Raw genomic sequence first — 144,179 nt, forward strand, 5'->3', positions numbered from 1 at the left:
CCGTCCTCCCCTGCCTCTCCCATCCCTCACCTCCCTGTCCTCCACTACCTCCCCTATCCCTCACCTCCCTGTCCTCCCTTGCCTCTCCCATCCCTGACCTCGCTGTCCTCCGCTGCCTCTCCCATCCCTCACCTCCCTGATCTCCCCTGCCTCTCACCTCCCTGTCCTCTCCTGCCTCTCCCAACACTCACCTCCATGTCCTCCACTACCTCCCCTATCCCTCACCTCCCTGTCCTCCCCTGCCTCTCCCATCCCTCACCTCCCTGTCCTCCCCTGCCTCTCCCATCCCTCACCTCCCTGTCCTCCACTGCCTCCCCTATCCCCCACCTCCCTGTCCTCCCCTGCCTCCCCATCACTCACCTGCCTGTCCTCCCCTCCCTCCCCTATCCCTCACCTCCCTCATCCTCCCCTGCATCACCCATCCCTCACCCTCCATCCCTCACCTCCCTGTCCTCCACTGCCTCCCCTATCCCTCACCTCCCTGTCCTCCCCTGCCTCCCCCATCACTCACATGCCTGTCCTGCCCTGCCCTGCCTCCCCTATCCCTCACCTTCCTCATCCTCCCCGGCATCCCCTATCCCTCACTTCCATGTCCTCCCCTGCCTCCCCCATCCCTCACCTCTCTGTCCTCTCCTGCCTCCCCCATCCCTCACCTCCCTGTCCTCCCCTGCCTCCCCATCCCTCATCTTCCTGTCCTCCCCTGCCTCCCTCATCCCCCACCTTCCTAGTCCTCCTTGCCTCCCCTATCCCTCACCTCCCTGTCCTCCCTTGCCTCCCCATCCCTGACCTCCCTGTCCTCCCTAGCCTCCCCCATCCCTTACCTCCCTGTCCTCCCCTGCCTCCCCCATCCCCCACCTCCCTGTCCTCCCCCTACCATCCACTTACACTCTTGTAAACTTCTTTCCCCTCAACCTGTAAAATATGCATAGCAGCACATCTTCAGTCATTGATGTGTGGCTTTTTTCTCTCACAGTGATCCTTTTATACAGGTTACTAACCAACCAACCCTTTGACACCCATGAAAAGCCTCAACCTTGTCTCCCATCTCTCCTCCACATTTGTTAGCCCTGGTTAAAGGGCAGGTTGGCATTTATTAAGATGACTCATGTACTGGAGGCAGCTCTGCAGAGTGGTCACTAGCTGGCTCAGCCACAAAGTTATAAAATCTGATTTTAAACCTAACCATACTGCTAACCCTAATGCCTAACCCTAAACTTAAATTATATTTTTACGATATAGAACATTTTGACTTTGCAGCTGGCCCATCTAGAGCAAGATTCATGACAGTAAACGTCAACCTAGGCTTAAAGGACGATGAATGCTGTAACACCAGACTGTGCATTTGCTTTTATGGCCCAGTATGCAGAGTACATGCATGTTCACACTACGCTCTCAGTGTGTCTGTGTTTGTCCCTGTCAAGCTCATGTTACTTTAGGGGTCGACTCAGTGCAGACAGTTGCTTGCAATGCTACATCATACCAATCCATAACACTACCAGATCTAAAAGCCATTTTATATTGTCAGACACAGCACTACTGTTTCTCCATGCATACAGTATATGCTGTAGTACAGGTATTCCCAAACTGGGGTACAATGCCGTCGGGGGTACGCCAAATAAAAATGTGATTCACATTTTAAATAAAATAACATCTTTTTTTTTCTTTTTTTCTTCACATTTTCAAACAGTATATATCTATTTTCCAACGGGGCAATACATTTGGGTGAGGTTTTTTTCTCGCCTGATTAGCCTCATTTCACTGCCAAAAATCAAATTAAACCATCTAGTGTTCAGCGAAATAACAATACAATGTCAAATATAGGTAGCCTAGTCAAATAATTAACATCCAATCACATTAACCGTTAATCTCTTGCGGGAAACCTTCACATTTGCACAGAAATTTAGGAACGAAACATGACAATTTGAAAAATAAGCCACGGGAGTTCTTTGAGCGAGAATAAAGACGACTTTAGAGTAGTAAGACATGTAAAAGCAACAGATACCATTAATAAGAAGGGGCTAGAAACGTCTTATACGGTGAACTACCGAGTGGCTAGGACAGGCAAGCCTCATACAATTGTGGAGGACTTAATTCTTCCTGATGCCACGGATATGACTGGTACAATGGTGGGGGAAAAGGCCAAAAAAACTATACAGACAATATCTTCATCAAACAACGCTGTTTCACAACGCAAGAAAAAGTATGTGAACCCTTTGGAATTACTAGGATTTCTGCATAAATTGGTCATCAAATTTGATCTGATCTTCATCTAACAATAGACAAACATAGTCTGCTTAGACTAATAACACACAAAGACGTTTTGAAACAATTACTGCTTCGCATACAAGCCATTGAATTATATGTGTTACAGCTGGATGAGTCAACAGACGTGGCGGACCTGATACAGCTCCTGGTATATGTCCGTTACGTTTATGGGGGGTCAATTAAGGAAGACATCCTCTTCTGCAAACCCCTGGACACCAGGACAACATGAAAGGATATTATTAAAGTACTGGACAGCTTTGTGACATCAAATGGACTTTGTTGGTCAAGATGTGTTGGTATCTGTACTGATGGCGCAAAAGCCATGACAGTGAGACATAATGAGGTGGTAACGCGTATGCAAGCAGCTGCTCCTGACGCCACTTGGGTACACTGCAGCATCCACCGAGAGGCTCTTGCCGCCAAGGGAATGCCTGACAGCTTGAAAGACGTTTTGGACACTACAGTGAAAATGGTTAACTTTTTTAAAGCAAGGCCCCTGAACTCTCGTGTATTTTCTGCATTATGCAATGATATGGGCAGCGACCATGTAACACTTTTACAACATACAGAGGTGTGCTGGTTCTCAAGGGGCAAAGTATTTACACTTTTTTTAATTGAGAGATGAGCTTAAAGTTTTCTTTACTGACCATAATTTTAACTTGTCTGACCGCTTGCATGATGATAAGTTTCTCACTGTCACGTTCGTCATATAAATAATTGAACCAAGGCACAGCGTGAGTAGAGTTCCACATTTTCATAATAGTGACATTTCTCAAAACAACAACGATATAACGATGTGAAATACGTAGCACATAAGCACACATACAAAACAAAACAATATCCCACAACGCAGGTGGGAAAAGGAATACACTAAGTATGATCCCCAATTAGAGGCAACGATTATCAGCTGCCTCCAATTGGGAACCATACACATACACCAACATAGAAATATACTATCTAGAAACTCCCCTAGTCACGCTCTGACCTATTACACCATAGAGAACCCCGAGGGCTCTCTATGGTCAGGGCGTGACACTCACACAACTGGCATATCTGGGTGATGTTTTTCTCACCTGAATGATCTGAATCTAGGATTACAGGGACTCTCTGCAACTATATTCAATGTGCTGGACAAACTTGAGGCTATGATTAAGAAGTTGGAGATTTTTTCTGTCTGCATTAACAAGGACAACACACAGGTCTTTCCATCATTGTATGATTGTTTGTGTGCAAATGAACTCAAGCTTACGGACAATGTCAAATGTGATATAGCGAAGCACCTGAGTGAGCTGGGTGCGCAATTACGCAGGTACTTTCCCGAAACGGACAACACAAACAACTGGATTCATTATCCCTTTCATGCCCTGCCTCCAGTCCACTCACCGATATCCGAACAAGAGAGCCTAATCGGAATTGCAACAAGCGGTTCTGTGAAAATTGAATTTATTCAGAAGCCACTACCAGATTTCTGGATAGGGCTGCGCTCAGTGTTTCTTGCCTTGGCAAATTGCGCTGTTAAAACACTGATGCCCTTTGCAACCACGTACCTATGTAACAGTGGATTCTCAGCCCTCAATAGCATGAAAACTTCAGTGTGCCTTGTGAGGATCAGGCGACGAGTGGCTAATCTGCCCTTGCCTTCCGTGCTGCTAGCTAATGTTCAATCGCTGGAAAATAATTGGACGAGCTGAAAGCACGTATATCCTACCAACAGGACATTAAAAACTGTAATATCTTGTGTTTTACCGAGTCGTGGCTGAACAATGACATTAAGAACATACAGCTGGCGGGGTATACACTCCATCATTAGGACAGAACAGCAGCCTCTGGTAAGACACTGGGCAGGGGCCTAGGCATATATGTGAACAACAACTGGTGCACGATATCTAAGGAAGTCTCGAGGTTTTGCTCGCCTGAGGTAGAGTATCTCATGATAAACTGTAGACCACACTATCTACTTAGATTAACCCAGCTGCTAGCAACTCCCGACAGGTGCTCGACGGGGCACGGGGCTCCCGAGAAGGTGGAGTGGCCGATGAGACGGCACTGCTTGCAGCTGGGATAATGAGGGGCTGTGGGGTTACCACTGTGGAAGGCTGCCTCCCAGACAAACAGCAGAATTGTTCCAGCAAACCGTCCAATGCCCGGTCATGGCGTTCAGCCAATGTTTGGACCCATAAGGCCACGAAGCAGTTCCTCATGCCTCCCGATGGTGGCTCCTTGGGAGGAGATGGTGTCTGCTGGGTCATTCATGGCCAGTTCATACTATCAGGATAAGATAAGACCCAGAATGTGCAACCAGAGAAAAACATTTCTAGACCACCTTTACTCCACACACAGAGATTCGTACAAAGCTGTCCCTCACCCTCCATTTGGCAAATCTGACCATAATTCTATCCTCCTGATTCCTGCTTACAAGCAAAAATTAAAACAGGAAGCACCGTGACTTGGTCTATAAAAAAGTGGTCAGATGAAGCAGATGCTAAACTACAGGACTGCTTTGCTAGCACAGACTGGAATATGTTCCGGGATTCTTCCGATGGCATTGAGGAGTACACCACATCAGTCACTGGCTTTATCAATAAGTGCATTGAGGACATTCAACAGTCAACTTAGTGTATGTAAACTTCTGACGCACTGGAAGTGTAATAGAGTGAATTATAAGTGAAATAATCTGTAAAACTCGTTTTTCAATCACTCCACAAATTTCTTGTTAGCAAACTATAGTTTTGGCAAGTCGGTTAGGACTAGTTTTCCAAAAATTGTTTACAGACAGATTATTTCACTGTATCACAATTCCAGTGGGTCAGAAGTTTACATACACTAAGTTGACTGTGCCTTTAAACAGCTTGGAAAATTCCAGAAATTGATGTCATGGCTTTAGAAGCTTCTGATAGGCTAATTGACATAATTTGCGTCAATTAGATGTGTACCTGTGATTGTATTTCAATGCCTACCTTCAAACTCAGTGCCTCGATGCTTGACATCATGGGTTAATCAAAAGAAATCAGCTAAGACCTCAGAATAATATTGTAGACCTCCACAAGTCTGGCTCATCCTTGGGAGCAATTTCCAAATGCCTGAAGCTACCACATTCATCTGTACAAACAATAGCACGCAAGTATAAGCACCATGGGACCACGCAGGTGTCATACCGCTCAGGAAGGAGACGTGTTCTGTCTCCTAGAGATGAACGTACTTTGGTGCGAGAAATGCTAATCAATCCCAGAGCAACAGCAAAGGACCTTGTGAAGATCCTGAAGGAAACATGTACAAAATATCTATATCCACAGTAAAACGAGTCCTATATCGACATAACCTGAAAGGCCGCTCAGCAAGGAAGAAGCCACTGCTCCAAAACCGCCATAAAAAAGCCAGACTATGGTTTGCAACTGCACATGGGGACAAAGATCGTACTTTTTGGAGAAATGTCCTCTGGTCTGATGAAACAAAAATAGAACTGTTTGGCCATAATGACCATCGTTATGTTTGGAGGAAAAAGGGGGAGGCTTGCAATCCGAGGAACACCATCCCAACCGTGAAGCACGAGGGTAGCAGCATCATGTTGTGTGGGTGCTTTGCAGCAGGAGGGACTAGTGCACTTCACAAAATAGATGTCATCATGAGGGAGGAAAATGATGTGGATATACTGATGCAACATCTCAAGACATCAGTCAGGAAGTTAAAGCTTGATCGCAAATGGGTCTTCTAAATGGACAATGACCCCAAACATACTTCCAAAGTTGTGGCAAAATGGCTTAAGGACAACAAAGTCAAGGTATTGGAGTGGCCATCACAAAGCCCTGACCTCAATCCCATAGACAATTTGTGGGCAGAACTGAAAAAGCGTGTGTGAGCAAGGAGGCCTACAAACCTGACTCAGTTACACCAGCTCTGTCAGGAGGAATGGGTCAAAATTCAGCCAACTTATTGTGGGAAGCTTGTGGAAGGCTACCTGAAGCATTTGACCCAAGTTAAACAATTTAAAGGCAATGGTACAAATACTAATTGAGTGTACATTATGTAAACTTCTGACCCACTGGGAATGTGATGAAAGAAATCAAAGCTGAAATAAATAATTCTCTCTACTATTACTCTGACATTTCACATTCTTCAAATAAAGTGGTGATCCTAACTGACCTAAGACAGGGAATTTCTACTGGGATAAAATGTCAGGAATTGTAAAAAACTGAGTTTAAATGTATTTGGCTAAGGTGTATGTAAACTTCCGACTTCAACTGTACATATTTATTACCTCAATTACCTCGACACCGGTGCCCTCACACATTGACATTGACTCTGTACCGGTACCCCCTTTATAAAGCCCGCTATTGTTATTTACTGCTGCTCTTTAATTATTTGTTATTCTTATCGCTTACTATTTTTTAGGTATTTTCTTAAAACTGCGTTGTTGTTTAAGGGCTTGTAAGTAAGTATTTCACTGTAAGGTCTGTTGTATTTCGGCGCTTGTGACAAAAAACATTTGATTTGATTTGATTTGATTGTTGTCCTCCAACAAGCATGACAAAGCCAGAACAAGCCTAAAGATTGAGATGAACGTTTGAACCAGGTTTGGAAACACTGGACTAATTTTGACTCATGAAGCATTATTGACACTCTACGACAATCATATAAGGCACATTATAGCATATGGTACTGAATTGGCAGTCACGTTATTGTTATGGCTTCAGACAGGTAGGACTAGGAATGGGCATGAGGCTGCTCAATGACTCGAGCTAAAGTGCTCATTTCACTCCCATGTTTACGTTGTGTTCATAGCATGTCACTCACATGCGAACACACACACACATGCAGTGTGTGAGGTGTGGGACACACACACACACACACAGGGTCTCTGCCCCCCATTTGTGGGAGATGAGTCTCGATGGGCAATATACGCTAGACAGATGTCAGCAGCTTATTACTGATGACAGCCAGCAACCCCCAGGGCTACAGAAAGGCTATGAATAAAATTATTACACTAATGCACTGACCTTACAACTGTAAGTGACGCTGAACAGTTCAAACACTGCACTGAAGCAGGCAATGGATTTTAAAAAAGAAATACAAAAAATACTGGAAAACTTGCCTCAGTCTTAAAAATTCATCCCTCCCCCAATTCAGAATCACCCACCCAGCCACTAGCTACCACCACGGACGTAGTGGTGTCTCAAATTACTCCCTATCCCCTACATACAGTGCATTCGGAAAGTATTCAGACCCCTTGACTTTTTCCACATTTTGTTACATTGCAGCCTTATTCTAAAATGAATTTAAAAAAAATTCTCCTCATCAATCCACACACAATAACCCATAATGACAAAGCGAAGACATTTTTTGCCAATTTGTTTGCCAATTTATTAAAAATAAAAAAAACTGAAATAAATTATTTAAATAACTATTCAGACCATTTGCTATGAGACTTGAAATTGAGCTCAGGTGCATCCTATTTCCATTGATGATCCTTGAGATGTTTCTACAAATTGATTAGAATCCACCTGTGGTAAATTTTATGATTTGCAAAGGCACACACCTGTCTATATAAGGTCCCACAGTTGACAGTGTATGTCAGAGCAAAAACCAAGCCACGTTGTCAAAGGAATTGTCCGTAGAGCTCCGAGACAGGATTGTGTCGAGGCACAGATCTGGGGAAGTCTACCAAAAAATGTCTGCAGCATTGATGGTCCCCAAGAACACAGTGGTCTCCATCATTCTTAATTGGAATAAGTTTGGAACCACCAAGACACTTAGAACTGACCACCCGGCCAAACTTAGCAATCGGGGGAGGTGACCAAGAACCCGATGGTCAGTCTGACAGAGCTCCAGAGTTCCTCTGTGGAGATGGGAGAACCTTCCAGAAGGACAACCATCTCTGCAGCACTCCACCAGTCAGGCCAGATGGAAGCCACTCCTCAGTAAAAGGCACATGACAACCCGCTTGGAGTTTGCGAAAAGGCGCCTAAAGACTCTCAGACCATGAGAAACAAGATTCTCTGGTCTGATGAAACCAAGATTGAACTCTTTGGCCTGAATGCCAAGCATCACGTCTGGAGGTAACCTGGTACCATCCCTACAGTGAAGCATGGTGGTAGCAGCATCATGCTGTGGGGATTTTTTCAGCGGCAGGGACTGGGAGACTAGTCAGGATCGAAGGAAAGATGAAGGGAGCAAGGTACAGAGAGACTTGATGAAGACAAGCTCAGGACCTTAGACTGGGGTGAAGGTTCGCCTTCCTACAGGACAACGAGCCTTAGCACACAGCCAAGACAATGCAGGAGTGGCTCTGGGACAAGTCTCTGAATGGACTTGAGTGGCCCAGCCAGAGTCCGGACTTGAACCCGATCTAACATCTCTGGAAAGACCTGAAAATAGCTTTGCATCTACGCTCCCCATTCAACCTGACAGAGCTTGAGAGGATCTGCAGAGAAGAATGTGAGAATCTCCCCAAATACAGTTTTGCCAAGTTTGTATTATCATACCTAAGAAGACTCGAGGCCGTAATCGCTGCCAAAGGTGCTTCAACAAAGTACAGAATAAAGGGTCTGAATATTTATGTAATAAATGTGATATTTCAGTATTTCATTTTTAATACATTTGCAAACATTTCTAAAAACCTGTTTTTGCTTTGTCATTATGGGATATTGTGTGTAGATTATAATTTTATAAATTTTAGAATAAGGCTGTTACGTAACAAAATGTAGGAAAAGTCAAGGGGTCTGAATACTTTCCGAATGCACCGTAATGGTGCACTACTGGGGTCATGGGGCTCTCGTCAAAGTGCACTATACAGTGAGGGAAAAAAGTATTTTATCCCCTGCTGATTTTGTACGTTTGCCCACTGACAGAAATTATCAGTCTATAATTTTAATGGTAGGTTTATTTGAACAGTGAGAGACAGAATAACAACAAAAAAATCCTGAAAAACGTATGTAAAAAATATTATAAAATGATTTGCATTTTAATTAGGGAAATAAGTATTTGACCCCTCTGCAAAACATGACTTAGTACTTGGTGGCAAAACCCTTGTTGGCAATCACAGAGGTCAGACGTTTCTTGTAGTTGGCCACCAGGTTTGCACACATCTCAGGAGGGATTTTGTCCCACTCCTCTTTGCAGATCAGATCAAGTCATTAAGGTTTCGAGGCTGACGTTTGGCAACTTGAACCTTCAGCTCCCTCCACAGATTTTCTATGGGATTAAGGTCTGGAGACTGGCTAGGCCACTCCAGGACCTTAATGTGCTTCTTCTTGAGCCACTCCTTTGTTGCCTTGGCCGTGTGTTTTGGGTCATTGTCATGCTGGAATACCTATCCACGACCCATTTTCAATGCCCTGGCTGAGGGAAGGAGGTTCTCACCCAAGATTTGACGGTACATGGCCCCGTCCATCGTCCCTTTGATGCGGTGAAGTTGTCCTGTCCCCTTAGCAGAAAAACACCCCCAAAGCATAATGTTTCCACCTCCATGTTTGACGGTGGGGATGGTGTTCTTGGGGTCATAGGCAGCATTCCTCCTCCTCCAAACACGGTGAGTTGAGTTGATGCCAAAGATCTCCATTTTGGTCTCATCTGACCACAACACTTTCACCCAGTTGTCCTCTGACTCATTCAGATGTTCATTTGCAAACTTCAGACGGGCATGTATATGTGCTTTCTTGAGCAGGGGGACCTTGCGGGCGCTGCAGGATTTCAGTCCTTCACGGCGTAGTGTGTTACCAATTGTTTTCTTGGTGACTATGGTCCCAGCTGCCTTGAGATCATTGACAAGATCCTCCCGTGTAGTTCTGGGCTCATTCCTCACTGTTCTCATGATCATTGCAACTCCACGAGGTGAGATCTTGCATGGAGCCCCAGGCCGAGGGAGATTGACAGTTCTTTTGTGTTTCTTCCATTTGCGAATAATCGCACCAACTGTTGTCACCTTCTCACCAAGCTGCTTGGCGATGGTCTTGTAACCCATTCCAGCCTTGTGTAGGTCTACAATCTTTTCCCTGACATCCTCGGAGAGCTCTTTGGTCTTGGGCATGGTGGAGAGTTTGGAATCTGATTGATTGATTGCTTTTGTGGACAGGTGTCTTTTATACAGGTAACAAACTGAGATTAGGAGCACTCCCTTTAAGGGTGTGCTCCTAATCTCAGCTCGTTACCTGTATAAAAGACACCTGGGAGCCAGAAATCTTTCTGATTGAGAGGGGGTCAAATACTTATTTCCCTCATTAAAATGCAAATCAATTTATACCATTTTTGAAATGCGTTTTTCTGTATTTTTTTGTTGTTATTCTGTCTCTCACTGTTCAAATAAACCTACCATTAAAATTATAGACTGATAATTTCTTTGTCAGTCGGCAAACGTACAAAATCAGCAGGGGATCAAATACTTTTTCCCCCTCACTGTATAGGTTATATGGTGCCATTTGGGACCTAAGCCATGTCTGTCTCCATCTTCATCCTGCCTCAGAGAAAACCCCCAGAACAGGCCTGATGTCCATGCCAGGGTCGGTAGAAGGAGGGCTTGGGAGTTTACAGCACTAAACCACCTCAAACAGACCCAGACCCAACCTTCGCCCCAGGTACAGGGGAAGGGGCAGCGGGAGGCAGGCCCTTTAAGCTGCCAGGCAGGGCTGCTCTCATCAGGCTTGATTGGACTCAGTGTGGGTCCTGGATGGGCTAGAGGAAGTGGGAAGGCAGGGTGATGATTTCCAGACTTGAGGAGAGGAAAGTGGCTGTTCACTGTTCAGTGAAGAGGTCTGCAGTAGAAGAGAACTGGAGGGTTTTTTATTGCAGTTCATCTCACTCTGACATCACCCAAACATGGAAGGAAAGATGGTCTATTTCCCCCAGGGATTCGATACAGAATATTATCATGGAACACGCACTCGCATACACACATAGACATACATAGACACCCACATGGACACACATAGACACACAAACACACACAGACACACACAGACCGACACACAGGAGAGAATTAGAGAGCTTGAGAAGATAAATTCATTGAGAAAGAAGGTACGGCCTAAACACTCCCAGAGACTTCGGGAACCTTACTTCCAAATGTTCTTTTGTCTATCTTCTTCCACATTTGATGATACTCTAATGCCTGGTGACAGAGTAATAACTATTGGACAAAAAGCACTGTTGGAGCTGAAATGAACTGATGAAATTGAAATAGAGGGAGAGAGATGTTTTTTGCCTCTGACTGTCTTTCACACACATGCTCATAACAGCTGGACTGAACCCCCATTGACGAAGCATGAGATATTGCCTCATCTGTATGTGAATGTTTTAACCATTAGGCTAGATACCCTCTGTTTCTCCCTCACATACACATACAGACTCATGCAGGGGTCTAATGCTAATAATCACACATTATATTAGATGATACTCGCTCATGTGCCAGACTAGGCTACAATCAACTGTTCTCAGGGAGGGTTTCTCATCAGATTGAAGATTGAAGCCATCCATCTGTGGAAGATGTGGCATCCAACAGGGAGAGACAGTAGATTGTCTATCCCTGGTGATTGTGTGTGTGTGTGTGTGTGTGTGTGTGTGTGTGTGTGTGTGTGTGTGTGTGTGTGTGTGTGTGTGTGTGTGTGTGTGTGTGTGTGTGTGTGTGTGTGTGTGTGTGTGTGTGTGTGTGTGTGTGTGCTCGTGCGTGTCTGTGCGCGGCTAGATCCTTGTGCATTCTACATTATTGATGGACGTCAGTCAGTGTGTCTCTGACCACGTTTAAGTGTCTCCACGGGGGGTCTCACAGGAATCACAACACATACACATACTTATCCACACTCTTCACCCACGCTGACTCTCATCAAACACACACACACACACACCACAGGCAAGTGGTGGCTCAACGACTCCTACTGTTTATCTTCTTCCCAGTGTGTACTACGTGTTTATTGTCTGGGTTTGTTCTGTCTTCTATCTCAGTAACCTGTGATGGCTCAAAGCCTTGTTCTGTCTTCTATCTCAGTAACCTGTGATGGCTCAAAGCTTTATGGAGCTTACAGCTCCTGTGTTCGACATTGACCAAGTACCTTCATCTATTCAGCTATTCAGCCCACCATCACCACTGAGACGTACACTTACGGTTCACTGGAGGAAACATGGAAAAGTATTATATAGACACGCACATGCATGCACATGCTGTACACACTTACTTATACACACACAAACACACACTAACACAGACACACATGAAAAGAAACACTCATGTTCTGATCACACTAGCAGCTGAAGACAGGACTGGCAGGTGTATCAACAGCTAAGTTTGACATACTGTCTTGTTACTGTAAGTGTCCACTTCGACCTATCTTTTCTTCAAACCCTTTTTTCTCCTAAAGCCTTCTCTTTGTTCAGCAGTGCCCACCTGCCACAAACATATATTTATGTTTCCTCTAATGTCCCCCTCTAAAGGATGATGGGACGGCTTCACTTTGCCACCATGAGAAAGGCAGCTGCAAGATGGGGCTTGCCACTTCCTGAGTCTGAGTGTAACAGAGACACATCCTTTCATATCAGCAGGCTGCACCAGTGGGTACAGTAACAGTATAGTACACTACATCTTTCAGTACACGTGTCAGACAAACTGACTGACAGACAGACAGACAGACAGACAGACAGACAGACGGGGAAGGAGAATAACTGGAAGAGGGACAAGACCAAGCGTTAGCTGGGGTGAGGCCAGCGGAGGCAAAGTGTAATTGAATTATCTTGTAGATGCCAAACTGGATACGGTGTTGTTCATTAACCCTGCATGGCTTAATCAGTCATTACCTTGTGTAAAATACCTTGTGTAGCATTACCCCTCCTCCCCTCAGGTGTGCCAGCTAATCTCCTCCAATGCCTGCGGTGATAAGATGATAAAATAGACTTCCTCTCCTCCTGCTCCCTCCGTGTCCTCTTTTCCTATTAGTCTACCTGTTTCTCTGACAGCTGTGGACCAGCCTGTCCCAGCATGTTTGACATCTGTCAGCCTGAAAAGGGGCCACTGGAAGGGTGGAGGAGTAGAGGGGGCTCAGTGTGCCAATGAGGCCTCCAGATATAAAGGAGGTTTTAGTAAATGGTGAGGACACTGTCTGTATGGGTGCCTGCATGGCTGGTGGGTAGATTAGCAGTGAGCAGGTATCATTCAGCCTGTTTGTTCCTAGAGAGCAAGAAGCTAGTTCTTCCAGGAAGAGGCTGAACCTAGCATCATACTGTATCTGTCTCATTGGATATGACTCTCCCTTTCTTTCTCTTCACCCATTCACTCATTAACAGCCTCTCTATTACTTTTTTTCTCTCTCATTCACTCTCCCGCAATTGAAATGGAAATGCATTCATTTATAATCATAACGTGTATAACATATCTAAAAAACGATTTAAAATATAATGGTAGACACCACCAATCCACTCTTTCTTTACCAAAGGAGGCGCAAATGATGACAAGCAAGCAGTTGAGGTGGGCTTGCCTTGCATGTGTGTGAGGAAAACCATCCCCCTTCCAGCCCCCATTTCCCTTCGTATGGATAGTGGCTCCATGTTGAGCTCTAAAAGGATAGCGGGGCCAGTGGGCTAAATTATTGATGGCCCCCCTGCAGCCCCATGGCCGTGTTCCATCCATTGTGACAAGACTGTTTGGATATTGTGCAATTGCTTTGCAGCTTGAAGTTAATAAGATCAAACACAGAGCATATAGTAACCCGCTCTGGAGACGAGATGGGGTGGTGTGGAGGGGATGAGAGATTGAGGGAGGGGGACAGGGAGGGGGGAAGGGGGAAGGGGGGAGCGAGGGGATTGGGAAAGGGGGAGGAGGTGTTTGAGAGAGAAGTGAGAAAAAAGGACAAAAAAAGACAGCGGCGAGAGGTAGATAGACAATGGGGGCTTGGCATGTCTAGCTGAGCGCTCAAGATCCAAACCTCCAAACAACAACAGCAGCAGCAGTAGCAGCCTATCAGCAGAACCCTGGAGGGATACAGCCCAGAGGGCAGTGGTGACAACAGCAAGCTAGTATCAGCCATCAGCCGCCAGGGGAACACAGCAATTACACACACTGCCTTTCTGCTGCTCCAGCGCCATCGTTAATTACACCAGTCAAACCGTTTCCTCTACAAAGATGATGACCTGGCAGCCTGCCCTGCCCTGGTGACGTCTGACAGTCTCAGGCCAAGTCTGAAATATCCACTTTATAGTACACTACTTTTGGTATTCTATTGCTTTTATAGTCCACTACTTTTGGTATTCTATTGCCTATATAGTCCACTACTTTTGGTATTCTATCCCCTATATAGTCCACTACTTTTGTCCAAGAGTCCGCATGGGACTCTATAGGGAATATAGGGAATAAGTCCCTGTCCAAAGTTCTCGCTCTCTCTGTCACCTGTGAACAACAGGTTAATCAGGTTAGTAACCATTCGTTTAATCATACTGACGGCTGTGATTCAGCTGGAGGATACTGGTTGCGTGCCAACAAACACACAGAGCTCTATTGCTGCTCCACTCCAACACCCCCACATCCTGTTTCTCTTTCTCACCTCTCTCTCTCTCACGTCTTTCACTGCTCCCCTTGTCAGCCTGAGCAATTATCCAGATCCAGACTTGTTAGTGTTTATGATGGTGTTGATGAGAGGTCTAGCTCTGCTTGTGACATGTCACTACTTGGGGACTGGGGGAGAAGGGGAGGGGATTAGGGGAGGAGAAGAGGAGGAGAGGAGGAGAAGAGAGGAAGAGGGGAGGAAAGGACGAGAAGAGGAGAGGAGGAGAGGAGGGGAAGAGGGGAGGAGAGGAGGAGGAGAGGAGGAGAGGAGGAGAGAAGGAGGAGAGGGGAGGAGGAGAGGAGGATGAGAAGGAGGAGGGGAGGAGGAGATGAGGAGGGTAAGGGGTTGGGAAAGAAGTGCTGCTGCTTTGCTCCTAGATTGGTTTACATTGTGTCACCTACTGATGCTTTATATGCTACTCATCTGAATACATTTTCCAGTGAGACTAAGTGCTTCAGTGGAACAGTGCAGAGGAAAGTACAGTTTTGTTCCACCATGGTGGGTAATTTGGGTTTAGCTTTCCATGTGGAACAATAGCCTGAAGCGATGCAACTCTCCTGAGCAAAGAGGAGCTGTGATTGTTGCCACCTGCTCTTCGGTGTTGGTCTGTGTCCCAAATGGCACCTTATTCCTTATGGGCGCTGGTCAAAAGAAGTGCACTAAATATGGAATATGGTGCCACTTGGGATGCAGAATTGGCCTCCTTACCACAGCATCCATGTTCCACCTGACCCAAACAAGAACACCATCGTTGTCTACCTGTAAGGTCTTGGGCAAGGTTGACTCATCCACACATCCCTAGGCTAGACCTGTACAGTACGTATTCTAGGTGCCCACATGAAAAAATAGTATAGTATACTATAGTATACTTAAGTGTAGTATTCACTGTAGTGTTTTTGCGGAATAAAGTCAGAAAAACGCTACGATGAATACTGGTAGGTAGGACTGGGATCTGAACAGATAGTTTAGAGCTTCTGCTCATTTCTATATCCTGTAGGGTACACAATATATGTATGGTCTATACTTGGCACGTAGTTTCTCACTTATGGGTGTCACAAATTGGGATATGGGGGTAGGGTAATGGGCAGTGTCTATGCAAATTAAATACTGTAATAGCTAAAAAAAGTGTAGTGTTTTTGCGGAGTGTAGTGTTTCTGCAGACATTACTGTATTATTTAAAGTGTTGGGGAAGTAGTGTTTTCAGTAGTGAATTTCTTTTTTTTGCTTTGTACCAGTGTAGCTAACTACTGGAACTACACACTACTTTATTTTGCTTTGTACCAGTGTAGCTAACTACTGGATCTACACACTACCTTTTTTTGCTAAAATAAAATATTGGTGAAGTAAGCAATGTTCTTTCTTTTTTGGCATCAGACCTACCTAATTTTCACTTGAAACATTGTTTTTGTGTTTAATGGGCTAAATTAATTAACACATTCTGTTAACATATGACCCCAAAGTGATCTGTCTTGCAATTTGTAGTCCATGACATTTCAGATTTACATATAACACTTTTTCATGAAGTAGTTTGGATGTATGTAGTGAACTACTTTTTTAATGTAACTTTAGATAAGTAAACTATATTTTTCTTAAGGGTAGTTTTAGTGTAGCTTAACTTCCTTCAGTGTGAAGTAATTTGTAGCTTCCTCAGATTATTTAGTATGTTTTTGCAGACAATACTGTAGTATTTACCATAGTATTCCACAGTATATTACACCATTGTATAGTAAGTTATACACATGTTAGAGGGATACTACAGTGTGTAGTACAGTATAGTACAGTATACTACAGTTTACTGCATAATTCTATAGTAAGTACAGTAGTATTCTATAGTAAGCTGCAGTATTTTTTTATGTGGGATTTCACGGGAAAGTATGATGGGGCGTAAAGAACTCTCCTGGTTTGGAACATAGTTCCAGCATGTCAGCATCCCTGTCAGAACACAGCCAGGTAAACACAGCACCTCTGAAAGGGTAAATAGGGCTCTGTTAAAACATGGAGGTGTTCCATATACACGCATCCACGTGTGCACACGCACACACACGCGTAAATAAACAGTCAGGGAGGTAGAGGTGCATCTCATTAGTCCACACTAGGAACTAGGACACAATGTGTCTCTTTCACAAGGGGTGGGGGTGTGGAAGAGGGGGGCACTTCTGACATCAGGAATAAGACCCACCGCTGTACCCAAACCTCCCACGCTGGTCTGTGTCAACCCACAACCACAAAACAGAATAACATACACACACAAATTCACACCCACACAAAAACACACATTCTCATGTACACACACCCCACACGCTCATGCACGTACACATACACACACACACCTCCCAACCATTGTGGATGACACAGCATGCCCTTGGTCTGCTTCAGACCTCCTCTGACTACCAGTAATGAGACATTTCCCAGAAAGCCTCCATTTTAGAGAAAAGGTACACCACAGGAAAAGTACCACTGATCCAATTGTGCAATGTCTGAGTGCTCTAGGAACAACTATTTACTGTCTGAGTGCACTACTAACAAGTATTTACTAGCATAGTTACTCTAATTGCTAGACAGCTAGGCGAGCACTTTTTGCATTTCATGTGGAGAGAAATACAGATCATTACTTTCTTGTGTGTTCTTTTGATGTGCAAAGATTCCATATTCTAAATGTTTTACATTTTACATTTCATACTCTGACATTGACAATTCCATATTATTTTCATGTTTTCACATTGAAATTCAAAAGATGAACTTAGAAAGTGGTAAAATATATAATTTTTTATTTATTTCTTCATACAAAGAAATAGTATGAATGTTCAGTATTTAATTATCTAGAAACATCTGTTCCATTTTGCTCTTTCACTGTGTAAAATTAATTCATTTGATGTACATGATACCACAAAATACTTGATTTACATGTTCTTTTTCATTTTTATACATACACAATCTGCTAAACGTCTAAGTATTAACCATATTATATGCGGATGGGAATAAGACAAACATCAGTAAGATTTGTAGAGCTCTAAAAGGGTTGAATAAAACTCAACCAGAATGGATGCAGCAGCATGGACCATGACCATGAGTGCACATTTTTAAGATAGAATGTGTCCCAAATGGAACCCTATTCCCTATAAAAGTGCACTACTTTTGACCAGATCCCTAAAGGCCCTGGTCAAAAGTACTGCAGTAAATAGGGAATAGAGTGCCATTTGGGACATAACCCTTTTCTCTTAGTAACATGACCAAGATCAGAATTCCAATGCATTGGGGGAGACCGGAGGCAAATGTAACAGGGGGTAACTGCCCCAGCCTCCCCTAATCCAGCCATTACAGGGAGAAAGATCAACATTATTCACATGGTTTTCCTGCTCTATATGAAGACCATTTTAAATGCTTTCAACAACCATTGCACTATAAGGAGAGAAGGAGAGATTGAGGTGTTGTCCATATAGGCATGATATTTGAAAATAAGAGTCAATTCCTTGGTGGAAAAAATACACTATATGTGAATAAGGGACAGTACAATGTTAGGACAAGCCCTACCATCCACCTACCATAGTATGCTACCATCCACTAGTTTGAGGTAACAACCATGGGCCCTGGTCACAAGTAATACACTATGGGGAGTAGGGTACCATTTGAGAAGCAGAATCAGCCCTCTTATCCTCTAAAGAGCATAGTATGACTTTGAAGTAGACAGTACATGCGAGGGTATGGGCCAGCATGTACATCGCTGAATGATAACGCCAGACTGTCTCTTGCATATCAAGAATTCAGACAGAAAGACAAACAATAACAAAGAAGCATTGAGAAAAACAAAGAACAAAAAAAAGAAAAGCTCAAAAGAAAAGATAGTGACTCAAGCTAGAGTGTAGCCTAGGTAACTTCATATCTGAGCTCCATACTCTGAAAAAGTATTTTTTTTGGCAACAAGTAGGAGCGAATTGAGATCCAATATGAAACTATGAAAGAAACAATGTTAGGATGATGGGTTGAATAAGGCAAACTATATAGACCATAGACATACCATAATGAAGTCTTATCATGACAACAGTGACGTTCTGTATTTTCTTCCGAGGCCATTCCCGCAGAGAGTACTTCAGAAACTCTCCGCCTCCCTTAGATCTGTGTATGTGCCCCAAATGGCACCCTACTCCCTACATAGTCCACTACTTTAGACCAAGGCCCAAAAGTATTGTCATTTGACATCTGGTAAAAAGCAGTGCACTATATAGGGAATAGGGTGCCATTTGGGACGCACTTCAAGATCTGATCTGAGGCCTGACAATCCTGTTTGAGGATGATGTGTTCCAGTGAAGGAGAGCGCTCAGTGGTTTTTCTATCATCTCTATCGTTATGCTCTGTATCAGACAGATGTATAGGCCACTGCTAGCTCCTACCTCAACTCAGGCCAAGAGCTTGCACTGTTTCCCAAATGGCACACTATTTCCTGTATATTGCACCCTATTTCCTGTATATTGCACCCTATTTTCTGTATATTGCATTACTTTTGAGCAAGGGTCACTGCGCTCTGGTCAAAAGCAGTGCACTATATAGGGAATGAGTGTGCCAATTGGGATGCATTCAAGGACTATACTACAGTCCTCCCCTGACCCAGAGTGTCCTCCCCTCTCTGTCTCTTCGACAAATCAAACGTCTCTCAGAGCTAATTTAATTGGGACTTTGTATGACCTTTGGCTCTGAGCCAACAGTGTCTTGTAATGAGAGCAAGAGTATAGCGGAGCGGAGACCTGAATCGATGGGCCTCAGTAACGTTATTCCATTAGCATCATGTCAACATGGAGCCCTATCAAAGTGATGCTGTCAGAAATAGGATTTAGGCCTTTGGTGGATTCATTAGAACAGGCTGTAGGAGCCCTACAAGAAGGAGGCCAGACGTGCCCCTTAAACCATGTCTGACACAATGAGGAGCAATTAGGCCAATTGATCCACCTGTTATTGAATGAAAGGGACATCAGATCAGCTGGTTAGGCCAATGACAGGGCAGGAGATCAGCTGGTTTGACCAATGGGACGGTAGAATAATGGGATGTGGATGGGGGTAACTCACAATATGAAGCACAACATTTTGAATGGATGGAACAGAGACTCATAGGAGTAACTAGACAAGGAGCAATGTGTGGGGGGGTTGATTATGGCTATTGAACGTGAACGTGATTATGAATGTTTAAATCAGAATGCCCATGAATGGGTTTTTCATCACTGTTCTGTGAACACTATACCTGTGAAACGGTGCTTTATCAATATCCTTATATTCATATTTTAGTTACCAATTATTACTTATCTGCATTTTAGCTCTGCTGAGTAGACATGAGGGACCATTTTAACTCTGCTGAGTTGACATGAGGGACCATTTTAACTCTGCTGAGTTGACATGAGGGACCATTTTAACTCTGCTGAGTTGACATGAGGGACCATTTTAACTCTGCTGAGTTGACATGAGGGACCATTTTAACTCTGCTGAGTTGACATGAGGGACCATTTTAACTCTGCTGAGTTGACATGAGGGACCATTCTAACTCTGCTGAGTTGACATGAGGGACCATTTTAACTCTGCTGAGTTGACATGAGGGACCATTAAGGGAAGAATAAAGAAACAAAATAAAATGTGGAATGTAAAAAAAAAAAAAAGGAAATAAATGTGGGCCAGATGCTATGTATGTACAATATGGTTAGGCAGCTTAGTGAATTAATTGCTTAGAAATAAAAATAAATTATTATAAAATAGATTTCTGTACATTTTACATATATATAGCAATATCTCCCATGTCTTTTTTTTGCCATTCATTGAATTACAGAGAGAGAAAAAAACAATGTGTCTTCCAAAATTCACATCCATCAATCCCAACCAAAGTTATGTCCTGTCATCTGGTAGAACTTCATGTTGAAAGGTCTGTAGAAGTCCCGTAGCCTCTGCACCACCTCTGGGTGGATGTTGGGGTGGGTCCGCCCTTTGGTTTTGCCCAGGCAGTGGGGCTTGCTGCTGCCCTCAGCCTTCTTGAGGCAGGGGAAGCCCTTGGTCTGGTTGAAGTAGAAGTGTTTGTCAGTGATGATCCTCTTGAGCCCCAGGAAGTCCTGCACCCGGCCCAGCTCTCCGGCCGGGTCGCTGATCAGACGCTCCCCGCTCACAAACAGGATCTGACCCATGGGGAAGTACTGCAGCCAGTTGTCCAGGTGCTTGGCATAGATGCCGATCTGGATGGCGCTCCAGGACGTGTCGATGAGCCCCGTAGTCCTGTTTTTGAAGGTCAGGCTCTCGAAGGTGGGAATGTCGGGATTCTTAGACAGCGTCTGTGTGTAGTCAGAGATGGCCCTGGTGACGGGGTCCCGCACCACCACAATAAGCTTGGTGTCCCGGGACATGGCGGAGATCCGGGCAGGGGCCTCTCTGGTCACAAAGTAGCTGGGGGTCTTCTCCATGGTGATCTGGCCCTCCAGGGTCTTGGGCATCAGCTCCCTGAGGAGAAGAAAAGAGGACAGTGTCAGAAGAAAATCTATCACTCATGACTCTTAGAACTAGGAACTATTACATTTTTAAAGCAGCCAGAAATACACTTTGCTTGGGGGGGGGCTAGGAGAGAGAGGGAGAAAGAGAGAAAGAGGGGAGGGAGAGAGGGGGATAGGAGAGAGAAAGAAAAAGAGAGAGGGGGAGGGAGAGGGAGAGAGGGGGTAGGAGAGAGAGAGAAAGAGAGAGGGGAGGGAGAGAGGGGGGGTGGTTAGGAGGAGAATCTTGCATAATGTAATCTATCTTGCATAATGTAATCAACCAGATGGAGAGCATTGTGTTCTACAATCAATGAGTCAGTCAGTCAGTTAGTGTAGGCCGCTTGGCCTTATTACAGGGCTCCCAACCTATTACTATAGGCAGCCTTCCAGCATAAACACCACTCACTAAAAACACACACACAGGCTAGAGGCCCTCACATCGCTTGTAGTCATGCAGCTATATTCCTGAGTAAATATCCATCTACAAGAACATTTTGTGTAGTGTAGAATTTACAATCAAATTCTATGAAGAACCATTTTTTCTATTAAACCTGGGCTATTTCATCATCTGATCAACAACACACAGAGAAGCACTGTCTCATCCCTCCTGTCTGTCTGTCTAGCTCTGCCAACCACCCTAATGGTCCAGTGAGGCTGGGCTTAAATCTTAATCCACCCTGCCTCTTTACACCATTAACCGCTTAGGCAGCAAAGCACAGCCTAATTTGCCTTTCACTGATTTAGCTAGAGCTCTCTGTGGCGTGCCCATGGCGGAGTGCTTCAACAATAAGCCCTCGAGCTGTCTGAAAGGAGACTCAACATGTTTCACTTTACCCAATGTTTCTAACAGGACCAGGGCCAGCCTGTACGGCTGTGGTAGAGGGAGTGAGACGTATAAGTTACATACAGAACCTATGATCAAGAGGCATTTGAATGAAAAGTGAACATGCTCTCTGCTGCCAAGATGGTTTCGGGTTTCAGAAATGGTGGACAATCATAGAGAGTGGATTATGGCGAGGCAATAAGAGGGGCTTTGACGGACACCGGGACACGGATCCCCTTTCCCTCCCTGGCAGAGAGCCCCTGGAGCCTCTGGCAGGAAACCCTGTACGTCTCTGATGTCTTCATGTGATTCTGGTTGTGATACTCGCTAGCTGGAGGTGAGGGGTACTATTATAAACCGGAGATTACAGGAACTTGCACTCGTATGTGCTTAGGCACGCTCCTTAACACACACATGCACACACAGCCTTGATACATACAACCCTGCAGGACACATACATATAAATACACACTAGAATACTGATACTATCTTGCTTGAACCCCAGTGCAAACAAGGCAGACAGTTAGTGAGAAAACAAGGAGGAAGATAGTGAGAGAGAGAGAGAGAGAGAGAGAGAGAGAGAGAGAGAGAGAGAGAGAGAGAGAGAGAGAGAGAGAGTAGATAACCCATGCAGGCAGGAGGCTATCAGGGTGCAGACAGAGATAAGGGTTCCCGTTAGCCTATTGTCCCCTATGTACCAGGCTGTGTTGTTGTGCAGGGCCAGAGTTACACAGCCATTGTAAAATACCCTGTCCCTGCACTGTGTAATCCCACCGTGAGTGTTTACACACCATGTCTGCTGTAAGAGGCACTGGGGCTGCCATATAGACCTAGGCTTACCATTCTTTGTCCAACAGTTCCTTCAGTTCTATGTCCTCCTCAGTTCTGCTCTAGAATCTAGTTCATGTAAAACTACTGCACCTCATGGTTAATTCATTGACATGTACTACTGGCTGGCTCTCCTTTAATGCACTAGTGGTCACGTTTTATAGTGGAAATTGTGAGTAAAAAATCGCTTTCTGGGAGAGGGAAGGAGAGAGAGAAATACAGACAGAGAGAGAGTGAAATAGAAAGAGAAACAGAAAGAGAGAGTGAGAGAGAGAGAGAGAGAGAGAGAGAGAGTGAGAGTGAGAGAGAGTGAAAATGAGAGAGAGAGAGACAGAGAGAGAGACAGAGAGAGAGAGAGAGAGAGAGAGAGAGAGAGAGAGAGAGAGAGAGAGAGAGAGAGAGAGAGAGAGAGAGAAAATGAGAGAGAGAGAGACAGAGAGAGAGACAGAGAGAGAGAGAGAGAGAGAGAGAGAGAGAGAGAGAGAGAGAGACAGAGAGACAGAGAGACAGAGAGACAGAGAGACAGAGATGAAATGAAATGAAGGAGAGAAAGCCCAGGGTGATGTGATGTAACTAATGAAATGGTTCATGGACATTTCTTGACAGATATGTATGCGTAGTATCAACAGTCTTTCAAGAGCCAGCCAGTGATCTAATTAGGATCATATCAGCTTGATTGCTGACACAGAAGAGGAGAAGGGAGCAGAGGAAAGAGAACCAAGGCTTCTTCCAAAAGCTCATTAACTGCCTATTGAAATCAAAACAGAGGGATGCACTGAATCTCTCTGCAAGAGCATGACAGATCTCTCCTTAAGCAAAACCATTATTAGATAGAGAAGAAAGGAGTGTAAGCCAAACAGACTGATTATACACACACACACACACAAGCACACACGCATACACACGGAGGCACGCATGCATGAAGAAAGCAGTGCAAGCAAACACATGCACACACACACACGCACAAACATTTGCACACAAACACACGCACGCATGCTAACACACGCAGGCATGCATGTGCGCGTACGTGACTGTGTGTATGCGCGTGTGCTTGTGTGTGTTTGCTTGCGTGTGTGTGTGCTTGTGTGTGTGCAATCTTGTGTGTGTGTGTGTGTGTGTGTGTGTGTGCCTGTGTGTGTGTTTGGATTGCACTCCTTTCTTTGCTCACACACATACTACTGTTTCTTCAAGAGCGTTGATCCCACTTAAAGTGTTTATACAGGCTTCTCGAATGTCTTCAAGGAATATAAACCAAACATGTCAGCCTTAAAATACAAAGCATTAGTCACTAATTCTCTCTAGAAATAATGGTGATACTGCAGGCAACCTTTTTGTATTATGTAGTGCTAACATGCTGCATAAAGTGCCTAGAAGCAAACCAACACAGAACCAGCACACAGCTCTCGTTCTAATCCGATTTCTAAGTGACAATGGGGCCTGGCGATAGGGAGGGATAGGGAGGGAGATCGAGGTAGAATGTGCATGCTGATAGATTATGGTGATCCTAGCTCAGGGAATCCCTCTTGTGAATCAAGTGTAGGGGGTTGGGATGGAGGGAGGGAGAGGGTAAAAGGAGGGTAGAGCTGGACAGAGAGAGAGGGAGCGGGAAGACGAGACCCTCTAAACAGACCTGCCAAATCCACCACAAGAGAAGAAGAGATGGCCTTCAATAAAAACCTCCCCCTCTGACTTTACCCACTTCTCTCTGAGAAGAGTGCCAAAGAAGCAGAAAAGGGAGGGAGTAGAATAAAAGAGAAGAGGAGGAGGGGGCTCAGTTCAGTGGGAAGAGTAGGTCCTGGGAGGAACAATGCCTATTATGCTCTGTTTTGATTTATGAGGTAGTGCTTTTAAAGGTTCTGTCAGCAAACAGGCAATTCTGTGACAACGAGACCCTCTTTTTCCCTGCTTTCCTTTCAAATCGAGAGCATTGTCCTTTGGCGGCGGGGTGAACGAGGCAGTGGCCGGGCCATCGGGGGTAAGGACTGGGGTAAGGGTGGAGGGGTGAGATGGGGGGCTGGGTGCCTATTGAGGACTGATTGGAAGCACTTCTCGATCACTCTCAGCTTTGAGTGAGAGGAGCTTTTGGAGAGCTCTAGAGTGGAACGTGTGCCTAGAGATTGTCCCCTGGAACACTCAGCTGCCCCCCCTAAAGACTCCAGAGGTTCCACGAGCTCTAGGGTCCTTCCACTGCCTCCGCTTCTCTCTACTCAATGACACATGGGACAAATGTCTTCACTCTAAGAAACCAACATCCATCTACGCTGTTGGTTCCTTACAATACATGACGACTTAAAGATGCACTCCAGGATCTTAAGCACAACACATTCGTAACATACAGTACGAATTTGCTTCGTAACATACCATACAAATAAAAAGAAACATATCATACGAAATGAATGACGTAGTACACAATTTGATGACTACTGGCTTTCAAAACTACTGGCTGAAATTATGCAAAAGTTTGAGAGTGCATTATGATATTCCAAAAATATTAGATATCTTAAAATTGCATGACAGACATTTGCCATTAGGGTGAACTGCCCTTGCTCTTCACATCGGAACACACAACAAAACGTCAGGTTTATATGGGTTTTCTCTTCTAGAACAGAGGATGTTCAAAAGCAGGACTTTACTAAGCATTTCAGCTGCTGGTTCAACTCCTTTCTCTCTTTCTTTCTCTCTCCCCCTCTCTTTTTCTCCCCTCTCTCTATCTCTCCCCTCTCTCTATCTCTCCCCTTTCTCTCTCTCTCTGTCCTCCGTCGAAGGGTTTTCTTTCCAAGTTGAAAGGGACGCCAAAAACAGCGATAAGACACAAAGCAGAAGCCCTCTTTGCATGCCAACTTCAAACGGGGGACTGGAGTGGCCCTGTGGCCTGTGTTTAACGGCCCACATCCCATCATAGATACAGTAAATACACTCGCACGCACGCACGCACGCACGCACGCACACACACACACACACACACACACACACACACACACACACACACACACACACACACACACACACACACACACACACACACACACACACAGAGAGATAAACGCAGACAAGACAGAGGTTATTTCTGTCTCTCTATCTTCTGTCATGTTTGATTGGACGATAAGAGGCTGCCTCTGTTTCCATTGAAAGAGTGCATCTGTAACAGCCGTAACAAAATGACCACCGGTTTGTTCAAAGACAGAAGAGGGAAAAGTTGCCTAGTTATGGTGTTCCCTATTTGGTGTCTATATGATCCAGGTGGCATTGGTTGTATGCCACTGCATGTAAAGTCTATGTTACTCAAGGTGTCTGTCCCTTGTAGGATCATTTGTGTGAAGGCAAATCAAGAGAGATTGTTCTCGTCCACTAGGGACAGGAGAGACTGATGCACACCTTAAGTTGTTGATTAGACCTACTCCCCATAGAGATAACACCAACACAAGACACACAGAAACAGCTAAGGCTCTAAGTAGCTGTAGAGATGTTGAAATTAATCCGAAGACCCGCAGTCAAAACAAATCAAAGCTAATCGCCCAATCATTTCCAGACATTGAGTACTAACGCTAGGGGATAGCTAAAACCAAAGACAGTCTCCTCTCCATGTGATTCACCTCAAGATGGCTCACCAACGCTGAGTCACCTATCCAGGCTGTATCACATCCGGCCGTGACTGGGAGTCCCATAGGGTGGTACACAATTGGTCCAGTGTCGTCCGGGTTTGGTCGGGGTAGGCCGTCATTGTAAATAAGAATTTGTTCTTAACTGACTTGCCTAGTTAAAAAAAAATATATATATATATATATATATACATTTTTTTTTTTTTAACTAGGCAAGTCAGTTAAGAACAAATTCTTATAATATAATTATAATTATTCTTAGAATTCTACTGTTGCAGCTTATCAGGTGAAAAACTTCTGCCCATTTAGAGCACTGAGTCGTCCCAGTTGGTAATACTTCATTGTAATGCTTTCTGAACTTATTAAAGACTTCCTGGATAGCCACTACAAACACTTACCTCCTCTCCCAACTCCCAATACTCTATAGGCTATTGATCAGGAGCAGTCCCCAAACCCCTCAGAGACCAGCCTGGAGATCTGAGAGAAGCTAAGTGACACTTCACAGGAGGAGACAGGGAGAGATGGAGGAAATGAAGGAAAGAAGCACTGAAAGACTCTCTTTCTTCTCTTCCAACCTCTCACCCAAGGTCTTCAGATGAACAGGAGTAGAGGAGAGATGTGGCTACAAAGTCGTCGGCTAAAAAAAAGACTCTTCTGCGGTGTAAGATAGACATCTTGAGGCCCACTTGTTCCTTGACTGGCCACAAAGTTTGGAGGTTTAACCCCTGTTCTAGACAAGTGGCTGACTAGCAATTAAGTCTGGGCTCAAAGTGGTCTATTGAGACCTCTATTGGAGCCCCCTATCTGTTCTGAATGCATAAGAGATACTCATTCAGCATAGTTAGACTGCTTGTTTTCATAAACACCATTTATCAATGCATGGATGACGAAGGATCCCTTCAACAATGGAAAGTATATTTTATTCCACCGGTTTTTGTAAGTGTAATGTGAACAAATTCAACAGTTTGTGAATCTCTGACTGGTAAATAAGCACATTATTAAGCCTCTATAGGGTGCTGAATGTAATGTACTACAGTCTGTTTGTAATTGTCCAGCAGGAGAAGCTCGTCTGTCTATGAAATGGGATTGAAATATAAACACACACACCCACACTGTGGATGCCACAGACTGAGCAGACAGGCAGGCATGCACAACACTCCTGGCCCACTACATACATATTCCCAAAGCAGTGTTGAGACACACACACAGAAGCCAGACGTTATGAAATATACCCCACTGAGCCCAGAGTATTTAACCGCAGAGCAAGGCTATGGCTATAAATTCAAAATAATAAAGTGACGGTTTATGGCAGAGGCACTAGATCCATACTGAAAGAGTCAGAGGAGAGGAGAGGAGAGGGGTGGATGGTAGGTTCTGGTATGTGGCCACTTAGAGTTTCCTGACAGCTCATTTCCTGTATGAAAAGATCCAGGGATCTCCTCTTAACCTAAGGGCCAGGAGTGAATGTGCATGTGTGCATTCTCTTGATTATGCACGTGTGTGTGTGTGTGTTGTCTCTATTTGTGACTGTTTGTTAGTAAATATCTCATGCTGACTGTGTGATGAATCCTATTTGATACTAAAGGACCATTAAGCCTTGAGAAGAAGCCCCTCTTCAGATTGTCAGTGTGCTTTCCATCCAGGCCTGGATTTACACATTAATAGACCTCACTGAATAAATGGTGCTACTGGATCCCTGTAAGATGTCGGGTTGGATACACACATACACACACACAAACACACAGGCACACACACTGATGGAGGGTGGAAGCCCCTGGAAGAGACCGTCTGAGCTGTCTACTGAAGAGGGGAGATGAATAATGTAGATAGGCGAATCGTCCCAGACACACTGACCTGGCTGGCTGAGCCCAGCCTCTCTCAACCCTCTATCGTCTTTCAGGAGACAGACTCTCAGAGCATCCTATTTAAATAATATCATTTTGGCTTCAACGTTAACAAACAGTTTACCTAAATGGCCCCATACATCACTGGACTCACTGGGAGAAATATGCCAACGAAGTTGCAATCTTATAAAAAATGTTTTACTGCTAGTGTCTGTGTGAGTTTGGCCCGACCCTGCGGTTTGGTTTGGTCCAACTCCATGGTTTTAGTTTAGGCTAAGGACCAGCCTAGTTCTTGGAGGGAACATCGGACACCAGCAGAGAAGAGTAAATAAACAGAAACTAAACGACCCATACAGAGTTGGGGATTGTATGTCAGGCAAAGTGTCAAAAAGACACGCCAACACTGTACTGCTGTAACCGCCAGCTTCAGATACTTGGTTGAGTTCCAAATGGCACCCTATTCCCTTTATAATGCACCTCTTTTGATCATGGACTGCTCAGAAGCAGTGCACTATAAAGGGAATAGGGTGCCATTTGGAATCTCTGTTTTTGAACTGAAAACACTTAAATGAGGTTAGAGTGCTCCAGAAACCTCTCTCACAACCACAGTGGTTCCTTTGTGATGGGTTACCATCCCCGCAGCATGACACACACAAATCACTCAATTCTATAACTCACGATTTGCTACACGGTCTGTTTTGGGTTTATTTGTTGCTATTCAGTACCTCTGAAAGGACAAATAACAGTGAGAATGTGACATATTTTTGCTCGGAGGGCCCGCATCGAGGTACATGCCTGTGGCCATGCAGGCTGAGCAGAATTACTGAGTGTTAATAACAAGACCATGGTGCAAGGAGAGGCAGCTCTCCATGTGGTATAAATAAAACAGTTAGGATGGTGGGGGAACAGGGTGGCGGGGGGTGGGGGAACAGGGTGGCGGGGGGTAGAAAGTGCTGCCTTCACTTCCTCCTCTCATGCTTTACACATTCTGCCCACCGTGGTTATGTACCAATTGGCATTCTATTTCCTATGTAGGGCACTTCTTTTGATAGGTAGTGCACTACATTGGGAATATTATAGGCCCTGGTCAAAAGTAGTGAACTACATAGGGAATAGGATGCCACTTGGGAATAGGATGCCACTTGGGATGCAACCCTAGTCCCTACCCTGAGCTGCTGCCATTTTCAGTAGTACTTTCCACTGAAGAGGGAGGAATGAAGACTAGCTATGCCAAAAGGGCCATTGAATTTCACAATTCCTTTTAGAATGGCAACGCGACACCTCAACACTTGGATTGACGAGATACAACATAAGGTATACCTGACACTTCGGGAGTGGGCCATGCCAACAAGTAAGTCTACTCTGGTCACACAGGGTTCCACTGCAGGTACACACACACAAACACTAGCTGTAATCCAGTGCTGGGTCTGTATTATATCTTTTTTTATTTTAACCTTTATTTAAGTAGGCAAGTCAGTTAAGAACAAATTCTTATATACAATGATGGGTTACCCCGGAAGACGCTGGGCCAATTGTGCTCCGCCCTAATGGACTCCCAATCACGGCCAGATGTGATACAGCTTGGATTCGAACCAGGGACTGTAGTGATGTCTCTTGCACTGAGATGCAGTGCCTTAGACCGCTGCGGCCACTCAGGAGCCCGACCCCGAGTTTGCTTAGTGCTGGTAATCCTCTGTGATCAGTGTGTTATGTTGTGTTTGCTGTGGGTGTTTGTTAAAGGTGTTAGCAGACCGCTGGTGACCCCTGAGGCAGCCACAAACTCCAGCATCGCCATCACACCAGTCACCTTGTAGACTCAGGCCTCATCAGTATCATGGTGTCGTTCAGATACAGCTCATTCAGATGTGTGTTTGCGTGCGTGCCGCACCAGAAGCAGTAGTCACACACATTGTGATTTAAAGGTATTTGACATGCTCCAAAGAACATATAACTCTCTGATCTAGATACAGATATGACTCTCTGATCTAGATACAGATACGACTCACTGATCTAGATACAGATACGACTCACTGATCTAGAGACAGATACGACTCACTGATCTAGATACAGATAAGACTCTCTGATCTAGATACAGATATGACTCTCTGATCTAGGTACCGATATGACTCTCTATCTAGATACAGCTAGGATGAACAAAAGATGAAACGGACTATAGAAAAACATACATGTCACCACCACCATCCCCTAGAGACACACACATATACAGTACACATATAAACAGTTCCAGTCAAAGGTCTGGACACACCTACTGATTCAAGGGTTCTACACTGTAGAATAATAGTGAAGACATCAAAACTATGAAATAACACATGTGGAATCATGTAGTAACCAAAAAGGTGTTGAACAAATCAAAATCTATTTTTGATTTTTGATTCTTCAAAGTAGCCACCCTTTGCCTTGATGACAGCTTTGCCCACTCTTGGCATTCTCTCAACCAGCTTCACCTGGAATGCATTTCCAACAGTCTTAAAGGAGTTACCACATATGTTGAGCACTTGTTGGCTGCTTTTCCTTCACTCTGCGGTCCAACTCATCCCAAACCATTTCAATTGGTTTGAAGTCAGGTGATTGTGGAGGACAGGTCAACTGATGCAGCACTCCATCGCTCTCCTTCTTGGTCAAATAGCCCTTACACAGCCTGGAGATGTGTTTTGGGTCATTGTCCTGTTGAAAAACAAATGATAGTCCAACTATGCACAAAAAAGATGGGGTGGCATATCGCTGCAGAATGCTGTGGTAGCCATTCTGGTTGTGTGCCTTGAATTCTAAATAAATCACTGACCGTGTCACCAGTAAAGCACCCCCACACCATCCCACCTCCTCCTCAATGCTTCACGGTGGAACCACACATGCAGAGATCATCTGTACACTTACTCTGTGTCTCACAAAGACACTGTGGCTGGAACCAAAAATCAAACATTTGGACTCATCAGACCAAAGGACAGATTTCCACCAGTCTAATGACCATTGCTCGTGTTTCTTGGCCCAAGCAAGTCTCTTCTTATTATTGGTGTCCTTTAGTAGTGGTTTCTTTGCAGGAATTCGACCATGGCCTAATTCATGCAGTATTCTCTGAACAGTTGATGGTGAGATGTGTCTGTTACTTGAACTCTGTGAAACAATTATTGGTCTGCAATTTCTGAGGCTGGTAACTCTAATGAACTTATCCTCTGCGACAGAAGTGACTATGGGTCTTCCAATCCTGTGGGGGTCTTCATGAGAGCCAGTTTCATCATAGCGCTTGATGGCTTTTGTGACTGCACTTGAAGAAATTTTCCGCATTGACTGACCTTCATGTCTTAAAGTAATGATTGACTGTCGTTTCTCTTTGCTTATTTGAGCTGTTCTTGCCATAATATGGACGTGGTATTTTACCAAATAGGGCTATCTTATGTATACCAACCCTACCTTGTCACAACAAAACTGATTGGCTCAAACGCATCAAGAAGGAAAGAAATTCCACAAATTAACAAGGCACACCTGTTAATTGAAATGCATTCTAGGTGACTACCTCATGAAGCTGGTTAAGAAAATGCCAAGAGTGTGCAAAGCTGTCGTCAAGGCAAAGGGTGGCTACTTTGAAGTATCTCAGATATAAAATATATTTTTATTTAACACTTTTTTGGTCACAACATGATTCCATTTGTGTTATTTCATAGTTTTAATGTCTTCACTATTATTGTACAATGTAGAAAATGTAAAAAATTAAGAAAAACCCTTGAATGAGAAGGTGTGTCCAAACGTTTGACTGCTACTATATATATATATACACACAAAGCTACTTTGCATCTTGTTTGAATTGCCTGTCATCCGTAACTGCCTGAGCAGTTTTGAAGGCAGGTGAGCTACAAAGAGGGGATTTCCTCCCCGTCAGTCAGTGTACAAGGATCTATATTCGTGTTGGTGTGTGTGTGTGTGTGTGTGTGTGTGTGTGTGTGTGTGTGTGTGTGTGTGTGTGTGTGTGTGTGTGTGTGTGTGTGTGTGTGTGTGTGTGTGTGTGTGTGTGTGTGTGTGTGTGTGTGTGTGTGTGTATGTACCATTACATGTCTCTCCTCCCTTATTCCCAGACAGTACAGCTATGGTGTAGGTTAATGGTTTACAAAATCCTCCAGACAAGCCGTCTTTCTGGCTAACGTATAATTAGCCAAATTGTGTAGCGATAGTTCCAGTAGTGAAATTAAACTGTTCATTTGTGAGGAGAAGAATGACAGCAGTGTTGTTGTGCTCCTGCATCCTCAGGCAATTCTAAAGCTCCGTCTTGGATGATAGCCTAGATATTGTCTGCTTTGATATCTCAGTGCATCTCGAAGACAAGATAATTGCTGAAAGTACAGTGAGCGAGCCGGGACCCATGTTGTTAACCCTTTCTACTGCGGCTAGTTCAAGTTACCGCCCAGCGTTGATGTCCAAGGTGAAGTGCAATTTCAAGGTTTCATTATTTAATTTGGATGTCGGAGAAACGTTGGGAGTAAGATGACAAATGTTTTCTCTTTTGGCCCTCCACTGTCTCTAGTGAGGGCCTCATGGTACGCAACGAAACTCTATCCACTCGCTCTCCATGCCAGAAAAACTAGTCGTTTGAGAGAAAAATGAGAAAGAAGCAGATTTTAAAAAGACATTCGAGAAACGGGCCCTGCCAGGGAAATATGTCAGCCTTAGCCAGAACACTTCCTCGTTATTCTCCTCTTTTCTACTGTAGATATGAAAATCCAAATGTGTTTATTCTGATGTTGCTAGCTACATTATTAAAACATTGAAATAAATACATAAACAGTACCAGTCAAAAGTTTCGAGACACCTACTCATTCAAAGGCTTTTCTTTATTTTTTCATTTTCTTCACTGTAGAATAAAATTGAAGACATCAAAACTATGAAATAACACATATGGAATCATGTAGTAACCAAAAAAGTGTTAAACAAATCAACATTTATTTTAGATTTTAGATTTTTCAAAGTAGCCACCCTTTGCATTGATGACAGCATTGCCCACTCTTTGCATTCTCTCAACCAGCTTCACCTGGAATGCTTTTCCAACAGTCTTGAATGTGTTCCCACATATGCTGAGCACTTGTTGGCTGCTTTTCCTTCACTCTGCAGTCCAACTCATCCCAAACCATCTCAATTGTGTTGAGGTCGGGTGATTGTGGAGGCCAGGTCATCTGATGCAGCACTCCATCACTGTCCTTGGTCAAATAGCCATTACACAGCCTGGAGGTGTGTTTTGGGTCATTGACCTGTTGAAAAATGATGATAGTCCCACTAAGTGCAAACCAGATGCGATGGCGTATCGCTGCCTAATGCTGTGTTAGCCATGCTGGTTAAGTGCACCTTGAATTCTAAATAAATCACTGACAGTGTCACCAGCAAAGCACCTCCACACCATCACACCTCCTCCTCCATGCTTCACGGTGGGAACCACACATGCAGAGATCATCCGTTCACTTACTCTGCGTCTCCCAAAGACACGGCGGTTGGAACCAAAAATCTCAAATTTGGACTCATCAGACCAAAGGACAGAATTCCATCGGCCTAATGTCCATTGCTTGTGTTTCTTGGCCCAAGCACGTCTCTTCTTCTTATGGTGTTCTTTAGTAGTGGTTTCTTTGCAGCAATTCGACCATGAAGGCCTGATTCACACAGTCTCCTCTGAACAGTTGATGTTAAAACGTGTCTGTTACTTGAACTCTGTGAAGCATTTACTTGGGCTGCAATCTGAGGTGCAGTTAACTCTAATGAACTTATCCTCTGCAGCAGAGGTAACTCTGGGTCTTCCTTTCCTGTGGCAGTCCTCATGAGAGCCAGTTTCATCATAGCGCTTGACTGCACTTGTAGAAACATTCAAAGTTCTTGAAGTTTCTCAGTTGGACTGACCTTCATGTCTTAAAGTAATGATGGATTGTCGTTTCTCTTTGCTTATTTGAGCTGTTCTTGCTATAATACGGACTTGGTATTTTACCAAATAGGGCTATCTTAGAAAATAGTAAAAATAAAGAAAAACCCTGGAATAAGTAGGTGTGTCCAAACTTTTAACTGGTACTGTATATATATATATATAAATTGCGGACTCCCTGCAATATCTAAGCGGACCCCCGGTTTTATACCCCTGCTGTATCTTATTTGTGTATTTCTTTAACACATAATCAAATTGTTCTGGTGGAGATTTGCGGAGGAAAAGGTGCACACCTTGCTGCAGCGTAAAATTATTTCTCTGAACTTTTTACGTTAAATGTTCAGTTTGGACAACCGCTATTGTATAGCTTTATAATTCCACAAGTGAAGAGTACAAGCTCCAAACACCCAGTACTTTTGATCAGTAGGAAAGACAAGATAGAGACAAAATAGACAGAGTGGAAAAGAGTGAAAGAGAGCCAGAGGGAGTTTGTCCCCTGGGTTTGGCTTGCCGGGTTGCCTTGGAGCTGAGCTGTTCTCACTGTTCTCCGCTGAGGCCCATTCACACACAGAGAGAGCGAGAGTGAGAGAGTGAGAGAGAGAGAGAGAGAGAGACCACTCAGGGCTCCTAATGAGCTGTGCTCTTTTATGGCCAAGGGTTAATAGAACACCTCAGGGGGCCTCCTAGTCTCCACTACCTAACTCTTACTTTCCCTCTCACAGCCCCAGCCCTGGTTCGAGCACCAGACGCAGCCCCATCCACTGCCACACCCACCCACACCCTAATGGGTACCTCCGAGACTTAATACCTGGGACCAGGTCCAGGTCTAATGTCATCGCTTTTTCCTCCTCCTCCCCCTCCTCCACTTTTACACCCACCCCTTTCTCACCTACCACTCTCTCATCTCTCAATATCTGGGGGAGTGATGCCAACCGAACACTGACTGACCATGGTGTTGGAAGGAAAATTGAGTAAGAAGGAGGCTAATGATTAACAACGCATAGGAACGCTTGTGTGTTTTTTCTCTAATTCCAAGCCCCTGGGCTCTTTTAATGTGCCAAACAGTGTTTATTTAGCAGCAATGAATGAGCATTAACTCAGGAGGGAGGTCTGGTATTGCTCTGACATGTGTTCCCACATCCAAATTATCACCTCGTTAAATAGGACCCAATTCACTAGTGGCACAGAAGGAGGGTCAGTACACAAGGGCCTATAGGAGAGAGAAAGAGAGAGGGGGAAAACATCACTATCTCAGAAGACCATAGCTTCTTTTCTTCTTCTTTTTCGATTATTTCTTCTTCTCCCAACTCTTTTCATCATTGCCTTCCTTGTCTTGCTTTGACTCCAGCTCTGGGGGGAATACATAAATTATTTCTCAAAAGGGAGAACAAAAATGGCATCAACAGACAGACACACAAGTGTCTCCTCTCCTCCGCCAGAGTGAATGAATGAGCGCATACAATAGTCAGAGTTTTTCAAACTTAATTTTGTGTGTGAGTGTGTGTGTGTCTGTGTGTGTCTGTGTGTGTGTGTGTGTGTGTGTGTGTGTGTGTGTGTGTGTGTGTGTGTGTGTGTGTGTGTGTGTGTGTGTGTGTGTGTGTGTGTGTGTGTGTGTGTGTGTGTGTGTGTGTGTGTGTGTGTGTGTGTGTGTGTGTGTGACACTGAGTTCCTGTATCCATAGTTCTAGCAGTAGGTTCCTGCTGCGGCGGCCATCTTCCCCCCACTGTTGTGGGTAGTGCTGAATGGGCCACTCACATGGGCCACCAGGCCACCACAGTGCTGCGCTAGCTAGCTGCCACTCCCCTTTCCACAGGTCACCCCTTTCACAATTAGCTGGTGGTAATTTGGGGATGAATGCTCAAAGCTGCCTTTCTCCAGCATCCAGCCCCCACCTCCACCTCATCCACCCCCAGTCTCTCCCTATTCTCTCCTCCATTCGGTAGGGCCATGCCAGCTTAGGCAGCGGGGAGTGAGGGCCTCTTCTCCCCTTCCGTGCTGACCACTCGTGGTCACTGAGGCCTGCAGGGAGACCCGCCCAGGATCGGGCGAACAGAGCACGACATGTGACACTATTCTTATTTGCCAATAGGCGGAGCGCACAGCTGAAGAATGGAGAAAGGAGGTTCATAAAAGAGGTTGTTTTGGGGTGGTGGGGGGAAGAACGGGAGGGGGGGCGCAGCCAGGGCTGAGGGTTGAAGCCTGACCATAAAGAAAATAATCTGCTCTCATTTGGGACCGCTGGGGAAGCTTACCCAACACAGAGGAATGGTTTCGAGCGACTTGTTTTTATGTTTGCGGCTCCCGCTCTTTGAGGAGGGGATGTCAACCTGCTGTCAGCGGTACGGTTGGCTGGTCGGCCATGTTGGCCCCTGAAGAGTGGAGCTGTGGAGGGAGGGAAGGCCAGGGCAAGGATACAGGAAGCCATCACAGCGCCAAAGTATCAGATCGCCGCAGAGTCAACATTCCTCTCTAGCTATAACTACAACATAATAGCGTCCATCTCCAGTTGGGGTTTTCACAGAAGATTTCAGATAATGTACTGTCTGTCAATGACTTTATCAGACAAAACTCTTATAGTGAATATATTTCCTATCTCACAGTTGGACAGTTGAAAAGTCGGGTTCCTTAATTCAGCATGTTGGTTTATATATCGACATAACAAATCATGTTTTCCTGTGTTGACAGGGGATGCTCTCAGCAGGTTAGTCTCTAAATCAACATAACTAACTGTATTTCCCTGTGTGGACTGGGGGAGTGAAACAACTCAGAATACCCAATGGGACCTAGGGTCCAGCAGCCCTGTAGGGTCCAGTAGCCCTGTAGGGTCCAGCAGTCCTATAGGGTCCAGCAGCCCTGTAGGGTCCAGCAGCCCTGTAGGGTCCAGCAGCCCTGTAGTGTTCAGCAGTCCTATAGGTCCAGCAGCCCTGTAGGGTCCAGCAGCCCTGTAGGGTTCAGCAGCCCTGTAGGGTCCAGCAGCCCTGTAGGGTCCAGCAGCCCTGTAGGGTCCAGCAGCCCTGTAGTGTTCAGCAGTCCTATAGGTCCCACAGCCCTGTAAGGTTCAGCAGCCCTGTAGGGTTCAGCAGCCCTATAGGTCCAGCAGCCCTGTAGGGTTCAGCAGCCCTGTAGGGTCCAGCAGCCCTGTAGGGTTCAGCAGTCCTATAGGGTTCAGCAGTCCTATAGGGTCCAGCAGCCCTGTAGGGTTCAGCAGTCCTATAGAGTTCAGCAGTCCTATAGGTCCAGCAGCCCTGTAGGGTTCCGCAGCCCTGTAGGGTCCAGCAGCCCTGTAGGGTTCAGCAGTCCTATAGGGTTCAGCAGCCCTGTAGGGTTCAGCAGTCCTATAGTTCCAGTAGCCCTGTAGGGTCCAGTAGCCCTGTAGGGTTCAGCAGTCCTATAGGTCCAGCAGCCCTGTAGGGTTCCGCAGCCCTGTAAGGTCCAGCAGCCCTGTAGGGTTCAGCAGTCCTATAGGGTTCAGCAGCCCTGTAGGGTCCAGCAGCCCTGTAGTGTTCAGCAGTCCTATAGGGTTCAGCAGTCCTATAGGGTCCAGCAGCCCTGTAGGGTTCAGCAGTCCTATAGGGTTCAGCAGTCCTATAGGGTTCAGCAGTCCTATAGGGTCCAGCAGCCCTGTAGGGTTCAGCAGTCCTATAGGGTTCAGCAGTCCTATAGGGTTCAGCAGTCCTATAGGGTTAAGCAGTCCTATAGGGTTCAGCAGTCCTATAGGGTCCAGCAGCCCTGTAGGGTCCAGCAGTCCTGTAGGGTCCAGCAGTCCTATAGAGTCCAGCAGCCCTGTAGGGTCCAGAAGCGTTTTCCTGCTCTGCAGATGGTCAGCACACCCTGTCAGTCACCACACAGACCCTGTCAGTCAGCAGCAGCCACACTGACCATGTCAGTCAGCACACAGCCACACTGACCCTGTCAGTCAGCAGCAGCCACACTGACCCTGTCAGTCAGCACACAGCCACACTGACCCTGTCAGTCAGCAGCAGCCACACTGACCCTGTCAGTCAGCACACAGCCACACTGACCCTGTCAGTCAGCACACAGCCACACTGACCCTGTCAGTCAGCACACAGCCACACTGACCCTGTCAGTCAGCAGCAGCCACACTGACCCTGTCAGTCAGCACACAGCCACACTGACCCTGTCAGTCAGCACACAGCCACACTGACCCTGTCAGTCAGCACACAGCCACACTGACCCTGTCAGTCAGCAGCAGCCACACTGACCCTGTCAGTCAGCACACAGCCACACTGACCCTGTCAGTCAGCACACAGCCACACTGACCCTGTCAGTCAGCACACAGCCACACTGACCCCCAGTCAAAGGCCCTTAACCCATCTAACCCTTCCACACGCTTTACCTCCAATCAGGCCTGACTAATCAATACACACTACTCCCTAAGGACCCAGGGACGAGGCTCTGTGTCATCTGTGTGTGTATGGTGTCCATCGCTGTGTGTGTTGAGCATTCTTTTGACTTGAGAAGAAAATTAGTGTGTTTCACAGCTGAATATAAAAGCCCTACTGTAAGTCATTACAGGAGAAGACTTTGTGAAACTGGTTCACTGACTCCTTCATTCTCCATTTAGTCTCTATTTTTTGGACAGCACACATTCAATTTACATTTTGTTGTTGTTGATGATGTTAGTTTGAACTTTGCCAGTGTGGCACTACAACCAGGTGGCCTTTCTGACATTCGGCTTCCAGGGGGAGGAAGGAGAGAGAGGTCAGTGGAGAACAGAAGATGTGTAGGGTCACATCACCTATATGGAAACAGGAGTGCTCCTGGGGTGAGGAGTTAAAAAGAAGAGGCATCCAACCAGAACTGTCCTTGACACGGACAGAAGCCCCTGTCTGGTCTCTGGAAGCAGGGAGCTGGGGGGTGGACCGGCAGGCCCATAGATAACAACTTTACACTGACTGACTTCCTTTCGCAACCATCTCCAGTTTGATAGCGCAACAGGATTTTTTTACCCCCTCTGAAACTCCCCTTTTGAACAATGCTCCACTTGTCCCTTTGTTGTGGTGGAGCTTCTAAGCAGGCCCTAGCTAGCTAACCGACACTAGCTGCCATTAAGTGCGTTTTTTCTTTGGTTCTTTATCACGGGGTGGAGGGATACAAAGGTTCACTGGCCCACAAAGACACCCCACTCAGGGATGGCGCCATTTCAGTCCAACTACTCCTTTAACAGAAGACTGAAGCATAACCTTTGATCAACCACTGCAAACAAAACAGCAGCCAGATTAACTTGGCATGGCTGAGAAAGCCCATCCATGTTGGTGATCTTTTGCGGTCTCAAGGATAAACTATTTCAGCTTATATATCACATTAAACATCCCTAATTCCCTAATGTGCAATAATAAAAGTGACATTTTACAAGCACACTACATAGCCAAAAGCATGTGGACACCTGCTTGTTGAACATCTAATTCCAAAACCATGGGCATTAATATGGAGTTGGTTCCCCTTTGCTGCGATAACAGCCTTCACTCTTCTGGGAAGGCTGTCCACTAGATGTTGGAACATTGCTGCAGGGACTTGCTTCCATTCAGCCACAAGAGCATTAGTGAGGTCGTGCACTGATGTTAGGCGATTAGGCATGGCTCACAGTCGGCGTTCCAATTCATCCCAAAGGTGTTCGATGATGTTGAGGTCAAGTCTCTGTCCAAGCCAGTCAAGTTCTTCCACACTGATCTCGACAAACCATTTCTGTATGGACCTCGCTTTGTCCACGGGGGCATTGTCATGCTGAAACAGGAAAGGGCATTCCCCAAACTGTTATCACAAAGTTGGAAGCACAGAATCATCTAGAATGTCATTGTATGCTGTAGTGTTAAGATTTCTCTTCACTGGAACTAAGGGGTCTAGCCCGAACCATGAAAAACAGCCCCCAGACCATTATTCCTCCTCCACCAAATGTTACAGTTGGCACTGCATTGGGGCAGGTAGCGTTCTCCTGCTATGTGCCAAACCCAGATTCGTCCATCGGACTGCCAGATGGTGAAGCATGATTCATCATTCCAGACAACGCCTTTCCAATGCTCCAGATTCCAATGGCGGCGAGCTTTACACCACTCCAGCTGAAGCTTGGCATTGCGTATGATGATCTTAGGCTTGTGTGCGGCTGCACGGCCATGGAAACCCTTTTCATGAAGCTCCCGGCTGACTGTTCTTGTGCTGACGTTGCTTCCAGAGGCAGTTTGGAACACTGTAGTGAGTGTTGCAACCAAGGACAGATTATTTTTACACCATACACGCTTCAGCACTCTGTGTTCTCATTTTGTGAGTTTGAATGGCCCACCACTTCGTGACTGAGCTGTTGTTGCTCCTAGTCATTTCCACATAACAATAACAGCACCTACAGTTGACCGGGGCAGCTCGAGCAGGGCAGAAATTTGACGAACTGACTTGTTGGAAAGGTGGCATCCTATGAAGGTGCCACGTTGAAAGTCACTGAGCTCTTCATTGCAGGCCATTCTACAACCAATGTTTGTCTATGGAGATTGCATGGACGTGTGCTCAAATGTATACACCTGTCAGCAATGGGCGTGGCTGAAATAGCCGAATCCACTCATTTGAAGGGGCGTTCACATACTTTTGACCATGTAGCACAATCATTAACCAAATATAGTGCATGTCAACAAAGGAGTGTTGAACTTTCTCCAAGCACTTCAGTTCAAGGCAAGACTCCACATTTTTTCATGACAAAAGGTTTGACTGCCAGAAACTCAAGAGAAAATATTGTTCAAACAAAACTCAACAATTATCTTTCTCATAGGGAGATTCTAGGGAGAATGATGATTATGTAGTGAACAAGCACAGATCGATCACTCCTCAGTTATTCACACAAGAGTGACAGACTCCATATATAGAGCATGAAAGTTAGGAGCCTTGCGACCATAAGTGTTCAGAACTACTTCTTAAACCATAAAAACACTCTTAGGGAGGAGCAGTGAAAGAGCACAGTACAGCACTGCATGGATCTGACAGGCAGCTGAGACGAGAGCCCATGACCCATCAGCAAACCACAGAACCATAAATGATATATCAGAGCCCCTTCATCACCAATACATCTATGTGGAATATGAACACAGAAAAAGAGGCAACACCACCGCAAACTGTCAGAATGACAGAGATTTAAAACCAACTCGACAAAAAGGCTAAGTTGTAAATACAAAAAGATGTAAAAAGGTTGACATGACAGAAGCAACAGGGAGTTCAGTGCAGTAAAATGGCAAGAAATAGAGACTGAAAAAGTGTGAAGAATTCATTGAGTAGCTAATGAAAACAGTCCAACTGAAAGGACCAGCCAACTCATCGGCATTCCGATCACACTGTAGCAGGTGCTAACAGTACCTTTGGAACTAATAAGGCAGAACCATAGAATTAGGAATGAAGGATATCTATGGGTAGAACAACAATGAGTGATCCATGTTCTATTCCAGAAAGTATAACAGCGATACTTTCAACTGACAGGGCATACAGTAACTTCCTTCTCAATTGAGCTGGTTGGTCCACACAGCACAGACTGCCCTGACTCGCTCTCTCTCTCTCACTCCGTAGGGGCTGTTCATGCATGACCTCACAGTGGAAATGTGTACCTCCTGATACAAAGCGCCCCCTTGCACAAGTCTTGTGTTTGTCTTTGACACCAAATAAAAACTGTCAAAGTACATCAGAGAATCACAATAATCCTGTTATCACTGCTCTATTCTCTTTCCCTTTTGCAGCGGCCTCTCCTTCCCTCTCTCTATTCTTTTCTATTCTCTCTCGGGCTGCATTTAGTTAGTGAATTCCAAGGCTAAATTTGTGTGACCATTGGCCCGCGGAGACAAAGATGGTGCAAACTAGCCAGAGAAGAAGAGTGGAAGGCACAGTAGTATTGTGCAAATAAACATCATGGCATCAGAAGATCGCTTTACACTATTGCAAAAGACTTCATAAATGGCCCACACATAATGCAACAATAAACTATGATTTAACGGAAAACTCCACCCAAAAACAATTTTTGGGTATTTGTTGCATTAGTCCATTGTTGATATAGTTCCAAAATGTTTTGCATGTTTAGCAATCAAGTTTTCAAGATATATAACTTTCAAAATACATCCGGTATGATCTCTCTCTCGTATGGAAAGTCCAGTATGTGGCACTAGTGGGAAAGTTAGGAGTATTAATCATGAAGTATGATTTCATCTATTTAGTTAATCTTCTCCTTGAAGACAAAAAAGAAAGCTTATCAAAACGTTCCATGAGCAGCATGCAGGGAGAACTACATTCAGAACTACAGCCAGCTGGTTGGCTCTGACACACACTCTCCTTTACTTCAGTAGGGGTTGGGTCAGTTTTGTTCACCCTGCTTATCTTACTGTTAAAGCATCCAGACTGTGAGTTTCACATCATAAAGTTTTATAAGTGCAGGACAGACAGAGGGAAAGCAACAAAACAACTCTTCACTTTGTTTGTGTGGCGTTTGTGTCTCGGGCAAAAACACCAGTGCCCAGATATAGAATTTCATTGTGGCATGATATGTCTGACACACAACATGTGTGATTGCATGAGAGGGGAAGTCAGTACAGCTTACTAAAACATGAGATGCTTTCTGACAAACTGGGTTGGATGGAAAAGCTCAGCTGAATTTTTCAGTCAGTTGAACAGTGTGTGTGTGTGTGTGTGTGTGTGTGTGTGTGTGTGTGTGTGTGTGTGTGTGTGTGTGTGTGTGTGTGTGTGTGTGTGTGTGTGTGTGTGTGTGTGTGTGTGTGTGTGTGTGTGTTGGCCTATATATTAAACATACATTTGTCCACAGATCAAACTACACTGTGTTCCAATAGTGTGACTCTTGTCCCATCAAATGATAAGCCAAAAGAGAGGCTTGGCTGGAGGGTATGATTTCTTGAGCAGATTTGAGGGATAACCGGTGGCCTAAGAAAAGCCTGGAGAATACTAAATAAAGACCCAGACCCATTCTAGGTACAGATACGGGTTTATGGGCCACACAGCCAGAACCGCAGATAAAACGCTGGTGCATGTGTGTTTATTCTACCCGTTCCTCACACGGTGCCCGCCAGCAGGCAACCATCCCGTCATGTTTTCTCTGTAAACAGCGGCCAGAGAGAGGGTTGAAGCATCGACCCAAATGAATCCACCGCAGCTATTCTCCTCATTACCATTATCATTAACTGCTCAATGTTCCGTTTTGCTCGTGTTTGTTCTTTCTAAAAGTATGCAATGATGAAGAGGCAATTGGGTTCATGGGAAATCTAAATAAAATTAGCTAGAATTAGCACTTACCATTTGGATAACTTATTTGAAAGTGTGCAAAGTTTAATAAATAATTGTAGACTATCAAAGCCAATTCAAATGCTCAAGTTGGATCTCTGAATAATAAATCCGGCATAAAGACAGTGTCTTTATTTTGAATCAAATCCATATAGCCGGACACCCCCTCCATACACACAGGTTTCTCATTCCGCTTTTCTTTCATTTCACTGCTCTACTTTAGTTGGGGGCCCTCAACTGCCTCGCATATTTAACAGCCCGGCTCTTTACACACAGCACCAAATCCGATTATTCAGAGGGGCATGCAATTGTTTTTATCAACTTGTCAGATGAGCTATTAGTTCTGCTCGCCGTCCAGGGACAAGAGATGGAAAAACTCTCCTTAAACTAAAGCAATGTCCCCGGGGTTTAAGCAAGGAGGAAACCAACCACTATGCATGGTCCCTGATTTTCCTGCAAAGACCTTCAACAGCTACGCTATTTTGGGCATTTTACTGCGATATTACACTGAAATTAAAAACGCACATAGGCTGGCTGCATTTAATGCACTGACTTCATTCTTTTAAAGTTTTCATTTGACTAATTCATTCAGGTAAACGGATTAGGCTACATAATGTTCCACTCATATTAATTCGATATGAGTTGCCATTGCTCAGTCGTCGTGGACTAGTGGCCTGCTGAATATGATACTGAATATGACATCTAAATTATGGTAATAGGCCCTACTACTTTCTAGGCTAAGTTAAGAGAATCCAACGTGAGGTAGAGGCATATGAACGTTGTTTATAACGTTTAATTATGCATGAATAATATAGGAGGGGGTTTGTCATGTATTTCCAAATATTGATCAAGGAATAGCTCATATGCGGTTGGTGGGATTTTGTTTGATTTATTATTTCATTAATTCTGGGGTACGTTTTTCTTTCATTATCCTACAGTAGCCTACTTAGCCTAGTATATTACTCCTCCTCCCACTCATTATCCGTTCAAAATGTAAATGACTGGTATAAAGGTTAGTTGGTAGTATACCCTCTTAAGAAACGTTTGAATCGTTTTTTTTTTTTACTGTTGTTCTCCGAGTAGCACAGCGCTATTGTGTTGTAGATTACTGTTACTTTCGAGTCCATGTATTATGTATACATTTTGAAGGAGAGTGCTAGGACAAATCCGCTTAGCTTAGAATTTATTTAAGCTTAACATAATTTTTTCCAACTCAAATAGGCCTAACTATATTAGTAAGTATGGCCTTACGTTGCATATTTATTTACATTGAAAGTTTGAAATATACAAAAAAAATGTAATTGATAATTAAAGTAATCAAGCACATCTTATTTCTAATATATTAGGCCTATATAGCATCCAATAATAGGCTAATAATAATGAATAGATCTTGAATTCACAACTTGCACATTGCCTGACCTTTTCAGACTGTAGTATAATACACCTATTAGTAACTTATATTCAGTTTATAATCAACTAATTATTTATTTATATTTAAAAGTTAAACTCAGTTTAACAGCGCTGAAAAGTAACCCGTTAACTTGCAGTATTGCACTGCGTCCAATAGAGACCACTGTACGACGTGGAAACGGCTCAGCCCAAGCGATACTGAGACAGTGCATGTTCATTCAGGTATAGTCTAGCCTACTACTGGATCACAAACTGAAGACATAAAAATACAAACGTATGCATTTGTTATCTCTTAATGCTATTCAATGACCCTACAGTTTTACTCATGTTTGAATACTCGATTATATGTCCACGTTGACGCCAAAACTGCTTGGAGTTTGGAAAAGCACCATACCAATATACATAACTAAAAATCTATTGGAATAATAGTCTGTAGTGTAGATTATAGATATTATATATTCTATTGACCTTACCCTAAATATGGTCACTGACGTTATTTCTAAACATTTATGCAGAATAAATGTATGTTGCAAATAGCGTATAGGATATGATCTAGGCCTATAATTATGCATTATGGAGCTAACTAAAATGACTTTTTGAACATATTTCGTTTTATTTGATAAATTATTAATACAAATCGTATTATAAAAACGTACAGATATAATTATCCTGAATTATACTATCGAATCATTTTACATACACTGCATTGTTTAATTATATACTGCTTATAGCTTTATGATTAATTAGATTATACAACTTTTCCTGTGATTTTAATACTATCAACTATGCTAGTCTAAGTGCATTTTAGACTGTTATAATGCAAAGAAACCCTCCACCGTTTGCAATCCAATATAATGTTCGTGGAAGATATAGGCAACGAAACGAAATGAATAGGCTGCTATGGACAACTATTGGAAGGTCAGCTCTAGTAACTGGATGAGTAGCTTTGACTGTAACGCATATTCTCTCACCGTTTCTTGTATAGCGCTGGTTCATCTATGGGAATCAGTGATGTACGTCTGATAGCCCATCATCTTTAATGCACATTGAATGTGAGAGCATATAATGTAGATTCATTTACCTGTACCACTCCAGTCCATTCTCGTAGTTGCGGTCGAAGAAGTGCGGCTCGGCTCCCACAGCTCGGATGTCTGGATGCACGCGGAGGAACTCGAGCAGCGCGCGCGTCCCTCCTTTCTTTACACCGATGATGATCGCCTGGGGCAGCTTCTTGCTCCCTGATCCGTTGGAGAAACTTGACATCGCACCGGGCTCGGGAGCTCTCTGCCCCTCGCCCCTCATCTCGTCCCAGTCCTCTGCTCCTCTGTACGCGTCTATATCGTTATTGAGCAAGTCTCTGGAGGAGGTCCGGACAGAGGTTTCGTCGTAATCGGATTCTATATCCACCCAGGGTTGGGGTCTAGGTAGCAGTCTGGACATGAGGTCCACTCTGCCGTTATTCTCTATCCTTTTACCGACCACGGACCCTGTCTCCTTTCCCCGGTAATTGTCCACGACCAAACTTGGCATGGTGGCACAGTAGCCCACGCAGGAGTAGAGCATATATGCCCAGAGTAAAAACATGATGCCGAGCAGAAAGAGTTTATTTTTCACCGGGCTGAATGAGAACGCATACAGATTGTGACAAACCAGGCTATATTCCATAAGCCTTACGAGTGCATACCATATTCCAGCGACACATATTGCCAAAACCACTCACTCCCGATGGCACATCAAGTAGCCTCGCAAAATGCACATGCCATTCATTTAAAACGGAAAAATGTATAAAGCAAGCAAATAAATTAAAGCGGATGGTGTATCCACTGGTGCAAAGTCATTGCATACTATAATCGTCATTCACCAGAGCCACAGTAAAGAATTCGGAAATTGATACGAACGACTGGTGCACTTCAGTGGTGCTACTCCACACCCTAGCCGTCTCTCTTCACGCGCATCGCCGTTGCCAAACCTTCGAACAACTGCTAGTTTTGAGCCTTCTCTCGAGGACTAGACCTTTTACAGCACGAGGGGGCGTACCGATACATCTGATTGACAATCACCATGGCCAATTGACTCACGCAAGCTAAATAATCAGTTGTTTGTTGATAGAAACGGACCTATCACAGGAGAGTGTGGGAGGGCGCTCGCGTTGGGATTCTCGCCATAGAGATGAAACTCTCTTATTGGATGAAGAGACGAACGGTATTCTATATAATCACTAGGGAAATTCTATAGTTAAAACTGTATTTTTGGTGAGGCAGCTGCGAAGGCCACCTGCTGTGCTATTCCCTTTTTATCTTTGAGCATTATTTAATGTGTATCCTAACTAACACAATGGATTGGTTAGGGGACTATTTTCTGCTTCTGAGTCATATAGCCTATAGGCCTACGACAATACATGATTTATTATGCATATCACTGAAGCGCATATCTCTGAATATAGGCCTATTTATAACCTTTCTGGTCATCTCAAACTCATTATGACCAAATATAAGTTTTGCTGTTAGAGATCTTCTGCGTTGCCAAACGTATGGGGCCATCGATTGTGCCAAGCACGGTATATAGGCTGCATTAGAAGTTAAATATTTTCTTCCATATTTTCAAGGAGAAAAAACATTTTCAATGATTTTGCTTTTTCAAGAAAGCTACATCGAGATATAGGCTACAAATGAGTAATCATAACAAAAAAACTGTTATAACAATGTCGTTTCCCAATTGTTTTGGCAGAGAACTTGGAGAAGATATTAGCTATATGCTTGACAATAATGCAGTTGAACCGTTGGTGAAATCAACTTGCAAGTCATTTTAGATGGAGAAATGAGCGGTTGTTATCAAAGGAATAGTAGACCTAGCTACTTCATTTTTTTTTACAGTGAACGTAAGTAGTCATTAATTAATAATAATGATTCATACCTTTATTATTGATAATAACACATTAATTATTAGCAGTTGTATTACAAAAACGACAAGATGATTATTATTATTATTACTAGACTATCAATACTATTATTATCATCGAAAACAACAACAAAATGATGCCAACTACAATTGTGAGTTATGCAATTCTTGTAAGAAAAAATGTCTTCATTCAATTGAAGTGGACTTTGGACTATCCGTTTATTATTTGTTAATATTAAACTATTTGTATGCCATCGGAAATGACCACGTTGTCCTAAATTCTATGTAAATATGCAGAAAAATGTCGAATTTAAACGAAAACAGTGTGTGCTGGAACTTTCGAACCAGTTTGACAACAAGTCCCCAAACTGTTCGCGCTGAAGGTGGCTGACTATTCATGAGGAAATATACGCATTTGTATCGTTGAGAACTTTTTCACTCTCACATGGATATGAATGTTATGTGTATAATGTGTTATTTCTTAATGAATATGAACTCATATGGCTACCTCATGAACTTGTGAACATTTTCTTCCTAAATAAGTAAATTAGACAAATATTTGGTCAATCAAGTATTTTTTCGTTAATTGCAAGGGCAACTGGTGTAGCCTAGTAACCCACAAACTGCCGCACCGCCCAACAGCCTCCGAACTCTGTGATGCGTGGTTCATGAAAACTAAACCCATTCTCCGAGGACAATAAACTACTTTAGGCTATTCTATATCATGCTTTTAGCATGATCTTTGTAAAAAAAAAATATTTTAAAACTATCAAAAAGGATAAACATGAAAAAGATCTTAACAGGTCTAAATTACAGCAATATTTGAACAACTTTGCACAGCAGATATCAAGTCAACGACAACCCTAAAATGGATCAATTTAACTTCAAAGGACATCTACATTCGATCCAAAATCACATTAATTAGAGGTCCTGGCACCAAAGGTACTGGAAACCTTATTGTATAAGTTACATTTCTTAGTCTGAAAAATAACTGATAAACCTAGCCTACATTAGCCTGAACAATTTTGTCAAAGACATATCACATTGCAAAGGTTTCAGAGATGACTATGCTAGATAATTTACAGGCCACTATAAACATACATAGGCCCAGCTATACAATTTCATACTTTCGAGTCACTGAAATCTTTGCAATACTTAGTGTTTTTGTGTCTTGAGACTATCTCACAAGCCCCAAAAAACATTTCGTAGAAGATCAAGTAATGTGCACAAGATCTGTTAAAAGGCTCCAAAGTGACTTCGAAATGATGCTACATTACCGAGCCATTGGAAGTAAATCCACGACACCAGGGGTAGGCCACTTTACATGACTGACCAGACACACTAAGGCAGCGCGGGGAGAGTCGGCCAGATGTTACGGTCAAGAATCAACTCCGTCCTCCTTCGGGAGTCGAGAGTGCATCTCTGTAGGGCTGTGTCTTCTGTTAATGGAAGCCTATAGACGCCAAATGGACTCGGATTCATTCTTTCTTATGTGTTTAACATTGGGCCATATAGACTAACCCTAATAGACAATATTCAAATCAAGAAATATTTTAAATATTTTTGCACATGCACATTTTTATTTAGGCTATACAATTCTAAAAACTCGAATAATTCCAGAGCCCCTAAATCATGCGGAACCACTACATCCTGTTTAGACTACGCTACTACAGGCCTAACAACCGACGGTAGGCTAGTGAACTTGATCGACCAAATAACATTGAGGGATCGACCCCATCCAAGTTAGAAATGTATAGAACACGAAGAGCCTCGATCTCCTCCGATAGTTAAGTGGAAAAGAAAAGGCAACTATTAGGCAAAGTCTTTATACGATCCATCAACTAGGTTGTCGTGGAATGTGAGCCATTTTCTCGTTTAATTCTCTGAGATTAGAGCCCAGATGTCGGGTCACTATGGACATAAAAGCCAGCATGCGTTCACAGTGGATGTCTGGATGGAAAGTTCCTTCCGCGTGTTTATCAATATTTCACTCTTTGTTGTTGACTCTGGCAAAGGCCCTGCTGCCTTCCTTCAGTTGAGGGTGATTTAAAGGGTGCATGTCACTGCGCTGAATAGAGGTTTTAAGTTCCAAAAGCACACAACTCCCTATGCAGTGCACTAAATAGGGTGCCAGTTGGGACGCTACTAGAATATACTTCCTTTAAATGAATGATTATTAAGGCATAACTTTGGGATTAAATAAAGGAATTATTCTTACGATGAAATACTTCTAGTTCATGAAATCATACCAAAACCAAATTTTTATACATTTCCCCCGCCTTATTCCAAATAAAGGGAATACATAGCGCTGAAATATTTGTATGAAATAAAACACGCACGAGGAAAATAAGAACTTTTACGTTTAAGACTGTTACTCAAATATAAAACTAGGCAACTTTTTTTTAAAAGATGGAACAATTGCCATCTTCATAGGAGGATATAATTTACCTGTTAGCAAGACAGCAGGTGAGGAATCAAGGCTTCTGGTTGACCAGGTCCATCAGCGAAGGGAACAGGACTGTAGAAGTCTCAGAGTGGAGGCCTGGTAATACGAGTCATAGTCGCTATACACTTGTCATAGAGGCAACAGGTGAGAGCTGTATTAAATGCCTATGAAGTTTGTACAGCATCTGAGATAGGGAGAGCGAAGTAGAGGTCTGTAAGTGCGTTCCAAATGGCACCATATTCCCTACATAGTGCACTACTTTTGACCAGGGCCATAGGGTTCTGGGCAACAGTTGTGCACTATTTAAGGAATAGGGTGCCATTCGGGAGGAACCGAGGGGCGAGAGGAAACCCCAGCAGGGGAAAGAAAAGAGGGAAACGCAGGGGCAAGGCAGACCCCCTTGCCTTCCCGTGGATGGAATCGAGTGAGCTCCAGTCTACCACACTGCTTTCGAAGCCTCCTCTGAGCAGATGTTGTTAACGTGACAGGCAGGTAATCACACTGAAGGTTGGCAACTGACATTTAATCTACACAGAGAGTGAGACACAGAGAAACACATAGGTTGTGGTGTTTTTTCAGCCTATACAGTAAGAGCTGTGCTGATATGGAACACTGTATCCATTCTGAGCCCTTTAGGAGGATATTACAGTTCTGTTCCTCTGCAGCATGCTTAGGACAAATCCCACAGCCCCCTTTAACTAAGGAAGTGGAGGTAAAGAGGATATGTGTCCCAAATGGCACACCATTCCCTAAATAGTGCACTACTTTTGACCAAAGCCCTATGGGCCCTGGTCAAAAGTAGTGCACTGTATAGGGAATAGGGTGCCATTTGGGACACAAAATTGTTTAATGGAGGTGGATGATGTTTAATGTAAACAAGCTAAGAGTAAAGAGTGGAAGGGGAGCATGTGTTGGACTAAGTGACAGGTGCAGCAGTGGGTTGATTTTTGCTAAATAGGTGTTGGTGATATTGATATTCATGTGACTAACAGGACATGTGTGTCTACTGAGGCTACGATTAACCTGAATCTTAACATTATCAAAGTTTATGCCCATGCCAACACAATTATCTAGCTGGCATGTAGTGGTGGTGTATGTGTGGGTGATGAATATCTACACAAATGTGTAAGACTCATCCCTTTTATGTCAGATAGCACGATGACGTCATCCGCACTGACAGGAATGACGCCCCCTGTGGGAAGGACTTGGTGTCACTAATGAAGCCCCCTCGAAATTTGCTTTAATATGGATAACAATGATTTCTATGCTTGAATGGGAAACACACTTTTGACACAGTATAATGAAATAATTAGACAATCAACTGACTCAAAAGTAAATCAAATAAATTGGTTAAATCATAAGACGTTTATTGTAAGAGAACATTTGTAATGATTTTTGTGTCTTACGAAAATGGTTTAGAAGTCAACTATTCTCTTTTGGTGCAGGTGAACCGTGTAGCGTTAAAGCAGTGTGTTGCAGACAGAAGAATACACTCCACTGAGATTGCTGAACAGCTAAAACCAAGAGGCATAGGCAATCGTTACAGTCAAGTAACATATAGGCAAGTAATAACCTATCATTGCATTTCAGTGCAGTGTCTAGGTTGCTTTAAAACGCATTTCCTTAATCAATCATTTAAATTGATGAGCAAATATTTACGTAACTCAATGTACTGTTGTCTCTCATTTATCTTACAAGTCTTCATGGCCATCACAGTTGATTCTCGATTCTTTCTTGACGTCATCTTGTGTTGATACAATGCATGGGTTTCTTTCAAGATTGGGGCCCAATTGCGAATCCATAGGAGTAATTTACACTGTACAACGTTCTTATTAACAACAGTCATATACAACATGGACAGGGACTAGAGGGCAGCCTTCCTTTATAAATACATATATACACACACACTGAAATGATTCATTACACCCTGAAGTTACTTCAGGAATTCACAATGTGTGGTTTTCGTTGATCAACCATTTCAGCCATGTTGCTTCCACCCTGCCCCCTTGTCTTGAGGGCATGGAGAGTGCAGTCGGTGAGCACCACAAGTCCTCAGACATACATACACACACACAGATCAAATGGAGTGTGTCCCTAGTACTCCCCTCTCTCAGGATACAGCGGCAGAGGGAAGAAGACATCGGAAGGTAATACCTCCATTTGTACGAAGGGTGGGTGGAGAAGTAATGGCCAGTGTGTTGGAGGTTGGATGAGGTGGTGGGGTCTAACGGGCTATCCTAGTTCTGCATGGCGAGGGGCAGGGGTGCTGGGGCTAGGCTCGAGGTCTTCGCCACGCCCTCTTTGTCGGTCCGGGACTTCTTACAGGTGAGCGCCAGCAGCAACAACATAGGCAGGTGCCACAGACTGCAGAAGAAGAGCTTGCGGGCGGAGCTGCGGTCTCCCTTCTGGTAGAAGCGGAAGGCCAGATAACTGATGTAGAGGTTGATGGGCAGGGAGACTAGAGGAAAGGTCCAAGTGGTGACGTCCAGCACAGGGCCCAGGGCCGAGAGACCGATCAGACCCAGGCTGTGGCGCAGGGCCACCCTCTTACACATGCCCGGGTGGGTGACGGACATCATACGGTAGCCTCCCCGGGAGTAGTCCTCACGCAGGTTCCAGCTCAAAGCGTTGAAGTGGGGGAACTGCCAGCAGTACAGGAAGCCACCCAGCAACAGAGCACCTAGAGAGGGGGAGGGAGAAGAGAAGATATTGACAATGACTAGATAGAGAATTCACAAATCTCTTGGTGTTGCATTTCCCAGTCCCTCTCGCAGGGATTTATGGTGATTTGTTGGCAAAAATGCTTGATTTCGCTGCAGCAATTCTGACATTTTGGACAGCAATATGCAATGATTGTCCAATTTGTCACAAAAATGCGCTGAGGGAAAACGTTTGTTGACATGTGGCTTGATTGAACCATACTACCCTCTTTCAGTGCTGCGGTGATGGGTCAGTTGTATGCGATAAAATTGGGATGATTTGAAGTAAAATAGCGCGGTGCATAATATGCAGGAAATTGTTGATTTTGCACATTCGTTTTTTTTTGCCAATGCAGAATCCTGGAGGGACTGATTTCCTTTTTGAAAAAAAGACGTAGATTCAGTCAATCAACTTATCATTTCTGGACATTTCACTGCCCTGACCTCTATGACACAGCCTCTGTACACGATACAGGAGATGTGAGGTGAGAGAGTGAATGGGTAACTGAATACGAGAACATGGATGTTGGAGACACTAGTCAGAGAGGAGGAATCCCCCAGTCATTCTGTCTGTTCTGTTCCTCTCAGACCTGTGGTTAAACAGAGAGAAAGAGACCCATTCATCAGCTCGCCTTGCACATCCTGTGTGTGTGTGTGTGTGTGTGTGTGGGGGCAACAAACAGCCCGGGGCCACGTGTACGGTGTGGCGTTGTAAACGCTCCACCAGAGAGCAAGTAGCAGCAGAGAGAGAAACAGGAGAACCGCCCCGGCCGCCGAGGCACAAAGACTCACTCGGCAGCGCTGCAGAGGCACCCGAGCGTAACATACAGGGTTTCCTTTTGTTTCACTCCGCTGTTCTTGCATTTTGTAAACACAAAAGAAGCCTAAATCCCCTAGGAAAACAGGGCCTTAAGGCATCTCTACTGCAAACCTCTCCGGTCTCACCAAACACAGTGATCAAACAGGACTATAGCGCAGCCTGTAGTAGCAACTAACAGGACAGATCATGGTAACAATTGTCACTTTAGACTTACTTCTGTTCTATTATTTTATTACTTTAACGTTTAAATGACCCCCAATTCACCTGGTTAAAATGCCAATATCCAAGTCATACTTCTAGCTGAAACTGAGGGGGTCCTTCTTACATAAAGGGCATGAATGTCATTGTATAGCATGAGAGCAGTCATTGAATCAAGAGGGCCACCAAGGGAAGAGAAAACCCCCAGCGGAAGTTCAATGGGAATAAAACACATTCACTCCCACGTGAAAAGCCCCATAGATTCATGATTAACATTTTGTTGAGAGCAAGTCCCAAGATCTTGGCTTGGTGAGTGTAAACTTGTGTGTGTACCCTACGGAGAGACCCCTGTGACAAGCTGCAACACAGTTCACAGTTGCCATAACAGAACACTTAACATGTCTGCCAAACAATCTGGAGAGGAGAGAGGAGACCCCCCTCTGCTCTGCCTTCCTCATCCACTAGAGAAGTGCACACACACACACACACACACACACACACACACACACAGCTAGCCGAACATAAACACACAGTATTGTGTTAGCAACGTGGGACTCTGGGTTGTGGAGTATGTAAATAAAAGGCTGGTCGTAATGGGGGGGGGGGGGTCAGGCCTGGTCACAGAGGTCCTCGTCAACCCAGTGAAATACATACAAACTCTGTTGTGTTGAATGTCAGTTGTGAAAGAGGCCTCACGGAGTCAAGCAGAGACTAATTGTGTTGGAATGACAAGACAAACTGTAGAAATGGAATTGAACCTATAGAAGAGCTGCAGTTCTGTGGAGACATGGCTATACAACATGCAGAAATGTCCTCTAGTCTATACTGCAGCCTAGCTCCTAACTCTCCTGGGAGTGACCACACAGTATGTTCATTTAGGCTGTGATAAACCGTGCATTTCCCACTAGCTGGATATCTAGTTTGGAAAAGAATAAAATCGCTCTGAAGTGTCAGATTTGAACCACTTTATCAGAGTTTAACATACGTAACTGTAGAAACGAACACCAATGTATTATCCTGAGTCTACACAGAGTCTAATATGGACATATGAACTTGAACACACCACAGCTGCTCTTTGACCCAATGTTGGAAGAACAAGTATGGGTGTATCCTTTTCTCTCCTCAATCCCCCATTTACCAACATATTCAGTTTGAACAGCTCGTCATACACCGGCTGCTTCATCGTGAAACATAAGATGGGGTGTATCATTACTCTCTGTGTGTGTGTGTGTGTGTGTGTGTGTGTGTGTGTGTGTGTGGAGACCCATAGGACCAAGTATCATGACTTTGTGTGTGGGAGAGGACACTAGGACCCAGCAGACAGAGGCGTACAGTGAGTGTGTGTCCTCCAGTTCAGTACCTGGGTCCAGAGCACCTGTAGCGGCCGTCCAGCCCATGATGGGGGGAATGGCCCCCACCACCGCCCCCACCCAGGTGTTGATGATGCTGAGCCTCTTCAGGGGTGTGTAACAGCAGGTGTAGAGGAAAATGTTGAGGGCCCCCAAGGCCCCTGTTAGAGGGTTCACAGCCAGGGTCAACACAGTGATACCAGGGACACCACAGGCTAGGGCAAAGCCCACCGCGTGGAGAGGACTGAGCGACAGAGGAAGAAAGGGAGGGAAGGAGAGGGAGAGAGGATAAGGAGGGAGAGATCAGGAGGGAGATAAAGAAATCTCTTAATACAACTTCCCCACACTGTATTTCACCAACAACAAATTCAGCATACAATAGAGCTAAGCTTCCTTCAAAATACTGAGCACCTGGCTTAAAGACACAGAATACTGAACACCTGGCTTAAAGACACAGAATACTGAACACCTGGCTTAAAGACACAGAATACTGAACACCTGGCTTAAAGACACAGAATACTGAACACCTGGCTTAAAGACACAGAATACTGAACACCTGGCTTAAAGACACAGAAAGACAGAAGAACAACAACAATTGCTCTCATGCTCTGATTGAGATATGTGGACTTGTGGAGATGATTGGAGAAGATGACAATAGCCCCATGTAAAGACAGCGAGTGCCACACGGCCGGGCCACACACTCGGAGACAGTTAGTGGCGTTCCGGCACTCAGTCTGAAAACATGGGCTTAGAGGAGAGCTCTTGTGATCAGCGTTTGTCAGGGATAAAAGTGGCCCTGCAAGACAATGAGCGTGTGGCTACGAGGCTGTACGCATTACGCACACCCAGAGATCAAACCATCCTCAGCCCTAACCACAGAGGCTCCCGCTTTTAACCGGGTGAAGACCTCCTCCTCCCGCTGTCTTTTATTGAAAGCAGCTAGCTAGCGACTGACTCCAGGGCTGCTTCAAGTAAATACGCTGTAAATTAGAGGGAGGAGATTTGGAGATTAAAATCTTGAACAAACGCAGCAGGCCTTCTGAAGCGAAAAAGGGCTTTTATTTTGGGAGATAGGGTATTAATGTGATTAGTGTGTTATGTCTGTTTTATGTGGCAGTGGTGTGTGTGTTAGTGTGTGTGTGCGCACTGAGTTTGGGTAATCTCTGTGGGGGATCGAAGTGAGGGGGGGGGTGTTATCTGGCCTTAGTTTACAGTTCGACACTGTCCCAGTCATAACGCTGTCAGCCGGGGTGGGGGTGGGGGGGGGTAAAGTCAGCACTAAGCCCATGTAGCTGGCTGGCTGGCTATAAGAGGGAATTTACTTTCCGCAACTGAGGGCTAAGACAAGTGTTTCACCCAGTTCAAAAAAGTTCTTCACCCAGGTTCTTCACCCAGGTTTACAAGTTCTTCACCCAGGTTCTTCACCCAGGTTTACAAGTTCTTCACCCAGGTTTACAAGTTCTTCACCCAGATTCTTCACCCAGGTTTACAAGTTCTTCACCCAGGTTTACAAGTTCTTCACCCAGGTTTACAAGTTCTTCACCCAGATTCTTCACCCAGGTTTACAAGTTCTTCACCCAGGTTTACAAGTTCTTCACCCAGGTTTACAAGTTCTTCACCCAGGTTCTTCACCCAGGTTTACAAGTTCTTCACCCAGGTTTACAAGTTCTTCACCCAGATTCTTCACCCAGGCTTACAAGTTCTTCACCCAGGCTTACAAGTTCTTCACCCAGGCTTACAAGTTCTTCACCCAGGTCTAAAACCGGGGTACTAAACTCATTTCATGGAGGGCTTAGTCTAGGAGGGTTTTGGTTTTCCTTTCAACTAAGACCTAAAACAACCAGGTGAGTGGGAGTTCTTTACTAATTAGTGACCTTAATTCATGAATCAAGTACAAGGGAGGAGTGAAAACCCACAGACACTCGGCCCTCCGTGGAATGAGTTTGATACGTGCTCTAAAAGTTCTTCAAGCTCGAGTGAGAGAATGAAGAGAGAATGAGGACTTGGGCAAGAGCATAAGTTGGGGGGTTGAAGGGGTGTCTTCAGCGTGATGAGAGGGTGGTTGGTGGCAGGCAGGCAAGAAGGGTCTGGAAGAGAGTGTCATGGCTTCTCCAATTAGATCAATGAAGAGGGCTACACGAATGAATGGCTCAGTGTTGAATTGAAATAAGATCCACACAAGCGTGTGAGGTGCTAGAGGAGACGGTGGTGAACCGAGTCCTCTCTCTCGCTCTCATCCATCTTACCGAATTGGTTAAGGTCCAAAATCGCCACATGCTGCAACCTCAATGTCTTCAACCTCACACCACAATAGAGAATGAGTTCATCTCATTGAGATTTCAACAAGAGGTTAGAGGGAGAGCTCTGCAAAGTTGTCCAAACAGATTATCAAAAAGACATCCACCAGTATGCTCTGCTATACATCTAGCTGTCTAGGGACGGTCTTCTAGAAGACCCAGATTAAGCTAGACTAAAAATCACTTTCAATCGACAGACAGACAGAGACAGACAGAGACAGACAGAGACAGACAGAGACAGACAGAGACAGACAGAGACAGACAGAGACAGACAGAGACAGACAGAGACAGACGCTGAGGGCTTTCTTGACAGGGACTGTAAGCGTCGTCTGCGTCACAAATGGCACCTCATTCCCTATATAGTGCACTACGAAGGCTATGGTCATATTCCCTACGTAGGAAATGGGGTGCCATTTGGGATGCTTCTGTAGCCATCCAGCTGGTCCACATCGGGCCACAGGTTGTGTGTGTGTCACACACAGTCCTCAGTCACGTCAACACCAGGATGTACGGACAAAGCCAGGCAGTGGCAGCACCCTGGGCCTGTTTGGAGAACAGTTTACATCCTAAATCTCCAACTCAACAAGAGGAGTGTCCCTTTAAACAACACATCCCGTGAGGATTCCACTGTGAACATGAGGACATGGGGCCAGGTCAGGGTTCAACACCAGCGCTTCAGCATCTCACAGTTGTTATGGTAGGAGTCTTCTCATTTACCCTGGAGTTCCAGAGATCATCAACTAGATTCAGCCCCCCCTTTTTTCCTTGAGTGAATGGTCAGGGGGCCAGAACATAATTAGAAATAATTTTAGACTGCACATTGACCCAAACATATATATTTGACTAAAACATAGTAATTTTAAACCTTGCTTCGATTTGTATACGATCACATCTCTATTATGAGTGGGAATATTTCAAAACATATTTCCAAAATTAAAATCAACTGGAGCTGATTTGCTGGTGTTTTTACAGTCTTATGTCCAACAAAGAAAAAATTAGTTGAATTTATTTTGCTGGCTAGAGCGAGAGAGGAGGTACAGGTAGCCTACACCACCCTCCCAGCCTGACAATAAATAGCATCAGGTTACACCTGGCAGGTGTGGAAGGGGAGGACTGGTTGGTGCTGCAGGCATACTATTTCTGATCTGATATTGGCAGCAACCTTCCTGGCTCCTGGCTGTACTCTGCTACTCTGTATAGACAGCCTGTAGCCTGTCCCAGGCTTGGCACCATAACTAATTGGGAAAAGAGTGTAAATGGATCTGTGATATGGGTGGTGTTGCTGTGCTCTGCAGCACTATTGTTTAATTGAAGGTGTACCCACGGTGCTCCCTACCTCCCCTCGTTATCACGAGACATGCAATAACACAGAGCTGTTATTACGCCAAGTGGCAGGATCCAGTTTCTCCACTGGTACACTTCACTGGATCAGATGACCTACTCAATAGAGACAGCATGATAAGGGAAGTGGCAATGTATTTGGTGATGGCATCAAGGTCTCACTCAAAAGAGAAGGTTTTCAAGTCAAGGGATTTTATCCGTGTGAAATAAAGGTTGAATGATTGTGAAAAATATACGTTTTATGCAAAATTGTTGTGAGACAGAAACAGAACTAGACACACAAAAACAGAGGCTATGTCCCAAATAGCACCCTATTCCATTTGTAGTGCACTACCTTTTGACACTGGCCCATTGAACTCTGGCCAAAAGAAGGACACTATATAGGGAATAGGGTGCCATTTGGGGTAGAGAAAACAATTGTTAGTTTACCTTATCTGTCCCCTGACCAGGGGACGGTTCTTTGTGCGGTTCATGTTGGAGTCAAAGGGCACCTCAAAGTACTGTGGAGAGAGAAAGAACAGAGTATGGTTTAATGGAGGAGTCAAGGAAGGAAGGAAGGACATACAGCTCATATTCAGAGGCCTTTCAAGTTCTTCTTTGTAACCATTCATCCTGTCAACCCACCATTCCCTAAACTGCCTGGTTATGTCACCCATCACCACATACCCCTGATCAGTGGCACTTTCATAACACCATCTCTCTGGCATAGTTGGGGTCTTAACCAATAGCATCTTCTATGGGAGCATGAGAGGCTTTGCTACAAAACTTTTAGGGAAAAGCTTTTCTGATATTTTTCATGACCAAAATTAGGCTAAAAGTTGGAAAACATACAGGGGAAAATACACAGCAATGCAGGCCTTCGTCAGACATCTGCAGTGAAAGAAAGTGAGGGAAGCAGCTCAAGACAAATCTCTGAGCAGAACAGCGGCCCTTCACATCACAGAATGGGGACTGAGGTGGGATGTGGTTAGGAGGAGGTTGGAGGGGTCTAGGGTACATAGGGGGAGGATTATGTGAAAAACAACGTATTTTTCTGTTTTATGATCTACTCTGGGAGAGCCTGCTTCAAAGTGGCCCCAAGAGATCAGCTATGTGTGACTAAAACGCAAACACATGGGGCGCTTAAATGCAGGAACCAGCTAGTATGTGTACGTGTGTACATGTGTGTAGGCCTACGTGTGTGTGTACATAAATCTCTGAGCCAGCACCCTAATGATGAAAACAGACAGAGCACTCAGACCAGAGTCCAGACAACCAGAGAATATTAAGATCCATTACTTCTGAAATATGGCTGGAATAAAATAAATAAACAGATAATACACTTCCTTAATTTACGGCCCTTTTGACATAGGAAAGCCTCTATATTTAAAAACCCCCGTGGTGGGTAATTCGTTTCATATAGAGTACATTTATATTTCGCTAGAGGCCTTCGGAGAGTTGGGTCATACCACTTTAGTTGCACAGCAGGGGGGGGACTTCTTTGCATTAACTGTGACAGGGAAGTCTGTCAGCTTGGCCTGTCGGTGTGTCCCCTCTGGAGACCTAAAGGAATGGATCATCTTGACCTGATATGCTGCTTTCTCAGGAAAGGAAAACCTTTTTGGATAGACGAGGGGTTGCATAGCAACTTGCAGGATTCACCCTTGTTCTGTGTCTGCCTACGAAATGCGTTATAAAGGGGAAGGCACACTGAATTGTTCCTCAAAATAATCACTAGTACTACAGAGATGACTGAAACGTTCCTGACTACTTCCTGACCAGTCTAGCAGGTAGGTCTAACGAGGCCCTCAACAAAACTTGGAGCGCACGCATAGCAGTGTTATAGAATACTGGACCATTGGTTTTCATACTTTTTGAATTCTCCGTGCAGCTCAAGCAATTTCTCCAACTGTTAACACATTCAAATAAATAGAAGATGCGTACCGGACCCGCGTTGGTTGGGAATTGTGGTGAGGTGCACGGACAGACTTCGTGTCCTCAGCCCCCGCGGATGGTGTTCTCAGAGCCGCGTAGCTATGTCACAATGGGACGCTGGACTATCACGTCTCAGTGTCTGTGGACTACGATATATGCTTGAAACAGGTGTGCAACTGGTCAGTCCTAGGCTCCATACAGAGAGTGGGGTTGATAATTGATGCATTTCATTTTGTTTCAGTGGCAGGTTGTGTAACATAAGCCCACAGCCACCCAAAGGGATAAAGTTAGTGGTGGGATAAGCTAAGCTCCATATAAAGTCAGTCTTCCCCTTCCCTCGAGCTGAAGTCTGCTGTGCTGGGGCTGATGACGGGCTGGCCTGGGTTGGGAACAGCTGTGGCTATGGGACCCAGGACACAGGCAGAGGTGCTAATTCTATTTCCTGGGTCAGGAAACGCGTCAGGGGGTCAGGGGCCGCGAGAGAGTGGGAGAAGAGAGCTCTGTACTGCAGTTGGAGCGGCAGCCAGGGCGAGAGCAGAACTGTCCCTCAGGCAGACCAAAAGCTCACATGCAGGACTGCTCGTTGGTCAAATAAAATCACAATCATTTCAGTTTCCAATAACGACATCATTCTGACCTGCACATAAAACTCTGACACCCACATAACTGTACCTCTGCTTTGCTCCCCCTTCCCTACAGGCCTGTGTTCAAAAATATCAGGAGTGCAGAAGAGAGGAGTGTATCACAGAATACAGCCCTAGTGTTTGGAGCAGGGTTGGGCTCAATTCATATTTTTTTATTTACTCCCATTCAACTCATTCAAATTCAAAATTGGCCACACCCCACAGGATGTAGAATTGTAATTTGTGTTTGAGTGACAGGAAGTAGAATTTAATTCAGTGCAATTCAAAGAAATTCCACTCAGTCATAGAACATGAGTTTCTATGACTTCCAGTTACCAAAGAATAAATCACTTTTAGAGCCCGACCGATAAAAATCAGTTGATCCTTTCACAGACACACTTGTACACTTGTATCGGCCTTTATTCCAAAGATAAAGCGCCAATATTATATAATAGACTAAACAAATTACGGTAAATTTGACATTTTCAATGGTAGCCTGAAGAGGGCGCTCTACGAGCTGTTCATTGAACATCATTCAGCCCTAGGTCACAATGTGAGAGAGCGTAGGCATGGTGATTTGACGGTGAGTATCTTGCCACAGCCAACATATTAGAATAAGTAAAGACTCAAAAGTACACATCACCAAGCAAGCAGCCCTGTCCTCATCACATTCTCACCTAGTTAACACTAACTGGCTAGCTAGCCGGCAAGGTAGTTAGCTTAGCTAGTTAGCAATCTGTGCTACTTATGTGCCAAAACTGGACAGGTGCCAAAATGAAAACTGTTACTGTCTAGGCCAAATATGTTAGCTAGTGGGGCTTATTTTATTTCATATTTCGGAAAAGTAACAATCAAAAACAGTTGGCGCAGATCTATCCTTCAGGCCATGCGCTTGCATTCATTTTTTTACATTACATTTTAGTAATTTAGCAGACGCTCTTATCCAGAGCGACTTACAGTAGTGAATGCATACATTTCATATATTTTTTCCCGTACTGGTCCCCCGTGGGAATCGAACCCACAACCCTGGCGTCGCAAACACCATGCTCTACCAACTGAGCCACACGGGACAAGGCTGGACCAGTCGGACTGGCAAAAAGGTTTTGTGGTCTGGGGGGGTGTATCACAGCATCATCGGACTGAGCTTGTTGTCATTGCAGGCAATCTCAACGCTGTGCGTTACAGGGAAGACATCCTCCTCCCTCATGTGGTACCCTTCCTGCAGGCTCATCCTGACATGACCCGCCAGCACGGCAATGCCACCAGCCATACTGCTCATTCTGTGCGTGATTTCCTACAAGACAGGAATGTCAGTGTTGTGCCATGGCCAGCGAAGAGCCCGGATCTCAATCCCATTGAGCACGTCTGGGACCTGTTGGATCGGAGGGTGAGGGCTAGGGCCATTCCCCCACAGAAATGTCTGGGAACTTGCAGTTGCCTTGGTGGAAGAGCGGGGTAACATCTCACAGCAAATCTGGTGCAGTCCATGAGGAGGAGACGCACTGCCGTACTTAATGCAGCTGGTGGTCACACCAGAAACTTACTGTTACTTTTGATTTTGACCCCCCCCCCTTTGTTCAGGGACACGTCATTCCATTTCTGTTAGTCACGTTAGACAAACTGAACTTGTTCAGTGTATGTCTCAGTTATTGAATATTATGTTCATACAAATATTTACACATGTTAAGTTTGCTGAAAACAAACAGTTGACAGTGAGAGGATGTTTCTTTTTTTATATACAGCGTTTATATATAGAGTTCATATATAGAGTTCATATATAGAGTTTATATATAGCGACATGTTTGATGTATTATGTAGATACAGTAAATATTAAAATATATATTTCAAACACATGTTGCAAACAGGTGTATAAAATCGAGCACACAGCCATGCAATCTCCATAGACAAACATTGGCAGTAGACTGGCCTTACTGAAGAGGTCAGTGACTTTCAACATGGCACCATCATAGGATGCCACCTTTCCATCAAGTCAGTTTGTCAAATTTCTACCCTGCTAGAGCTGCCCCGGGCAACTGTAAGTGCTGTTACTGTGAAGTGGAAACGTCTAGGAGCAACAACCGTTCAGCCGCGAACTGGTAGGCCACACAAGCTGACAAAACGGGAACAGAGTGCTGAAGCGTGTATGGTGTAAAAATCGCCTGTCCCCGGTTGCAACACTCACTACAGTGTCCCAAACTGCCTCTGGAAGCAACGTCAGCTCAAGAACAAGTCAGTCGGGAGCTTCATGAAAAGGGTTTCCATGGCTGAGCAGCTGCACACAAGCCTAAGATCATCATACGCAATGCCAAGCTTCAGCTGGAGTGGTGTAAAGCTCGCCTCCATTGGACTCTGGAACAGTGGAAAGGGGTTGTCTGGAATGATGAATCATGCTTTCACCATCTGGCAGTCTGATGGACGAATCTGGGTTTGGCGCATAGCAGGAGAACGCTACCTGCCCCAATGCAGTGCCAACTAACGTTTGGTGGAGGAGGAATAATGGTCTGGGCCTGTTTTTCCATGGCTAGGGCTAGACCCCTTAGTTCCAGTGAAGAGAAATCTTAACACTACAGCATACAATGACATTCTAGATGATTCTGTGCTTCCAACTTTGTGATAACAGTTTGGGGAATGCCCTTTCCTGTTTCAGCATGACAATGCACCCGTGCACAAAGCGACGTCCATACAGAAATGGTTTGTCGAGATCGGTGTGGAAGAACTTGACTGGCCTGCACAGAGCCCTGACCTCAACCCCATCATACCCCTTAGGGATGAATTGGAACGCCGACTGCGAGCCCGGCCTCATCTCCCCCCATCATCAGTGCCCAACCTCACTAATGCTCATGGCTGAATGGAAGCAAGTCCCAGCAGCAATGTTCCAACATCTAGTGGAAAGCCTTGCCAGAAGAATGTAGGCTGTAATAACAGCAAATGAGGGGGGAAAAACTGATTTTGGAATTAGACGTTCGACGAGCAGGTGTCTATACAAATATACAGTTGAAGTCAGAAGTTTACATACACTAAGGTTGGAGTCATTAAAACTCGATTTTCAAACACTCCACAAATTTCTTGTTAACAAATCATAGTTTTGGCAAGTCGGTTAGGACATCTACTTTGTACAAGTAGACAAGTAATTTATCCGGCAATTTTTTACAGAGATTATTTCACAATCACAATTCCAGTGGGTCAGAAGTTTACATACACTATGTTGACTGTGCCTTTAACCTGTTGGGGCTAGGGGGCAGTATTTGCACGGCAGGATAAAAAACGTACCCGATTTAAACTGGTTACTACTCTTGCCCAGAAACGAGAATATGCATATAATTAGTAGATTTGGATAGAAAACACTCTAAAGTGTCTAAAACTGTTTGAATGGTGTCTGAGTATAACAGAACTCATATGGCAGGCCAAAACCTGAGAAGATTCCATACAGGAAGTGCCCTGTCTGACAATTTGTTGTCCTTCTGTTGCATCTCTATCAAAAATACAGCATCTGTGCTGTAACGTGACATTTTCTAAGGCTTCCATTGGCTCTCTAAATCCGCCAGAAAGTGGAATGGGGTGTCTGCTGACTCTCTGGGCAAAGAACAGCAGCAGAATTTGTAAGTGGTCAGCCTGGGGACAGTGAGACAGATGCGCGGTTTGACATGCTAAGTACGGTAATGGAATATTTTGAAATGTTTTGTCACGAAATGCGCTCGCGCGTCACCCTTCGGATAGTGACCTGAATGCACAAACAATACGGAGCTATTTGAATATAACTATGAATTATTTGGAAGCAAAACAACATTTGTTGTTGAAGTAGAAGTCCTGGGAGTGCATTCTGATGAAGAACAGCAAAGGTAATCCAATTTTTCTAATAGTCATTCTGAGTTTAGTGAGCCCCAAACTTGGTGGTTGTCAAAATAGCTAGCCGTGATTGCCGAGCTATGTACTCAGAATATTGCAAAATGTGCTTTCGCCGAAAAGCTATTTTAAAATCTGACACCGCGATTGCATAAAGGAGTTCTGTATCTATAATTGTTTAAATAATTATGTCTTTTTTCAACGTTTATCATGAGTAATTTAGTAAATTCACCTGAGGTTTTCGTGGGTATGCTAGTTCTGAACATCACATGCTAATGTAAAAAGCTGGCTTTTGATATAAATATGAACTTGATTGAACAAAACATGCATGTATTGTATAACATAATGTCCTAGGAGTGTCATCTGATGAAGATCAAAGGATAGTGCTGCATTTAGCTGTGGTTTTGGTTTTTGTGACATATATGCTTGCTTTGAAAATGGCGGTGTGATTTTTTTTTGGCAGGGTACTCTGACATAATCTAATGTTTTGCTTTCGCTGTAAAGCCCTTTTGAAATCGGACAATGTGGTTAGATTAACCTCTTGACGGTCGCCTAGGATAGGGGGCGCCACAGCGCATTTAGAAAAAAATTTGTGACCATTTTAAACGGCCTACTACTCAAACTCAGAAGCTAGGATATGCATATAATTAATGCTTGTGGATAGAAAACACCCTAAAGTTTCTAAAACTGTTTGAATGGTGTCTGAGTATAACAGAACTCATATGGCAGTCAAAACCCGAGACAGATCGAAACAGGAAGTGGAATTCTGAATTGCGGACTCAACTTCATCACGTTGCCTATTAATCACACCGTGAGCTATGGTTCATTGAGCACTTCCTATTGCTTCCACTAGATGTCCCCAGTCTTTACAAAGTGATTTGAGTCTCCTACTGTGAAAACTGACAGAATGACACGCTGTGGAACGTGGTCACACAGAGAGGGCCATCACCATTATGACGCCGGCACCCCTAGCTACCCTCCCCTTTCGAAACGTTTTGAAACACAATGCAATCGTCCCCCTCGAATCTTATTGGAGCTATGGTTGAAAAAGGCCCTAAAGATTTGTTATAAAACGTTTGACATGTTTGAACGAACCTAAATAAGAAAAAAATGCATTTTGTTGAAAGAGTAGCCCCGCGCACGTCGGAACTTTTGGTGCAGCCTTCAGAACGCGCTAACAACAACAAGCTAATGGAACATAAAGGATGAACTTTCTCGAACGAAAATACATTTGTTGTGGACCTGGGATTCCTGGAAGTGCCTAAGGATGAAGATAATCAAAGGTAAGGGATTATTAACAATAGTATACAAGACTAGATTTGATATGCGATTGTTCCAAGATGGCGCTGACCTGTATTGCTAGCCTATTGTTCTGAGTATCGCATCCCCTTTTATCGCAAAGTGTGATTACCCAGTAAAGTTATTTTTAAATCTGGCATTACAGGTGCTTTCAAGAGATATTCATCTATAAATCTTAGAATGACAATATTACATTTTAAAAATGTTTTGGAATAGTAATTTAGTAAATTGTAGCGCTGTTTCATCGGATGCATTTGAGGGAAAATAGTTAGTCAACGTTACGCACCGATGTAAAATGTTGTTTTTATATATAAATATAAACTTTATCGAACAAAAGAATGCATGTATTGTGTAACATGATGTCCTAGGTGTGTCATCTGATGAAGTTTGTAAAAGGTTAGTGCTGCATTTAGCTGTTTTTTGGTTATTTGTGATGCATGTGGTTGGTCGGAAAATGGCTATGTGGCTACTTTTACGATATACTCCTCTAACATAATCTAATGTTTTGCTTTTGCTGTAAAGCCTTTTTGAAAATCGGACAACGTGGTTCGATTCAGGAGAGGTGTATCTATAAAACGATATAATTTGAAAAAAATATTGAAAAAAAAAGATTATTACATTTTGTTATGCTAATGGCGATAGGATTTTTCGCTGGATGTCGAGGCCGCACAGGGGTTAACGAGAGTCCTGTCTTTAAAATGGTGTAAAATAGTCATATGTTTGAGAAATTGAAGTTATAGCATTTGAGGTATTTGTATTTCGCGCCACGCGATTCCACTGGCTGTTGACTAGGGTGGGATGCAAACGTCCCACCTAGCCCATAGAAGTTAAACTGCTTGGAAAATTCCAGAAAATGATGTCATGGCTTTAGAAGCTTCTGATAGGCTAATTGACATAATTTGAGTCAATTGGAGGTGTACCTGTGGATATATTTCAAGGCCTACCTTCAAACTCAGTGCCTTGATATCATGGAAAAATCTAAAGAAAATCAGCGAAGACCTAAAAAAAAGAAAATATGGTAGACCTCCACAAGTCTGGTTCATCCTTGGGAGCAATTTCCAAACGCCTGAAGGTACCACGTTTATCTGTACAAACAATAGTACGCAAGTATAAACACCATGGGACCACGCAGCCGTCATACCGCTCAGGAAGGAAACGCGTTCTGTCTCCTAGAGATGAACGTACTTTGGTGCAAAAAGTGCAAATCAATCCCAGAACAGCAGCAACGGATCTTGTGAAGATGCTGGAGGAAACATGGCCAAAAGTATTTATATCCACAGTAAAACGAGTCCTATAGCGTCATAACCTGAAAGGCCACTCAGCAACGAAGAAGCCACTGCTCCAAAACCGCCATAAAAAAAGCCAGACTACGGTTTGCAATTGCACATGGGAAGAAAGATATTACTTTTTGGAGAAATGTCCTCTGGTCTGATGGAACAAAAATAGAACTGTTTGGCCATAATGACCATCGTTATGTTTGGAGGAGAAAGGGGGAGGCTTGCAAGCCGAAGAACACCATCCCAACCGTGAAGCACGAGGGTAGCAGCATCGTGTTGTGGGGGTGCTTTACTGCAGGAGGGACTGGTGCACTTCACAAAATAGATGGCATCATGAGCAAGGAAAATTATGTGGATATATTGAAGCAACATCGTAAGACATCAGTCAGGAAGTTAAAGCTTGGTTGCAAATAGCTCTTCCAAATGAACAATGACCCCAAGCATACTTCCAAAGTTGTGGCAAAATGGCTTAAGGACAACAACGTCAAGGTATTGGACTGGCTATCACAAAGCCCTGACCTCAATCCTATTGAAAATTTGTGGGAAGAACTGAAAAAGCGTGTGCGAGTGAGGAGGCCTACAAACCTGACTCAGTTACATCAGCTCTGTCAGGAGGAATGGGCCAAAATTCACCCAACTTATTGTGGGAAGCTTGTGGAAGGCTACCTGAAACGTTTGATCCAAGTTAAACAATTTAAAGGCAATGCTACCAAATACTGATTGAATGTATGTAAACTTCTGATCCAGTGGGAATGTGATGAATGAAATAAAAGCTAAAATAAATCTCTACTATTTTCACATTCTTAAAATAAAGTGGTAATCCTAACTGACCTAAGACAGAGAACTTTTACTAGGTTTAAATGTCAGGAATTGTGAAAAACTGATTTTAAATGTACACTGCTCAAAAAAATTAAGGGAACACTAAAATAACACATCCTAGATCTGAATGAAATAAATAATCTTATTAAATACTTTTTTCTTTACATAGTTGAATGTGCTGACAACAAAATCACAAAAAGAATCAATGGAAATCCAATTTATCAACCCATGGAGGTCTGGATTTGGAGTCACACTCAAAATTAAAGTGGAAAACCACACTACAGGCTGATCCAACTTTGATGTAATGTCCTTAAAACAAGTCAAAATGAGGCTCAGTAGTGTGTGTGGCCTCCACGTGCCTGTATGACCTCCCTACAACGCCTGGGCATGCTCCTGATGAGGGATCTCCTCCCAGACCTGGACTAAAGCATCCGCCAACTCCTGGACAGTCTGTGGTGCAATGTGGCGTTGGTGAATGGAGCGAGACATGATGTCCCAGATGTGCTCAATTGGATTCAGGTCTGGGGAACGGGCGGGCCAGTCCATAGAATCAATGCCTTCCTCTTGCAGGAACTGCTGACACACTCCAGCCACATGAGGTCTAGCATTGTCTTGCATTAGGAGGAACCCAGGGCCAACCGCACCAGCATATGGTCTCACAAGGGGTCTGAGGATCTCATCTCGGTACCTAATGGCAGTCAGGCTACCTCTGGCGACCACAAGGAGGGCTGTGCGGCACACCATGACTGACCCACCGCCAAACCGGTCATGCTGGAGGATGTTGCAGGGAGCAGAACTTTCTCCACGGCGTCTCCAGACTCTGCCACGTGCTCAGTGTGAACCTGCTTTCATCTGTGAAGAGCACAGGGCGCCAGTGGCGAATTTGCCAATCTTGGTGTTCTCTGGCAAATGCCAAACGTCCTGCACGGTGTTGGGCTGTAAGCACAACCCCCACCTGTGGACGTCGGGCCCTCATACCACCCTCATGGAGTCTGTTTCTGACAGTTTAAGCAGACACATGCACATTTGTGGCCTGCTGGAGGTCATTTTGCAGGGCTCTGGCAGTGCTCCTCCTGCTCCTCCTTGCACAAAGACGGAGGTAGCGGTCCTGCTGCTGGGTTGTTGCCCTCCTACGGCCTCCTCCACATCTCCTGATGTACTGGCCTGTCTCCTGGTAGCGCCTCCATGCTCAGGACACTACGCTGACAGACACAGCAAACCTTCTTGCCACAGCTCGCATTGATGTGCCATCCTGGATGAGCTGCACTACCTGAGCCACTTGTGTGGGTTGTAGACTCCGTCTCATGCTACCACTAGAGTGAAAGCTCCGCCAGCATTCAAAAGTGACCAAAACATCAGCCAGGAAGCATAGGAACTGAGAAGTGGTCTGTGGTCACCACCTGCAGAACCACTCCTTTATTGCAGGTGTCTTGCTAATTGCCTATAATTTCCACCTGTTGTCTATTCCATTTGCACAACAGCATGTGAAATTTATTGTCAATCAGTGTTGCTTCCTAAGTGGACAGTTTGATTTCACAGAAGTGTGATTGACTTGGAGTTACATTGTGTTGTTTAAGTGTTCCCTTTATTTTTTTGGAGCAGTGTATTTGGCTACGGTGTATGTAAACTTCCGACTTCAACTGTACACTACATGACCAAAACTGACTACACCTAATATAGATTAGAAGAGGCATTTGAATTTCAGTGAATGCAACTATATTTCCTTTCATTAAAACTAATTGCAATTCTGTATCCTGCTTACTACTTAAATTCAAATTCTAGAATTGAAATAGATGAGGTATTCTCAATTCATTTCTGAATGAGCCGACTGGTTTGACTGTGTGCTAGTCCTCCATGGAGCCCTGGTTTGATGTGGGTGTCAAATTCTAGCTACTCAGTGAGCCCACTGTGTGCTGACAGTGTGTGTCGTCATTTCACAGTGTCCCCCCTCTATTAGCCTTCCTCCTCTCTGCCTTTTAAGTTGGCTCATCTGGATCACATCACTACCAGCCCTCTCCTCTCAGCCCCTTGTCATTACTTCCCTACAACCACACAGTCCCATATGCTACAAACATGGGTCCACGGCTTTAAACAATTATGCCATTCCATTCTACTGTGTGTGCGAACACACGCGTTTGTGTAGGTGCAGTCAAAGAGGGCCGGAGCAGTTCAAATCTGTTTAAAGTAATGGAGTATCAAATCAGCTCTTTAAATCTGATTGGCACAAAAACATGACCACCTGACAACTTAATCACTTCCTGTTCTCCTAGTCTCTTCCTGTAAAACAGAATGCTCAGAGGGAGAGACTCCGTCCTACTGGCCTAATTCACAACCTATCACATCACCAGTGCCATAAATGTAAAACTGATATCATAATGAACAAGTCATTCCACCTCAAAAAGTACAAGAGCATTTCGACACCCACCGTCTCAGATTGTTTCAAATTCATTTTTGTACTTAAAAAAATAAGATTAGCATTCCTGAATACAGTTCAACAAAAATTATTTGATTTCTGATAAATTAAGCCAATTGATTGCACCCAAATTGGCCATTTTAATTTATAGGATTCATATAATCTACAATAAATATAGTACCTAACATCCGATTTGGACCTTCATTCTTACTAACAATAAGACACAAGGAATCCCCCAAAATTATCAAAAGCCACCCATGGACCCCCACGCTAATCCCACCCCAGCAACCAGTATATAGTGTCAGTTCTCCATGTTGACAAGTACTATGGAGCTGCTGCTTGGAGTATTGTTTCTTCATCTTTTTAATGTATTCCCTGTGAACAGGGTGATGTTTTCTTTTCTCCCTATTCAGAGAAATTAGCCATTAAAGTAATACGTCGCTTGCAATATTTACCATAAATTAGTGTGCAAGTACCATGTGTTGCCCACTATATTGCAGTTTCTTGTGTTCATTAAAAATGGATCACATAATATTCTTTGCAACTTTGGGTAGAAAACCAATACCTTTTGCTCATGATGAAAATAGATTGTATGGTCATCCTCACAATTCCATCCAGCCCTCCATGAAAGCAATTTAGTTTGTCATTCTCTTAGGCTTAATGTGTCCAAGAAACGGTCCTCTGTGTATGATTTATCCCCTTCAAAATTTTTTTTTACAATTAGTTATACCATTCTTGGTGAACAAGCAAACCACATGGCAACAGCAGTTCTAATGGTTTCAATGTTATGTGCTGCGTTTCAAACTCAAAGTAGACAGCCCTCGGCCCTAAACCCTCAGCCATATTTGTCGTCTGTCCAAATGATTAGCCAAGCAAGGGAAGTTTGCAACGTAAGCCCCTCAGCCTTTGTTTTTAATGGAGTTTGCGAGTGTACAATCATGTTCACGTCGGGGCCTGAAACGCCCCATAATTCAATTCGCGATGATTGTACATCCGCTAAGATAAGTCAGGCAAAATGTAAAACCTCAACATGCAAGTGTAAGTAAGAACAAATGTAAATAAGTTTGAAATTGTGCTACTAATGCACAAACACGTCTCGTAAAAGTAATTATGTTTTTGATCGATTAGCTTTTGAAACACTTTCCTTCTTCAGAAGTAGCTAGGTAGGCTAATGTTAGTTAGCCAATTAATTTACTAGCTATCATACAGTAGGCATATTAATAATTTAGTTATAAGTAGACATGCACTCATAATTGACTGTAGCGCATATAAAGCACCCACAAGCTACCGGTGGCTGAAAACACAATCATCACGCAATGTACGAGTGACAACTTTCCGGGTAAGGGCGTTCCATTTAAAAATCATTCCTTCCTCCCTCTCCCCTTGCCCTGCAAGTGTATACTCGTCAGACGTCATCAGTCGTGTCCACTTAATTTGAGGGCTGAGGAGATAAAAGACACGCCCTAAGTGTTTGGAATGCAGCCATGGTCTCTATTGGTCAGAGATGTGGACTCTAGTCACGTGACTTGGACTCGAGTTGCACATTTTGCAGAATGAGACTTGACTAGGCAAAGAGAAAAAACACTTTCCACTTGACTTCAACTTGAGCATCTATGACTCGTGACTTAACTTGGACGTGAGCAGTATGACTTGAGACTTGTCATCTCGCGCACTACAATATGTAAGCCTATCTGTCCTTTATTTCAGAGTGCTGCAGGTTCTGCACATTCGGTTCGGTGTCTTTACCAATCAGATTCACAGTAATCACAGGTTGCGCAGGCCGGGCACAAAGCACGTCATCCAGCAAAGTGGGCGCCGCTAAACGGTCCTCCGGTATTATTTAGCAAACTTGATAACACACCACTCCCGACATGCAAAAACTCTTGACAGATATGTTGCAGCAGCCTACATCTAAACTGTATGGGAAGAAAAGGGGACGATCAACTAGGCTACTGATAACCGCAGCAAACAGCTACATAGGCTACAGCCAATGTAGCCATGTCCCCTCTTGTCCTCTGGCCAGAGTAAACAAAGTGGTAATGTTATGTGGCCCATTCATTTGTGTTTGGAGAAAATGTGAATGTGATCAAATTTGGTTTGGGCTACATTCTTGGGCTGGCTGGCTAGGCTACCTTGACCTTTTCAATCCAAAATGATTAACTGAAATTAATCAAACAATACTCAGTTACAGAAATAGTACATTTTTAATTGCAGTTGCATAGGCCTATATGATGCAAGCCTGCATAAAGCAAGCTCAGCCCTGTGAGTTCTATTGTCCAATTGCAGTCATTGTGTCTGTTACCAAATTAGGAAAAGCTCTGGGTCCCAGGGAAAACAATTTGCCCCACCAATCTGGGACCTGTGGTGCCACCTTTGCACCGGTCCCAAAAATCGTTGCGGGGAGAAAAGGGATGCAGTTTATAAAACTTGTGGGTCCAAAACTCGCAATAAACACTTTACCATTGACTTGAGAACTGAAAATGATGGACTCGTGACTTGAGCTGTGAAACTTGGGACTTGACTCAAGACAAAAAAAAAAAGGTTGAGGTCCCATCTCTGCTTATAGTCTAATGGTAAAAGTCCCAAAACACACACACACAGCATAGTGTTTTGCAATGGTATTGGGTTTAATGGTACATTTCACTAAATCACACTACATAGAGATGTTTTCTAATTATTTGATTGAAAAACCTACTGCTATGCAATGGTTTTTAATTGAATTATTTTAGGGTTGTCACATTTATTCACGAGCCCATTTCTCCATCAAAGTTTTGGGCTTGTAGGAAAAGTCTTCATATGACAATTGCACCATGTAGGTAGCCCTCAGAGAGCTGCCATTTGTTGGACTATTCAAAGAGTTGGGTTGAAGCATTAGGTTGCTAAGGGAATGACAAACTGAATTGCTCTCATGGAGGACTGGCTTGACCACACAATTCATTTATTTTGATAATGAGAAACAGCTATTGGTTTTCTTCCCAAAGTTGCAAATAAAATGTTGTGATTAATTTAATAAACTAAGAAAAATGTCATAAAAGGGTATGGCTGCAGTAGCAGGAACAGCGGCATCTAGTGGGCAAAACCTGGTACCGTCACACTCATTTACAGTAAATAATGCAAGCAACTTCAAATGGATCATTTCTCTAAACGGGGAAAAAAACAGCACCAGATTCATAGAGAATATATTACAAATGCTGAAGAAGCAATACTCCAAGCCACAGCTTCATACTACTTGTCAACATAGACGGATACTGTATGCTGGTTGTTGGGGTGGGATTGGCGTGGGGGGGGGGGGTACTCCATAAAGTGCTCTGTAAAAAGTGTGCATCCCAAATGACACCATTCCCTTGATAGTGCACTAATTTTGATCAGATACCATAGAGTGCGTGTCAAAAGTATTGTAGTGTAAAAGGGAACAGGGTTCCATTTGGGACGCAGCCATTAAGAGGCTCACAGCTCTAAAGCTGTAAGTTTAATGTCTAGCCTGTCATTGTGATATGATACAGAGTCAGTCTCTAGACTGTAGTATTCACATCCTCTGAGGTTTCACAGAAAGAAGACAGAGCTCACAGCGATACTCTCACAGCGATACTCAGCGTGGTTTGATTGATGGACATGGTGTAAAACTGAAAGGGGGTCCAGAGGGGAGCTGCACCGGAAGCTATGGAGGGGTTGTGCTGCTTTTGATTACACACACACACACACACACACACAACCACCGCTGCAGGGACAATTATCCACCAGATGATGAGGGCGGAAAACAGAGGCGAGACCATGGAGAGCGGGAGAGGTGGAGGGTGCCGGGGGGAATGGGGTAGCATACAGACACTACAGCTGCCAGATCCTGGGGGAATCAAAGACAAAACGTGATCCTCCAACCACCACCAAGTCTCAATTGACAACAGGCCTTGTGAAATATATGTGTGTGTGTGTGGCAATTCCTCTTCCTGTGGTCGACTTAGAGGAAAAAGATGTGCTTTTTTTTCACACTGATTTATAGTGATGGTAAAAACACAGCGGGTCTTCTAGAACTTTCATGTCTGGCGAGATGAACACACAGACTTTGCTGTGCCATTGTGTCTAAGTGGGTGAGTCTGGAGGACGCCGCTTGGCCGGAGTATATAATGGCTTAATAAAAGGCTAGATGGAATATACCTGTCACTTAGGAGATAAACCATGTGGACGCCAAAGCTATCAGTCCCACACACATACACCCTCAAGGGCAACGAGCGAGAAGCTGTTTGTGAATGAACTGTGTGGGCCCCACTCTACCCATTCAGTCTTGTCAGAATGGACACTATTACAACACACACACACACACACACACACACACACACCTCAAAGCAGCTGCCTCCCTCAGGCGTCAATCATAACCACGGTGCTACAGTGTTTAAACAGTAACCGCATACCTGTGTCTATGAGGCCCACACCCATTGTGCACCGCTCACTCCCGCAGGGAGAGGGGTTGCCCTACCAACCTCCCACACGACAAACACCCTGCCAGCCAGGCCACACAAAAGTAACAGGAGTGCGACAGAGGTCGGGGAAAGAGAAGAGATCTGCTAACATTACACACACACACGCAGCTGTACAATATCAACCCCTCTCTCTCTTTTTATCTCTGTATTGAGGGAAACCCAGGTGCACTGTGTACATACGGTAAACTCAACAAAAACACCAAGTCATCACGTGTTGGGGCTGTCACCTGTTTGTACTGTAGTATACACTGGAGCTCAATGGAAATGGAGACTGTTCCAACTACAAACATCCGTGGGGGGAGGGGGTTTCTAGCATCTTCTAGCCAGCCCTCTTTAAAACAGCACCTGATAGCTCTCCACAAACCCCTCTAAACCTGTAGGGTGAACTCTCTCCGATATACTGTTTGGACAAACCCAGACACTCAATGATTTAGAGTACCTAGCACGAGCCAACACTTGTTAACATATATACACCTATGGGCCCTAGTCAAAACTAGTGCACTACACAGGGAATAGGGTGCCATTTCAGACACATCCCAAGTTGCTTAACTTGTTATGGATAGGGGGCAGTATTTTCACGGCCGGATAAAAAAACGTACCCGATTTAATCTGGTTATTACTCCTGCCCAGAAACTATAATATGCATGTAATTAGTAGCTTTGGATAGAAAACACTCTAAAGTTTCTAAAACTGTTTGAATGGTGTCTGTGCGTATAACAGAACTCAAATGGCAGGCCAAAACCTGAGAAGATTCTGTACAGGAAGTACCCTGTCTGACCATTTCTTGGCCTTCTTTGTCATCTCTATCCAAAACAAAGGATCTCTGCTGTAAAGTGACACTTTCTAAGGCTCCCATAGGCTCTCAGAAGGCGCCAGAACGTTGAACGATGACTCTGCTGTCCATGGCTGAAAAACAGTAGCACATTTGGTAAGTGGTCGATCTGAGAACAATGAGACGGGCACGCACGTGCACGTGAAGAGTCCATTTTAGATTTTGAGTCATTGAACGGAAAGGACGTCTCCCGGTCGGAATATTATCGCTTTTTTTACGAGAAAAATCGCATAAAAATTGATTTTAAACAGCGTTTGACATGCTTCGAAGTACGGTCATGGAATATTTTGAATTTTTTTATCACGATACACGTCCGCGCGCGTCACCCTTCGGATAGTGTCTTGAACGCACGAACAAAACTTCGCTATTTGGATATAACTATGGATTATTTGGAACCAAACCAACATTTGTTGTTGAAGTAGAAGTCCTGGGAGTGCATTCTGACGAAGAACAGCAAAGGTAATCCAATTTTTCTTATAGTAAATCTGAGTTTGGTGAGTACCAAACTTGGTGGGTGTCAAATTAGCTAGCCCGTGATGGCGAGCTATCTACTCAGAATATTGCAAAATGTGCTTTCACCGAAAAGCTATTTTAAAAATCGGACACCGCGATTGCATAAAGGAGTTCTGTATCTATAATTCTTATAATTTAGTAAATTCACCGGAAGTGTTCGGTGGGAATGCTAGTTCTGAACGTCACATGCTAAAGTAAAAAGCTGGTTTTTGATATAAATATGTACTTGATTGAACAAAACATGCATATAAATTGTATAACATAATGTCCTAGGAGTGTCATCTGATGAAGATCAAAGGTTAGTGCTGCATTTAGCTGTGGTTTTGGTGACATATGCTAGCTTGAAAAATGGCTGTCTGATTATTTCTGGCTGGGTACTCTGCTGACATAATCTAATGTTTTGCTTTCGTTGTAAAGCCTTTTTGAAATCGGACAGTGTGGTTAGATAAAGGAGAGTCTTGTCTTTAAAATGGTGTAAAATAGTCATATGTTTGAAAAATGGAAGTTTTTCGGATTTTCGAGGAGTTTGTATTTCGCGCCACGCCCTATCATTGGATATTGGAGTGGTGTTCCGCTAGCGGAACGTCTAGATGTAAGAGGTTACGGCAGAGTCAGTAGTGTACACCGAGCATACAAAACATTAGGAACACCTTCGAAATATTAAGCTGCACCCCCTTTTGCTCTCAGAACAGCTTCAATTCATCAGGGCATGGACTCTACAAGGTGTCAAAAGTGTTCCACAGGGATGCTGGCCCATGTCGCCTCCAACGCTTCCCACAGTTGTGTCAAGTTGGCTGGATATCCTTTGGGTCGTGGACCATTCTTGATACATACTGTTGAGTATGAAAAATCCAGTAGCGTTGCAGTTCTTGACACACTTAAACTGGTGCGCCTGGCACCTTTTACCATACCCCGTTCAAAAGGCACTTAAATGCTTTGTCTTTTGTCTCCCTTCATCTACATGGATTGAAGTGGATGTAACAAGAGAGCTCAATAAGGGATCATAGCTTTCACCTTGTCAGTCTATGTCATGGAAAGAGCAGGTGTACTTAATGTTTTGTATACTCAGTATAGTGTTGGAGCTATGTGAGCAATGCTGTGGTTTCTCACTAGGGCCTGAATAACCTGTTTACCAGATTACAGTCTTCCAGAGTGGTTATTAAACTGTGAACACACAGCAGGGGGTTAACAAGAGGACTGTCTGGCATTGAGCGAGAGAACGAGAGAGAGGCTGTGCAAAGGACAATATTTATTCAGCTCCCCTATACTCGTCAAGTTGCCTTGCCATCAGCGTGGCGTCAATGTGATTTACCTGCTACACAGAGCACGTTGTTGAGAGAGCAGAGAAAGTGTGTGTCTATTGTATTTTGCTTCATGTACTGTAGCATATTCATCAATCATGCGTAAGCACAATAGATTTGGTACACTTTTTCGCAAGTAGCCTACTCTTTAAATTGTTGTTAGTCGAGGTCATATGCAATCAAAATCAACTTTATTTCTCATTGAAGCAGCTGTCATTGATTTCAAAGGAAGCATTTCCTCAACGGCTGATGGCAATGCCGTTAGTGGCGGCCGTGGGATCAGAGATAAAACGGCAGACAGACGGACAGCTGGCAGATGTTCCTGAGGTTCTACAGCCAGCCGTTTCCATAGTCCTCTGATCCTGAGGTTCTACAGCCAGCCGTTTCCATAGTCCTCTGATCCTGAAGTTCTACAGCCAGCCGTTTCCATAGTCCTCTGATCCTGAAGTTCTACAGCCAGCCGTTTCCATAGTCCTCTGATCCTAAGGCATGCTGACATGACTGGGATCACCAGAGTGGAATCTAAGGGGGTGTTTGTGTGTATCGCACTCTGGCCCATGTGTGTGGAGGTTATGGGGGACATTAACAAAAGGCGCAGAGTTCAGACACACACTGAAACATTTGAACCAGATCTCTCTCTCTCTCTGAGGTCCGCATGGCACCATGTGCATGACGTAGGCCACTGTAGAGACGGACTCAGACCAGACATATGGAACTGGTAAGGGTTACACCTCTCCGCCTACTAAATCCCTCAACCATGGAGGTATAGATTAGCTGTACGAATCGTATTTTGCGGTTCCTAGTACTAGGCTACATCATGTCACTTGTGTGTGCACGCTCTCTCTCTCTCTCTAGCCCTTCCTCCCTCTCTGTAGTGTAACACTGTCAGCAGAGGTTCAGTTGGCTGTGAGTTGGCACAGCCCATCTCAATTAATTGGTTGATTAATGAGGATAAAGATGAGGAGGAAGAGATATAGGCTAGGAGGAGGGAGGAGGATGACGAGGATAACATTGGGATGTGGAAAACGGAGGTCAGGACATGTCCCCAAATTCCTACTACAATTGTAATTCCTTTTTCCCCTGGCATACTGCTGTTTTTCATCCAGCCCCACTGACTGTTTTCGCGGCTGTCGCTCCCGTTGTTAAGAAAACATAAAGGACATTTCCTAAGTCCTCGACTCCATCACTGGTGTCTCATGATGGATGAGTGTTGCCTATTCTGGTTGGATGTTGGAGGCAGTTGGAGACGGCAGGGGTCCTGGGGTAGGATGGGGAGAAGAGTGTCCCGTGTTGAGGTGATGGAGACGTAGTTCACCATACAAGCAACAGGATGTCATATCGCATCACTACGCTCAGCGTTTAGGGCAACACCACGACTCGGCTACAGCGCCTCCTACTGAGAGGAAGGGCTCTGGTTACAGTCTACAGTGTGAGTGTGTGTGTGAGAGCGTTAGTGTGTGTGTGTCATGTCTCACCCACTGAGCTCTCAGTGGATAGCAGTGGGGATGATGAGACGGTGATTAGGTTAGCTATGGCTATAGAACACCCACAGGGAGGTATTCTATTACAGGTCATGTTTATAGGGTCTCACGCAGCAGGTAGACATACCTTCCTGTTTTGACCTCACTGCATATTTCAAGCCATCTGTAAACAAACTACCCAAAACAGTCAAATGTGCTCTCCACCATGAAGTTACGGGTGCTGTACTTTTGACCAGGGCTAATATGGAATAGGGTGCCATTTGGGAGGCAGTTCATGGCTCTGAGTGGCATCAGAGAGAACAAGTCTGAATGTACAGTGCATATTCAGACCCCTTCCCTTTTTTAAAAATTGTTACGTTACAGACTTATTCTAAAATGGATTAAATAAAACATTTTCCTCAATCTACACACACAATACCCCATAATGACAAAGCATTTACATAAGAATTCGGACCCTTTGCTATGAATCTCGAAATTGAGCTCAGGTGCATCCTGTTTCCATTGATCATCATTGAGATGTTTCTACAACATGATTGGAGTCCACCTGTGGTAAATTCAATTGATTGGACATGATTTGGAAAGGCACACACACACACACACTGTCTATATAAGTATTGTAGAGGCACAGATCTGTGGAGGGGTACCAAAACATTTCTGCAGCATTGAAGGTCCCCGAGAACAGTGGCCTCATTCTTAAATGTAAGAAGTTTGAAACCACCAAGACTTTACCTAGAGCTGGCCACCCGGACAAACTGAGCAATTGGGGGAGAAGGGCCTTGGTCGGGGAGGTGACCAAGAAACGGATGGTCACTCTGACAGAGCTCCAGCGTTCCTCTGTGGAGATGGGCAGACCTTCCAGAAAGACAACCATCTTTGCAACACTCCACCAATCAGGCCTTTATGGTAGAGTGGCCAGACAGAAGCCACTCAGTAAAAAGGCACATGACAGTCCGCTTGAAGTTTGCCAAAAGGCACCTAAAGGACTCTCAGACCATGAGAAACAAGATTCTCTGGTCTGATGAAACCAAGATTGAACTCTTTGGCCTGAATGCCAAGCATTACATCTGGAGGAAACCTGGCACCGTCCCTACGGTGAAGCATGGTGGTGGCAGCATCATGCTGTGGGGATGTTTTTCCAGCGGCATGGACTAGTCAGGATCGAGGAAAAGATGAACAGAGCAAAGTACCGAGAGATCCTTTATGAAAACCTGCTCCAGAGCACTCAGTACCTCAAACTGGGGCAAAGGTTCACCTTCCAACAAGACAACAACCCTAAGCACACAGCCAAGACAACGCAGGAGTGGCTTCTGGAGAAGTCTCTGAATGTCCTTGAGTGGCCCAGCTAGAGCCTGGAACCCGATCCAACATGTCTGGAGACCTGAAAATAGCTGTGCAGCGACGCTCCCCAGCCAACCTGACAGAGCTTGAGAGGATCTGCAGAGAAGAATGGAAGAAACTCCCCAAATACAAGTTGCCAAGCTTGCAGTGTCAAGAACACTCGAGGCTGTAATAGCTGCGAAAGGTGCTTCATAAAAGTACTGAGTAAAGGTAACAAAATGTGGTAAAAGTCAAGGGGTCTGAAAACTTTCAGAATGCACTGTATGAGCAAATCCATGATCACAATACGAGTTCCAATTTCAAGCATTGTCGCAGGTGTAAACTTCTATCTTGGCTAGTGCCCTGGTCCTCCTGACCTGATTTGGTACGATGTCCCTACAAGGAAAACAATGAATCCCTTTCCAGTTCCCTCCCAATCAGACTCACTGCAGCCAAACACCCTGGCAAAGTTAACAACACAGTATAGAACCAGATTAGCTAGGTGATAGGCCTGCCATTATTCTCACTCCACTGTAAACATCGTTGTGCTAATAGGACAAACCCCTTTCTCTGGAGCACTGGCTGGCCGGCCATATCTATCTCAAACTGATAAGTTAACACACACACACACACACACTTAATAACAAGAGCATTCCACTGAGGCTCCTGTTAATCATTAACTCTCCACACTAGATTAGTCTTTACCCAGACTTGGTGTGTGTGTGTGTGTGTGTGTGTGTGTGTGTGGTACACTCACACATTCCAATGTTCCAAACACTTCACATGTTTTGAAGGGAAATATACACTACTTTCTGGGATTTTACTATCACTTGACAATAACTGTGAAGGTGTGTGAGTGAGATGACATGTGTTTCGCAAGTTTGTAATAGTACGTCTCAACAGTTTGGTTAGAGAACAGGCATGTGCATGACTGTGTATAGGGGGAGAGAATGAGAGTGTTTAGAGTACCTCCTTCTCCTCCAGCTGTGTGGAACAGTACGAGGTTCCTAGGAAGGGTTCAGCCTGAATCCTGCACTTGGTCGTACTCATTCGGCACCAGATGGAGAAATAAAACTAGGAACTACTTGAACTTGTCCAATTAGAAAAACGATTTCGTTTTCTGTTACAAAACATTTTGCTACGGTGTTCCGTAATGAATACAACCCAGATATGGTGGGCCCTTGGTGGTCTAGGGAGGTGGGGCGCTCCTCTTGGGAGTTCTAACAATTCCGTCTGAGGCGACATGTGTCAAACATCTGAACGAGGGCCTCCCTGGCCTGATCTCTCTAAACATGACGGGGCCCATCAGCACCTCTGGCAGGTTTGTGTTGAAGCCGTGGACACCAGCGACCCACAGTTATATCCACTCATTCACCTGGACAGGGTCATTCATCAAGCTGATGGAACATCATGGACCTCTCAGAGAAGAACACAGAGAGAACTAACAGTGTTCCCTAATCTTTGTCACTCAGAGCCCCCTTCCAGCAAGGACAACTGATGATGCACTACCCAATTTCTATTATAACACAGCTGAATGGAGGGGGGACAGCACAAATGACTGTCCATTTAAGGTTTTAGACATCAGACTTTGAAAATAATATTTGGTTTGGTTGGATACAGGGCTAAGAAAAAGGACAAATTGATACAAATCCAATGAGGCAATGGAGAAAACAAACAAAATCTATCATTCTTAGGTGCCTGTCAGGACAAGTTGGTGAATGTGTGTTAAAAATGTCAAACTGACAGGCTTACAGACATATTAGGCTATTTAGTTAATTGGATCTTTTTGAGTGATCTACAATAGAAATACACAGCCTATAGTCTTACATGCTGACCAGACACGTCGCGTGTGCGAGTCGCAAAATAAATGTAGAAATCCAGGTTATGCAATTATTGCACCCACAATGCTCACGAGCGTCTGCGATGCCAAGGGCTAAAATAGAACTCCTTTCTATTTCTGATGCAGATCGCGCTTAAAGTCCTGCCTCGCCCATCTCCTCATTGGTTTATAGAAGCGGGTGCCCACGTGCCATCTCCTCATTGGTTTATAGAAGCTGGTACCCACGTGCCATCTCCTCATTGGTTTATAGAAGCTGGTACCCACGTGCCATCTCCTCATTGGTTTATAGAAGCTGGTATCCACGTGCCATCTCCTCATTGGTTATACCCACGTGGGTGATTGAAAGACGAACTGTCTTGCCGGTCGTCATGGTAATACTATGAAAGTTTAGATGCGATCACCATATAAATTCAAAGATGAAAAAACCTGGAAGGAGGAGAGATGACTAGAAACGATTCGGTTGGCCGTTTTATGTGTGGATTAATTGTCGGAGTAGAGGACCTTGTGCATTTCAAGTAAAATAACAACTCAATGTTTATATCCCAGGACAAAATAGCTAGCAACAGCAAGCTAGCTAAATAGGACAAACGAGCTTGCAAGTGCAAGCTATCTAGCTAAATTGCCATACCGGTTTAATGCTTTTCGACCTGTCCCCAAATTAATGTAATTGGTTCAGAGTTTGTTTTGATATTTTAACCTGCGTGTCGTGATCGTGTTTGGTGTAGGGGGGACAAAATAAATGTATGCACGATGGCGCACGCGCACAGCCGGTTTGGGTTCCGTGTTAGACTTAGTCTCTGACACAAACACATCGGCACACACCCCTCATAGAAAAACCTATTCAATTCTTCTATGTTTATTTTTTTCATTTTTTATTTTTTTCATCAGGGTATTGTGGTAAGCGCTCTGGCATGCTGAGACATGGGTCACAGGCCTCCAGTGTTCTGCCTTGTCTCAGGGCTCCTTCTGAAAACAGCCATACAGCCCTGCCGCTCACACAATGAGACCCAGCTAACGCTGCCTTCCATCACATTCCTCAATCAGGTCTGCCTTTCTTCTGCCTCCCGCTCTTCCTTGATTTGTCCTCTTTCTCCCTCCCTTTCCCCCTGCCTGCATGTTCTGTAAACTAAACAGCTGATAACACACGTTACAGAAGCCGCAAGTACAACACGGTACAGAACTATACAGAAGCCCCAAGTCTTTTTGGGACGCAGCCCTGGTTTTTGGATGTGTCCTCCTCAACATACTATAGGTCACATCCTCCAGTATAGCAGAGCAGCTTTGATGCTGATGGGAGAGAAAACAAGAGGATATTGTGGTGTAAAGCACAGAGCCAGCCTGCCAGAGAGCACATGGTTAATATCAGGGCTGTGTCTGAACATGGCCAACATAGGGAGTGGGAGGGAGAGATTCCTTCAACCATCACATGGAGACTGGGGCTGGAGAGTTGAAGAAAATAAACGTCCTCCCACCATCTTTATAATCTCTAATTATGAACCAGGATGTATTTGTGGTTCCCCCCACTCTCTATATGAGGGGGTTGAAAGATTGCATTGATCCGATGCCCCCCACTAACCCGCTATTAGTTCAACATGCATTTGCTTGACAGGAAATGGAATGAGTTAAAGGTTAATTTAATGCTGGCAATGGGGGTGGCAGCATATTAACTGGTAAAAAACAAAACAGGAAACAGGAGTTTGAACTGTGGGGGTAAAACTAGTGAGGATAAATAATATTGAAAATTGATATTCACAAAAGCAGATGGGAAGTCCCTCCGTGAATAGACAAACTGAATGGTGAGTCCCTGTCATAGCCTCTCCGTGTCCACTTCATGAGCGACACCCCAGAGACATAGGCTCTCTGTCTGTCCATCATCTACTCCAGTTAGCTCCTTGGATGGCTCCTGAGACGGAGTTGTCAACAGTCTGTCCCTGTAAAGCCACGACATGGTTTTTGACAGACATGGTGCAAGAGAGAGCCTTGGGGAGGTTGAGTGGGCTCTCTCTGTCTGGGTCTGTGTGTGTGTGTGTGTGTGTGTGTGTGGACAGTGAGCTGAGCGCAGTCAGTCAGAGGAGACCCCAGAGGACTGTAGCCAGGGTCCATGACTTCAGGACTGGGACACATCTAAATGGCTGAGGACAGGTTTGCCGACATGTGTGATTTTACAGTTATAATGTACTGCGGATAGTGTTGGCTGATGAAACTGGAGCTGCTTTTCTACTACCTACCCTCTATCACTCAGGAAGCATTTACTAGAAAGAGGAAGTAGGCTATCAGATAAAAGGCCTCTAGGCATCAAAAAGCCAGAGTAAGACGACAGAGACCCACTTTATTAGACACTTTCAGACAGACATAGCGGAAACAGTTAATCCCCAGGATTTGGATAGGAGAAACAAAGGCAGTTTCAAGTTCTATCCTCTCCATTACAAAACGTATCTCTCTCTCATACACAGACACCTACTAGGAGGGGAAAATACAGCTGATCACAGAGTCCCTGCAACTACCAACATGAGGGTAAGAAATGAATGGGCAGAGAGACTCAGTGCCCTACCCGAATGACCGGCTACAGAACCTTTCATCTCTAGCTAAATGTGGTGGTGGTGTGTGTTTAAGTTCAGGAGTCGTATTTTTCTTTGTGGGAGTATCACGTGTCTGTTTTGAGTGACGAGGAACAGGTAGGCAGATCGAGTTCCAAGACAAGAGGATCCAACGAAAGGCGCTACTGGATCAGGCCCTGTTTGATTATATAACTACCCCTTTCATCGCGTGCCAACAAAACAAAGGATCACGAAAAAGATGACACCAACTAACTGGTTAGCTATTGGTTTAGTGAAGCACCACAGACATAATGGCAGCAGCTCCTTTAGATAAAGAAACAGCAAATAGTGGTGCTGCCTGCCTGCCTGCCTGCCACACTCCAAAGGCTTTCAGGTTTCTTTTGTTGTTGGTTGACAGAGAGATTTCTAAGAGGAGGCGAGCTAGCAGGTGAGCCATGGAGAATCCGGAAAACGGTTATTAAGCATCAGTGTACGGAGAACTAATGTCATTTCACGCTTTTGGAAGGGGGAAAAGATTAAGTAACGCAAAAAACAAAGAGTTGCATTTCAAAAACAAAAGTGTGGTATTACAGACGCTGTGTGCCCGAGATGGGGAGAGGTGTAATGAGTAGAACGATTAAAGCGGGAACTTCTACACACACACACACACACACACTACTACCTGTCATGTGGACATTCCTCCAGACCACCTGCAGTCTACCCAGAGACACCCCACCTGGGCCAGCCAGAAAGACGGGGCCTCTCTTGCCTCCACACCGCCCAGCCCTACATCACCGCACCCAGGGCCCCAGCCTAGCAGGTAAGTCTGCCCCAGGTGAGAGCCAGCTGGCTGGGAGAGGAGCGCAGCTGGGATCAGAGAACAAGAAGACTAGACAGATCAATGGTAGACTGTAGTAGCATCTCATGTATTGTCATATGTACGCAAGCATCTCACATTTGTTTAGAAAGCAGATGGGAGCTAGTTTGTATGACACCATCCCAGTCGTTTTACTACATTTTTTGGTCTGCATTGCACACACAGAACATCATATGTCTTAAAATGTCAGACACAGCACGTTAGTTATTGCAATCTATGTATCAAAGGTCGCTTTTCAGACTGTATAATTTCCTGCTTTTAGTTGGTCAGTCAAATAAAACACTCTGGAAAATGTATGTCTAGTTTTAGTCACAGTCTGCATATTTATTTTCTATTAAATAATTCATATTTAGTCTACCTTCCATCATGTGCACGTTCAGAAAGCCTTCAACTAGGCTTACCATCACCTCGTATACCTTAGCCGGCAACATTGGTATTGTGGCTATAATATACAGACTATAAAGCCTTGGTTAAACAATTTCCGGCTCGGACGTTCTCCCCATCATAACAGTCAAGGGGGTAAATAACAGTGGTTTCTAGGGCTGGGAATTGCCAGGGAACTCACAATATGATATTTCAGTGCCGATACGATATATTGTGATTGTCATGATTCTATACAGTACCTTCAGAAAGTATTGATACCCCTTGACTTATTCCACATTTTGTTGTGTAACAGCCTGAATTCCTAACTGATTGAATATATATTTTTCTCAGCCATCTACACAGACATCCCATAATGACAGTGAAAACATGTTTTGAGAAATGTTTGCAAATTTATTGAAAATGAAATACAGAAAAATCTAAATTTACACCCCAATGTATTTACACCCCGAAGTCAATACTTTGTAGAAGAACCTTTAGCAGCGATGACAGCTATGCGTTTTTCTGGGTAAGTATCTAAGAGCTTTCCACAAGATCGTGCAACATTTGCCCATTATTCTTTTCAAAATTCTTCAAGCTCTGTCAAATTGATTGTTGATAGACAAATCTTTTGCAAGACCTGAAAATGGTTAAGTCAAAACTAACTCAGCCATTCAGTAACATTCACCGTCTTCTTGGTAAGCAACTCCAGTGTAGATTTGGCCTGTGTTTAAAATTACAGTCCTGCTGAAAGGTGAATTAATCTCCCAGTGTCTGGTAGAAAGACTGAACCAGGTTAAACAATATTATTGCACACAGAGTGAGTCCATGCAAGTTATTATGTGACTTAAGCACATTTTTACTCCTGAATTTATTTAGGCTCAAACAGGGTTGAATACTAATTGACTTAAGATATTTCAGCTTTAATTTATAAACATTTCTAAATACATAATTCCACTTTGAAATTATGGGGGTATTGTGTGTTGCCCAGTGACCCAAAAATAGCAATTTAAACAATTTTAAACTCAGGATGTAACATTGGGGAAAAAAAGGGGCATGACTACTTTCTGAAGGCACTGTATGTACTGCAATTCGATCCAGTGATTTTATTGCAATTCGATGCTCCAAACATATTGCTCACCATGTGTCTGCTGCAGAGGGACAAGAGAGAGACCCATGAGAAAACTAGTTTTGATCAGTCATGGAAATAAAAGCGCTGAAAACAAAATTGGCTCCTTATCTCAAAAAGAAGATGGAGAACAAGCTATGAAGGAAAAATACTGGAGTTTTGGCACAGGTACAGCCAACTAGCTCAAAATAATAAATATTGCAATACTGTCAACACTATACAATATAATCGTCACAAATAATATCCCGATATATAACTATCGATTTCTCCCCCATCACTAGTGCTTTCCTTGAAGAGGGGGGAATTTGAGCTATTCAAAAATGCAATAAGTATTAGTGTACTCCTAATAGTCAACAAATAGCATTTGTTTTTCCCCATAGGAAAAAAGCAACTGCAACTCGAATTTTGCGGACTGCGTCAACACAGATGAATGAACAACAAAAATAGAGCTGATGTGATCAAAGCAAAAATAGCCTACATGAAAGTAAGAGAGAGATTTCGAGTTATTTACAAGTCAAGTGTGCTGGCTTCGCATCAGTTCAAAAGATTGATGAGTGATTGAAGTGACCGCCTGGTAGCTACATGGGATAGCTGGGCAGATCTGCTCAATTAGACAGCCAACTGAAAGATTCTGCATGCATGCTTATGATGGGACAACACAGATGAAAAGGAGCTTCAAGTCAAATGCCCATTCGTTTTACATGGAATACTTGTCACATTTTTGTAGACTAAAATGAACATTTGCAATAATTGTTTTCCCCCCCAGGGCATCTCGTCATAGTTTTAGTCAGGAAAAATAGGTAGCTGACAAGTATTTTTCATAATAGTTATTGTTGACTAAATTAACTCTGGTTCAGACTAAGTGCAACATAATGCTGGCCTGTCTAGAACAGGGCCTTGCAATACTGCTCCGACTGTGCTTTGTAGAAAATTCTTAGAGGTAGAGGGTGTTCCAAAAAGTGGGTAACATGATGTCCAAATCTGTACAGAAATATAGCTAGCAACACCCAGACAATGATATTTCCAAACCTCAAAGCCCTAATACCTCACAGGTCAGTAGATGCCTTGAAGCGTTGGGACAGTTTGACAAGGCACATCTTTATGCTAAAATACCCTAGATTCGTTTTTGTTGTTGCTAAATCCCTCCCTCACCATCTGCTGTACCGCAAAATCACTGTAAATCTCCTTTGTGCTTACTAGAAGTGTTACAGCTCCATCATTAGGACATCAGAACAACTCGGTCATTAATACATTAAGCCTCCCGCCAAAAGAATCCTGACTATGCCACATCTGACTAAACGAAGCCAAGGTTCATATGGCATCAGGTGCAACCAAAGCTCGAGGACAGTCCCAAACAAGGCCCAAGGCATGAGGACAGTTCTTGGTCAATGCTGCCAGGCAGCCATCTTGGTTTTCCAGGCAGCAGTGATGCCCTTGCCCCATAAGCTGCTTGACTGAGTTAAAATTAGCATGAAGTGTTGGCTGGCGGGAAACACCATAAAACAGTGCTGCTTTTGTTAATTATCCACGCATCTCAACATTAAATGGAGGGGTCCTGTTTGCCGTTGGCTGTGTTAGCTACCTTCAAGAGGGGAGTTTGAGAACAAACAAGTGGTATCCCCCAAATGGTACCCTATATAGTGCACTACTTTAGACCCTATGGGGATAAAAATCAACCATGGGTAGAAGACGACGACTAAGGAAGTAGCAAAACAGATCTTAAAGTGGTAGATGCTTAATAAATGACCTAGATTTGTAAACATTGGGTCTCTGTGTTTTTATGGCAACCACTACCTGGTCATTCCATAAAACTGTGTCACTACTAGCCTAGTTCACCATCAATGCCTTGGCTAAGGTACATGAGATAAGTTTCAATGGAACCAATCCTCTTCGACATCCTTTCCAAACATAAGAGCATGTAAACAATTACGCCTATGCTTTATAAAAAACATTTCTTAAATGGAAAACAAGATGGCGGAGCTGAATGGAAGGTTTGAGATTCATCAATACAGAAGCACAGAGGATGTGACTGCAATCAAGATTTAGGCCTAGATAGAAATCCCTAGGCATATAACAATGCTTGAGTCTTGAGACCCAAATCTTGGCCCGCATAAGCTTTGTTTGTGAGCACTCACCTAGTCTGAATTTCCACTCTGGTGCACATTTCACTATGCGCAAATGTTGTTAATTAGAACAGACAAGCAACAACTACCCTGATGCGCCTGACAAGGCTAGATATTCATCTAATCCAATAAGGTAAACCAACCTTAGAAGCAGACCAAAGGGGAAAATGGCTTAATTAATTGTAATCCTTCAACGATGACAGAACTAGAAAGTGATATTATTCATTTCCCATCCTATTTTACTTTCACTGATGCTTGTAACATAGTATCACACAGAAGATACGCATGTTCTCATATTGGCCATCCTAGCATGGTAATTGAAAGTTCTGCACCAGTGCAAGTTATTATTTTGTAATTTCATTGTAAAAACTCGGCAATTTCTGACTACTCAATAATAACAAAGAGCTGTCCTTGGATGCAGACTTGCTAGATCAAATATGCAACACATGCATTGTTCAAGAAACGGCTCCATCATGGATGAAATTACTGTAGTTTTCTGTGCTGTAGTTTGTGGAAAATGTTGATGGGGAATAAAATGGTAAAAACCTTCTTTCCATCAGAGGGGAAAGGTTTAACAGCAGTACTTCAGTAACACAACCTTCAACAAGGCAGCAGGTAGCCTAGCGGTTAAGAGTGCTGGGTCAGTAACCCAAAAGGTCGCCGCTTCGAATCCCCGAGCCTATTAGGTGAAAGATCTGTCTATGTGCCCCTGAGCCACAGAATGTGAGCTTGAGAGATCAGGATGGTTTGTACAAGGCTACCTGAGTAAGGCACTTAAACCTAATTGCTCCTGTAAGTCGCTCCGGATAAGAGCGTCTGCTAAATGACTAAAATGTAAAATGTAACAATGGGCAGTAAAGGAACCTCCTCCGACAACAAAGAGGTCCGCGAAGGGGCTGCCCATTAAAACATGCATGATGTGAACGTATGGCCTCAACGTGTTAGTGCTGCGGACTGAGAGTGCATCCGAGTGCAATGAGGAGAGTCAGAGGAACACTTCTAAAAAGGAGTGCATCCTCAGCAGTAGCCCATTATCCACACACACACACACTCAGGTGCTGAGTGACGGTAGGGCCAGTGTGTCCTTTAGAAAGGGGCCACTTCACCACACTGGCTGCACCAGCAGGCACCTCTAGAGAGGACCACCAAGGTGCTGACCAGTCATATCCATTTGTGTAAGAGAACTCAGACATGAGGTATATGACATTATCAGGGCCAGTTTCCCAGACCCTGATTAATAACATAAGCCTCTTCTAGGATTGTCCATTTAGCATGCTTTTTAGTCCAATCATTTGTTTCAATCGGGGTCTGGGAAACCATCCCTATCCATTTACTGTATGACTCAAGCAACTGCACTGTCATACAGGTATGGGGTCGGTCTCGTCATTTTGTCACCATAGACTTAAATAAGGAAGGAAGTATTGTTTGCTGTCTTTCTCTGTTCGACCAATTGTAATTATATTGACAGCTGTTTCAATCTGCTCAAAATAAAACAGCAGTGGAACAAGGGAATATGTAAAAAATGAAAGAGAAATGATTGCACTCAAAGCTGTAATTGCGTTTGCATTGCCTCGCGTGCCATTTCTTGGTCAAAATCGCTGAGGGGAAGAAAAGAACTCGCTCTCTGGTGACAGACCGATACAGGGTGGTGGTTCGTTTCATCTTTGACTCAGGTCCGTAGCTGGTGGCCTGCTGCATGTCTCGCTGGTCACTGAAGCCCATAATCACAGCACTTTGTCAGAACCTGTAAGGCTGTGTTAAGACAGAGAGCTGCCTGCCCAGTCATTCAGCGAGTAAGTCATGAAGTCTTCCTCTCTGGGTGACGGCTGGTACTATTGTAGACAAGTGTGTGTACAGTAAACAGACCAGGGCGATGAGAGAGCGGAGAGACACCTTGCGTGCGAGGGGGAAGTGTTGTTCGCTGCAAACACACGCCTTTGATCAAAGAAGCTGATGACTCGTCGTGGATCCTCCTGGGGCAATTCCCATGAAGGTATTCTCAGAGGTCTGACTCAGTTGTAAAATGTACCTGGATAGCCACTTTTTATTCTGGCACAACACAAAGATGCCCATACATTAATACTGCATTCAAATAGGTTAGGCTACTGTACTACTGTAGTCATATGCAGTGCCTTCATTCAGACCCCTTGACTTTTACCACGTTACAGACTTTCTCAAATTGATTAAAATAGTCCCTCAACCCCCATCATCTACACACAATACCCCATAATGACAAAGCAAAAACAGATTTTTAGAAATTTTACAAATGTATAAAGTACAGACCCTTTACTCAGTACTTTGTTGCAGCACCTTTGGCAGCGATTACAGCCTCAAGTCTTCTTGGGTATGACGCTACAAGCTTTGCACACCAGTATTTGGGGAGTTTCTCCCATTCTTCTCTGCAGATCCTCTCAAGCTCTGTCAAATTGGATGGGGAGCATTGCTGCACAGCTATTTTCAGGTTTCTCCAGAGATGTTCGATTGGGTTCAAGTCCGGGCTCTGGCTGGGCCACTCAAGGACATTCAGAGACCACTCCTGCTTTGTCTTGGCTGTGTGCATAGGGTCACCTCTACCAAACTGTATATATATTTTTTCATGGTTTGGGCTAGGCCCCTTAGTTCCAGTGAAGGGAAATCTTAAAACGTTACAGCGTACAATGTCATTCTAGACAATTCTGTGCTTCCAACTTTGTGCAACAGTTTGGGGAAGGCCATTTCCTGTTTTATGGTCTATGGAAGAACTTGACCGGCCTGCACAGGGCCCTGACCACAACCCCATCAAACACCTTTGGGATGAATTGGAACACCGACTGTAAGCCAGACCTAATCACCCAACATCAGTGCCCGACCTCACTAATGCTTTTGTGGCTGAATGGAAGAGCGAATGCTGGGTGACCACCTCCATATTAATGTCCATGATGTTGGCATGAGATGTTCGACGAGCAGGTGTTCATATATACTTTTGGTCATGTCGTATAGGCTAGGCTACTGTAATATTGTAGTCATATAGGTTAGATTAGGCTACAAGAGCTCATGAGGTTAAAAGGGCAAACTAATGCAACAAGACCTCTTGAAATGGTCCAATTGGTCAATTGAGGGAAAACCACAAACCCTTGACCCATGTTAAGGTTACAGTGCTTTAGGCTGCCTGAAAAGCTGATTTACATGAAACCACTAATCATCCACTTGTCTTCACAACAAAACCAGCCAATTTTGACATCCAAAATGTTTAAGCAGTTGTCAAAAACGCCCCTCTGGCGCTATAGTGTTGCAGGCAGCATAGAGCTGAAAAAGACCAATAGGCTGGACTCAAGTGTATAGGGCAAAGAATGTAAGGGAGGAAGTCAAGTGGCATGAGTGAAAATATCAGGGGTAGTTCAGGGTTAAAAAAATATATTTAACCTTTATTTAACTAGGCAAGTCAGTTAAGAACAATTTCTTATTTACAATGAAGGCCTATACTGGCCAAACCCGTACGACGCTGGGCCAATTGTGCGCCGCCCTATGGGACTCCCAGTCACGGCCGGTTGTGATACAGCCTGGATTTGAACCAGGGTGTCTGTAGTGACGCCTCTAGCACGGAGATGGTGCCTTAGACCGCTGCGCCACTTGTGAGGATATGAAGCTTTATCAGTTCAGCTTCTCCTAAAGAAGGCCTGGACTATGGACTTACATTAAAGGACCAAGTCAATGGATACCAGAAACAGCCCTCCACACCAGTGATTACAAAGCTAATAATTTAACTAGCCCAATATCTAGCCAAGGCCCCTCTTTTTCCCCAGGCGTTTCTCTTGAGGACACAGATCTATGGTCTCCTGTACAGCATTATCAAAGGCAAGCGTCGGTCTCCTCCGGTCTTTCTCAAGCTGCAGAAGATCCAGTCGTGTACAGTTTGACATGGATTGGCACCCCACAGCTCACACAGACAGAATTTAAGGAAATTAACTATTAAACAGTGCCGCCTAGTTAAATATTCATTTTAATCCAACGCAGAATGAAAGAAACCCATCGGGGCTGCTCTCGTGCCATCCTGATCCGACCAAGCGATTAAACAAGGGACTTTCCTTCCTCATAATAAGGCTCCCCAGTGAATTCAACTCACAGCTTGGTGGAAAAGGAGAGAGAATACAAACATCTAAAAAAGTGGCAAAGGCCAGTTAGCTCTATTGTTTTAACAAAGCTGGTGGAAAACAAGAGCTCTCACACACACAGCAGCAGCAGGGTCTGTGCAAAGGGATCAGGGTAGTGTTAAACCTCTCCTTAGGCAGCCTACTGATGTATCTGACCTTTACCATCAAAACCCAAAAGAGAAAAATACCCCCCCCCCCCCAAAAAAGCATGTGATGCAGACAAAATACTCAGTCATTACACAGTCAGAGTGGAACTAATATGATGACCAAATGATGGATTGATTACTAGAGCTAGCAGTCCATCGGTCTTTCTCATGCTTTCTTTGAAGCCCACCACACAAACGATTAGTTAAACAAACAATTTGACCTCAGCATAGAGGTTATTTTGAAACAGTCTGTTGCAATTCTTCCAAGTGGTGGAGTGGAGGCATGGGGTGTTTAAATGTTTTATTCCATCTCAAAGTAGCTTAATGTTTAGAAGGGAGTGTGTGTCATGGTTTCTGTTAGATGGTAATAGCTGGCTTTTGGCCGCTATATCTTTTTTGCCGATAAATAAAATTGCCGCCGGACAGTTGTCCAGGAGAAGAAAAAAAAAGTCCCATTGCAAAATGATTTTTTTTTGCCTCTTCATTGATGGAAATACATTTGACCAGTCATGCTTATCGGTCTAGGTTAATTTGCATAATTTAGGGGAATTAAATTGGCGTGTGTATTTTCATAGTTGTGTTTATTAACACGCACAGCATACAGATACAGAGCTTATGAGCGGAAAATCTACCTGACAGCACGAGAGCTGCTGCTACAGCTTCTCAAACAGCTTCTCAAACAGCTCCTCAAACAGCTCCTCAAACAGCTCCTCAAACAGCTCCTCAAACAGCTCCTCAAACAGCTCCTCAAACAGCTCCTCAAACAGCTCCTCAAACAGCTCCTCAAACAGCTCCTCAAACAGCTCCTCAAACAGCTCATTCGTTGCTGGACTGAAACATGTTTTTATAAGCCCACTCATTGTGTAGCAATTCTAAATGCAATTGTGTGTTAAAAGCAGTCCTGATGGCCAAGATTAAAAAGAGCTACTATTTTTATTTCTCAACTAATCATTCAAGAGCACTTCACATTTGCCATTCAAGTGCATATAGGCAACTTGAGGAAGGCTTCAACGTGGCACACACCATTGACTTTGCTATGAGCTGGAGGCAGTATGCATTTTGAAAACATACACTTAATTGCTTGAAACCTGAACATTTTCCTTCATATTATGAGGCATGTCTTACCTTGCTTCAAAGTAAAATCCGACCATAGAAACGTGGAAGCAATCATTGAAACCAGTAGCCTATTTTCTTTTATGTTCTATTGGTTTTCAAATCAACTTTTTCATTTTCCAGTAGACACTCCTAGTCATATTAGCAACCCGTGCTAGTTGTTGCATCTTTAGGATTTGCTCTCTTTCTAAATTTCAAATAGATATTTTAATCTTAGTCACATGAAACCACTCACATGAGCGGTGGGCTTTTAACAATGGCGTTTTCCCGCTAACTGCAAAATGGAACGAACATGTGCACGTAGCCTACTGCCTTGTGTGAAGAAATAAATAGTTTAACATTTTAAGATAAATATTCTGATCTGTTGCATCAGCCTTCTGTTTTTTGGTAGCCTAGGGCTACTGGGTTGTTTTTTGGTAGCCTAGGGCTACTGGGTTGTTTTTTGGTAGCCTAGGGCTACTGGGTTGTATGAATTTGGGATCTATCATCCCACAACTGTCCCAGAGTCCATGTGGAATAGGCCATATCTTTCTCGCACAGAATGACAAGCTGACCAATAGAATGGGTACACTTTTCTACTATGGGGGATAGTAGATTGCCATTCGTTACTCATCTTGTTGCTGAGGATAAACAAATGTGGCATTTATTCTAACATCTTCAAAGTGTGCATCTGAAATCGGCAAAGTCGCATGTTCTGTTAAGAATAACCATAATCTAAATGTAATGCTGTCATTCTGAGCACCGTGGGTGAACGCCCTAATTGGGTTACACACCCAATGCATATGGGTCCAGTAAATTTATCAAAATCTCTGTTAAATTAAAATGCTGCCGGACCACATTTCCCTAACAGAAACCCTGGTGTGTGGGGATGTTGTCACGCTAGTGGTATTCATGCTCTGTTTGAAAGCGTATCTTCTGTCACTACTGCTCACCAGGGGACAGATAAAACTCTTAGAGTAGAGCATTTTCATGGTCTTTGAAGAGGAGTGTTCTTGTTGGTGAGGTTGAGAGGTTCTGTTACTACTAATGGTCCCTCTTCTGGAGGTAGAATGTCACAAACGGTACCCCAAAACACATTAAAACCTTGGAGTGTTTGGGCAACCCTGGGAGAGGACTTGACAGTTGGAATCCACTGGGTAGTTGAGTAGGCCTACCCCAGGCAGGGTAGAATGCCCAGTATGTGGCTGGCACCAATACTGGAAGAGGACACCTAGTTTTGACAGTTGAGATTTAGAACTGTGGTGACATCCAACTGATTGTATCTCAGAAGATATGACAGCAAGGTATCCAACTTCAGTGAACACAAACTGTGGGCTATTCAGTGCCTGATATGACCTTCAATAGCCTAACCTTATCTACCATTCTGTGTCAATACAACACCTAAAGGAAAAGCAAATAGCAGCAACAATTGAAAAGCACTCAGGAAGTCATTTGAAATTGACAGTGGATATTACAATGGAGAAAATAAATGTTCCACCACCTTCAAAGATGAATGGTAACATGCATTGAATGAGCCTGCTATGTGGATGTTATTGTCACCATTATATAAACCATTAAGCTATCCATTTAGAAAATGTCTGAGAAAAAAGTACATTTTTAAATGAAAGTATGAACATTTACTGACTGTATAAGTTGCTCTAGATAAGTGTATGCTGCTAAATGACCTAAATGTAACATAGTAATTCAAATAAAGCAAAATAAATGACTCCATCTATTTTATAAGATCTTAATTTCTAGTACACAACTAGGCTGTTTGTCATCTCTCACACGCCATATCTCTGAGTCACAGTACATTGCCTCTGATGATGCGCCCTATGCATGCAAATGTGGATTTTTAAAAATGCATGGGAAGCTATGGGGATGCATGCATGAGCCACTCATTCTCCAACCAAATGACAGGCGACACAAAGCGTGTGGGTGTGGGGAAATTGCCTGTGGAGACAGAGGGTGCCTACCCCCGTCTATGTTACCATGGGAAACCTCATAAGTAAATTAGTCACTGTAGTCTAATCACCAATCAGCTCATTATCAGATCCACAGGTGTTCTAGAACCAGCATCAGCAACAAGCTGATTTTCAAGGTTTTGCAATGAGAGAAATTGCGGTAAAATGGGCCACATTAAAAATGCAAGCCTTAGCATGCTTCATTATTGCATCTCAAGCTCAATAGCATGATTAGAACCCCCATGCCAGACAAGTCAAGTCTAAATTAAACAATGATCTGCTCAGTTCAAACAAGGGGAATATAACCAGAAAACCAAAGACAAAAATGTAGGCTCCTCGCATGTAGAGGGATTTCTTCAAAAATGCACTTTTGAAGTAGGGCATAACCAGACAAATAAAAAAAAAATCACAATAATTTATCCTATAATGATTTGTTGTTTTCGGTTAAAGCAAATTACTAGAAAGTATGATTTGAAATGGCTTTCCTTCGGACAAGATTTAACATTTGCACTAGTACAGCTCTTGAAATGCCCTTACAGCCTCACAAGTTAGAGGTGTGGTGCCCAAAGGAGGGTTCAAGACATTGTATCCCAGTGGGGAATTTTCTGACTCATTTCAGGGCCCAGTCATTCCAACTAGCTAGCACCTCAATCTGACCTCCAAGCGTTTGGATAAATATGATTAAAACAGATGATTGATGGCGTCCGGCAAGCGGTACCAGGCATCAAGGCTAAGACAAACAGACCCCTAAACAGCTTCTATCCCATTGGCCATAAGACTTAAATGGCAAATAACTACTGCTCTCCCGCTCCCAGAGTATCCACATTGATTATATACACCAATCCACAAGTCTCAACCCACGCTGCTGCTAAAATTACTATTGATTTGATGTATTACTCCTATCCATTGATTACCATTAGTATGTGTCCTGCTACTGGTCACTATTACATGTATAAGCATTAGTATGTTAACATAAGTATTTACTATTCCTGCAACCAGTCACTTTCAGGCCCAATTACATGTAAAGTATATCCTCTACATAGGACAAGGTGGAATCCTATTACACCGGCTCCGACGCTCGTTGCATGTGGCAGGGCTTGCAGACGATAACAGATTACAAAAGGAAACTCAGCCATGCGATACACAGTGATGCAGAACTCCCAAAACGAGCTAAATGCCTTTCATGCTCGCGTCGAGGAACAAAACACAGAGTCTTGCGTGAAAGCCCGTTGTTCCGGATGCTTGTGTAATCTCGCTCTAAAATCACGTACACAGATTTTAATCGCAGGTGCAGTGAAATGTGTGTTTCTTGCTCCAACAATACCTTGAAGACACATAAATCCAAAAGAGAGATTAAGAACTATCACAACGAGCAATGTCATAATCCGGAATAGACAGACAGCATTCGGAAAGTATTCAGACCCCTTGCTATGAGACTCGAAATTGAGGTCAGATGCATTCTGTTTCCATTGATCATCCTTAAGCTGTTTCTACAACTTGGAGTCCACCTGCGGTCAATTCAATTGATTGGACATGATTTGGAACGGCACACACCTGTCTTATGAAGGTCCCACGATTGACAGTGCATGTCAGAGCAAAAACCAAGCCATGAGGTCGAAGGAATTGTCCATAGAGCTCCGAGACAGGATTGTGTCGAGGCACAGATTTGGGGTAGGGTACCGAAACATTTCCGCAGCATTGAGAGTCCACAAACACACAGTGGCCTCCATCATTATTAAATGGAGGAAGTTTGGAACTACCACGACTCTTCCTAGAGCTGGCCGCTCTGCTAAACTGAGAAATCAGGGGAGAAGGGCCGATGGTCATTCTGACAAAGCTCTAGAGTTCCTCTGTGGAGATGGGAGAACCTTCCAGAAGGACAACCATTTCTGCAGCACTCCACCAAATCAGGTCTTTATGGTAGAGTGGCCAGACAGAAGCCACTCAGTAAAAAAGGCACATGACAGCCAGCTTGGGGTTTTCCAAAAAGCACCTAAAGGACTCATGCGAAACAAGATTCTATGGTCTGATGAAACCAAGATTGAACAATTTGGCCTGAATGCCAAGCGTCACATCTGGTGGAAACCTGGCACCATCCCTACGGTGAAGCACGGTGGTGGCAGAATCCTGCTGTGGGGATTTCTTTCAGGGGCTAGTCAGAATTGATGGAAAGATTAACAGAGCAAACTACAGAGAGATCCTTGATGAAAACCTGACCAGTGCTCAGGACCTCAGACTGGGGTGAAGGTTCACCTCCCAACAGGACAATAACCCTAAGCACACAGCCAAGACAACGCAGGAGTGGTCTCTGAATGTCCTTGAGTGGCCTAGCCAGAGTCCGGACTTTAAAATAGCTGTGCGGTGATTCTCGCACATGGGATATACCAATATGGCAATTTTGGCCGATACCCGATATTTTCCCAAAAAAATTCATGTAGCTCGGCTTTGTTTGATGGCTTGTGACCATCCATCTTCCTCTTGATCACATTCCAGCAATTTTCAAATGGGGTTCAGGTCTGGAGATTGGGCTGGCCATGACAGGGTCTTGATCTGGTGGTCCTCCATCAACAGCTTGATTGACCTGGCTATGTGGCATATTGTCCTGCTGGAAAAACCAATCCTCAGAGTTAGGGAACATTGTCAGAGCAGAAGGAAGCAAGTTCTCTTCCAGGACAACCTTGTACGTGGCTTGATTCATGCGTCCTTCACAAAGACACATCTGCCAGATTCCAGCCTTGCTGAAGCACACCCAGATCCTCACCGATCCTCCACCAAATTTCACAGTGGGTGCGAGACACTGTGGCTTGTAGGTCTCACACCCACTGAAAAATTTGGTGGAGGATCGAAGGTCACAAGCCATCAAACAAAGCCGAGCTGCTTGAATTTTTTGCGCCAGAAGTGGCAAAAAGTCACCCAACATCAATGTGAAAGACTGGCAGAGAGCATGCCAAGAGGCATGATAGCTGTGACTGAAAATCAGGGTTATTCCACCAAATATTGATTTCTGAACTCTTCCCAAGTTAAAACATTAGTATTGTGTCGTTTAAAAATGAACATGAACTTATTTTCTTTGAATTATTCGAGGTCTGACAACACTGCATCTTTGGGAGAAATGTCAGCATCTCTAGAGATAGAGATACACACACCTAGCGTTTGGGGTCACTTAGAAATGTCCTTGTTTTCCATGAAAACATACATGAAAGGAGTTGCAAAATGAATAGGAAATATAGTCAAGACATTGACAAGATTATAAGTAATGATTTTTAATTTAAATAACTGTGTCCGTCAAAGAATCATCCATTTGCAGCAATTACAGCCTAACAGATCTTTGGCATTCTAAACTCAGCAAATAAAGAAACTTCCTCTCACTGTCAACTGCCTTTATTTTCTGCAAACTTAACATGTGTAAATATTTGTATAAACATAAAATTCAACAGACATACACTGAACAAGTTCCACAGACATGTGACTAACACAAATGGAATAATGTGTACCTGAAAAAGGGGGGAATCAAAAGTAACTGTCAGTATCTGGTGTGGCCACCAGCTGCATTAAGTACTGCAGTGCATCTCCTCCTCATGGACTGCACCAGATTTGCTGTGATATGTTACAGGTGCCTTGATGGAAGAGTGGGGTAAGTGCCAAGACATTTCTGGGGGTAATGGCCCTAGCCTTCACCCTCTGATCCAACAGGTCCCAGACATGCTCAATGGGATTGAGATCCGGGCTCTTCGCTGGCCATGGCAGAACACTGACATTCCTGTCTTGCAGGAAATCACGCACAGAACGAGCAGTATGGCTGGTGGCATTGTCATGCTGGAGGGTCATGTCAGGATGAGCCTGCAGGAAGGGTAACACATGTGTCTTCCCTGTAACGCACAGCGTTGAGATTGCCTGCAATGACAACAAGCTCAGTCCGATGATGCTGTGACACCGCCCCAGACCATGATGGACCCTCCACCTCGATCCCGCTCCAGAGTACAGGCCTCGGTGTAATGCTCATTCCTTCGACGATAAACGCGAATCCGACCATCACTCCTGGTGAGACAAAACCGCGACTCGTTAGCGAAGAGCACTTTTTGCCAGTCCTGTCTCAGGCAGTTGTTGCCATCCTGTACCTGTCCCGCAGGTGTGATGTTCGGATGTACCGATCCTGTGCAGGTGTTGTTACAGGTGGTCTGCCACATCAATGACAATCAGCTGTCCGTCCTGCTCCCCGTCTTAGGTGTCTCACAGTACGGACATTGCAATTTATTTCCCTGGCCACATCTGCAGTCCTCATGCCTCCTTGCAGCACACTGATGAGCAGGGACCCTGGGCATCTTTCTTTTGGTGTTTTTCAGAGTCAGTAGAAAGGCCTCTTTAGTGTCCTAAGTTTTCATAACTGTGACCTTAATTGCCTACCGTCTGTAAGCTGATAGTGTCTTAACGACCGTTCCACAGGTGCATGTTCATGAATTGTTTATGGTTCATTGAACATGGGAAACACTGTTTAAACCCTTTACAATGAAGATCTGTGAAGTTTTTTTGGATTTTTAGGAATTATCTTTGAAATACAGGGTCCTGAAAAAGAGACATTTGTTTTTTTGCTGAGTTTAGTTGTCAATTTGTTGAGATTTCACCCCATGCTTCCTGAAGCACCTCCCACAAGTTGGATTGTCACTTCTTACGTACCATACAGTCAAGCTGCTCCCACAACAGCTCAACAGGGTTGAGATCTGGTGACTGTGCTGCCCACTCCATTATACACAATACCAGCTGACTGCTTCTTCCCTAAATAGTTTGAAGCTGTGCTTTGGGTCATTGTCCTGTTGTAGGAGGAAATTGGCTCCAATTAAGCACCATCCACAGGGTATGGCATGGCGTTGCAAAATGGAGTGATAGACTTCGTTCTTAAAACGAATCTCTTATACCCTGTACAAATCTCCCACTTTAACACCAAAGCATCCCCAGACCACCACATTGCCTCCACCATGCTTGACAGATGGCGTCAAGCACCCTTCCAGCATCTTTGCATTTTTCTATGTCTGACAAATGTTCTTCTTTGTGATCCGAACACCTCAAACGTATTTTCGCCTGTCAATAACAATTTTCCCAATCTTCCTCTGTCCAGTGTCTGTTATTTTGCCCATCTTAATCTTTTATTTTATTGGCCAGTCTGAGATACAGATTTTTTTGCAACTCTGCCTAGAAGGCCAGCATCCCGGAGTCACCTCTTCACTGTTGACGTCGAGACTGGTGTTTTGCGGGTACTATTTAATGAAGCTGCCAGTTGAGGACTTGTGAGGCGACTCTTTCTCAAAGTAGACCCTAATGTACTTATCCTCTTGCTCAGTTGTGCACCAGGGCCTCCCACTATTTATATTCTGGTTAGAGCCAGAACTCCAGCACTTTGGTGTTGAAATGATACATTCCATCATAGTCAGACTGTCAGCTTTAACTTGGGGGTATTTTCATTCATATAGGGTGAACAGTTTAGAGACTACAGCACTTTTTGTACATGGTCCCTTAAAAATGGGGGGACTAAAAGTTGGGACAAATTCACTTACATGTGTATTAAAGTAGTCAAAAGTTTTGTTCCATATTCCTAGTACGCAATGTTTACATCAAGCTTGTGAATATACAAACTTGTTGGATGCATTTGCTGTTTGTTTTGGTTGTTTCCAAAGATTACCGATATCCGATAGAAATTAACGGTAAATAATGTATTGGTGTATTTTTTTGGTCACTTATATTGTAAATGAGAATAGAATGTTTCTAAACACTTCTACATGATTGTGGATGCTACCATGATTACGGACAGTCCTGAATGAATCGTATATAATGATGAGTGAGAAAGTCACATACACATAAATATCATACCCCCAAGACATGCTAACCTCTCACCATTACAATAAAGCTTGAAGGAGCCCACTAAGAGGAGTTAGAAGCCAGAGATACTGTAGGAGGGTTAATAATACATGCCTCCACAAGACAAGAGAGAAGGGCGTCGCTCACAGCGGCAGTAATAGCGGCCGGGGGGGCTTGTGGGGGCTCGCCACTCGCGTGCCACCATCCTTAGACAGCACTTCGCAGGAGACAAAAACAAACTAGACAGGCAGGCACAAAGGAGCACTCAGCCACCCTTCAACACTACAGGGGAAATTACACGCCAGACAGCCACAAAATCCTTTTTTCCACAACAAAAAAACTTCACAATCTTTATGACTCAGTCACACACACATTTTTATGTAACTAGGCAAGTCAGTTAAGAACAAATTCCTATGACTGCCTACCCCAGCCAAACCCGGACGACGCTGGACAATTGTGCGCCGCCCTATGGGACTCCCAATCACGACCGGATGTGATGCAGCCTTGATTCGAACCGGGGACTGCAGTGACGCCTCTTGCACTGAGATGCAGTGCCTTAGACTGCTGCACCACTCGGAAGCCCTTGGTGTGTGTTACACTTCACACACATACTAGACTGAGAGACTTCATTCACACGCTAGAAGGCTGAGTCCCAAATAGTACCCTTCCCTATGTAGAGCACCACTTTTGACCAGATAGCTATGGGCCCTGGTCAAAATAAAATTGTTTGACACGTGCCGAATACAACAGGTGTAGACCTTACAGTGAAATGTTTACTTATAAGCCCTTAACCAACAATGCAGTTTAAATAAACATTAACAAAATATTCCCCCCCCCAAAAAAAAACGAGGCTATATACAGGGGGTACCGAGTTAATATGCGGGGGTACAGGTTAGTCGAGGTAATACGTACATGTAGGTAGGGAGAAAGGGACTATGCATAGATAATAAACAGTAGCGTAAAAAAAAAACCCTGCGGCGTTGTGAATGTTGACCCGTTTAAAAAAGGTCTTGCTCACATCAGCTACGGAGAGCATGATCACACAGTCGTCCGGAACAGCTGGTGCTCTCGTGCATGCTTCAGTGTTGCTTGCCTCAAAATCAAGCATAAAAAAGGAATTTAGCCCATCTGGTAGGCTCGCGTCACTAGGATGGGTTTCCCTTCCTAATCCGTAATAGTTTGCAAATACTGCCACATCCGACAAGTGTCAGAGCCGCTCCTTGAAAGCGGCAGCTTTAGCCATTAGCTCGGTGCAGATGTTGCCTGTAATCCATGGCTTCTGGTTGGGATATGTACGCAGGGTCACTGTGGGGACGACATCATCAATGCACTTATTGATGAAGCTGGTGACTGAGGTGGTATACTCTTCAATGCCATCTGACGAATCCCGGAACATATTCCAGTCTGTGCTAGCAAAACAGTCCTGTAGCTTAGCATCCGCGTCATCTGACCCCTTCCATATTGAGCGAGTCACTGGTACTTCCTGCTTTCGTTTTTGCTTGTAAGCAGGAATCAGGAGGATAGAATTATGGTCAGATGTGACAAATGGCGGGTGAGGCAGAGCTTTGTACGGTTGTGTGTGTGTGTGTGTGTGTGTGTGTGTGTGTGGAATAAAGGTGGTCTAGAGTTTTTTTCCCCCTCTGGTTGCACATGACATGCCGGTAAAAATTAGGTTAAATGGATTTAAGTTTGCCTGCATTAAGGCCACATGGAGCACCCCTACTGGATGAGCATTTTCCTGTTTGCTTATGGCCTTATACAGCTCGTTGAGTGCGGCCTTAATGCCAGCGTCGGTTTGTGGTAGTAAATAGACAGCTACAAAAAAATAGATGAAAACTCTTGGTAGATAGTGTGGTCTACAGCTTGTAAGGTACTCTACCTCAGGCGAGCAAAACCTCAAGACATCGTACACCAGCTGAAGTAGGGCACTATACAGGGAAGAGGGTGCCATTTGGGACAGAGCAATACATTAGTAGACTGCACTTTTCCTCCTGATTTGACAGTACAGGCCAGGTCCTGTTTGTTTAGCTGAGGACCTCAGGTTACACCCAGGGTCTTTAGGACCACCAAACCCAGCTTGAAACAGTCTTCAGTCCCAATTACTCAATTAGCTTAAATTAGGGCCGGAGAGTGGGGAGTCAGTGATGGGGGGGGGGGGAGATGGGCCCGAGTGGCCTTCTGATGGCTGGAACACCCGGGGAGTCCTTCCCTGCTGTGACCCCAGGGGCTTAGAAGGCCAGACCACCTCCAGGTCACTCCAACACTCAAGGCCCTGTCTTCAGACCCATTACAGAGCTGTTCAACCATCTGGCAGGTTTGCAAGGACACATGGAGCTCTGAGGGAAAAACCACAAGCTCAGCCCTCAGACGAGGCCATAGACTCACCACCTCATCCCACAAGCAGGTTCCAATACCACATAACACTAGGTTTGAATATTCTCCGGTATTTCACAAAATGTTTCATCCCGAGAATAAAAACACTTTTCCCAGGTAACCCGGTATTTCCCACCAAAAACCGGAAGTATCATTCTAAAGCATATGCATTTTTGGATTGGATTAGAGTTTTGATCGGCATGAAAATTCAAGCCCGATGCTACCTGAGCCTGATGAGGCATAAAATATCTTTAATGTAAGAGCTAAAGACATTTGAGCCCAAGCACAAAAAAGCCCAAATGATTGTTCTGTTATCCAGCACATGGATAGCACATTTCATCTACAGAAACAAATAGATGTAGCTATATGTTCTGGGTAAATAAATTAATCTTTGAGCGTGAACTGTATTATATACTGGAATTATACACCACGGTCCAACCATGAAGCTAGGAGAAAACATGCAATTCTGGTGCAGGACATTCGGCCTACAAAGTTACAATTCTGGGCTAGCAAGTTTGATTATAATAGGACCCATTTTACATTTCGTAAGCTGACGGATATATACCTTAATATTTACCCTAATGTGTGTATTACTTTCTCTAGTGTTGCTTCATTCCTTCCTCGCTTTCAACAGTTAAATGAAATTAGTGTCTTTGTCCTTATCTTTCATTGTCATGACATTCTTGAATAATAGTTGGACTAGAATAAGATGCAGATGGAATGGTTATCAGCGTGAATAAATAACCGCCATAGCCTACCGCCATAGCCTACCGCCATAGCCTGTCCTCTTCTTTCAAACTCCTATTGGCTGCTGTATTTAACATTCATCAAATAAGATGAATGTCGAATTATTGACTAGTCAATTAGTATAAGAAATGCAAAAAATATGTGTCCATCTAGCTATTCTAGTCTACCTTTTCCTGGGACTCCAAGAGCTAAAAAGTGTTTTTTTTAGTTAGAGGGGCCAGCGAAGTGCACGTGCATATTGCACAAGAAACAGAGGCTATAAGTTAGAAGTGTATGCATAACCCATCATTCATTAGCTAAATTTAAGGCTAATACTGCATAGAATGTATTACCTGAAAGAGGAAGGGTAGGAGATCTATATATACACACTGTATTATCTTGAACAGGATTATCTACTGATGACATTTGAATGTAACGGATGGAAAGACTGCTCACTGATTTAAAGCAACGATATTCAAGTGATAGCTGCAGAGTTCTAAAACAGCCTGTAATTAAAAGAAAATCATCTTCACCATAAAAATATGAAAAGGTGTCCCCCGAAAGCCAAACTGATGTGTAAATTAGACACGCATTCAGTCCTTATATTGCTATAGTATAGGCTAAGCTGCAGAAAATGTAGGCCTTCCCGTCACAAGAAAAAAATACCATGAGGATACATGCATTGTGAACTGCGGTCCATACTGAGATCTGCCGTCTGTCCCCACCCTGAGCGTTGATGATTGATCATACAGAGAGAAAGCCGTAGAGAAGCCAGATTGACATTTAACAGTTCCATTTCACGTAATGCTGTTTATAGAAATAATATATTAGAATTGAACAGTTTCTTGCAGTTATTTATCCTGGGAAAAGGGAGTGGGTTTGGGCGAGATATCTGGGTAACCAAGTTCCCGCTATTCAACCCTAACTACCACCGTCTGTGAAATCAATTGGGCACATTTCATCTGGTGAGGTAGTCAGAAAGTTTGTCGTGAACCACGTCAAATCGTGTCCGCAAGAAAAGCACACAGACAAACAAACTTGGATACCTGGTTCAGCAAAGCTAGTGATCCAACTGTCAAGCCAGCTGTTTAGTTTTGTTGGTTACTCTTGTGGAAGAAGAAAAAAAATAAAAAGACCTGCAAAAGCCCACTATCCTTCTCTGGCTCAAATCTTATGACTGTCATTGTGTCTTTTCAGTGCAGTGAGAAACTCCAGACGGTGCCATGCCATTGTTACGTGACTCCAGGCGCTTACACCCTTGCGTCAGTTTCCCGAAATGGGGATGTTTAAGAAAAGAAACCACAACATTTCGGTCTGTGAGAGCGCCTGCCTTCGGGCACTTCCCCCATGGGAAGAACAGCAGCCTTGGCTTTGATAGCTGCACTACTGAAGGTCTGGCTTCCCTTTGCTGGCTTCATAGACAGGTTAAATCCCAAATTACACCCTATTCCCTATATAGTGCACTACTTTTGACCAGGGCCCATAGAGCTCTGGTCAAATGTAGTACTATACAGGGAATATGGTGCTATTTGGGATACAAACCCAAGTCAGGCATTCTTCTTCCCCAAAGACATTTTCTTTTCTCCCTTTCCTGAAGGTAATTCAACCGCAGTTGTTTTATGTGGTCTCACACACTCTCAGGAGCACACACACACTCACACACTCAGGAGCACACACACACACTCAGGAGCACACACACTCCGTCCGCTGCCGACACTTCAGTCTTCAGGGCCCAAAACATTAAAGGATTAAAGGGCGGCGGGGGAATTCATAGGAAGTGGATCTTTAGTGGGGGATCTACCCTCTGCTTACTTTGATTTGAAGCTGTAGTTTTATTTGTCAAATCAAGAAAATAAGTGCGTGCTTTGATCAAGCCCAACCACAGTACTGACGCTGTAGCACTGCTTTTAAAGAAAAAAAACACTTGGCACCACATCTAAAAAAAAAAGTGTCATATTTTCTTCGTACCCCTCCCTTTCTTTTGGTTTTCATAATAAAACCAAATGGACGACCAAAGTGTTTAGATCAATTACACACAGGTGAGGGTGTGTTTCTTTTACGAGACAAAACCTTGACAGATGATCCGGTGTGTCAAGCCGACACAGCGGAGGATCAGAGAGTCGCCACGGAAGCAAAGTGTGTGGGGCAGCGCACCGCAGTGTTACGTGTCACACGACAACCCCGAGGCCTTTGTGTGTGTGTGTAATTACACAAAAGAAAATTACATTATTATACCAAACAAAGCAAAAACGACTACTTAGCAGTCACGTACATAGACATACTTACAGTATAAATATTTTAAAAAAGGGGAGCAACTACCAACTTGTAATTAACTGCCTTTTTTGTCTAAGAATTGTGTTACCCTATTAGAGAAACAAATACTAATACTGCAAAACCCTAATCTCTATGGGCTCATTGGATATTTTTTTTATGAAAGTATTGCTGGCCAGCCAGTATCATTGAGCAGGCATACTACCAGCATAGGTAAGGTTAGGGCTGCCTCCCAAATGGCACCCTATTCCTTATATAGTCAAAGGTAGAGCATTATGTAGGGTAACAAGGCCCCATTTGGGACGCCAACTGGAGGAAATGGCCTCCTTGAACCAGGTGGCTCTTTTCCCTTTAAACTACATTTAATTCAATCCCTCAATCTTGCCAATTAAAACTGATGACATCACAGGGATCTGTCACCACAGAGGGACATTGAGAAAGACAAGAAACATGGAGGCAGACAGGGGCTGCCTTGTGTGGAGTGAAGCCCTGGTCTGTCTAACAACTGGTGCTGGCCACAAGAAAGAGAAGCCCTGGCCTAAAGATTTAATGCCCTCAGATTCCAGACAGAACCGTGAGGAGACTCGGGCTCTGCTTACATAAGGTCTGAGAAAAACAAGGCCATCCACATAAAAAAAAGGGAGGAAAACATGTTGAGGTAAGACAGTCCTACAAGAGCTCTGTATTTACTTTCAAAGACAATTTACTGCGATCCAATGACAATGGCATTTTTACCTCATCCACAATTTTCTTCCTGTGTGTCTCTTTGCCAGCGTGAATAAATGACTGTCAGTTGGCCAAGTGCACGCCGCTACCACCCACCCATAATGCACTGGCCTGGCTGGCGGGCCCATTAAGACTTCAAAGCGGAGACACATCAAACAAAACAAATCAACATGAATTCCATTGGTCCTGCTCTACTGTAATACTACCTCCCAACTCTACAACTTAGACTACTACCCTTCATGTTCGGTTGAAGATAGTCTACATGTTCCACACTGCCCACTTCAGAACAGCAGCCAACCCACACCTAAAGCCTACCCAAACTACAGCCACACACTCCCCTCTAGGACCCGATAAACTGAGTTACGGAGAAGGCGGACAGAATCAAAGAATCCAGACATTAAAACAACATTTAAAAATGGATTGAACTTAGTAGGAAATCAACTAAAATGTTTTGAATTTATTAGAAAATGCATTCATTTGCCCAAGATTATCATAAGACATGAACAAAATGCATCAGTGATTCGTATTTTCCTTCAACTTTCTGAAATGGCACAGGAATGCCCGCGTCTGTGTGCGTGTTGGTCTACCACTAGAATGATCTCATGATTATTTGTGTCAATCCAGTGGCCATTTGTCGTGCAAACACTGCAATCAGATGAGCACTACAGCAACATTGCTAACATAGGTCTAATGATTTTTAGAGCGAAAAACAGAAACCTGGAAAATAAAACCAAATCAGACTAATTTAACTGATTTTGTAGGGCCCCAGACCCATCACCTAAACCCGGTCTTAGTGGGTGGCTCCCTGGACTTCACCTTCACCCAAGCCCCAGGCTTCTGTTCTGACTAGGCCTGGCTGGTGCCTGCTGTGCTGGGAGGAGATAAAGAGGAGATGAAAGGAGAAAGATCTAGTACTCTAAATGAAAGATGAATCATCATGTCCTTCCTTGCCCCGAACAAATTAATATAGAGAAAATTAAGAATGACAGTGGCTGACTTGATACAGATAGGGACGGACATGATGTAGCTACCGCCTCTCCCATCTCTCAGCACTGAACTCCTCAGGGCTGGGGCCCCGGAGCCCTACAGCTGGGGATTAGAGACTACCAATCTGCCCCTGCTTTTAGAGAAGGAGACATAACTGTCACACCTGTAGGATATTTTACACTCCTGCTCCAGTGTAAGGTAGATGGGTGAAGAGGTAAATTGAAGGGGAAAGGCAGGCAGAGTTTAGTTCCAAGAAGTCATTGACGGGACAATGCCATTTATTTTGTTTGATGGATTGACGCTATTCATAATTCTACAGATGTCACCCTGACAATGACACGCTAGACTAGAGAAAATACTACATGCCTGCACGGAAAGGTCAGGTCCAAGAGCTTTGGATTGTTGGGACAAATAAGTTCCGTTCATTGTGACCCCGTTGAGAAAATAACCTCATTCCAGCTCTAAATGAGAGAGAGGACACTGCCTGGAACTTGGCTGTTGAAGGCTGGGCTAGTGTTAGGGCTAAGGGAGGGTTTTACAACCAAACACATTTTGCAACAAAAACAAGCATTTCTCATTGGACTAGTTCAGGTTAGTCCCTCCCAGTTTTAGTTGGTTTTCTTCAGGTTGGAGCCTACCTAGTGAACATAACCCTGCTGTCTGGCCCCTAGGGCAGGAACCTGCAGTGTAATCAGGGCCCTGGACAAATTACAGGCAGAAGGCCGCAGCTAATTGGGGTTCAACCCAGGGCTGAGGGAGAGGTTGTCCATTAAACTAATATTCTTAAGTCATGGAGTGCATTCCAGCGCACAGCGTCAACACTCAGCGAGGTCTGATTATTCCAGGCATTTTAAGTGTCCAGGCGCAGCAGTCACTTTATTTTTTGTTACAAAAAAGCTTTCAGCAGGAAAATAACAGTATTCTAGTTTGAGCCGCCTGTTAATGCATTTTTTAGATACGCAGCGAGAGAGGAATTTAACTAAAGTTCAAAGGTGCTGTCAATGGCTCCCGCAATGTTTTGTAGAACAACAAGAAGTGCACGACGAGGGGACAGTACTGTGTGTGTGCATGTCTGTCAGCCAGTGAGTTCATGTTTGTGTAAAGTGCAATGAAAATCTATTACGCGTTTCAGAACCCAACTGTAATCTTGCCAGCCGTTGAAATGAGACCTCATCCATCTTTCAGAGAAACAACTTAAGTGGGAGAAAAAGGGAAAAATATTTGACCACTCGGGACCGATTACAGTGATTTGAATGTTTTGTAAGTCTGGGGTTGACCAGGGGAAGATGTTAAATGCAGAATCATTAAAGTTTTGAGCTATTAACCACCCATACGGTGCCAGAAACCAAAGATTTGGCTTTTGTTCTCCATGTAAAACAAAGTTCATCACGGGGAGGGGATATAGTCCACAATAATACATGCATTAATAATACAGCAGGCCAATATACACAGCTAATTGTGCTTTTCTTCACAGTCCTTTACCGATGGTCATATCTCACTGCAATAACAAGACAATGTCTGAAACCAAACCAAGACTGCCCAGGCAGGCTACTCTGCATGACAATTTTGACACACGCGCACACAGCTGTGACGCAACTGACCTGGTTGATGGAGTTGGCGGTGCAGGAGGCGAGCCCTGTCCCGAGGGATGCCAGGAAGAAGGTGGCAGGGTCAAAGGGCACTGGAGCCATGGCAAAACCAGCTGCTGCCGTCCACACTACTAATGCTGAAACAACCAGACAACAATATCAACATCACACACAAGCAACATGCATGCTTATCATACTTGAATACCCACCATCATTTCCATATCAATTATAGGACTGCAGCTTTAGGCAATTACTGGCAAAACAGGATCAGGAATGCAAACTGATGAGTGCCAGAAAAAGTTGACACGGAAACACAAGAAAATTCTGTGTAAACTGATAGAAAGTTTGGTTAATTTCAGAGTGGGGTTGTCACGATAACATTTTACTAACGATGTGATACAAGGTCAAGTATCACGATAGAGTTTTCTATACATTCTGCACCTGTGCTACACAAAAACCTGTCCCTGATATTCACACCTCTACTCAATACAACACATTGAATGGGCTACTGCAGAAAAATCGCCGATTTGCTCATATCCAAAGGCCTACCTGTGATTTGGCAGGAGGAATGTAATCAAAGAATATTACCACATATTGTTCTGCAATTTCATTGTGGCAGTAAGGGGGAGAAAACACTATATGAAACCATATTTAGTAAGGAACCTCCCGATACGATATTATCACGATACTTGGCTGCCGATGCGATATGAATTGCGATTCGATGTTCCAAACATATTGCTCACCATATGTCTGCTGCAGAGGTACAAGAAAGCGCCATTAGAAAAAAAAAGTAATGTAAATAAAAAAGTGCTGAAAACAAAAAAAGAAAAATCGGCTCCTATTTAAAAAGAAGATGGAGAACAATCTATGAAGGAAAAATACTGGAGTTTTGGTGCAGGTACAGCCAACTAGCGAAAAAAATTATATTGCAATAGTCAAAACCATACATCGTCAAAACCATACATCGTCAAAAATAATATCCGTTACGTAACTGTATCGACCCCCCCCCCCATTACTAGCCTACTCTTCAGACAACTTTACACACACACCCCCCCCCCCCCCCACACAGCTCCCAAAAGTTAGGCACCAAACCAAATTTAAGGAACACCAGAAAAAGATTGATTAGGCAACTGCATCCTAAATTTGAAGATATTGGATAAAGCACTCATTCTGATAGGACATCCCGCTCTGAACTCTGTTTGATATTCTCATTGAAGGACGCGTGAGGATTCATTCTGTGCTCAGTCAATTTCAATACGAGAAACATACCCCCCCACACCAAACATTTTTTGTTAGGATCTACACGATTCATATGGACAACCCATTTTGGAATCAAAATGGCGAACATCGCTGGAAAGTGACGAGTTTGCATCCCCGAGTATATGCGAATGCTAAAAGTTCCCATCTTTGTGAAAGGTGAAGTAATACTCTAAACCGAATTGTGCATATGCTTGATTCAAAATAAGAAATGCTTTCATACGTGTTCCTTCGGTTTTACGGACAATTTAAAAAAAAGCCTCAAATCATAACACTGTCAATGCTTGCTAAAGTTTGATCACTAAGCAATTAAGACTTGATTTTGGTTACCAAGTAGTCTGGCGTGCTTAGCCTAGTCCTTAACATACCTGTGAGTTTGATTTTGGAAAGTTTGGCGTACACATCTGGAAGCTCAGCCAGGTCCACCTTGAGCTCCTTCCACTGCCTCTCCAGCCGAGCCTCCCTGGCTTCATCAGACTCCACCTGCACATGGGGCACCTCTAACATCTCAGTCCCAGACTCAGCTGCACTGGACACAGCCTTCGTCTGTGGTGGTGACACAGTCTTGCTGGAGGGAGGTTTCAACACATCAAGTTTCTCCTGTGCTGCCACAGTCGAGAGAGGACTTGAGACAGGTGCTGCAGTCATATTTGTGGTTGTGGTCTCTGGCTGTGCTGTGACATCGGTGACCACAGGCACATGGTCGATGGTTGGGACCTGCTGGATCTCACTGTCCATGCCATCATCACGATGGTCCTCGACGACAGTCAAGATGGCTGTCTGCTTAGGTTTAGCTCTCTGATAGAGGGCATTGTTACTCCTCATCACATACTGGGAAGAGGGAGGTAGAGCAGATAGTGTGTGTGAAGATAAAGGTGGTCTGTCATTGGCACATTTTCCTCCATTGAAAGTACAAGCAGTGAAAGTCATACTTGTACATTGGCACAACATGTAACACAGAGCTAGTAGTCCTCTTATTTTTTGATCAATAAGTGGCGGCTGCCCATGACATAGCCTATACAGCTGCAATTATAATACAGCTAATCCTGTGTACATGTCCTGACATTACCTGGTACATATAGGCCAACTAGGTTACATGAGCATGGACTGAGAAGTCAATTGGTATGATAGACAACATTCTGTCCTTAGATTGTGCCCCATCACTTACAAAACAGTGTTGTTGTTGCCTGCTAAAATGGGCTTGTGACTTACCTGGCGCTTCAAGAAGTTGAGGTGCTGAAACGTGATCCATTGTGATGGGTCTCTCCTGGACATCTGGATGAGGCTGCGAGCACTCTTGTGATTTCTAATGGCATTTCGACCTAATAGTTTCTGGTTCACACTCACACCAACCACACCTATAAACACAAAACAAACCTGTTCATGACATGAATATGCATCATCTGGACAAAATGTCCACTGTTGAGGACTTGCTAGAAAAGTAAGTTATACTTCTCTGCTATAACAGAGGTTAGCCCAACAATGGACTAAAGGAGCCTAACGTTTCTCCTTATAGTCCAAGGATCTTACATGGTTTTGTTTAAAAGCGAATTGGCTCTGGAAGAACTATGGGTTTTGTTTAAAAGTGAATTGGCTCTGGAAGAACTATGACCTGTGTAAGGCAATCAAAGTGGCAAAACGTCAGTATAGAGACAAAGTGGAGTCACAATTCAACAGCTCAAACATGAGACGCATGTGGCAGGAACTCCAGACAATCCCGGATTATAAAAGGGAAAGCCAGCCACATCAAACACCAAAGCCTCGCTTCCGGACAAGCGAAACGCCGTCGCCCGCTTCGAGTTAAACACTGAGCCGCTGACGTGGTCCGCCACTCACGAGGATTGTGTGCTCCCGATCTCCGTAGGCGACGTACAGTAAGTCAGACATTTAAGAATGTTAACCCTCGCAAGGCTGCCGGCCCAGAAGGCATCCCAAGCATTGTCCTCAGAGCATGTGCAGACCAGCTGGCTGGAATGTTTAGGGATTTTCAATCTCTCAGTCCGTTGTCCCACTTCAAGATGTCCACCATCGTTCCTGTACCCATGAAAGCGAAGGTAAATTAACTAAATGACTATCACCCTGTAGGACTCACTTCTGTAATCATGAAGTGCTTAGAGAGGCTAGTTAAGGACCATATCACCTCCATCCTACCTGACACCCTAGATCCACTACAATTTGCATACTGCCCCAACAGGTCCACATACAACGCAACCGCCATTGCACTACACATTGCCCTAACCCACCTGGACAAGAGGAATACCCATGTAAGAATGCAGTTCAGCCTTCAACACCATAGTGCCCTTCAAGCTCATCACTAAGCTCAGGGCTTGAACCCCTCCCTGTGCAACTGGATCCTGGACTTCCTGACAGGCCAAGCCCATGTGATGAACGTAGGCAACAACACCTCCGCCACGCTGACCCTCGGGGGTCTAGGAAACTGATGGACAATATTTTAGGACGAAATTCAATATTACATTTGACAATGTTGAAGACAAACATTTCCCAGACAGCCATGTATGTATTACATACATTTTTAAAATCAAACAATACATTTTACTTTGTTTTTACCAAAATTACATAACGGTAATAATTTTGTTTGAGTCGCAAATCTCTTGATAAACTAGGGAAATTTAGATGGCATAGGCTTACTCCCAATACATGTGAATGCATATTCAATAGGAGTATGTGTATGCATTGAGTTATTGAGCTTGTTTTGGCTGATCAGTGGAGTCTATGGTGCTACAGATGACAAACTGTTTGCCTTCCGTTCGAGAGTTACAGCCTACTGATCAACATTTGCATAGAGAAGCGTCACTCCAGCATGTCACGCCTCTGTGGAAGGACATATGCACAGCTGTTATTATTTATTAATTAAAGGTTAACTAGGCAAGTCAGTTAACGTCTCTTGGGTATGTGGGACGTGACAATCCCACCTGTGGGACACACTATTCAATAGCCAGTGAAATAGCAGAGCGCCAAATTTAAAACAACGAAAATCTCAATTCAAATTTCTCAAACATAGAACTATTATACACCATTTTAAAGATACAATTCTCCTTAATCTAACCAGTGTCCAATTTCAAAAAGGCTTTACGGGCGAAAGCATAATATTAGATTATGTTAGGACAGCACGTAAACGAGAAAAACCACAGCCATTTTCCAAGCAAGGAGAGGCGTCACAAAAACCAGAAATACAGCTAAAATTAATCACTAACCTTTGACGATCTTCATCAGATGGCACTCATAGGACTTCATGTATGTTTTGCTCGATCAAGTTCATATCCAAAAACCCCATTTTACATTGGCGTGTAATGTTCAGAAATGTTTTGCCTCCCAAAACTTCCGGTGAATGAGAACATCAATTTACAGAAATACTCATCATAAACGTTGATAAAATATAGAACAGTTATTGAAAGAATTATAGATACACCTCTCCTTAATGCAACCGCTGTGTCAGATTTGAAAAAAGCTTCACGAAGAAAGCACACTTGGCAATAATCTGAGTACAGTGCTCAGAGAACAACAACCGCCATTATAGAAAGGTGCCATGTTGGAGTAAAAAAAAAAGTCAGAAATAGTGTTATAAATATTCACTTACCTTTGATGATCTCCGTCGGAATGCACTCCCAGGAATCCCAGTTCCACCATAAATGTTTGTTTTGTTTCGATAACGTCTATATTAATATCCAAATACCTCCGTTTTGTTCAGGCATTCAGACGAGTTATCCAAATGTGCCATGCTCGCGCATTTTGTTGAGACGAAAAGTCCAAAAAGTTCTACTACAGTTTGTAGAAACATGTCAAACGATGTATAGCATCAATCTATACACCTACAGGAGACAGCGCGCGCCCCATCCACATCGATGGGGCCACAGAGGAGTGGGTCAGAAGATTAAAGTTCCTTGGTGTGCACATCACTGATGACCTGAAATGGTCCCTTTACAAAGTGTGATGAAGGCGCAACAGTGCCTTTTCAAACTCAGGAGGCTGAAATAATTCCAGAACCAGACACCTTAGCCACACCTCAAGCCGTGTCTAGACTTAACAGTTCATGCAGCTTTAGTATTCTGATCATAGAATTCCGAACGAGTAATAACTCTACACCTACATTTAAAATGTGTCTACCGTGTCCAGATTCCCTTATCCCGCGCTATATTCAAATGCCAGTATGCATTCTACAAATGGTGGAATAGGCAAAATATGATAAACACTGACGGCAGTAGCCAAATACTGTAGCTAACTAGCCAGCAAGCAACGCTAAAAGGACTGCAAACGGGTTAGCATAAGTCTAGCCCCAAAAAATATTATAATTCTAAACATTAGCTAGCCGGCTAACATTTATTAGGCAAGCAATCACATTCCTCACACGATAGGAACACATCTTCAACATTATAATGAAAAGGTGCCTCTAGGTCTCTTGCCTTTGTGCTTAGGGTCGTTGTCCTGTTGGAAGGTGAACCTTCACCCCAGTCTGAGGTCCTGAGCAGGTTTTCATCAAGGATCTCACTGTACTTTGCTCCGTTCATCTTTCCCTCGATCCTAACTAGTCTCCCAATCCCTGCCACTGAAAAACATCCCCACAGCATGATACTGCCACCACCACCATGCTTCACTGAAGAGATGGTGCCAGGTTTCCTCCAGACGTGACGCTTTGCATTCAGGCCAAAGAGTTCAAGCTTGGTTTCATCAGACCACAGAATCTTGTTTTTCATGGTCAGTGTCTTTCGGTGCCTTTTGGCAAACTCAAAGCAGGCGGTCATGTGCCTTTTATTGAGGAGTGGCTTCCGTCTGGCCACTCTACCATAAAGGCCTGATTGGTGGAGTGCTGTAGAGATGGTTGCCCTTCTGGAAGGTTCTCCCATCTCCACAGAAAAACTCTAGAGCTCTGTCAGAGTTTCCATCAGGTTTTTGGTCATCTCCCTGACCTCATGGCTTGGTTGTTGCTCTGACATGCACTGTGGGACCTTTATATAGACAGGTGTGTGCCTTTCCAAATCATGTCCAATCAATTGAATTGCAAAGGTGGAATCCAGTCAAGTTGTAGAAACATCAAGGATGAGCAATGAAAACAGGATGCACCTGAGCTCTATTTCGAGTCTCATAGCAAAGGGTCTGAATTCTTATGTAAATTAGGTATCTGTTTATTTAACAAATCAGCAAAGATTTCTAAAAACCTGTTTTCACTTTGTCATTATGGGGTATTGTGTACAGATTGATGAGGATTACTTGATTTAATTGGTTATATTAGAAGGCTGTAACTACACAAAATGTGGAAAAAGTCAAGGGGTCTGAATACTTTCCAAAGGCACTGTAATTTGCACATGTACTGTAGGCCACTCAGTCTACCGTCTTTGTTTCCTAAACAAACACTAAAATGGAAATATGCCGTGTGGGAACATCAACATTATAAAAAGGTGTGTAGTAATGTTACTTTATTATTTCTGCTGATATTAAATATACGCTCCTTATATTTCCCAAACCGTACCGCAAACGATGCGTGTTAATGTTTAGACCAAGCGTCGGGGCGCTTAACAAAATACCTATGGGCAGAAGATATTATCGTTAATGGGGTATCGAGTTACAGCAACTTGTATGGTGCTAGCATTAACTAGCCAGGCAGCTAGATAACTCTTCAACGCAAAGCATAATTGACGGGTTTGTTGCTGGCACTGCAACACCACACGATGTGTCTAGCGATAAGTCAAATGACTAGATGAATCGAGATTTATCCGAGAGTAGATTGGCACACATTGGCTGGATTAAATCGAAGGTCATACAGCATTGCTAACTGACAGACATCTACATAACATACCGGTACACATAGCTAACAGTTTTATGTTAACAAGCTTACCTAACCGAGCAAACGTGGGTATTTTCGACCCACAAAAGCAGAATAAGTAACATTTTATTCGGGTGCATCTGAATGATAAGCACATGATCTATGTGTTCACCTGTGAGTCTGCTACATGTCGATTTGTACATGTTTTTGTAGCATAAAGCCGGCTCCCCTATGTCCTCTTCACATGTAGCAAGTCGCCATTTTGACCTCGTCTGAGCGTGGGAATCCCTTCCGGTGAGACAGACTGCGCAAGCGCATTTCAGATGACTTCAGACGCCTCATTTGAACGCATAATCATTTAAAGTCATACGTGCACCTTCACACACACAACACATGTGACACTGGCAGGTGTTATAACGCTGAACAGAGACAAACATGGTACTCATGTAGCACATCTAGTCCTTTTCTTTTTTATTAGTAAGTAGTGACAGCCCATGATGTAGCCTTTTTTTATTTATTTTTAATTAAACCTTTATTTAACCAGGTAGGCTAGTTGAGAACAAGTTCTCATTTGCAACTGCGACCTGGCCAAGATAGAGCATAGCAATTCGACACATACAACACAGAGTTACACATGGAAAAAACAAAACATACAGTCAATAATACAGTAGAACAAAATAAAGCAAAAAGTCTATATACAGTGAGTGCAAATGAGGTAAGATAAGGGAGTTAAGGCAATAAATAGGCCATGGTGGCGAAGTAATTACAATATAGCAATTAAACACTGGAATGGTAGATATGGAGAAGATGAATGTGCAAGTAGGGATACTGGGGTGCAAAGGAGCAAGATAAATAAATAAATACAGTATGGGGATAAGGTAGGTAGATAGATGGGCTGTTTACAGATGGGCTATGTACAGGTGCAGTGATCTGTGAGCTGCTCTGACAGCTGGTGCTTAAAGCTAGTGAGGGAGATATGAGTCTCCAGCTTCAGAGATTTTTGCAGTTCGTTCCAGTCATTGGCAGCAGAGAACTGGAAGGAAAGACGACCAAAGGAGGAATTGGCTTTGGGGGTGACGAGTGAGATATACCTGCTGGAGCGCGTGCTACAAGTAGGTGCTGCTATGGTGACCAGTGAGCTGAGATAAGGCGGGGCTTTACCTAGCAGAAACTTGTAGATAACCTGTAGCCAGTGGGTTTGGCGACGAGTATGAAGCGAGGGCCAACCAACGAGACCGTACAGGTCGCAATGGTGGGTAGTGTATGGGGCTTTGGTGACAAAACGGATGGCACTGTGATAGACTGCATCCAATTTGTTGAGTAGAGTGTTGGAGGCTATTTTATAGATGACATCACCGAAGTCGAGGATCGGTAGGATGGTCAGTTTTACGAGGGTATGTTTGGCAGCATGAAGGCACCGAAAGACACTGACCATGAAAAACAAGATTCTGTGGTCTGATGAATGTTGCGATATAGGAAGCCGATTCTATATTTAATTTTGGATTGAAGATACTTAATGTGAGTCTGGAAGGAGAGTTTACAGTCTAACCATACACCTAGGTATTTGTAGTTGTCCACGTATTCTAAGTAGCCGTCGAGAGTAGTGATGCTGGACGGGCGAGCAGGTGCGGGCAGTGATCGATTGAATAGCATGCATTTAGTTTTACTTGCGTTTAAGAGCAGTTGGAGGCCACGGAAGAAGAGTTGTATGGCATTGAAGCTCGTCTGGAGGATAGTTAATACAGTGTCCAAAGAGGGGCCAGAAGTATACAGAATGGTGTCGTCTGCGTAGAGGTGGATCAGAGAATCACCAGCAGCAAGAGCAACATCATTGATGTATACAGAGAAGAGAGTCGGCCCGAGAATTGAACCCTGTGGCACCCCCATAGAGACTGCCAGAGGTCCGGACAACAGGCCCTCCGATTTGACACACTGAACTCTATCAGAGAAGTAGTTGGTAAACCAGGCGGGGCAATCATTTGAGAAACCAAGGCTGTCGAGTCTGCCAGTAAGAATGTGGTGATTGACAGAGTCGAAAGCCTTGGCCAGGTCGATGAATACGGCTGCACAGTAATGTCTCTTATCAATGGCGGTTATGATGTCGTTTAGGACCTTGAGCATGGCTGAGGTGCACCCATGACCAGCTCTGAAACCAGATTGCATAGAGGAGAAGGTACGGTGGGATTCGAAATGGTCGGTAATCTGTTTGTTAACTTGGCTTTCGAAGACCTTAGAAAGACAGGGTAGGATAGATATAGGTCTGTAGCAGTTTGTGTCTAGAGTGTCACCCCCTTTGAAGAGGGGGATGACCGCGGCAGCTTTCCAGTCTTTGGGAATCTCAAACGATAAGAAAGAGAGGTTGAACAGGCTAGTAATAGGGGTTGCAACAATTTCTGCAGATAATTTTAGAAAGAGAGGGTCCAGATTGTCTAGCCTGGCTGATTTGTAGGGGTCCAGATGTTGCACCTCTTTCAGAACATCAGCTATCTGGATTTGGGTGAAGGAGAAATGGTGGGGGTTTGGCGGGTTGCTGTGGAGGGTGCCGGGCAGTTGACCGGGGTAGAGGTAGCCAGGTGGAAAGCATGGCCAGCCGTAGAGAAATGCTTATTGAAATAATCAATTATAGTGGATTTATCGGTGGTAACAGTGTTTCCTAGCCTCAGAGCAGTGGGTAGATGGGAGGAGATGCCCTTATTCTCCATGGACTTTACAGTGTCCCAGAACTTTTTTGAGTTAGTACTACAGGATGCAAATTTCAGTTTGAAAAAGCTAGCCTTAGCTTTCCTAACTGCCTGTGTATATTTGTTCATAACTTCCCTGGTTGAAATTATGTGCCCACTAGATTACATGGGCCTTGCCTGAAAAAGAGCACACCATTGACAACAAGAAACAGGAATTCCAACACAGGGATAAAGGGGAAACCTAAAGTTTAGTTTGTTTAAAGTTTTAAAATCTTCCGGTCCTGACGTCCGGTAGCGGTGCATGGGTAAAATCACTGGGGAAGCCGAGCCAGAAAAAAAGCCTTATTGCATTGTTTGCACAATAAATCCTGTTAGTTCATATGCCTTGCCACCGTGATATAGGCCTAAGGCCGAGACAATAAGAAGACACAGTAGCTAGGTTTCCATCCAATTGGCGACAGATTTTAATGCAAATATTCAAAAATCTGCAATGAAACATTATGCACATTTTCCCACCAGAGATGTTTCCATCAAATTGACCTGTTGCTGATAAAAGGCTGTGTGTCGTGATGCAGTGCACATTAAAATACCTTTTGCACTTAAATCCCCATTGGTTTCCATTGAATTTTCAACTCTACTGATGGTTTTCTCACAAAAAGTGATGCGTAATACAGTGAGTGTGCCCACTTTAGTATTGTCACGTGCGCTCTAGCCAACAGCGCTATCTGTCCGCTGGAGTGCATGTATAACATACATGACAAGATGATTATAATTATTATGAAATGTATGTGGTCATAGTAAAGAATACTAGTAAAGAACGAGGAGGCCCACACACTGTTAAAGCTCACAATTCACCGCTTTATTGTAACGTTGTCATAACAGCTGTGAATTGGGAGCTTTAACAGAGTGCGGCCTTCTTGTTCTTTACTATTATTATTATTATTATTATTACTATTATTGTGGACACTAGAGCGATATTAATTTTATTTTTCAAACGGCAGCCAAGCATTGAATATAATGTCACCAGAATTATATTTATTGGAAAGGAGCATCAACCTCATTACCTTGCACTTTCATCACCCTGTGAAGTTCAGCATCATTTATTTAATCTGTAACTTAATAAACTGCATGCTTTCCTGACAAGTTGTAGTGGGAGGACCACACAACATTGACATCGTGTGACTCCAAGTTTACTTAGATAGGATGATTATTATATCAATATTTCCGCATAAGTGTTTCCACTGACATATCTAGCATAATTCATTTTACCAACACAAAAAGATCCCACCTTGTGTAGCTTATTTTGTTTTGTTGACATTTGGAAAGTTTAACGAAAAATGTTCTGTTTCCATCAGGCCTGTCATGACATTTTTAATTTGACATGTACTTTACTCATATAAAAAGGTTGGATGGATATAAAAAAGATTGGATGAATAATATCAAAACCAACTCTGAACCAACTATATTAATTTGGGGACAGGTCGAAAAGCATTAAACATTTATGGCAAAGCTAGCTAGATAGCTTGCTGTTGCTAGCTAATTTGTCCTGGGATATAAACATTGGGTTGTTATTTTACCTGAAATGCACAAGGTCCTCTACTCCGACAATTAATCCACAGATAAAAGGGTAAACCGAGTTTGTTTCTAGTAATCTCTCCTCCTTCAGGATTCTTCTTCTTCTTTGGACTTTATATGGTGGTTGGCAACCAACTTTAAGGTGCATTACATCTACCGACTGGAGTATGGACCTCGGTTCATCTTTCAATCACCCACGTGGGTATATGCTCCTAAAAACCAAAGAGGAGATGGGAGAGACGGGACTTGCATTGCATTAAGCATCACAAATAGAACCAAGTTCTATTTTAGCGCCTGGCTACGCAAACGCTCGCGAGCAGTGTGGGTGCAATGATTGAATAACACTCGCACACGTGACGCGAGCAGTGTGGTCAGCATATAGGTAGACTAAAAACATGTTGACTCACCCTGCTTGTAGAGAAATGCCAATGCCATCCTAATCTCTCTCATGTTGCCGAAATGGGCTATGACTCTATCATACAGTACACGCTTTAACTTTTTGTCGTTCTAGGCTACCTGGCTAAAATGCTTGCTTGCCTAATTTCCATTCATGGGCAACGATTAGCCAGCTAACATTAGCCTACTACATCTAGCTACATATTTAACTTCCATCCTCTCAGGCCAGAGGCACAATGAATGAATTTATGGTTGGATTAGAATCACCATTATAATCATTGTCCAGTATGGATAATTAAGTAAAACCACAAGTCTAAATCCCTATCTCCGTGGCTAATTCAGGAAAGGGCCCATTTTAGCTAGCTAGCCACCGGAGGACAACAACACAAGGAGATGCAACAATACACATTATTTCAATTTTTCAATATTACGGCGGGAACAATGTAATACTCTTTTTGACCAGACAGCATCAGATAGATACAGAGACAGATGGGCTCTGTTTTACTCGCTGGGATGCTTTCTCCGGTGAGATACATTCAGCCTCTTACGAATTGAAGGACAATTATGAAACACAGAGAGATGAAAGATAAATTATTGTATGTATTTTTTTTAAATACATTTTGGGGAAGCCTGGCTTGCCTTGGCATCCATGAATACATGCCAATGTAGATCACATGCCTGATGTCCTAGAAGAAAACAAAAAAGCGTACCTGTAGACTTCCAGTCATTGCGCTAATTCCAAGTTAGCATTGGCTTGCGAAACTACCTCTAACTTCCTTCATACTCCATACAGAAACATAAAAATGGTATCCACGAGTTCATCTGACTCTGGGCAAGTAGATCAACTTAATTGCCAGAATCTTGCAGTATCCCTTTAATTCATGTGAAACTTGATGGTCCTGATTTCAATGAAGTCAACTGTTGTTTGTTTCTGCTCTTTTGCCAACTCCTCCTTATACAATGCCTTGCAAAAATATTCACCCCCTTGGGTTTTTCCTATTTTGTTGTATTACAACCTGTAAATTAAATAGATTTTTATTTGGATTTCATGTAATGGACATACAAAAATAGTCCAAATTGGTGAAGTGAAATGAAAAAAAAGAATTGTTTAAAAAAATTCTAAAAATAAAAAACGGAAAAGTGGTGCGTGCATATGTATTCACCCCTTTGCTATGAAGCCCCTAAATAAGATCTGTTGCAACCAATTACCTTCAGAAGTCATATAATTAATTAAATAAAGTCCACCTGTGTGCAATCTAAGTGTCACATGATCTGTCACATGATCTCAGTATATATACACCTGTTCTGAAAGGCCCCCGAGTCTGCAACACCACTAAGCAAGGGGCACCACCAAGCAAGCGGCACCATGAGGACCAAGGAGCTCTCCAAACAGGTCAGGGACAAAGTTGTGGAGAAGTACAAATCAGGGTTGGGTTACGAAAAAATATCAGAAACTTTGAACATCCCACGGAGCACCATTAAATCCATTATTAAAAAATGGAAAGAATATGGCACCACAACACCCCTGCCAAGACAGGGCCACTCACCAAAACTCACAGACCAGGCAAGGAGGGCATTAACCCCTGTGCGGCCTCGACATCCAGCGAAAAACCATATCGCCATTAGCATAACAACATTTAATTTTTTTAAAAAAGCATTTTTTTTTTCAAATTATATCGTTTTATAGATACACCTCTCCTGAATCGAACCACGTTGTCCGATTTCAAAAAGGCTTTACAGCAAAAGCAAAACATTAGATTATGTTAGAGGAGTATATCGTAAAAGTAGCCACATAGCCATTTTACGACCAACCACATACATCACAAATAACCAAAAAACAGCTAAATGCAGCACTAACCTTTTACAAACTTCATCAGATGACACTCCTAGGACATCATGTTACACAATACATGCATTCTTTTGTTCGATAAAGTTCATATTTATATATAAAAACAGCATTTTACATCAGCGCGTAACGTTGACTAACTATTTTCCCTCAAATGCATCCGGTGAAACAGTGCTACAATTTACTAAATTACTATTCGAAAACATTTTTAAAATGTAATATTGTCATTCTAAGATTTATAGATGAATATCTCTTGAAAGCACCTGTAATGCCAGATTTAAAAATAACTTTACTGGGTAATCACACTTTGCGATAAAAGGGGATGCGATACTCAGAACAATAGGCTAGCAATAGCAATAGGCTAGCCATCTTGGACCAATCGCATATCACATCTAGTCTTGTATACTATTGTCAATAATCCCTTACCATTGATTATCTTCATCCTTAGGCACTTCCAGGAATCCCAGGTCCACAACAAATGTATTTTCGTTCGAAAAAGTTAATCCTTTACGTCCCAATAGCTTGTTCTTGTTAGCGCGTTCTGAAGGCTTCACCAAAAGTTCCGACGTGCGCGGGGCTACTCTTTCAACAAAATGCATTTTTTTCTTATTTAGGTTCGTTCAAACATGTCAAACGTTGTATAACATAAATCTGTAGGGCCTTTTTCCACGAGAGCTCCAATAAGATTCGAGGGGGATGATTGCATTGTGTTTCAAAACGTTTCGAAAAGGGAGGGTAACCAGGGGCGCCGGCGTCATAATGATGATGGCCCTCTCCGTGTGACCACGTTCCACAGCGTGTCATTCTGTCAGTTTTCACAGTAGGAGACTCAAATCACTTTGTAAAGACTGGGGACATCTAGTGGAAGCAATAGGAAGTGCTCAATGAACCATAGCTCACGGTGTGATTAATAGGCAACGTGATGAAGTTGAGTCCGCAATTCAGAATTCCACTTCCTGTTTCGATCTGTCTCGGGGTTTTGACTGCCATATGAGTTCTGTTATACTCACAGACACCATTCAAACAGTTTTAGAAACTTTAGGGTGTTTTCTATCCACAAGTATTAATTATATGCATATCCTAGCTTCTGAGTTTGAGTAGTAGGCCGTTTAAAATGGGCACACATTTTTTTCAAAATGCGCTGTGGCGCCCCCTATCCTAGGCGACCGTCAAGAGGTTAATCAGAGCGGCAACAAAGAGATCAAAGATAACCCTGAAGGAGCTGCAAAGCTCCACAGCGGAGTTTTGAGTATCTGTCCATAGGACCACTTTAAGCCATACACTCCACAGAGATGGGCTTTACGGAAGAGTGGCCAGAAAAAAGCCATTGCTTAAAGAAATAAATAAGCAAGCCATGTTTGGTGTTCGCCAAAAGGCATGTGGGAGCCTCCCCAAACATATGGAAGAAGGTATTCTGGTCAGATGAGACTAAAATAAAAAATTTGGGCCATCAAGGAAAATGCTATGTCTGGCACAAACTCAAGACCTCTCATCACCCCGAGAATACCATCCCCACAGTGAAGCATAGTGGTGGCAGCATCATGACGTGGGGACGTTTTTCATCGGCAGACACTGGGAAACTTGTCAGAATTGAAGGAATGATGGATGGCAGAAAAATACGGGGAAATTCTTGAGGTAAATCTGTTTCAGTCATCCAGCGATTTGAGACTGGGATGGAGGTTCACCTTCCAGCAGGACAATGACCCTAAGCATACTGCTAAAGCAACACGTGTGTGGTTTAAGGGGAAACATTTAAATGTCTTGGAATGGCCTAGTCAAAGCCCAGACCTCAATCCAATTGAGAATCTGTGGTAGGACTTAAAGATTGCTGTACACCAGCAGGAACCCATCCAACTTGAAGGAGCTGGAGCAGTTTCTCCTTGAAGAATTGACAAAAATCCCAGTGGCTAGATGTGCCAAGCTTATAGAGACATATCCCAAGAGACTTGCAGCTGTAATTGCTGCAAAAGGTGGCTCTACAAAGTATTGACATTGGGGGGGTGAATAGTTATGCACACTCATGTTTTCATTTTTTTGTCTTATATCTTGTTTGTTTCACAATGCAAAATATTTTTCATCTTCAAAGTGGTAGGCATGTTGTGAAAATCAAATTATATAAACCCCACAAAAATCTATTTTAAATCCAGGTTGTAAGGCAACAAAATAGGAAAAATGCCAAGGGGGGTGAATACTTTTGCAAGGCACTGTATATACTTGGAGCACACTGCCATAAACTTATAGTAAAAATGTTTCTTTACTTTAGATTTTGATTTCAACGAAGTAGATTGCAGACCTATAAGCCTATTTCTGCTCTATTTTTATATTCCAAGTTGATAATGATACACTTTACTTTTCTTAATACAGTGCATTCGGAAAGTACTCAGACCCCTTGACTTTTTCCACATTTTGTTAAATTACAGCCTTATTCTAAAATTGCTTAAATATAAAACTCAGCGAAAAAAGAAACGTCCCTTTTTCAGGACCCTGTCTTTCAAAGATATTTTGTAAGAATCCAAATAACTTCACAGGTCTTCAATGTAAAGGGTTTAAACACTGTTTCCCATGCTTGTTCAATGAACCATAAACAATTAATGAACATGCACCTGTGGAACGGTTGTTAAGACACTATCAGCTTACAGACGGTAGGCAATTAAGGTCACAGTTATGAAAACTTAGAACACTAAAGAGGCCTTTCTACTGACTCTGGAAAACACCAAAAGAAAGATGCCCAGGGTCCCTGCTCATCTGCGTGAATATGCCTTAGGCATGCTGCAAGGAGGCATGAGGACTGCAGATGTGGCCAGGGTAATAAATTGCAATGACACCTAAGACAGCTCTACAGGGAGACAGGACGGACAGCTGATCGTCCTCGCAGTAGCAGATCACGTGTAACAACACCTGCACAGGATTGGTACATCCAAACATTACACCAGGAACGCACAATCCCTCCATCAGTGCTCAGACTGTCCGCAATAGGCTGAGAGAAGCTGGACTGAGGGCTTATAGGCCTGTTGTAAGGTGATGTTTTCACCAGACATCACTGGCAACAACGTCGCCTATGGGCACAAACCCACATCACTAGAACAGACAGGACTGGCAAAAAGTGCTCTTCACTGACAAGTCAAGGTTTTGTCTCACCAGGGGTGATGGTCGGATTCGCGTTTATCGTCGAAGGAATGAACGTTACACCGAGGCCTGTACTCTGGAGTGGGATCGATTTGGAGGTGGAGGGTCCATCATGGTCTGGGGCGGTGTGTTACAGCATCATTGGACTGAGCTTGTTGTCATTGCAGGCAATCTCGACGCTGTGCGTTGCAGGGAAGACATCCTCCTCCCTCATGTGGTACCCTTCCTGCAGGCTCCTCCTGACATGACCCTCCAGCATGACAATGCCACCAGTCATACTGCTCATTCTGTGCGTGATTTCCTGCAAGACAGGAATGTCAGCGTTCTATCATGGCCAGTGAAGAGCACGAATCTCAATCCCATTGAGCACGTCTGGGACCTGTTGGATCAGAGGGTGAGGCCTAGGGCCATTCCCCACAGAAATGTCCGGGAACTTGCAGGTGCCTTGGTGGAAGAGTGGGGTAACATCTCACAGCAAGAACTGGCAAATCTGGTGCAGTCCATGAGGAGGAGATGCACTGCAGTACTTAATGCAGCTGGTGGCTACACCAGATACCGACTGTTACTTTTGATTTTGATCCCCCCTTTGTTTAGGGACACATTATTCAATTTCTGTTAGTCACATGTCTGTGAGACTTGTTCAGTTTATGTCTCAGTTGTTGAATTTTGTTATGTTTATACAAATATTTACACGTTAGGTTTGCTGAAAATAAATGCAGTTGACAGTGAGAGGACGTTTCTTTTATTGCTGAGACCCTTTGCTATGACACACTAATTTGAGCTCAGGTTCACCCTGTTTCCATTGATCATCATTGAGATGTTTCTACAACTTGATTCAAGTCCACCTGTGGTAAATTCAATTGTTGGACATGATTTGGAAAGTACAAACCTGTGTTTATAAGGTCCCACAGTTGACAATGCATGTCAGAGCAAAAACCAAGTGATGAGGTCGAAGGAATTGTTCGTAGAGCACCAAGACAGAATTCTGCAGTATTGAAGGTCCCCAAGAACACAGTGGCCTCCCTCATTCTTAAATGGAGGAAGTTTGGAACCACCAAGACTCTTCCTAGAGCTTGCCGCCCGGCCAAACTGAGCAATCGGAAGAGAAGGGCCTTGGTCAGGGAGGTGACCAAGAAACCAATGGTCACTCTGACAGAGCTCCGGAGTTCCTTTGTGGAGATGGGAGAACGTTCCAGAAAGACAACCATCTCTGCTGCACTCCACCAATGAGGCCTTTATGGTAAAGTGGCCAGACGGAAGCCACTTCTCAGTAAAAGGCACATGACAGCAGTTTGCCAAAAGGCACCGAAAGACTCTCAGACTGAGAAACAAGATTCTCTGGTCAGATGAATCCAAGATTGAACTCTTTGGCGTGAATGTTAATCGTCACGTCTGGAGGAAACCTGGCACCATCCCTAAAGTGAAGCATGGTGGTGGTAGCATCATGCGGTGGGGATTTTTTTCAGTGGCAGGGACTGCGAGACTAGTCAGGATCGAGGGAAAGATGAACAGAGCAAAGTACAGAGAGATCCTTAAAGAAAACCTGCTCCAGAGTGATCAGGACCTCAGACTGGTGTGAAGGTTCACCTTCCAACAGGACAACAACCCTAAGCACACAGCCAAGACAACGCAGGAGTGTTTTCGGGACAAGTCTCTGAATGTCCTGGAGTGGCCCAGCCAGAGCCCGGACTTGAACCCGATCAAACATTTCTAGAGACCTGAAAAAAGCTGTGCAGCGACACTCCCCATCCAATATGACACAGCTTGAGAGGATCTGCAGAGAAGAATGGGAGAAACTCCCCAAACACAGGTATGCCAAGCTTGTAGCGTCATACCCAAGAAGACTCGAGGCTGTAATTTCTGCCAAAGGTGCTTCAACAAAGTACTGATTAAAGGGTCTGAATACTTATGTAAATGTGATATATTTTCTGTTATCTTTTGCAAACATTTCCATTTTTTTTTTGCTTTGTCATTCTGGAGTAACGTGTGTAGATTGATGGGGGGGACGATTTAATCAATTTTAGGCTGTGACTTAACAAAATGTGGAAAAAGGCAATGGGTCTGAACACTTTCCAAATGCACTGTATTTCAAAATTATTCGGTTTTTTTTTCTTCTCTATACCAGGGATCATCAACTAGATTCAGCTGCGTGCTGATCTTTTCTTAAGCAAATGGTCGGGGGGCCGGAACATAATTACAAATCATTTGTAGACTGCAAATTGACCGCAAGAAGCCCAAACAGATATAATATTTGACTAAAACATAATAATTTCAAACCTTGCTTACATTTGTATGCTATCACGTGTCTCTCTATTATTACACTCCTGAGTGGTACAGCGGTCTGCATCTCAGTGCTTGAGGCGTCACTACAGACACCCTGGTTTGAATCCAGGTTGTATCACAACTGGCCGTGATTGGGAGTCCCATAGGGCGGCTCCCAACCCAGCGTCTTCCGGGTTTGGCCAGTGTACTGTAGGCCACCATTGTAAATAACAATTTGTTTTTAACTGATTTGAAAGTTTTTTTGGTTTTTTTTATGTGTGGGAATACTTGAACAGATTTCTTAAATTAAAATCAATTAGAGCTGATTTCCTGGTGTTTCTACAGTCTTTTATGTCCAACAATAAAAAATTGTATTAATAAAAAATATTTATATTTTAATTTTTTTGCTCAGAAAACTTGGGGGGCAAATAAAACCACCTGCGGGACAAATTCGGTCCACGTGCCGCCAGTTCGGGAACCCTGCTCTATACTCTCAAAAGTCAGAACCGGTCGTTTTTAATTCAGTCTATTTATTTGACAAATATTCCAGATATTATTATTGAACATGATCGCTTGAATCCCTTGTTTAGCCATCAAGCCAATCATATAAATTCCTATAGTCATGATAACTTTGAGTCTTATCCCGTCCGTTACTGTAGATCAGGGCTATTCAACTATTAACTTACGAGGGTTTTCTGTTCTACCTGATAATTAATTGCACCCTCCTGGTGTCCCAGGACTAAATCTGTCCCTGATTAGAGGGGAACAATTAAAAAATGCAGTGTAACTGGCTTCGAGGTCCAGAGTTGAGTTTGAGGGCTGATGAGTTTGATGGATTTACTCAACCGATCAAAGGTAACACATCTACTGTTTGTTCCAGATCAAACAACATATTTGTTGCAGCAAGTTCACCTGTTTATTTAGATATATCAGTTGGTTTTTCATTTTGTTGGAACTGAACTAGTGGCTTACCAACCAGGCAAACCCTGTCGCTGTCCAATAAATCTGAGTTGCAGATGGGATTCGTTTAACTCTAAATTGCCTTCTAATTCAATGGCTGGCCTTTTGCCTCCCTGCCCTTGCGTGTCCTCTGTGTAGCCCCACTGCTTGGCCTGTTATTTATGTGCGTGATCATCCCGATGGCCTGGGCTGCCAATGGTGGCTGCCTGATTAATATCCTCAGCTCTCTCCTTTCCTGCCTTGACTTTGCAGCCTCAGTTAACTTCTATAGTAACACAAGGGTTCGGGCAGAAAACATAACAATAAAGCCTAATGTACTGTGTAGGTGAAAATCAAGTTTATTCGCCATATGCACAGGATACAGTGAAAATGGTGCAATGAAATGCTTATTTGCGAGCTCCCTCAACATACGTGATTTTCTTTTGGTCATTAGTCTACACAAAATACTTCATAATGTCAAAGTGAAAAGATGTCACGGCTGTCAAAAGGAGAGGACCAAAGTGCAGTGTGTGTCTAGTTCCACATTTTATTTACTCTGTGAAACTATGCAATACATCAAAATAACTGAATAGACAAAACAACAAACCGTGACACAGAGGAGAAACGAACACTACTCAAAAATGAATCACCCACAAAACCCAGGAAGAAAAACCCCTACTTAAGTATGATCTCCAATTAGAGACAATGAGGACCAGCTGCCTCTAATTGGAGATCATCCCAAACAAACCAACATAGAAATACAAAAACTAGAACCTAAGAACATAGAAATAGAACACATAGAATAAACCCCCCTGTCACGCCCTGACCTACTCTACCATAGAAAATAACAGCTTACCATGGTCAGGACGTGACAAAAGAGAATGCTCCACATTTTTTCAAATGAATAAAAATGAATTAATTAAGATAAAGTTGTTCCATAAGTATTCACCCCCTTTGTTTAGGCAAGCCTAAATAAGTTCAGGAGTAAAATTTGGCTTTACAAATCACATAATAAATTACATGGACTCACTCTGTGTGAAATAATAGGGGTTGACATGATTTCTGAAAGGCTGCCCCTTCCTCTGTCCCCCATACATCTGTAAGGTCCCTCAGTCATGTATTGAATTTCAAGCAAAGATCCAACTACAAGACCAGGAAGCTTTTCAAATCTAAGTTTTTTGGTCGCGTACACAGTTTAGCAGGTGTTATAGCGCGTGCAGCGAATTCTTATGTTACTAGCTCCTAACAATGCAGTTAAATGTAAAAAAAGTACACAAATAAACAAAATGTAATAAAAAAATACAAAAGAAACAAGCTTGTAGGTCATAGGAAATAATACTACGCTCATTAGAAAAAAACGGTTCTCTGGCTGTCCCCACAGGATAACCCTTTTTGGTTTCAGCTAAAACCCTTTTTTGCTCCAGGTAGAACTCTTTTGGGTTACATGTAGAACTCTCTGTGGAAAGGATTCTACATGGAACCAAAAAGGTTTTACCTGGAACCAAAAAGGGTTCTTCAAAGGGTTCTCCTATGGGGACAGTCGAATAACCCTTTTAGGTTCTAGATAGCACCTTTTTTCTGAGTGTAGAAACTGTCTACTCAAATAAAGTACACAATAACACTAAAAGAAACAAAAGACTGCTAAGTTGGCTGGGAGCTAGCTAGCAATAGGGCATCCATCTTCGGCACCAACTTGTCTCATGAAGTCTCTTAAAGAAGGGCAGTGATTGGTGGATGGGCAACAAGAACAAATCAAACATTGAATATCTCTTTAAGCATGGTCAAGTTAATAATTATCCTGTGGACGATGTATTAAACAACTCAGACACAGAAAATATACAGTCATCCTTCTGACCTGAGCTGCAGGACAGGAAGCAAACTGCTCAGGGATTTCACCATGAGGACATTGGTGATTTTAAAACAGCTACAGAGTTCAATGGCTTTGACGGGAGAAAACTGAGGATGGATCAACAATATTGAAGTGACTCCATAATAATGACCTAAATGAAAGTGAAAAGAAGAATACAAATATACAGAATAAAAAATATTCCAAAACATGCATCCTAAAGTTAAATAGTATTACTAAAGCAATACTGCAAAAAATAATTGCAAAGGAATACACCTTTTGGCCCAAATGCAAGGCCTTATGTTTGTGGCAAATCCAACACAACACATCACTGATTAACTACATGCTTATTTTCAAGCATGGTAGTGGCTGCATCATGGTATGGTATGCTTGACATCAACAAAGACTGGAGAGCTTTTCAAGATAAAAAGAAACAAGATTAATCTAAGCACAGGCAAAATCCTAGAGGTAAATTCACCTTTCAGCAGGACATTAACCCACGACACAAGGCCAAATCTACACTGGAGTTGCTAAATTACACTTTTAACTTAAATCTGCTCGAAAATCTATGGCAAGAGTAGATCCCCAACACCTTGACAGAGCTTGAAGAATTTAGAAAATAATAATAGGCCAATATTTCACAATCAAGGTTTGCAAAGCTCTTAGAGATTTACCCAAGAAGACTGACAGCTGTAATCGCTGCCAAAGGTGTTGCTAACATGTATTGACTCGGGGGTGAGTACTTATCTAATCAAGGTATATCAGTAAATTATTAAATCTATTTTAATCCCACTTTGTAACACAATAAAATGTGACGAAATCCAAGGAGGGTAAATACTTATGATACACACTGTATATAAAGTGTAGGCTAGTATATAAAGTGTAGGCTAGTATAAAAGTGTAGGCTAGTCTTTGCTGACGTTGCAATGTTTCCATGTGTTGTTATGAGAAATAGCCTATTTGGCTGGGTTATCAACATGATTATGATAACAGAAAGTAGACTCAGTGAAAGTAGTCTTAAAGGAAAAGTGTTGTAATAATCAATAGGTTCCAACTGAGCATACCGTTGCTACAGAGTTGTTACCATTGGAATCTATCCTAAATTATGTATTTATTTCAGCCAATGTATAGCTAGGCCTACAGTAAATAGGCTACTTTTTGTATACATGTACTTAGGTATGATCCTATTTGTTTATTTCATTATCAAATTGTTTTGCTGAAATGTCCAGTATCAACCATCTTGTATCTTACACCATCATGCTGTGGATCTTTTATATGATCATAGATGGTTTCATTGAGCACAAAAGGCACTGTGCTGTAATCCAATCAGATCCGGGCATCCCATCCCAATCCAGCCATCCCATTTCCCTGATTCATCTCATTCATTACAGCTTCCTGCTGCATGGCCCCTCCCCTCCTCTCCTCTTTCCCTGGCAAGATTACACCATGTAATCTGGTTGCTCCATCAAGATGCAGGGGACTGATGAATGCCAACAATACACACTAGGGTTGCATTCCAAATGTCACCCTATTCCCGCTTTTGACCAGGCACTTTTGACCACAGCTACACTACATAGGGAATAGGGTGCCATTTGGGACACAACCATCCCAGACCCAGCTTCACACAACCTTTATTACAGGAGATAATGATTATGTGCTGTACTACAAGATTTGATTTGGCTCTGAACCGGTCAACCTCTTTTGTGTGATTTTGATATGTGTGATAAAATGTTTTATTACGTTGTTATACACCACTTCTTTTTTTGCAGTGGAATTCATATTGGCTCCTGTCTTGTTTCATATTACCTCTCTAATGATGTTTGGAATAAAGTTGTGGAGTGTCCAAAGTTTAAACCATATCTGCATGCTGTGGATGTGTTGAGCTGTAACCTCAGACCCTGGAGTTTCAGTATAGCCGCCCCCCAGATGTGATGAGTGACATACAGCCCCAGTAGAACGTTATCGGGCCTCTCACATTAACATTAACAACCAGACTCATTCATAACCATGAGGAGCAGAGCTGGCTGTTCCGCCTCCCCCAGCCCATGATGGGAATAATATTTGTTTATATCATTTAGGAATAATTCATTCTGGTCCAATGCAATACGAAGGCTTGGATAGAGGAGAGGAGCCATAGGGAAATGATTTCCAGCATTCAGATCTCCCCATTTCCCTGGCTGACCATGAGGGCAAAAGGAGAGGTAGTACTATGGTCTATGTTGTTGACCTGGATGGTTTAGATTTAAGGTACTTTGTGGAGATTTCATTCTAATTTATTCAGGTGATAATATCTTCCCTTGGTGACAAATATGGCTATAATGTCAGTCTTCATGGCATACTTATGTGGAGCACAGGGACAATTTATATAGCTTTACATGATAAAGAGACACATTCTAGCAACCCTTTATTTTCTCAACATTTGAAGAGTAATGGCTCTAATCGTCTAACAAAGATTGTATAATTGCATGAGATGCTCGACAGAGGGAAGACAGAAGCTCTGTATAGGTCAGAAACCCAGACATGCCTCCACTTCCTCCTCTCCCCCTTCCTCCTCTCCTCTCTGTGTTGTGGGGTTTCCTCTCCTCCTGTACTCTATTCTCTTACCCTCTCTTCCTCCTCTCATCCTCTCCTCTGTGATGTGGGGTCTCCTCTTCCTCTCCACGATGTAGGGTCTCCTTGCCTCCTCTCTCCTACCGTTTCCTCCTCTCTGTGATGTATGGTCTCCTCGCCTCCTCCTCTCTCCTCCCCTTTCCTCCTCTCCGTAATGTAGGGTCTCCTCGCCTCCTCCTCTCTCGTCCCCTTTCCTCCTCTCTGTGATGTAGGGTCTCCTCGCCTCCTCCTCTCTCCTCCCCTTTCCTCCTCTCCATAATGTAGGGTCTCCTCACCTCCTCCTCCTCTCCTCCCCTTTCCTCCTCTCTGTGATGTAGGTTGTCCTCATCTCCACCTCTCTCCTCCCTTTTCCTCCTCTCCTCTCCGTGATGTATGGTCTCCTCGCCTCCTCCTCTCTCCTCCCTTTTCCTCCTCTTCTCTCCTCTCTGTGATGTAGGGTCTCCTCGCCTCCTCCTCTCTCCTCCCTTTTCCTCTTCTCCTCTCTGTGATGTAGGGTCATGTGGGGTCTCTCCTCCTCTCCTTTCTGTGATGTGGGGTCTTCTCTTCTCCTCCTCTTCTCTTCAAGCTGTTGGGTCGACAGCGAGGCAGTTCCAGGACCTCAAGAACAGATGGGCACCGTGTGGAAAAACAATGCCCACAAGCCCAAAAACAATAGGTTGAATTGGAAAGGTCTGCTCAACACAAGGAGCCTCTCAAAAGGCCTATACAATGATTTCATCCACAGCTGACGGTGGTCTCAATGTGCAGCTCTTTTATCACGCCACTTTAGCGTCTTGAAAAAGACTGTAAACATCCTCTTTGGGAGACAATGAAACAAGAGTTGCCCGTAAAGTGTTATAGCATGTATTGAGATTTGGACATTTCGGAGTGGTGACGGATCAGTCTTTCACCACCGTAATTTAACAGTTTGCTGAGGGGATGTACTGTAGGCTATGTCAGTGAAAGCGGAAAACACATCTGGTGCAGGCGGTACATATTTTCTTTGCAAGATGAATTTGCCAGGTTGGCGTCTTCGGGGTAAACAAGACTGGAGCATTGTCATGCCCTGACCATAGAGAGCCATTGTTTCTCCATGGTGAAGTAGGTCAGGGCGTGACTGGGGGGTATTCTAGTTTATTATTGCTATGTGGGGTTCTAGGTTATTATTTCTATGTTGGTGATTTGTATGATTCCCAATTAGAGGCAGCTGGTAATCGTTGTCTCTAATTGGGGATCATATTTAAGTAGTTATTTTTCCCACCTGTGTTTGTGGGATCTTGTTTTTGTGTAGGTACCTATTTGCACTTCACTGTCTTCATGGTTCGTTTATTCATTTATTGTTTTTGTATTTTGCTAAGTTTCACATTATAATAAAGATGTGGAACGCTACTCACGCTGCGCCTTGGTCCAATTATTACGACGATCGTGACAAACATTGCAGCTCTCAGAGAAGATTCATAAAGAAATATTTACCCGCTCAGCTCTTATGAAAACAAATGAAAGCACTAAGATAGTGTGTGTTGGAAAATAACTATAAGCACATTTGGAAAATCTAAAGTAAAAAAAAAAAAATCCTTTATTGGTCATCGGATAACCTCTGATTAACTTCTATTAATTTATGACAAACAAAGTAATACAGTATGTCTGGGCAGGGCTGCATAGGCCTTTACTCTGCATGCTATTGCTGAGACGGCTATAGCCTAATATCTTGGTTTGAGTTATTTTGTGGGGGGGGACTAATTTCTCTCTAGTAGGAGACCAACCTTGCCCAAATGTGCAGCACCATTGAGATTAAAGGTGAACAAACATGGGAAAGCAGTCGTTAGGAAGACTGATGGGCCAGGACTATGTTAGGGTCTCTTCAGTTGTCTGGGTTGCTGTGAAATCGATGCGGCCAACGAGAAAAGGGGGTCTCTATAGCGAATTTCAAATGGCAGAGGAATTTACCCAGCTTGTTAATTTAAACACAGATCCCTGGTGCTCTGCGGTGAAAAGGTGACATGTTGAATCAATTGAAGGTAACTTTGGCCCCAGGTTGTGTAAGCAAAGTGCTGAAGGGCCATTAATAGACTTCAATACTTAGGGGCCTCTCTAAGTCTAACTCCAGTCCAGAGCAGCACCCCATATGGCATTCTACAACGCCCAACAGTCCAACTTATTTGGTGTTTTTTGTTTTACACGTCCAATGCAGCAGAGAAAGCACTGAGCACAGATAATGAGGAGGACCCCCCCCCGCTATGTGTGTGCGTGTGTATGTGCATGTAAACCCCTCTAATAAATGGCCCAGTGAAGTAACATTGGCCTCCTGGACCTGTCATCGCCCCAGTTCATCCTGCCTGATTTACAAGCACTGTCCCACAGGCTTAAGTGCCATCACTAATCCCTTGGGGATGGCCATTTCAACTGCTGTTATGTGGAGTCTGATCTTTAAAAAAGGGGTTAGAAGACAGAGACAGACAGACAGTGACTGGCTGCTACTAAAGTCCCAAGCAGAAACAGATGCAGCCAGGTCAGGCCAGGGAGGGAGGGAAGCTCCCCTGTTTATAATTGATTTTCAAGGGCAGCATCTTGTTGTCAGAGTTTGTCTAACAAGCCTCCCGGCTGGCGCCGCTGGAGCTCGTCAACTACAGGGTGTCAAATGGAACGGCTATCCCACCCTCCACCCCCCTTTCCTTCTGTTGGAGATGATGGCACCGTTCCGGAATCAGCCATGGAATTAGTCCGAGGCTGGGATTGTCTCTTGTCTTGGTTTCATCTTATGGAGGAGGGAAAAGGGAGGCATGATGACATTTGTCCAAAGTATTTTGAGGCAATGAAGTATTTGAAACCTCCAAACAGGGCTTCTGTTGTTTTACACAGCGATAAAGTGTGCCTGTGTGCTTGTGTGTCTTGTCTCTCAATTCTGCTTTATATCCCAGAAGAACACATATCCGCAGGAAGTAGGGGTGCTGAGAGTGCTGCAGCACCCCGTGATAAATCAAACCATAATTATTATGCTGAGCCTTGTGGACCAGACCCTCAATTCCCCAAACAACAGAAGCCGCCAAACAAGAGGCAGGGAGGATGGTCTCAGATTCAGAGGGAGTGGCAGTGGAACTGTATAGACGGGAGAGAGCGTCCGGCTTCACATTTTTGGACCCTGGGCGGTAGGAGATGGTGAAATTAAACCTAGTAAATAACAGAGCCCACTGGGTCTGCCCGGAATTAAGGCGCTTGGCTGTGCAGAGATATTCCAAATTCTTGTGGTCAGTCCAGACCAAAAACAAATGTTCAGCTCCCTCCAACCAGTGTCTCCACTCCTCCAGTGCCGTCTTGACCGCCAGGAGTTCTCGGTTACCTACGTCATAGTTTCTTTCTACAGAGTTGTGTCGATGGAACAGGAAGGCACAGGGATGAAGGTTTTGTTCCTGGGTAGATAGCTGGGACAGGATGGCCCCCACTCCAACATCAGAAGCATCAACCTCAACCACAAATTGACGGGACGGGTCCGGATGGATGAGGATGGGTTCTGTTGTGAACCGATGCTTCAGGTCCACAAAGGCTTTGTTGACAGCTGGAGACCATGTAAGCGGAACTTTGGGAGAGGTGAGTGCAGAGAGGGGGGCCGCCAGGGTGCTGTAACCCCGAATTAAATGGCGGTAGAAGTTAGCAAAACCTGGGAAACGTTGCAACTGCACCCTGGATGTGGGTTGAGGCCAATCCACCACTGCTTTCACCTTTCCAGGATCCATCTGGACATTTCCCTCAGCAATGACATATCCCAGAAAGGAGATGGTAGAGCGGTGAAACACACTTCTCAGCTTTTACAAACAATTGGTTCTCCAGGAGGCGCTGAAGGACCTGTCTGATATGCAGAACATGTTCTTGGGCAGACCGGGAAAAAAACAGGATGTCATCAAGGCATATGAACACAAACTGGTTTAGCATGTCCTGGAGCACATGGTTTACCAGGGCCTGGATGACAGCAGGGGCATTGGTGCGTCCAAACGGCATGACCTGGTACTCATAATGTCCACTGGCTGTGTTGAATGCTGTCTTCCACTCATCGCCTTCGCTTCGCGTATTCGAACCAGGTGGTAGGCATTCCGAAGGTCTAGCTTGGAAAGTAGCCAGAGACTCCTCTATGTACTCCTCCATGGCCTTGGTCTCTGGCCCAGATAGAGAATATAACCTACCACAAGTTGGTATGGTACCTGGGAGGATATTAATGGCACAATCAAAAGGACGATGCGTGGGAAGAGAAGTAACCCGTGCCTTGCTGAAAACTTCCAGGAGGTCGTGGTACTCTGTGGGGACGGTGGAGAAATCCGAGACTTGACTTAAGTCCTGAGGAGGTTGTCTCGGGGAAGACTAACCTGCTTTGAGGCAATGGGAATGGAAAAACAGACTCCAACCCACGATTGAACTTGTGGTCCAATCAATAACGGGGTTGTGTTTTTTTAAGCCAAAAAAATACCAAAACAACTGGAACCTGGGGCGACTCAATGAGAAGCAGCTGTAAAGCCTCAGCAGTGTAACAAAGGAGGGAGTACGGTTAATGGGATTAAGTAGATTCCTAGTTTGGCTCACCAGAGTACTTGTGCCTACTATAGAGATAGGTCTCTTAACTGGGCAGGTGGCTATATAATGTCCTGCAGCCCCACAGTACAGACAGCTGTTGGAACTCAGCCTATGTGAACGATCCTTAGGCGATAATCTAGCTCTGCCCAGTTGCATAGATTCCGGAGTATCTGACTCACCCGTTGCTGATGATTCTCGAGGGAGCTTGGGTGGCTTCAGATCCTCTTGGAAAAATAGCCTTCAGGGACTTCTGGATTCCTTTGAAGATGAGCGAGCCACTGCAGATGAACGAGTGTGACCCAGGCCAGACCTCCTCTCACTCCTGCGTTCCCTTAGCCGCCCATCAATTTTAATGGTGAGGGCGATGAGGGAACTGAGGTCCACCGGCAATTCGAGGTCCATCGGCGGCTAGCTCATCCTTTATCTCCTCAGATAGTCCGTGAAGGAAGGTATCAAAAAGGGACTCCGGGTTCCAGGCACTCTCGGCGGCCAGCGTGCGAAGGTCAATAGCGTAGTCTACCACACTATGAGAATTTTGACGTAGATCCAGCAGTTTATGGGCCGCCTCTCTCCCGGATACCGGAGAATCAATAACCTTTCTCACCTCTGCCATAAAGTCCTCCAGATTACAACAAATGGCGTATTGTTGCTCCCAAACAGCTGTCACCCAGGAGAGCGCCCTTCCCGACATTAGCGTAATAATATATGCTATCTTAGATCGGTCTGAAGGAAACGAAGATGGCTGTAGCTCAAAAATAAGTGAGCATTGAGAAAGAAAACCCCGGCAGGTACCAGGATCCCCAGAGCATCGTTCCGGAGGAGGTAAGCAGGGTACTCGGGGAGACGGGGTAGGCTGTACAACCTCACCACTCACAGGGAAAAAGTTTCTGAGTGGTTGGGGGTTTTCGGAGGTTTTAGGCTGCCTATGAGCTAACTCCCTGATTTGCTGCATAATAGTCTTAAACCCCTGGTCGTGGCGTTCCGTCAGGGAACAAAGCCCTTCCAGAAGGTCCTGAAGTAGCTTCAGAAAAACAGGCAAAGGTCAAAACCGGGAGGACTAGTAAAAGAGAATAGAAAAGCAGGACCATGGGAAAAACATGCTGGTTGACTTCAACATACAAGACGAACTGGCACAGAGAGACAGGAAACACAGGGATACATACACCAGGGAAATAAGCGACACCTGGAGGGGGTGGAGACAATCACAAGGACAGGTGAACAGATCAGGGCGTGACAATATTATGGAAAGAACCGCTCAAATAAGCAAAGAGAAACGACAGTCCATCATTACTTTAAGACATGAAGGTCAGTCAATCCGGAACATTTCAAGAACTTAAAATAGTCGCAAAAACCGTCAAGCGCTATAATGAAACTGGCTCTCATGAGGACCGCCACAGGAAAGGAAGACCCAGAGTTACCGTTGCTGCAGTTCCCGAGTGGCGCAGCGGTCTAAGGCACTGCATCTCAGTGCTTGAGGTGTCACTACAGACACCCTGGTTTGAATCCAGGCTGCATCACAAACGGCTGTGATTGGGAGTCCCATAGGGCGGCGCACAATTGGCCCAGCGTTGGCCGGGTTTGGCCAGGGTAGGCAGTCATTGTAAATAAGAATTTGTTCTTAACTGACTTGCCTAGTTAAATAAAGTTTTTTTTTTTAAGTTCATTACAGTTACCAGCCTCAAAAATTGCAGCCCAAATAAATGCTTCACAGAGTTCAAGTAACAGACACATCTCAACATCAACTGTTCAGAGGAGACTGTGTGAATCAGGCCTTCATGGTCGAATTGCTGCCAAGAAACCACTACTAAAGGACACCAATAATAAGAAGAGACTTGCTTGGTCCAAGAAACACGAGCAATGGACATTAAACTGATGGAAATCTGTCCTTTGGTCTGATGAGTCCAAATTTGAGATTTTTGGTTCCAACCAAGCAGAGTAGGTGAATGGATGATTTCCGCATGTGCGGTTCCCACCGTGAAGCATGGAGGAGGAGGTGTGATTGTGTGGGGGTGCTTTGCTCGTGACACTGTCTGTGATTTATTTATAATTCAAGGCACACTTAACCAGCATGGCTACCACAGCATTCTGCAGCAATACGCCATCCCATCTGGTTTGCGATTAGTGGGACTATCACCTCCAGGCTGTGTAAGGGCTATTTGACCAAGAAGGATGATGGAGTGCTGCATCAGATGACCTGGCCTCCACAATCCCTCGACCTCAACCCATTTGAGATGGTTTGGATGAGTTGGACCGCATGGTGAAGGAAAAGCAGCCAACAAGTGCTCAGCATATGTGGGAACTCCTTCAAAACTGTTGGAAAGCATTCCAGGTGAAGGTGGTTGAGCGAATGCCAAGAGTGGGCAAAGCTGTCATCGGGGCGAAGGTTGGCTTCTTTGAAGAATCTCAAATATAAAATATATTTTCATTTGTTTAACAATATTTTTGTTACTACATGATTCCATATGTGTTATTTCGTAGTTTTGATGTCTTCCCTATTATTCTACAATGTAGATAATAGTAAAAAATTAAGAAAAACCCTTGAATGAGTAGGTGTGTCAAAACTTTTGACTGGTACTGTATATATATTTAATTTATTCCCCCCCCACAAAATTAGGGAACTAGGCCTCTATTACTCCTGTATTAGCATACTCCTGTGATTTGGATCTCTTGAATGAATCTCATCATAATGTCTCTGAAATGGTCATTCAGAGGAAAATGAATTGTCCATCTGTCTCCAATCTACTAGTCCTTTATTTGGCTATTTTCACTTGACATGGTTTCTCTTCTGTTTTATGAACTGGGTGAGAACGAGACTGTTTTCTTTCATTTCACTTTATTATCTTGGTTTGGATGCTAGCTGGACCTGTGGCTGTAACTGGGTGGAGGGCCTTGAGGGCAGTTCCATGTGGTGCTGGAGAAGGTGACAGCCTGTGGACCTCTAGGATCAACGAGTCCAGCCCATAAGCCAGAACCATACTCCATACTGGGTCTAAAAGGGTTACCCCAGAGCCACTATTCTGTTCGTGGTCTATTTGGTTTGGCTGAACTCTCACTGTCAGTCCAGGGTTTGAGGCCACGCACAGGGAAACGTTGCAACGAAGGGCCCACAAATTTGTCAAAAGGAAGAGGGGGAAAAGTACCACAGCACATGAGGTTTCTGCTGGGGTCACAGCAATGTCTCCATATTTCTCCACTTCCGTCCAGAGAGATTGCCTGCATGCGTACTGTAACCCCTGGCTTGCTTCAATGTGGCTTTCCCATCAGTCTGTACACATGTTATTTATCTACCCTAACAAGTTCAAATTGGCTTGTATTTGTCCAACAACGGAGCCTTGCTGCTTCAGGGGGCGTGGTGGGGGTTCGGTGGAAGTTGGGTGGGGGAGTGGGAGGGGTGAAGCCACCTCTCTCTGGAGTATAAGGTGAGGATGTGGAGAGGACGAGAGGAGAGCAGTCTCTGCAACACTGTCGCCCCTGGTATATTCATCC

At 43.8% G+C, this 144,179-nt stretch overlaps 2 protein-coding genes across 2 annotated transcripts; both read right to left on the reverse strand.

Annotated features, from left to right (window-relative positions):
* Positions 1-17,531: 17,531 nt before the first annotated feature.
* Positions 17,532-46,963, reverse strand: hs3st3b1b (heparan sulfate (glucosamine) 3-O-sulfotransferase 3B1b). Its single transcript, XM_014179835.2, has 2 exons — positions 46,044-46,963; positions 17,532-21,245 (listed from the first exon to the last, which is right to left on the reverse strand). The coding sequence occupies exons 1-2, from the start codon at positions 46,625-46,627 to the stop codon at positions 20,627-20,629; spliced, it is 1,203 nt and encodes a 400-aa protein (XP_014035310.1). The 5' UTR covers positions 46,628-46,963; the 3' UTR covers positions 17,532-20,626.
* A 4,689-nt stretch (positions 46,964-51,652) lies between these two features.
* Positions 51,653-119,184, reverse strand: cox10 (cytochrome c oxidase assembly factor heme A:farnesyltransferase COX10). The gene is made up of 7 exons (XM_014179837.2): positions 119,046-119,184; positions 114,307-114,452; positions 113,463-113,925; positions 111,850-111,974; positions 59,440-59,510; positions 55,384-55,616; positions 51,653-52,986 (listed from the first exon to the last, which is right to left on the reverse strand). Exons 1-7 carry the CDS (start codon positions 119,074-119,076, stop codon positions 52,544-52,546), a joined length of 1,512 nt encoding a protein of 503 aa, XP_014035312.1. The 5' UTR covers positions 119,077-119,184; the 3' UTR covers positions 51,653-52,543.
* Between the last annotated feature and the right edge of the window lie 24,995 nt (positions 119,185-144,179).

This window comes from Salmo salar, chromosome ssa28 (genome assembly GCF_905237065.1).
Source record: "Salmo salar chromosome ssa28, Ssal_v3.1, whole genome shotgun sequence".
NCBI lineage: Eukaryota > Metazoa > Chordata > Actinopteri > Salmoniformes > Salmonidae > Salmo > Salmo salar.

What these genes read in the sequence shown, in the direction of transcription:
- hs3st3b1b (XM_014179835.2), bottom strand. Translation starts at nt 46,627, where the DNA reads ATGGAATATAGCCTGGTTTGTCACAATCTGTATGCGTTCTCATTCAGC. An exon ending in AATGGACTGGAGTGGTACAG is followed by an intron (nt 21,246 to 46,043) that starts GTAAATGAATCT and finishes TCTTCTCCTCAG; the next exon opens with GGAGCTGATGCCCAAGACCC.
- cox10 (XM_014179837.2), bottom strand. Translation starts at nt 119,076, where the DNA reads ATGTACAAATCGACATGTAGCAGACTCACAG. An exon ending in GACATGTAGCAGACTCACAG is followed by an intron (nt 114,453 to 119,045) that starts GTGAACACATAG and finishes TTGTGTTTATAG; the next exon opens with GTGTGGTTGGTGTGAGTGTG. An exon ending in TACAGGTGCTCTGGACCCAG is followed by an intron (nt 52,987 to 55,383) that starts GTACTGAACTGG and finishes CCCCCTCTCTAG; the next exon opens with GTGCTCTGTTGCTGGGTGGC.